This window comes from Phascolarctos cinereus, unplaced genomic scaffold (assembly GCF_003287225.1).
Source record: "Phascolarctos cinereus isolate Bilbo 61053 unplaced genomic scaffold, phaCin_HiC Scaffold_9;HRSCAF=440, whole genome shotgun sequence".
Taxonomy (NCBI): Eukaryota; Metazoa; Chordata; class Mammalia; order Diprotodontia; family Phascolarctidae; genus Phascolarctos; species Phascolarctos cinereus.
In genome coordinates this window covers 97,113,315-97,253,384 of record NW_027556402.1, presented here as the reverse complement: position 1 = coordinate 97,253,384, position 140,070 = coordinate 97,113,315, and the positions used below count along the sequence as shown (strand labels likewise).

Sequence of the window (140,070 nt, the reverse complement as noted above, 5' to 3'; positions counted from 1 at the left end):
ATTGAATTAGGAAAAAATGACTGAAAGAAGATTAAGAATTACCAACCTACAGGAGAATAATTTCTACAATAATAACATTGTGAGAACAAACAACCTTGAAAGACTGAAGAACTCTTACCAATGCAGGGACCAATCACAGTTTCAGAGAACCGATGATGAAGCATGCTCTCCCCCTCCTGACAAAGAGGTAATGGTCTCGAGATATAAAATAAGGCATATATTTTTGACATGGCCAATGCGGGAGTTTGTTTTACTTGACTACAAATATTTTACAAAAGTTTTGGCTTTTCTTTTTTTTCCGTTGGATAAGGAAGACGTAGAAAGAGAAAATAAATGCTTATTAATTGAAAAAACTTATGGGAATAATCTTAACACATAAATGGATGCATACACACATAAATGAATACATTAGAAGGGAACAGGCAGGCTTTTGCAAGGGATATTCTATATTAATATTTCCACCGGGTGCGATTTATACCAGGAATACAGAGCTGGTTCAATATTAGGAAAACTATCAGCATAATTGACCAACACAATTAACATATGATTATCTCAATAGATGCAGAAAAAGCTTTTGACAAAATACAGCACCCATTCCTATTACAAACACTAGAGAAAACTGGAATCAATGGAGTTTTCCTTACAATGTTAAGTACCATCTACTGAAAACCATCAGCAAGCATTATATGCAATGGAGGTAAGCTAGAAGCATTTCCAGTAAGATCAGGGGTGAAACAAGGATGTCCATTATCACCACTATTATTCAATATTGTACTAGAAATGTTAGCTTTAGCAGAAAGAAGAAAAAGAAATTGAAGGAATTAGAATAGGCGATGAAGGAGCAAAGCTATCACTCTTTATGGATGATATGATGGTATACTGAGAGAATCCTAAAGAATCAACTAAAAAACTACTTGAAATAATTAACAACTTTAGTAAAGTTGCAGCATATAAAATAAACCCACATAAATGATCAGCATTTCTATATATTACTAACAAAGCCCAGCAGCAAGAGATAGAGAAATTCCATTTAAAGTAACTATAGGCAGAGGGCGGAGCCAAGACTGCAGAGTGAAAGCAGTGACTTGCTTGAGTTCTCCCCCAAACCCCTGCAAATACTCATAAAAAAATGGCTCTAAACAAATTGCGAAGCAGCAGAACCCACAAAAAGACAGAGTGAAACAAATTTCCAGCCCAAAACAACCTGGATGATTGATCAGAAAGGTGTATCGCACAGGGCTGGGAGCGCAGCGCAGTGCAGCATGGGCACACAGGCCACCAAGAACCTGGAGAAGGCCTCAGAGGACTGAATTTCAGGCAGCTGTGGTGGTTTCCAGACTCCTCAATCCAAATGCCAAAGACAACTTAGAAGGTCAGTGGGAAAAGTCTGTTTCTGTCGGTGCTGAGAAAGGAAGGCAGGGTTTCAGCTCCATTTCCAAGAGCGTGGTCCTGGGGGGGACAGCTGCTTCCCGAGCTTCCAGCCCACAGACTGGGGGAATTCAGTGGCTGATCAGAGAGGGACTGCAGGGCTCTCTTTTCCAGTGCTGAGGCAGGAATCTCTTGCTTTGCCCATGTTTGGATCTGGGCCACAGTTCTGGGTGGCGGTGCTGGGGTGAGGAGGAGCGCTGGCTTGGTAGAGCTTGTGGAGGAGACCCCTCCTCACAGTTACAGGACAGAAAGGAATACTTGTGCTCACAGGCCAAGAAAGGAGTAAACACCTCGCCCCTTATCATACCACCTTGGAAGAACTGAAAATTTACAGGGCCCTACAAGTATCTCTGAAAACAGCTACACAAACCCCTGAAGCTTGGGACAGTACACTCTCCACATTGGAAGCAGACTCTTACCTTAACAAAGAGTTTAAAACTCAAGTAATTGGCTGGGATCATGAGCAAGCAGCACAAAAAGAGTCAGACTATATTATCTTACTTTGGTGAAAAAGAAGATCAAAATATACAACCAGAAGAAGAAACAACAAAGTCAAAGGCCCTGCATCCAAAGCCTCCAAGAAAAATATGAATCAGTCCCAGGCCTTGGAAGAGCTCAAAAGGGATTTTGAGAAGCAAGTAAGGGAAGTAGAGGAAAAACTGGGAAGAGAAATGAGAGTGATGCAAGAAAATCATGAAAAACAAGTCAACAGCTTGCTAAAGGAGACCCAAAAAAATACTGAAGAAAATAACACCTTAAAAAACAGCCTAACCCAAATGGCAAAAGAGGTCCAAAAAGCCAATGAGGAGAAAAATGCCCTAAAAAGAAAAATTGGCCAAATGGAAAAGGAAGTCCAAAAGATTACTGAAGAAAATACTTCCTTAAAAATTAGAATAGAGCAATTGGAAGACAGTGACTTTATGAGAAATCAAGACACTGTAAAACAAATCCAAAAGAATGAAAAATTAGAAAACAATGTGAAATATCTCATTGGAAAAACAACTGACCTGGAAAATAGATCCAGGAGAGAGAATTTAAAAATTATTGGACTATCTGAAAGCCATGATCAAAAAAGAGCCTAGACATCATCTTTCAAGAAATTATCAAGGAAAACTGCCCTGATATAGTAGAACCAGAGGGCAAAATAGAAATTGAAAGAATCCACAGATCTCCTCCTGAAAGAGATCCCCAAAGGAAAACTCCTAGGAATATTATAGCCAAATTCCAGAGTTCCCAGGTCAAGGAGAAAATATTACAAGCTGCCAGAAGGAAACAGTTCAAGTACTGTGGAAACACAATCAGGATAACACAAGATTTAGCAGCTTCTACATTAAAGGACCACAGGGCATGGAATACAATATTCTGGAGGGCAAAGGAGATAGCATTACAACCAAGAATCACCTATCCAGCAAAACTGAGTATAATCCTTCAGGGGAAAAAATGGTCATTCAGTGAAATAGAGGACTTTCAAGCATTCTTGATGAAAAGACCAGAGCTGAATAGAAAATTTGGCTTTCAAATACAAGACTCAAGTGGAACATGAAGAGGTAAACAGGAAAGAGAAATCATAAGAGACTTATTAAGATTGAACTGTTTACATTCCTGCATGGAAAGATGATATTTATAACTCATGAGACCTTTGTCAGTATTAGGGTAGTTGGAGGAAAAAAATTATATGTATGTATATGTAGATAGATATAGATAGATAGATAGATAGATAGAGGGCACAGGGTGAGCTGAAGATTAAGGGGTCATATCTGGAGAATAAAATTAAGGGATGAGAGAGAATTATACTCAGAGAAGAAGAAAGGGAAGGTAGAATGGGGTAAATTATCTCACAAAAAAAAAAACAGAAAAGTCTCTTACAGTGGAGGGGAAACAGGGGAAGGTGAGAGGGAATGAGTGAATCTTATTCTCATAGGATTTGGCTTAAGGAGGGAATAACATACACATTCAATTGGGTATGGAAATCTGTCTTACCCTACAGGAAAATAGGAGGAGAAGGGGACAAGAGAGCAGGGGATGATAGAGAGGAGGGCAGATTGGGAAAGGGGTAATCAGAAGTAAATACTTCTGAGGAGGGACAGGGTCAAAAGAAAGAATAGAATAAATGGGAGGGCAGGATAGGATTAAGGGAAATAGAGTTAGTTTTTCACAACATGTCTACTATGGAGTGTTTTGCATAACTGCACATGTACAACCTATATTGAGTTGCTTGCCTTTTCAATGAGGGTGGGTGGGGAGGGAGGAAGACAGAAAATTTGAAACCTAAAGTTTTAAAAACATATGTTTTAAAAAAATGTTTTCACATGCTACTGGGAAATAAGAAATAAAGGAAATGGGGTACAGAAGTCTGTCCTACCCTACAGGAAAATAGAAGGGAAGGGGATAAGAGAAGGGGAGAGAGATAGAAGAGAGGACAGACTAGGGGAAGGGATATTCAGAATGCATGACATCTTGGGGTAGGGGCAAGGGGGAGGTGGGGTGAAAATTTGGAACTCAAAAACTTGTGGAAGTGAGTATTGAAAACTAAAAATAAACAAATTCATATTTAAAAAATTTTTTTTTAAATAAAGTGACTATAGACAACATAAAATATTTCAGAATCTACCTGCCAAGACAAACTCAAGAACTATATGAACACAATTATAGAACATTTTTCCACAAATAAAGTCAGATCTAAATAATTGGGAAAAAATATCAGTTGCTATGGTGGGCCAAGCTAATAGAGTAAACATGACAATTCTATCTAAGCTAATTCATTGATTTAGTGTAATACCAATTAAATTACCAAATACCAAAGTAAATTACCAAAAGATTATTTTATAGAGCTAGAAAAAATAATAACAAGATTCATCTGGAAGAACAAAAGGTCCACAATATCAAAGGAACTTATGAAAAGAAATGCAAGGAAAGGTGGCCTAACCATACCAGATCTAAAATTGTATTACAAAGCAGCAATCATCAAAACTACTTGGTACTGGCTAAGAAAAAGAATGGTGGATCACTGGAACAGTTAGATACACAAGACCCAGTAATCAATGACTATAGTAATCTACTATTTGATAAATACAAAGAACCTAGCTTCTGGGATAAGAACTCATTATTTAACAAGAACTGTTGGGAAAACTGGAAAATAGTTTGACAGAAGCTAGGAATAGACCACGATCTTACACCATATACTAAGATAAGGTCAAAATGAGTGCATGATTTAGATATAAAGGGTGAGATTATAAGCAAATCAAGATAGCAAGGAATAGTTTACCTGTCAGGAGAATGGAAGGATTTACGACTAAACAAAAGATAGAGAACATTATGAAATGCAAAATGGATAATTTTAATCACATTAAATTGAGAAGGTTTTACACAAACAAAGCCAATGCAACCAAGATTAGAAGGGAAGCAGAAAATTGGCCTCATTTCTAAAATACATAGAGAACTGAGTCAAATTTATAAGAATACAAGTCATTAGCCAAGTGACAAATGGTCAAAGGATATGAACAGGCAGTTTTCAGATGAAAAAATTAAAGCTGTCTATTATCATATGAAAAAAATGTTTTAAATCACTATTGATTAGAGAAATGCAAATTAAAACAACTCTGAGGTACCATATCATACCTATCAGATTGGCTAACATGACAAAACAGGAAAATGATCAATGTTGGAGACAATGTTGGAACACTAATACACTGGTGGTGTTGTGAACTGATCCAGCTATTCTTGAGAGTAATTTGGAACTATGCCCAAAGGCAGTACCACTTCTAGATCTGTTTCCCAAAGAGATAATAAAAATGGGAAAGGGACTCACATGTAAAAATATTTATAGTAGTTCTTTTTGTGGTGGCAAAGAATTGGAAATTGAGGGGATGCCATCAATTGGGGAATGACTGAACAAGTTGTGGTATATGAATATAGTGGAATACTATTGTTCCATGAGAAATGATGAGCAGGTGGACTTTAGAAAAACCTGGAAAGACTTACATGAACTGATGTGGAGTGAAGTGAGCAGAACCAAGAGAACACTGAACACAGTAACAGCAACATTGTGTGATGACCAACTTTGATAGATTTAACTCCTCTCAGCAATGCAAGGATCTAGGACAATTCCAAGACCCATGATTGAAAATACTACCCACATCCAGAGAAAGAACCACAGAGTCTGAAGCAGATGGAAGCATATTATTTTCTTTTTTATTTGTTTTTTGTTTGTTTCTTCTTTCTAATGGTTTTTCCTTTTGGTTCCAATTCTTCTTTATAACATGAGTAATGTGGAAATACATTTAATGTGATTGTACATGTAAAGCCTATATCAGATTGCATGCCATCTTGGAGAAAGGGAAGCAGAAGGAGGGAAGACAATTTAGAACTCAAGATCTTATAGAAGTCAATGTTGAAAATTAAAAACAAATAAATAAAACAATTTTTAAAATTTTTTGAAGTAGTAAAAAAAATCTTTAGCTATTTCATAACACAACATACAGATTTTTTTTAAAATTCAAATATGATGCAAGACAAATAACAACAACAACATAGCAGACTTGTTTGTGCATTAGCCATGGGTAACCAAGATGCTGCAGAGTAAAATGGGGAAAAAGCGTATGTTAAAATGCTGTTTCCACCAATATTTTAAACATTATAATCCTGACACTAATTAATGCGGTAAACAGAAATGGAAGTATCACTTACAATAAAGAATCAGGAAATATGCACTGAAAAAAAAATCTTTTCCATCACTCAGTTGATTTAAACATGTGGCAAGAATCTATTGCTTATTATTTATTGACTTATATATATATATATATATATATATATATATATATATGTATGTATATATATAATATTATATTATATATATATGTAGTAGTATAAAATACTATTTTAAAGACTTTCACATATGTATGTCAAAATTATTTATGATTTCTTGAAAGAAAAAGGCATTCTATACAGTGAACAGAGAGTTGGTTTAGTAGCCAAAAAGATCCAGGCTCAATACTAACCCCTGTTACACAATGGCTGTGTACCAAGTTGCTTAGCTTCTCAGGGCTCTAGGCAACTATCTCAAATTTTAAGTTGCAGAAAAGGTGCCCATGTGCATAGGTAGAAGTTCTTCCTCCGTGGAAATCCCTATATCACTGAAATCACATATTCAATTCCTATGCCCATATGCTTGAAAAGCATAATGATGACTCTGACTAGAAAAGACAAGTTGGTAGAAAATGAATGTTATTGACACTATGATATACTAACTAGAATTTTCTAATGCCAAACGTGTATTTGCCTGAAAGACTATTTTATGGAGAACACACACGTGGAGGACAGAAGAAGCAATACAAGGACACTCTCAAGGTCTCTCTAAAGAATTTTGGAATCAATTGTGAGACTTAAAATACACTGATACAGGTCTGCTCAGCTTGGTGTGCTTACATCAAAGAAGGTGTTGTGCTCTACGAGCAAAGCAGGATTATAGTAGCTCAAAAGAAATGTGAGATGTGCATATTTAGAAACACTTCTACCCAAATATTCATATGGACTATTTGTGCCTGATCTGTGGTAAAGTCTTCCAAGCTGTTATGGATTTGATCAGCCGAAGTGGGAGACTCTGTACTTTGACCCCAACATAGCGATGTCATTTTGGTCCTCTTCGAGCATAAAGGATGACAACCAACCAGCCAGCTAGCATCGATGTGGCACTTTAAAGTTTGCCATGCGGTTTACCTGTCTGATCTCATTGGATCCTCATTATTTCTCCAGTGTCATTGTGTGTAAGAAATGGGACATTAGAGTCTCTAGGACCCTAAAAGTGAGTATTACCAAAAGGGTGATTGAAAGAAATAACCACTGGATAACTTTAATGCTCCATTAGCCTCCAGAGATGTCAAGAGAAAATGAAGAAAGCACAGCAAATTGAGTGGACTCTATGTGGTGAATTGATTCAGGAGGACATAGAAAGCATGGGCAGGCATGTGTAAGTGATGATGCGCATCAACAGAAGGAATAGGGATGAGTTCACAGGTACATAGATGTATTGGAGCTATACAGAAGGTCTGTTTTGAGTTATAAAGTTAGTGGCTGTTTGAGAGAAAATCTCCTGGATAACAAAACCATGGGCTTCCCTTGTTAGAGAGTGACAGAAGTGAAGAAGCCAGCAAAGGAGCTATGCTGTAAGAGGCAGAAAAATAAAAGATATCAAGAATAGCCTGTAAAGATTGATCTCGGAGGTGGACCCAAGATAGCGGAGTAAGACAGGGACTCACCTAAACTCCCCCCTAAACTCCTCCAAATACCTTTAAAATAATGACTGTACACAAATTTTAAAGCAGTGAAACCAGTGAAACCCACAAAAACACAGAGTGAAGCAAAATTCCAGCCCCCAGAAACTTGGAAGGTCGGCAGGACCCATCACACCTGGGTGAGAGAGGAGCACAATATAACTCAGGCCATACCAGGATAGCCCTAGCTCCAGCAAATCAGGATCAGGTCTCGGGAGTGACTGAATCAGCAGTGGCAGTGGCGTCAAAAGCTGCTGCTTCTGGAGCTCTCAGCCCACAGACAGTAACGTGGTTGAAAAACTGGTCAGAAGGTGCCTATTGGAATCTTTTAGCTAGCACTGAAGCAGGACTCAGTGGTTTTGCCCATACTCAGATCCAGTCCCAGTGCTGGGTGTCAGCTCTGGGTGGCAGTCCCAGGGTAAGAAGGAGCACTAGGCTGGCAGAGCATGTGGCCACAGTACCAGTGGATGCTCACAGACCAGAACAGAGGCCAAGAACAGGCCTGCACAACCTGGGGCCATGGAGCTGCTTACAGCCCTCAGGCCACTTGAAGCACACCAAAGGATTTCTTAATGCTTGTGAAAAATGTAGAGGAAAACATTCTTTGTATGTAGAGAAATCTTTTTGTGGGCAACAAGTGACCTATAAGCACCCTGGGGCCACAAATTGTGCAGGCCTGTCTTAGAACATAACACCTTGGAAGAACAGAAAACTTACATGTCCCTGGAAGTATCTCTGACAACAGCTGCACAAAACCCTGAAGCTTGGGACAGTGCACCCTCCACCCTGGAAGCAGAGCCCTACTTTTACAGATGAAGTAATCAAAGCTATCTATAGCTATATTAAAAAAAACACTCTAACTTACTATTGATTGAAGAAATGAAAATTAAAATAATTCTGAGGTACTACCTCATACCCATTAGATTGGTTAATAGGAAAGAAAAGGTAAAATTGAAGTAATAGCCTGGGAAATTGAGCAAACAACAACAACAACAAAAACTGTGACCATTGAAAGTTACTATGGTGACAAGGAAGATCAAAACATACTCAGAAGAAGACAACAAAGTCAAAGCTAAGTCCAAAGCCTCCAAGAAAAATGTGAATTGGTCTCAGGCCATGGAAGAGCTCAAAAAGAATAGAGGAAAAAAATGGGAAGAGAAATGATGCAAGAAAATCATGAAGAATGAGTCAACAGCTTGGTAAGGAGACAAAATAATACTGAAGAAAATAACAACTTAAAAACAGATTAGGCCAAACAGTGAAAGAGTCCAAAAAGCCAATGAGGAAAAGAATGCCTTACAGAGCAGAACAGGCCAAATGGAAAAGGAGCTCCAAAATCTCACTGAAGAAAATAATTCCTTAAAAATTAGAATGAAGCAAATGGAAGCTAATGACTTTATGAGAAATCAAGAAAAAAAAACCAAAAGAACGAAACAATAGAAGACAATGTGAAATATTTCATTGGGAAAAAAAACAGACCTGGAAAATAGATCCAGGAGAGATCATTTAAAAATTATTGGACTTCCTAAAAGCCATGATCAAAAAAAGAGCCTAAACATCGTCTTTCAAGAAATTACCAAGGAAAATTGCTCTGATATTATAGAACCAGAAGGTAAAATACAAATGGAAAGAATCCACCAATCATCTCCTGAAACAGATCTCAAAATGAAAACTCCCAGGAATATTATAGCCAATCCAGAGTTCCCAGGTCAAGGAGAAAATATTGAAAACACCCTGAAAGAAAAAAAATTCAAGTATCATGCAGCCATAGTCAAGGTAGCACAAGATTTAGCAGCTTCTACATTAAAGGATCAGAGCTTGGAATATGATATTGTGGAAGGCAAAGGAGCTAAGATTACAATCAAGAATCACCTACCCAGCAAAACTGAGTATAATACTTCAGGGGGAAAATTGGATACTCAATGAGATAGAAGACTTTCAAGCATTCTTGGTGAAAAGACAAGAGCTGAGTAGAAAATTTGACTTTCAAAAACAAGACTCAAGAAAAGCATAAAAAGCTAAATAGAGAACAGAAATCAAAAGAGGCTTGCTAAGGTTAAACTTCACATTCCTACATAAGAAGATGATATTTTTAACTCATAAGGCCTTTCTTATTATTAGGGTACTTAGAAGAGTATAAATATACAGAGGAACAGGTGTGAATTGAATATGAGGGAATGATATGTAAAAAATAAAATTAAGGGGTGAGAGGAATGTACTAGGAGAAAGAGAGGTGGAGAGGTAGATTGGAGTAAAATATTTCACATAAAAGGGCCAAGAAAAAGCTGTTACAATGGAGGGAAAGAGGGGGGGAGGTGAGGGGGAATGAGTGAACCTTATTCTCATCAGAATTGACTCAAAGAGGAAATAACATACACACTCAGTTGGGTTTAGAAATCTATCTTACTCTACAGAAAAGTAGGAAGGGAAGGGGGATAAAAGAAGGGAGAGTATGTGATAGAAGGGAGGACAGATTGGGGGAGGGGGTAGTCAGAAACAAAACACTTTGGGGGGGACAGGGTGAAAGGAGAGAGAGAATAGAATAAATGGAGGGATAAGATGGAGGGAAATACAGTTAGCAATAGTAACTGTGAAAAAATTTTGAAGCAAGTTTCTCTGTTAAAGGCCTCATTTCTAATGTTTGTTTTTTTATTTTTTTATTTTTAGGCAATTGGGGTTAAGTGGCTTGCCCAGGGTCACACAGCTAGTAAGTGTGAAGTGTTTGGTCTGAGGCCAGATTTGAACTCAGGTCTTCCTGATTTCAATAGCAATGCTCTATCCACTGCACCACCTAGCTGCCCCCCTAAAGTCCTCATTTGTCAAGCATATAGAGAACTGAGTCAAATTTATAAAAATAAGAGCCATTCCCCAATTGTTAAACGATAAAAAGATATGATCGGTTTTCAGATGAAGCAATCAAAGCTATCTATAGCCATATTAAAAAAAAATACTCTAACTCACTATTGATTGAAGAAATGTAAATTAAAATAATTCTGAGGTACTACCTCATACCTATTAGATTGGTTAATAGGAAAGAAAAGGGAAATGACAAATGTTGGAGGGGATGTTGGAAAAATGAGACTTTAATGCATTACTGATGAAGTTGTGAAATGATTCAACCATTCTGTAGAGCAATTTGGAACTATACCCAAAGGGCTATAAAAGTAGTACCACTACTAGGTCTGTATTCTAAAAGAGATAACAAAAAGGAAAAGGACCTATATGTATAAAAATATTCTGCGGATTAAGAGTTAGAAGTTGGGGGGAAGCTCATCAATTTGGGAACAGCTGAACAAGTCATGGTATGTGATTATGATGGAATACTATTGTACTATAAGAAATGATGAACAGGATGCTTTCAGCAAAACCTGGAAAAACACGAATGGCTGATGCAAAGTGAAATGTATTGTGTACAAAGTAACAGCAATATTGTAAGATTATCAGCTGTGAATGACTTAGTTATTTTCAGCAATACAACTATCCAAGATAACTCTGAAGCACTTATGATGAAAAATGCTATCCATTACCAGAAAAAAAAAACTGATTGTGTCTGAATATTGATTGAAGCATACTTTCTGAAAATTTTCTTTATTTTTCTTGATTTTTTTTTGTTCTATGTTTTCTTTCACAACATGACTACTTTGGATATGTTTTGCATGTATAATCTATATCAAATTGCTTGCCTTCTCAATGAAGTGGGGTGGGGAGGGAGGAAGGGAGAGAATTTGGAATTCAACATTATAAAAACAAATGTTAAAAATTGTTTTTACACGAAGCTGGGAAAAATAAAATACTAAATAAAAGCTAAAGCAAAGTGGGGTGGAGGTGGGAAAATTGATCTCCTGCTGGAAAGCAACAGGAAGTGTAGAGCAGAGAGTATCAGGGAATTGTGACTGAAGCCACTCAGAGAGAGCTGCAGGGAAAGAAAAACATAGCAAAGATAGAGATTATTGAGAAGAGAACACTACAGTAAACAAGAAAATCTTGGCATCCCTCTTTTCTAGTCCCTATCTGGGGCAATACAGTAAGTCATGAAGACTTACAGAGGAATCTATAGAGACAGTTGGCCACAGGGAAGGGGTGGATCCCTCGACTCTATAGGACAGTAGTTCTCAGCCTTTTTGTGTGTCGTGGACCTCTTTGGAAGTCTGGTGAAACCTATGGACCTTTTCTCAGGATAATGTGTTTAAATGCATACAATGTATTATGTAAGGAAACTGCATCTATTGAAATATAGTCATCAAAAAAAAAATTAAGTCCAAAGACCTCAGATTAATAACCTCTGCTCTAGAATGCCAGATGTGGATCCTTTCTGAATCCACTAACTTGTAAAAATAAATAAATAAATAAAATTAATTTAATGCCATTTTAATTTTTTTTTAATTATGCTTTGAAACTTGTGAGCTTGAACCTAGGAAGACATATAAACTGATGCAAAGTCAAATAAGCAGAACCAGGAGATCATTGTACACAGTAACAGTGATATGTAACAAACTTGAGGGGGCATCTAGGTGGTGCAGTGGATAGCATACTGGCCCTGAAGTCAGGAGGACCTGAGTTCAAATCCAGCCTCAGATCAAACACTTGACACTTACTAGCTGTGTGACCCTAGGCAAGTCACTTAACTCCAATAGCCTAAAAAAAAAAAGAAAAAAAAAACTTGGCTACTCTGATCAAGACAATGATCCAAGACAGTTTCAAAGGACCCATGGTGAAAAATAGTATTCACCTCCAGAGAGAACAGTGATGAAGTCTGAGTGCAAATAGAAGCATATTTTTTTCCACTTTCATTTTTCTTGATTTTCTTTTTGCAACATAGTAAATATGGAAATATGTTTTACATGATTCCACATATATAATTGATATCACATTGTTTGCTTTCTTAGTGAGTGATGGAGGGACAGTAAAGGGGGAGAGAATTTGGAACTCAAAAAATCTTTTAAATGAATATTAAAAATAATTAAACAGCAAATACATTTAAAAAAAGAGAAGAAAAAGAAACTTGTAGCTTGTACTTGTAAAGGAAGCTGGTAGCTCCCCCAAGGGGTAGTGCTCGATATCTCAGATTATCTGACTGGGTCAACAAGTCAAAAAAAAAAATTACAAGTTCCCAAAGTGTCCCTTAGCTTAGGAGGGAAGAGAAAAATGCTGACATGAGAATTATCCTCAAATTCCTTGTTTGTGATCCTGAAATTTCCTAGGTCAGACTCTTTACCCTAGGTTCCCAACACTGTGATACCTAGTCTCTCTGTTGTATCTTTGACAATTTGTTTCCCAGTATCTAAGTCTGTATTCCTTGCTTATTCCAGCTCCAAGATATTCTGAATTTCTTTCCCTCCCTTGAATCTCTTTACCTTCTTGTTTTAGCCTATCTTCATGGATGACCTATCCTGGGAATCTCTAATCCTGGCCTTATCCAGACTATCTTGTTCTGTTGACATTCAAGATCAAGGGTGATTACAAGAGTGGAAGACACTTAATTTGTAACCAGATCTAAAAAATAATTCTTCACATCTGTACATTGAAAGTCCATTCATGAGAGTGATTAGCACTTAATTCACAACTATGCTTATTTTGTTAAGGTATAATTTAATGAAAAAAATGGAATTGACTTTGATGTAATTGGAGACTCAGTTATTCATGTTTCAAGTAAATCGAACTAGCTGTTCCATGAGATAGCCCCTCTCAGATCACCTTTCTGTTCTACCACTAGACATCTTTTGTCCTACAAATAGCTGCTAAAATTCTTTTCAATGCTGAGACTTGCCCCACAAATGTAGTTGAAATTCTCATCTATGCAAACTCAGAATCTTTACGCCAACATACAGATATCCCTTTAATAAATTTGGGCCTTATTTGTTCTTTAAAAAAATCCAATATTATGGGTCCAATTAGTCCTTTCTTCCATGCATACTTAAGATTAATCAATAAGTATTTCCTGCTATGTTCCAGGCACTGTGCTAAAAAGTAAAGATACATTTTTTTCCCCAAAAGCTAGCTTCTTATCCTAGTTATCCATAGTAAAGGAGGGGATACACTAGGGAAAGCAATTTTTATGTTCCCCATAGATTGCCACTAATTTGCCTTTTCTCTTCCCTATATTAGGGCAAGCCTTACCTAAGTGAGTTAGATCCAAGGACAGCTATCTTTTCATTCTTTTCAGTCCCTCTTCTCACTCTCCTTAACATCTCTAATTTTTCATCTTCAAGAAGAAAATCTTATCAATACTGTGTTTACCATCCTGCATCAAAGAAATGAGTTTTGGTGCTACATATTAACGACAAAGGAAAATTTAAATTATTCTTAAAAGAAGGAGAAAATAACTATAATTATACTGTTAAGCAAAGAAGAGGCAAGCTAGTTTCTCTAATCTCAGAACTGGAGCTTTCCATCAACCTCTGATATGTCCTTCCAGGGGATGAAGGGATTAGTTCTTGTTTCCACTCTAGAATCTGAATCCACAGAAGTTTCTCATTACCAGTCCTGCAGAACTTTGGCTAGTCACTTAACCTCTTTTTGCCTCGGTTTCTTCAACTGTAAAATGAGGATAATAGTAGCACCTACCTCCCAGAGTGAGGATCAAATGAGATAATAATTGTATAGCACTCGGTGCAGTGTCTGACATATAGCAAGTACTGTATAAGTGCTGTTTATTTATGTAATCATTCATGTATTTATTTGTTTATTATTGTTGTTGCTATTGTTTGTATAGGAAAAGGCACACATGATTTGGAACTAGGAGTCTTGAGTTTAAATACCAGGTCTGCCACTTACTAGGTCTCAGCTTCCTCATTAGTAAAGTAAAGGTGTTGGGCTAGAAGATTTTTATGGTACCTGCCAGCTCTAAAGAATATGATTCTATGGTCCTATCTGACTGCCAATGTGATCTTGCTTGAGATAAAATGGGTAGAAGCTGCTAAGCACTGCTTTGCAGAAACACTGTAAACACTAACTCTTGTGTACCAATTAAGTTCAATTCCACCAAATAATCCATTTGAACAAGCATTTGTTAAATTCTTCCTATGTTCTAGATGCAGTGTTAGGTTCTAGGATACAAAGACAGAAAGGAACATAGTTCCTGCCTTCAAAAAGCTTACATTTTGCTGGAAAAGTTTATATTCTCTAGACCATAGCACAGTAGTATTTCACACTGTGCACACATCAGTGCATTTTACACTTCTCAACTGGGTAGAGAAATATCTTTTTAACCGCCACTCAACTCTAGTGAGGCAGAGAAGTTCAGAATCCAGCTTTCTTCCAACCATTCATGGCTTAAACTCAAAATCAGTCAAAGGCTAGATAGCTGACATGCCATACAACTGCACTCAGACTTCAGCTCCACTGCTTGTTTACCTGCGGAGACTGGTGATGGAGTAGCTGTCACGTGGGAAAAACAGAAGATGGCCAGTTTGTCTGTACCAAACAGTATATAAAGAGTAGCATGTCTAGAGAAATTGGTTAGTGATGACCTAGGTAATGTTGGGTTTGGAGTAAGGAAGACCTCAGTTCAAATCCCTCCTCAATTGTATGATCCTATACAAGTCACTTAACCTTATTACACCTCAATTTTCTCATCTGTAAAATAAAATTTAAAAATTAGGATAATAACAGCACTTAACTCACAGGGTCATTGTGAGGATCAAATGAGATATCCTACGTACAGTGCTTTGCAAACTTTAAAGCGATCTATAAATGCTAGTCATTATTATGTTTTTAATTGTTTCAATTCCAAACAAGGAAGTTTACTTTTGAGTCACAGGAGTTTATTGATTAGAGGAGTAATATGGTCAGCACTTTGCTTTAGGAAAATCCCTTTTGCAGATGTACTAAAAAGGAAAGAGACTGGAAGCCAGTCAAAGAGGTGTCAAAGGCCTGAACTAGGGTAATGAGTATGAGTGAAGAGGACAGCTATGAAAGACATCACAAAAATAAACACAAGATTTGGCCATTGACTGGATAACCGGGATGAAAGTGAAGATGTTGAGTTGAGGATGACACCAAAGTTGCTAGTGAGGCTGCCTGGAAGGATGGCAGTACCCTCAAAAACAGGCCCACAGGTACACACACACACACACACACACACACACACACACACTATATTAACTCACTTTTTTTTTTCAGGAGTCCTGGAATGCCTTTATGAAATGCCTCAGTGGCTGGTCCCAGGCCACTGACAATCAGAGAAAAGAAAGCAGAGGCAAAAGAAAAGTGGCTTACAGTAAAAACTCCTCCAAGCTGAACTATTCCTCTCTGTTACTCATGATTGAAAGGGGGATGTGTATTGAAGAAAGGGCCAGGGATATCTCCCTCTCTCTCTCTCTCTCTCTCTCTCTCTCTCTCTCTCTCTCACACACACACACACACACACACACACACACACAGGGATACACTCCACCCCAGTGCAATCATTTCATACGGAATTTTAAGTGAGAGAAAGCATTTGTAATTGGGTGGTGAAGAAACAGTGCTGTATAGTGTTGTGCCCAACAGTTGACTTACTTTCAAAAGAGAGAGATGGGATAGGCATGGGCAAAAGAGATTTGGAACATAAACTCATTTGTCAAATCTCATGGAAAAAGTGGGTGAAAAATAAGGACTTTTCTTATGGATAGGTATTCATATTCTCTCAATGTTGACACATATGAGTACTCAACTATTCTCTCTAGTCATATATATTTATACTGATCTTTTCTATCTAGATTCTTGTATATGAATACTCCACTATTATCTAAGTGTCTTCATACAGCAATACTCATATATCCTTTCTTTTTTTTTCTTTTTTTTAAATTTTTTTTTCCATGTGCTTTCGAGTTGAAAATTTTTTCTCCCTTTCCCCCCCCACCTCCCCAAGATGGCACACAATCTGACATAAGCTTTACCTTTACATACCAATTAAATATATTTTCACATTAGTGAAGTTGTAAGTAAAAATTAAAACCAATAGGAGGAACCATCAGAAAGATGAAACAAAACTCAACTTAAGGTAAAAATAAGTGAGAGCAATTTGACTTCCATAGTTCTTTCTTTGGATGTGGACAGCATTTTCCATCCCCGAGGCCTCTGGAGATGTCTTAGATCCTCGTAATGCTGAGAAGGGTTCAGTTTAACATTCTTAGTCATTGCATAATGTGGCTGCTATTGTATACAAAGTCCTCTTGGTTCTGCCCACTTCACTCAGCATCAGACCATATAAGTCTTCCCAGGTTTTTCTGAAGTCAGCCTGTTCATCATTTCTTATAGAACAATAGTATTCCATTGCATTCATATACCACAACTTGCTCAGCCATTCCCCAATTGATGGGCATCCTCTCAGTTTCCAATTCTTTGCCACCACAAAGAGCTGCTATGAATATTTTTGTACATGTGGGTCCTTTTCCCATTTGTTTGATATCTTTGGGATATAGCCCTAGAAGTGCTATTGCTGGATCAAAGGGTATGCACATTTTTGTAGCCCTTTGGGCATAGTTCCAAATTGTTCTCCAAAATGGTTGGATCATTTCACAACTCCACCAACAATGTATTAGCGTATTAACTCACATTTTTGCCTAGGATTTTCATTAGCTCCTATTTTCTTCCACCTTATGCTATATTATGTATGCATAAACACATACATATTTATGTTTATATTTACCTACTCCATCCAATTCTGTAACTATAAATTTCATATTGTGCTGAATCCCATACAAGTTCCTATAAATCCATACACACACACATACATACACACACACACACATACACACACACACACACACACACACACACACACACACACATATTCCAAGGAACTAGGAAAAAAGATCTTTTCAGCAAGTTTCTTTGTTAAAAGTCTCATTTTCAAATATCTAAGGAACTGATTCAAATTTATAAGAATAAGAACCATTTCCTTAACTGATAAATGGTCAGAGGATATAAATAAGCAATTCATAAAAGAAGAAACCCAGGCTATCTATAGCCATAGGAAAAAGTGCTCCAAATCACTACTACTTAGAGAAATGTAAATTAAAGTGATTCAGAGATTTCACCTCATACCTGTCACATTGGCAAAAATGGCCCAAAAAAGAAAATGAAAAATGTTGAAAGGGCTGTGGGAAAACAGGAACATTGATGCACAGTTGGTGGATTTGTGAATGGGACTAACCATTTTGAAAAACAATCTGTAAATATGCCCAAAACTGTGTATGCCCCAAAGAGAAACAAGAAAAAGGAAAAGGAAAAGGATCTATGGAAAAACCTATTTTTAACAGCTCTTTTTGTGGTAATAAAGAACTGGAAACAAAATGATTCCCTTCAGTTAGGAAATGGTTGAACAAATTCTGGCTTATAGATGTAATCAAATACTATTGTACTCCGTGAAATAATGAAAGGGATAGTTTCAGAGAAATTTGGGAAGACTTGCATGAACTGAAACAGAGTAAAGTGAACAGAACCTGAAGAACAATTTATACAATAACAATATTGTAATGACAAACAACTTTGAAAGATCTAAGGACTCTGATCAATATAATGATCAACAAAGATGCCAGATGATGAATGAAGAAATGTGTTACATAACTTCTGAACAGACATCTGAACCCAGGGTTCCAATTGAGACATACATTTTTGGAACTATCCAATGCAGGAATTTATTTTACTTAACTATTTGTATTTGTTACAAGGGCTTTGTTTTATTCCAAGTGGGAGTGAATGAGAGGGTGAAAAAAAAAGGTTTTTTTAATGAAAAAGAAATGACTGTGAGCTAATCTGAGGAAGCAGTCAGGAGTGGGGAGAAAGGAAAAACTTCTATCATTCTGAAAGACAAACCTGTGTATCAATGAGCCTGACATGAGATGTTGGATGTGACAAGCCAAAATCCATATTCAAAAAACAAAGCAAGTCAGAGGGTTGTAGCCAACCCCTCCACTCAAGAATATGGTCCCAGATGAATTCAAATCTATCCAAGTTTTCATTTATTGAAACATGGGGAAGATCTTTTTTTCTTGGGAAAGAAAGTCAAAAGTGAAAAAAAAAATTACTTGGCTTTCAAGACTCACTTGCACAACAACATTTGAGTTAGGTAATGAGTAAATCAGAAACAGATGGGTGGTTTTGCCTCTAAAATATACAGAGTTTTTAAAATAAATGGAAAAAGAATTTGGCAAAAAATGGGTATGGAATTTTAGCACATTTACCTTTTTAAATGCAAGACAATTGATGGTTCTAGAATAAACCTGCACAACTTGGTAGTAGGTGGGGGCCAAAATTAAAATAGGCTAAACTTCTTTGGGCCGCAAATAGGTGTTTAGTGGCTCACTTTTCAAATAAAAGTACAATTAATGATAAAACTATTTTGCAAATAAACCATATGAAAAAGGGAATTTTCAATTAATATCAATTAATTATACTTATTACTTAAGATTTTTATGTATCATGAAAATCATTAATGTTAAAAAAATTACTTTGCTAAGTGGCATAAGTTTTAATACATTTTTCAGCTTTTCTTACTGTTTACATTTAGTAATGACTGAAAACATAGCAAAAAAATATGACTCTTGCTCCTCTCAGACCAGAGACAGACTGTCCACGATTGGTCTTCATGGATCACATGACAAACAAGAGAGAGTGTGCAGTGGCCCCCCAAGTTACGCGATGGGCACAATAGTGACTAGTGGAAGGTGGGTTAAGCAGGGCACAAACAAAGCACTTATTACATCTTTACTTTCTTTTACAACCTCTATATTTTTCACAGGCTATCTGAGATCTTTCAGTGGGCCACAAGCAGCCTGTGGGTCATATATTGTGCAGGCCTATTCTAGAATTTCCCACATGTATTTGATTAACTTCATGAATCTTCTAAAAAGAGATGAAGGTTCAGGTTTACAAATAATTAAAAATTTAATGGACTCTTTTCCTCTTTCCATTAATTTTAAAATTCTTAACTGCTAAGCAAATAGTTTTCTTTGTACTAACATTGTGTTTCTGATCCCCACTTGAGTCTATTAAATCAAGTTCTTAATTCAATGCTCTGTTTCATCCAAGAATGGACTTATTATTTATCTTTTTGTACTGACATTTAGGACCATAGGATTTAGAGCTGGAAGCTTGGAGAACATCTAGTTCAGCCTCATAAGTCTATAGAGGAAGAAACTGAGTCTGATGGAGTTGAAGTGGTTAAAGCCAGACAGGTCATCTGCATCCAAAATTCTATCAATTGCCTCCAAATAAGGCCAGGTTTACACAGCAAGTATCAGTCAATAGAACTAACAACCACGCTTAGAACTAAATGTCAGTTTGTAGATCATATGGTCCAAATTCTCACATTCTATTAACACAGAAACTCATTAGAGAGGTCAGGAGATTTGCCACAGAGACTGAACCAAGGCCAAAAAATATATTGTTGCTTTACCAGACTCCTAACCCAAGGCTCATTCCACTATCTCATGAAGCTTATTTCATTATCGAATTTATTTTTATGGCACTATCATTAACAATAATAGCAACAACAACAATAATAATCCATAATTTGGGAAATAAGAAAAGGGAAAGGCTAGGATTTTTAACTATAGTAGGAAGGGACCTCTGTGACCTTCTATTCCCAGCCCATACCTGAAAAAAGAATCTCTGAAAAGTGGCCATTAAGTCTTTGAATTAAGACTTTTAATGACAAGGAAACCCATTATTTCCCAACAGTTCAATGCATTTTTGGATAGTTCTATTTATTACAAAAAAATTTCTCCCATAATCCAAGCCTATATCGGCCACTCTTGTAGTCTTTAATCAGGCCCTGCTGAAATCCCCACTAAGATAGGCAGTGGGTATAGTAAGAATTTAACCAGGTGGGAGCAGGTAAAACAAGATCATGAAACATATAGCAGGGTAGGGAAAGATTGAGAAAAGCAAAATTATGAAAACCACAACTATTACCCAAGCAATTCCCAGGCTGACATGGCATCTAACCTTTGGGGATAAATTCAGTCACAGCTAGAAAGGTCATGGTTTCTCTGACCAGGCAAGACCTTCATTTTGCATAGCCTAGTATGAGTTCTGGCCCCACTGCGGGGATATGGAGAGAGTCAGGGGGAGTCCATCCACTGCCTACAACTGTTATTATGTCCTATTTTGTATCATATTTTGCATTTGGCAACAACTGTATCCTTAGCAGCTAAATACAACACAGAGAGAGGGAGGAAGAGAAAGAGAATATGCATCAGCATGTATGTATTTGTATACTTATATGTATGTATTTGTATATTTTCATATATGTCGATATATGGCTATAAACACATATAGTTATACTTGTGCTGAGTCAGTTATTTGTATCATCCTAATACCTGGACAGCTCTTGAGCTGCCTAGCACTGTCTCTTTATATCTTCTACCTCCTTGGACCTCTGACATCAAATAGAATAAGTCTAATCTTCCATCTATATAATGGACATCCATTAAAATACCTTAAGTTGTAACTGCTAGGTCTTCTTCAGTATAAATGTCCCCAGTTTCTTTCCACAGGCCTTCACTATCCATGTTGCTTCTGGACACTCTCTTGCTTAGCAATCTCCTTCCTAAGGACAATGTCCATAATTGAGTGAAATATTTCAGATGTAGTAATAATGAGGGCATAGTAAAGCAGGACTATTACCTCCCTAGTCTTGGGTGCCATATGTCTTTTAATGCATTGCCATGTTTCTCTAAGATCTCATTAGTTTTCTCTTTGTTACTATACATGATGTTAAGATTACAGTCTCCCAAAACCCCTGATCTTTTTCAGACATTCTACTCTTTTGTCAAGTCTTCCTCATTTTATTCTAAAGCACTTGATTTTTTTAACCCGTGCAAGATTCTATTTATCACTGTACAATATTTCATTATTTTTTTATTAGAATGTTCTGACCTGTCAATGTATTTCTGTATTCTGTTTCTGTCATCCAATATGTTAGCTATCCTTACCAGAATTGTCATCTGTAAACCAGATGAGCATGCCATCTGGGCCTTTATCCAGGTCATCGATACCCAGACTGCTAACTCTAGACATTGCTACAACCTCTGGCTGGCTAGCTGAGATACTTTCTGGCAGAAAGTTGAGTTGGGATAGGTTTGGTGACATTTAGTCAGTATGTTTCTGGGCAGGATTTGAATTAAGGTCTTCCTGAGTCTAAGGCCTCCTATCCACTATGATTTACTGCTTCTCCTAAATGAACTAAATAATAATCATATAATAAAGAGTTTTGAGGGCTTTATAGCATTTTAATAATAAATTGGTAAATATGAAGTTCTGAGTCAAATTTATCCAGCTTGTAAACAAAAAACATGGAAGATATATCTGAAGACTCAATGTATTTTTATCAAACATGTGTTTACCAACATTAACTGGCAGGGTAATTAATGGAGATTTATGTTGGATTCCAATAGTGTTCTGCTTCAACAGTGTCTGTCCCACATTTTGCTCACAGGACAGCAGATTTAGAATTGAAAGGGATCATCTAGGCCAATCCTCTCATCTTAGAAATGAAAAAATGGAGGCCCAGATAGACTGATTAACTTGCCCAAGGTCAAATAGGATGTAAATGGAAGGGCCAGTATCTGATCCCAGGTCCTCTAAGTTGAAATACAATTCTTTCCTCTCCATCAGTTGAATAATTCCCTATGGAAGCCATTAACTTGACTTGTAGCAGGGTACATAGCAGGAAAAAAACCCACAAAAGACCACTGATGATAACATCAGGGGTCTCTTGTACCCTCAATGAAGGTCACAAATCCATTCTTAAGCCTGCTTCTGGCTTTTAGCCTCATATTTACTTTTGTGAGCTGAGATTCTAGTATCAAAGAATCAGGAATCTAGGGGTTAGAAGAAACCTCAGAAGCCAGCTAGCCCAATCCTCCCCTTCTATTTTACAGATAAGGAAACTGAGGCCCAGAGAAGTTAAGTGGCTTGCCCTAAGTCACATAGTAAGGAACAGAGGTAGGATTTGCACCCAGATCCTCTGATTTCAGAAACTAGCATTCTGCCCTAGCTAGTTCTCATCTAGCTCTCCCCTTTTCCTTCTCCTGTTTTCTCTCTTCAACTCACTCTTCTTTGTTCCTAAACCAAGGGCACCCTGAGCAACTCTGAAAGTTGTAAAGGCTAGATAAGAGATGGACAAAGGCAGAGGATGGAAGATCAAATGAAGAAAACCATTGCCATGCCGTAGATAAAGGCCACACTCAATTCTCACCCATTCAGTGCTTTATCAAAAGCCTTCAGACTTATCTTCCATAGTTTTTGTTTGCAAGCTGAAGAAATGTGATTCAGAACATCATATTTACTAATATATTATTCAAGCATCATAAAGCCCTCCAAAATCTTTTTATTATGTGATTATTATTCAATTTGTTTAGGAGAAGCAGCATAGTGAGTAGGAGGCCTTTCCTAAATGCAAGTCCCGACCCTGACACATACTGACTAAATGTCACTGAACCTCTCAGGTCCTCAGCCAACTCCCTCCCAGAGAGTATTTCACTGATGATCCAGAGGTTGTAGCAATGTCTACAGTAGCAGTCTGGGTATCAGTGTGATGCATAAAGGCCTAGATGGCATGCTTATCTAGTTTACAAGTGACAATGCTCCAGGGTTATCATTGTCCCTCTTCCGTGCTATCTCATAATTCCAGGGTCTGTGATATTCATTTATACAGAGCCTTAAAGAAATGTGAAGGACTTCTATCTAAAGCGACCTGTTATGGTCCAGGCACCATTTTCTGAGGAGGTGATTTCAGGTGCTTGATTCAATGGATGATTCTTATAGAGAATGTACTTAACCAATCCCTCTCTCTTCAAGTGGGATACCAAGTGTGAAGATAGCATTTTGATAACTTATTTTTCAATTCCACAGTTCACAGTTACACTTTTGCCTATGACTTTCTGGGTTGTTCACTTGATTTAACACATCACTGGTATTTTTAGGGGTGCCATCAGCAGCTCAGTTGCTTCCCTGTCCTTCTCAAGTGAAGTGTAGCTGGGAAGCTGTTGCCATGGAAATAGCATTCAGCGCCACTCTGTTACTAGCTCACATAAATGCAATGTGACAAGAAGGACTAATACATTACCTCCTACCTGAGCTTTATGGGTCTCAAGATCCATTACCTAGAAAAGTTATAAGTCATTACAGGCCTTGACAGATTGGCTTGATGAAGTATGGATTTGACAGCTTGTCTGAGTAGATGGATCAGAGCTATCATCTGGAAATCATGCCCTGAGCAGACCTGAGAAAATGTTTTACTACTTAAATTGACAAAAAAAAAAAATTGCCAAGTCACAAGGAAGATTTTATTTTATGGGATTGGAGGAGGTGATTTATTTGGGATCCATAATAGGGCACAATGATATAAGAACAGCAACATTTCCCAATGTACCATGTGGGACAAAACCTATTCCCCAAAACATATGTGTGGAATCAAGGGCAAATCCAGACAGGCTGAGGTAGAAGTAATACATTGAGAATTCTGGAGATTGACTAGGCTCAGGTGTAAGGACAGCGAAGGGAAGATTATGTTGACTAAACAAAGAATTTTAAAATGTTAATATCTGATGCCCTGTTCAGCTCAGGTTCACAAGTGGAAGGTCAGGGCAGCAGTAATATAGAAGAACTGGAAGTACTTTTGAAAAACATAATTTAGGGGCAGCTAGTGGATAGAGAGCAGTGGACAGAGCACCAGCCCTGAATTCAAGAAGACATGAGTTCAAATCTGGCCTCAGACACTTAACACTTACCAGTTGTGTGACCCTAGGCAAGTCACTTCATTCCATTGCCTCACCAAAAAAAAAAAAAACATAATTTTAAAATGGGCTTGAGGGGGAAAATGATACGTGGAAGAAGTATGGAAAGGAAGCATAGCTGTGAGGAGATGACCCCAGAGACCTTTCTCAGGAAAGGAAAGTTAATGAAGGGAACCTTTCTTGAGCTTGAAGGGACCTCTAGAGCCAGCTAGACCAACCGTTTCATGTCACATGTAGCAAAGCTGTCTCAGTGTGGCTTGTGGGGAGGCATAGATATCTCTCTAGCATCTTGTCTCCCCATCCTTATCCAAGGGAGACTTTGATTCTTTCCATAAGGAGAAGCAGGAGATTGGGGCCAGTGGCTGCCTCTTTGCTCTCCTCAGAGTGAGGGAGTGCTGGCGTAGGGAAACAGGGGAAGAATTATCTATCTGCTCTCTGACATGTTAGTCTAAGAGATGTAATTTTAAGGTTCAAGATAAACTCCTAGCTGCCCTTTCCTCTCTCCTTTCCTCCTTCCATATTTTCTATTTCCCTCATCTCCTTTCTGTTCCCATCCTTCCTTTCTTTTTCCCCATTCCCTACCCCTTTCTATTCCTCCCCTCTTCCCTTCCTTCCCTTTCCTCTCTTCTTCCCATCTCCTCACATCTTCCTTCTCCTCATTTCTCCTTTACTCACTCCATCTCTTTTCTTCTTTCCCTGCTCTCCTTTCTTCTCTCATCATGTAACCTTTCACCTCTTTTTTCCCTCTCCTTTCCCCTTTCCCCTCCTCTTCTACTCCTTCCTCTTCTCTCTCCTCTCTTTTCCTAGCAGCTTCTACATAATTGGCAAGAAAAGAATTTTTATCTCATGATACTCATGGCAGGTATGATGAGATAATCCTATCACAGAGTATTATCACAGAATTAAATAACTGGATGGTATCCTGGAGATCAGTTAATCTACTTTCTGCATTTTATAGATGAAGAGACTGAGGCCCAGAGATTTAAAGTAATTTGTCCAATGTTATATAGCAAATTAATTGTAGGGCTGAAATTAGAAACCACTTCTCTTGACTCCTAATATTTTAAAGAACTGGGATTAGAAACAAAGTATCCTGACCTCTAGTGTATTTTCCACTTGCCTTCTCTGGCTTGTGACACAAGTCATTTGGAAATAATTCACCCCCAGGCCAAAAGGACAATAATAATAACAGCTAGTATTTATATAGGGCTATAAGATTTACAAAGGACCTGTACAGCCCACCAAACCAGCTTTCTCTCTGTTTCTCATACACAACATTCGATCTCCCAGCCCAAGCTCTCCTCCATTTCTGGAATGCACTCACCAACATCCACCCCTCCCTGCCCCCTAGAATTTCTCTCTTCCTTCAAGCTCAAACAACATCTTATCCACGAAAACTTTCTTGATCTCTTGCAGCTATTGCTAGCATCCCCTCTCTCAGACTGGCTTGTATTTAATTCCTGTTATTTGCATTTGTTCCTTTTATATTTATTCTGTATGTACTTATATATGGACTTATTTCCTCAATTAGAATGTAAGGTCCTTAAAGCAGGGCCTTTTTCTTTCTTTTTATTTTTATCCCCAGGGCCTAGCACAGTGTCTGGTACATAGCAGGCCCTTAATAAGTGTTTGCTGATTGATCCTATGAAATCTTTTAGTCTACTTTTTATATGTAAATTGTTGCAAGACACAAGAGGCAGGCTTCTTCTGTCCATCATGCATCTCTCCACTGCCCTTTGACTCACATTTTGATTCTTCAGAGATTTTGGTGTGCCATGATTCATAGCTATAAAGCAGCACTGGGAGAATTGGGGTTTTGGAAGGTAATAGCTTGGGATCATTGAAAGCAGAAGAAGTCACGAAACTTCCGTTGGTTCAGAAGAAAATATTTATTATATTTAATTAAGTACAGTTTTTTTAAGGGAAAAAATGTTTCCAAGTGTTTCATGTGGCCAACAATCAATCAAAGTAGAAACAAAGTAGATGCTCTCATCAATTAGGGAATGCCTAAAAAATTTATAGTACATTAATGGAATGGAATATTTGTGTCCTATAAGAAATGACAAATATAATTAATAGAGAAAAACATGGAAAGACCTAAACTTATACAAAGTGAAGTAAGCATAGCCAAGAAAATAATCAATATGACAACAATGTAAGTGGAAAGAACAACCACAATTCAAAAAAAAATTGCAAAATATGAAGAGATATGAGGAGACAGTTTCTTTCATGACTGGGAAGTCCAAAGATGTGGAGCAATACATATATTTCCAGGTTTTTTTTTTACTGTTTTAATAGTCTTTGTTGATTGGGGTGAAGGGTAGTTTCAGAGAGAAGATTAAGGAGGACTGGAAAGAGCTTCTTGTAAAAGACGGGATTTCACTAAGACTTGTCGGAAACCAGGGAAGGTAGGAGATGAGGAAACATTCTGAATATGGTGGGTGGCCAGTGAAAATGTCCATCCAGAGTTAAAAGATGAAGTGTTGTATGTGAGTAACTGCAAGGATATCAGTGTCACTAGATGGCAGAGTACTTAGAAGACAGTAAGATAAAAGAAGAATGGAAGGGGAAGAAGGGGACAAGTTATAATGTGATTTAAAAGGGAAACAGGAATTTGTATTTGTTCCTGGAGGTAATAGGTAGTCATGGGAGTTTATTGAATAGGGAAGGTGATGTGGTCAGACTTAATCAATTTGACAACTGATTAGAGGAGAGTTTAGGATAGGGAGAGATTTGAGTCAGGGAGACCAATCAGCCCAGGACTGCAATGTCTGGGACATGGAGTAATGACAGCCTGTACTTAGAGTAGTTGCAATCTCAGAGGAGACACAGGGGAGTACATGCTCTTTCAAAGGTTAAAAAAAAAATGTGTACCTGATTGTACAGAGGATTCAAGATAACACCTAGGGTGTGAGCCTGGGGTGACTAGGAGGATGCTTGTACCTTCAACAGTAATGGAGATATTAGGAGGAAGGGAGGGTTTGGGGGAAAAGAAAACAAGTTCAGTTTGGAACATTTTGAGTTTAAGATGACTATGACATCTATTTAAGATATCTAGTAGATAATTGGAGATAGAAGACTTAGAGGTCAGGAGAGAGCTTAGGCTAGTCAAGCTGAGCTGAAAGCAATCTACATAGAGATGATAATTTATATTATTAGAGCTGTTGAGTTCAGCAAGTAAAATAGTATAAAAGGAGAAGAGAAGGAACACAGCTTTAGAAGATTCCTACACTTAGCAGGCATGACATAGATGTAGATCCAGCAAAGGAAATAGAGAAGGAGCATTCTTCAGAGGCTTTGAATATAGGAGCTTTGACTTTGTTGTCTTCTGGTTGTATATTTCGATATTCTTTGCCATCAAAGAAAGAGTCTATGGTCTGAATTTTTTTGTGAAGTTTGCTCATCATCCTAGCCAATTATTTGAGTTATAAACTCTTTGTTAAGGTAGGGGTCTACTTCCAGTGTGGAGAATGTACTGTCCCAAGCTTCAGGAGTTTTGTGCAGATGTTTTCAGAGATACTTCTAGGGACCTGTAAATTTTCAGTTCTTCCAAGGTGCTATGATCAACGGTGAGGTATTTACTCCTTTCCTGGCCTGTGCTCTGGTCTATGAGTGATCACAAGCACTCTTTTCTGTCTTGGAACTGTGAGGAGGATTTTATCTTCACCATCACTACAAGCTCCACCACACCAGCACTCCTCCTTGCCCCAGGACTGCCACCCAGAACTGTGACCCAGATCCAAGCACAAGCAAAGCAAGAGAATCCTGCACCAACAGAGAGAGCCCTGCAATCCTCCTCTGATCAGTCACTTGATTCCCCCTCAGTCCGTGGACCAGAAGCTCTGGAAGCAGCTGCTGCCCCGGGGCTGAGCTCAGGGACTAGGGCTAGGACTGCAACCAACCGTGCTTCTCTCTCACCACCACAGACACAGACTTTTCCTACTGACCTTCTAATTATCTTTGGCATTTGTGGGCTGAGAAATCTAGAATCCACTTCAGCTGCCCACAATTCAGTCCTCTGAGGCCTGCTGCAGGTTTGCTGGGGCCTGCTTTGCCTGTGTGTCTACACTAAACTTCGTTCCTCTCCCCGCCCAGCATGATATACCTTTCTGATCAACCATCTATGTGGTCTTGGGGTATTTGGAGGGGTTTGGGGGAGAGTTCAAGCAAGTCATTGCTTTTATCCCACCATCTTGGCTCCACCCTGAGAAGGAGCATTCCAACAGGCAATGGAAGAACTAGAAGAGTGTCACAAAAACCTACAGAGAAGTGAGAAACATTGACAGAGTAAAAGACTATAGAGAAGTAGAGAAGGATGAGGATTTAAAAAAAGTGTCATTAGATTTGGCAAATAAAAGACTATTAGTAACTTTGGAGAGAATGGTTTTGGTTAAATGATGAGTTTGTAAGCTAGATTGCAAAAAATGAAGAGAGAAAGAGGAAAGGAAGTGGAAGCAGCTATTTAAGTTACTTTCTGAAGGAGTTTAGCTACAAAAGGAAGGAGAAATATAGGATGATCACTAAGGGGGATAGTCAGATCAAGTGAGGGTTTTTGAGGATGAGGGAATATGGACACATTTGTAGGCAACAGGAACAGAGCCAATAGATAAGGAGTTGTTGAAGATTAGCGAGAGAGTATGGATGTTAGAAGAGGGAATCTGCTTAAGAAGATGGAATAAATCGGATGAGACCACTTGTTCATGTAGAAGGGTTTGCCTAGACAAGGAAAAGGGCTACCTATTCAGTTGAGACAGGGATAAAGAAGATAGTGCCAGAAGATATCTAAATGATGTGAAGTGAGGAGGAGTGGATAAAAGGAAGAGTGAATGGCCTCAGTTTTTTTCAGTAAAATATAAGGCAAAGTTGTCAGCTAAGAGGAGAAGAGAAAGTTTAAGGAAGAAAGATAAAGATGGGAAGGGAGAGACTGAAATCTGAGGAAGCTGATAAAACTGATTGGTGTTATCCATCTAGTCTACTTGAATGAAAAGGTTTGAGTGTGGCTTATGCAAACAAAAAGAGGATTTATTAAGTACATTATAATACATTGCTGTAAGTTAATTTTGAGGGGTTCGGTAGCAAATGTGAAATAATACTGTTTACAAGTTCACTTTTAATGTATTACTCAGTCACCTAAATGTGTAAAAGTGTTGGTGGGCCAAGAGTGTCAAGAAAAGTGCAATTTGATACCTTCCGAAGATAATTCTAACTGGTCCTGCTAATAGATCATAGAGGGAAGAAACTCAAATGGTACTACACAGCTACAAAGCACTTTATGGACAGGTATAGTATGCTATTCTTATTCCCATTTTCATAGATGAGGAAAATGAGGTTTGGAAAGGTTAAATTTGAGGGCAAGATAGAACTCAAAAGCAAGCTTTTTTGACTAAAAATCCATAGCCATTTTTACTAAATCACATAAAAGTATAAAGCGACAAAGCAAATTAGTAAAAAGAGGCAGAAAGGAAAAAAAAACTGTGTGACTCTACGATCTACTCTACCAAAATATACTGAGTTCAATTAAATTCAACATTTAGTAAGTAGTAGGGTAGGATCTGGAATTTTGATTTAATTGATATAATGAACTCCTAGGTGAAGGAATTCCTACTCTCAATGCTGGTCAGTATCTTGGATGGAACTCGTAGTCTCAGAAAGTGGCCTAAAACACTTAGAATTCAAGGGAATTTTTTAGGGACACATGGCAAGTATGTGTCAAAGTCGAGAGATACAAAGACAAAATCCAAGTGGTCCCAGGCTGGAGAAGTAAAGAACATTAGCAGCCAAGGGGCATCAGTGAAAACCATTCAAAAGAGACTTGAATTGAACCTTGAAAGAAGTCAAGAAGTCTGAAAGATAGAAATGAACAAGTGCATTCTAGGCATGGGAGAATTCAGAGATGGGTTGTAGCATGAGGAGTTTGCAGCAGTTTTCTGGTTTGGGTAAGAGGTAAAATAGCAAGGAAGGAGAGAAATTACATATAAAACTGAGAAGATTGAGGTGAGTCTTAAATAGCAGACTAAGTAATTTATATTTTATCCTAAAGGGAATGGGACTCTGGAGGTTTCTGAGCAGGAGAGTGGCACAGATGCCTTAAAATTACCTTTTACCTTAAAACTACCATTTAAAAAGCCCATGTAAAGCAAAGGATTACATGACTTACAAGGCCTCACGTGTTTCAAGGGCTGTCTCCCACATATACAGTCTGACTCAAACGGAGGTAGAATAAACATCTCTAGCCTCTTCTCCCCTCCACTAACCCTTCTCCAAATGAGACTATTTCTTTCTAGAAGGGGAAGCAGGAATTTGGTGCCACAGACCATTCCTGCTGTCCTCAGAGAGTGTGGGGGTACCAGGCTAGAATTATATCTATCTACTCCCTTAAATATTGTTAGCTTAGGGGATGTGATCTAGTTCAAGCTAATTTCTGATCACTATTTCATTACTGAAGTGGAAAGGAGGACCCCAAGCTCTATATCTAAGGCTTGACCTTTTCCCACCAAATATCAGTTCCACAATAAACATATATAACACTCAGCCAAGACAAAAAAAATTTATCCAAATTGGTAGGAAAATAGAAATCAGAGAAGATATACAACTGAGAATATATAATAGACAATACAGGTTGTAGGAGCTTCTCAGTAGGATAGGAAACAATGGAGACTGCCAGTTCTTCTCATATCTTCCAGGAGTCTTTTCCTTTAGTAACATGAATAGAGGTTGGTATCATCCACATTCTCTCAAAGCTGGAAGCCAGAAGCAACCAAAACAATTCAACACCTGAAGAGAACTGAGTCTCAGCAACTCCTCCCCACCCTTCACCCAGGCTAGGAACACTGATCTTCACCAATAAGGAAAGAGTCCCATCTCCATTGACTTTGAAACTGGAGCTATACATAGAATCACAGATTTACCACTGGAAGGGATCTCAGAGCTCATTTAGTCCAGTCTTCTCATTTTATAGGGGAAGAAACAGATTCAGGGAGAATAAATTACTTACCTAAGGTTACACAGGGAATAACTACCAGAGACAGGATTTGAATCCTGACTCTTGAGACAGCAGACTTTCTACTGTAACATACTACCTCCCTAAGATTAGAGAGAGCAGAATCTGGTGGCAGGAAGAATAATCAGGAAATTGTTAAAACAGTCCAGATAAGAGAAATTAAGCATTTAGGTAGTACAGTGAGTAGACTGCTGGACCTGGAACCAGGAGGACCTCAGACAGTAGCTGTGTGATGCTTAGCAACTTCACTTAACATCTTTCTGCTTTGGTTTCCTCATCTGTAAAATGGGGACAATGATAGCACCTACCTCTCAGGGTTATTATAAAAATAAAATTAGTTGATAATTTTTAGAGGCTTTGGAAACTTTAAAGCACTATATAAGTACTAGTAGTATCATTATTGGGCAGCTATGTGGACACAGTGGATCATGCACTAGGCCTGGAGTCAGGAAGACCTGAGTTCAAATTTGGCCTCACACTGAGTTCAAATCTAAGCCGCATTTATCTAACTAGCTATGTGACCCTGGTTAAGCCAATTAACCTTGTTGTCTTAGTTTCCTCATCTGTAAAATCAACAAGACAATCATCAAAACTACTTGGTAGTGGAAGAAACTAGGCATAAGCCAACATCTTACACCATATACCAACATAAAGTCAAAATGGATATACGATTTAGAAGGGTGATGCCATAAACAAATTAGGAGAGGTGTCAACAGGAAACTGAGTGTAGCTAGATACCCAACAGACAGTTGGAAATACAGGATTAGAATTCAGGTTAACTCAGTTGCTTCTATGATTTTACTGATTACCTGTGGGCAATTGATACCCAAATCTAAATACCTAGCCCTATTCATTCCCCTGAGTTCTAATCCTGTATTGCCAACTATTGATTGGTGAAACGTAAACTAAAACAACTCTGAGCTACCACATCACACCTATCAAATTGGCTAACACAATAAAACAGGAAAATGGTAAATGTTGGAGAAGATGTGGGAAAATTGGAACTCTAATGTATTGTTGATGGAGTTGTGAACTGACCAACCACTCTAGAGAGCTCAAAGGGCTATAAAATGATGCATACCTTATGACCCAGCAATACCACTTCTAGGTCTGTATCCCAAAGAGATCATAAAAATGGGAAAGTGTAGAGGATGAAGAAAAGAAAGACCAAGTCTGAGGCTTGGGGGACACCCATGCCCATGCTTAGGAAGAACAAGAAAAATATGAGGAAGCAGTAAAGGAGACTAAGAAAGAATTGTCAGACAGATGGGACAAGAACCAGAAGAGAGCAATGTCATAAGTAAGGAAGGGCGAAGTGGGAGAAGCAAGTCTATAGAGGAGTATAGAGTGATCAACAAAATCAAGTGCCAAGACACATTCAAAGAGAAATAGCTGGTGGGTTTAGCAGTTAAGAAATCATTGATAACCTTTGAAAAAGCAAATTCAGTAAAGTGATAGAAATAGAATCCAGACTGCAAAGGATTTAGGAGTGAGAGGATGGTGAGAAAGGGAAGGCTGGATGTATAGAGGACTCTTTCTCCAGGAGTTCAGGAGTGAAAGAGAACAGAAACTGACTTAGGACAACAGTTCAAAGGGCTGGAATGATTTTTAAGGATAGGTAAGACCTCAGCATATTGGTCAGCTGCAGGAAAGGAGCCAGTAATTAGCAAGCGATGGAAGAAGAATGGGAGAGAAAGATTAGTAAGGCTAACTCTGGAAGGACATGGTGAGAATCAACAACCCAACTGAGTGAATGAGGTTTAGCTTGTCATGGAAAAGGACTGTCTCAATTTGTCTGAACCTAAATTTTCTCCTCCATGAAATGGAGACAATATTATTGATAAGAAGGAGCCTGCAGAAAGTAAGCTTACATCCCAATATTTGATTACAAAAAGCAGTTATTTTATTCATGTAGGCAAGGATTCCCAGAACATTGACTACAAAAGATTGATAGCAGGTTAAGATCTGCAACAGAACCATTGCTACCTGTCTGCCAGAGAAGATGAATAAAAGGGAGAATGTAACTCCTAGCTCCCCTTATCCTTCAGTGCCTGGAACAGAGTTGTGTGGTTTGTCCTTTGTTCTGGAAGAGGCCCGTGACATCAGGGAGATGATGACATGACTTGCAATTGACTTTGATTTGAGTGAGGGAGGGCTGTGCAAAGTCACCAGCCTCATGTTCTCCTCCACAGCCATTTGGGTCTAGTGGCCAGATATTGATCATGACGACTGGAGATGGCCCAGGATACAGTGGGAGACATTGGCCTTTTTAAGCTAAGGTCTTTAATGCTTGTTGATTTCCCCAAACCTTGGTCATATGTTCCAAGTCGTGGGGGGGGGGGGGCAGGACAATAGAAGATAGTAGGGAGGGTCAATTTCCTCTAATATTCCCTTCCCTCTCATATTTCTGACCCTTCCCATTTCATATCAGAAGGCTTTCCCTTGGTTCTTCTAGATATTTGAATGAAACACAATTGCTCCTGGCCTATTTGAGATGACAGTTTATGGACATAGGCATTGTTCCAAAATAGCTGTGATTCTGAGAATTATATATGCTTTCTTATCCCCTGACCCCACACCCACACCCACACACTGTTCCTGCCTTTCCTCTGAGATTATCTATCTATCTGTCTATCTATCTATCTATCTATCTATCTATCTATGGTGCATATGTATATATGAGTTACATATGTATATGTATACCATGATGTACGTGCAAGATACAGATATTTCAGCGAGCTCCTTGAGAACAGGGACCTTGTTTTTGCCTTTCTTTGTGTCTCTGTGCTTAGGATAGGCCCTGGCATATAATAAATGATTAATAAATGCTTGTTGACTTGTGGTCTTGACTGGTCCTCATTGTCTGCACAGCTCCTATCTTAACAGTCATTGCATGGTCTGGTCCATGGTCTATAAAGAAAGGCTTAGTCATGGCAGGATAATGAACTGTGATGTCATAAGAAAGGTCTGTTGAGTGACACACAAGAACCTAACAGCAGAAAAGGATGGTACAGAAAGGGGTGTAGTAGTGAAGGGGAAAGGCCTAGCTTAGATATCTCCTTCAGCTCTGTGACTGCACAGGGTTGTGCTTGTTTATAGGGACTACAATTCATGCCCAACAGTGTAACCATAAGGCAGGGTGTAAGGTTGGAAAGCACTGCACAATCTCATCTGTGGAGCAAGACCTCAAGCCCACAAGGTTTGCAGATATAATTAGAGGAGCCTCTCCCCTACTCTGGGCTTGGGGCAGCAGCCTAAATCCTGCTTGGCTTCAATCACAAGACAAATACAGAAGCATTTTACCCTCAGGGAAGAAGAGAACCTTAGACCCCTGGCCTTAGCTAGCACCTTGTCAGTGAAAGAAGTTTGGCCTTTGATTCACTAAATAAGGGCACTTGCAGGAACAAAGAGGAAGGTCAGAAAACCAAGACTAGAAATGAAAGACAAAGGTCAGAAAAGAGAATGATCACATGAGAGGCGAAGGCGGAGCTACTAGGCAGCGTTAGTATCTAGGCAGGAAGAAATCAGAGGAAACTGCCCTGAGGAGAGAGACTGAGAGAGAAAGAAAGCTGTGCTGTAAGTACAGTAGTAACTAGATGGGGAAACTTTCCAGGGGAATGGAAGGGGTGACTACAAGACTGAAGAATGTCTGGGTTTGGGGGAGGAGGGACAGGAAAAACAAACCAAGCGCTGACAAAAGAGGCTGTACTATTAACAATGAGTGAATCTTTAGTAGAGATTGAGGAAATCAGCTGAAACAAAAACCGAAAGTGGGTAGAGTAGACCAAATTCATTCTGCTGCAGCACCTGCTCAGCCTGTGAAGCCAGTAAAAGTAAGGCAGTACCTGGTGGGAGGGGGTGAGGAGCACTCACTGAATCTGGAGGCTTCTGGCCCCAGGTTCAGATCCCGCTCTGACTTTCTCTGCCCATAGGAATGTGGACAGGCTTTTACCCTCTCTAGTTTCTAAGTCTGTAAAATAAGATAGGTTGGACTGAGTGATTTCAGATATTCCCCTCTAGCTCTAGAACCAAATTAGATATTATGAAAAGAGACTGAGAATTCATTCACTAGTGATGGATGTCACCTAATGAATTATTCAGTGGAATATAAGCTATTGGAGAGAAGGGACTGGGTTTTTTGTTTGTTTTTTAAATGATTTTAATAATTTTAGTGGTAGGTATTTATATAGCATTATAAAACTTTTAAAGTACTGTTATACTTCACAACATGGTGGTAGTTATCAATAGTTATCAATGAATCTAATTCAAAATTTGTTTCTTTTAACTTGACATTGCATTATTAATAATAACCCCAAAATACGTTTTTTATTTTCCTCCAAAAGGTAATCTGCTACATGAAACTCTTTTTAAAAAAATCACAATTGCCTTCAATTTACAAAGGTGTTCCCCAAATGATCAAGGAAAAGTGTTAGCTTTCCTTTAGAGAGTGAAAAATTATCCATTGTCAATGTACCTCACTTGAAATAGCTAGTGATGTTTCATACAGAAATTTGTTTGTATCGTAATCATTTTTGTAATGTCCCTGAACTGTTGGATAATAGGCTTCAAAATATTCTCAGACACTAATTCCAGCAAAAATGTGATACTTAACCTTGGCTAATGGGCACTAAGCAGTCAGAATTGAGCCCAGGAGTTCTATTCCATACTTTAAACAGTTTCTCTATGCAGAGGTAAATGTTGAGAGTTATTTTGAATTCTTATTTACAGCTCTACTTGTAATATACTTATAGGACGCCTTTGAATTTGCACTCTAACCAAATGATTTCTTACTTTAGGTCTTAATACTATGCATTTTTTTTCTTTTTTGTGGGGGAGGAGGGTGTCAGGGCAGACCTGTTATTTCATTGCTATAGCGAATTCTGCTTAAGGAAACTCCCTCTATCAATGGATTTGCGTACCTGCTCTGGAATTTTGACTGTTAGAGAGCTGCCAGAGATAGATAAGAGAGGTTAATTGACTCTTCCAGGGTCACACAGCTAGTATGTGCCAGAGGCAGGACTTAAAACCAAGTCTTCCTGACTCCAAAACCTTCTCTTTGTCTTCCACAACATATTTTCTCCATTTCTTATTGGCCTTTTATAAAAATGTAATATAAGGTGAGGAGAAAGGTAAAATGTATACCCTAAAATCGGACAGGTAGAAATAGCTTGTCATGTATCTCTAGTGCAATGATCATGTCATAACTCTCATTTACAGATAATTTCCTGTGTCAACCTCTCACAGAGTTTGTTCTAAGAAAGAAACAAACTATTAAGTTGTCTGTCTATGTTCTGATTTCTCTCACAAACTGGCTTGACATGCATTGCCAGGGAGTTATAGTCCAGAACTGGCTGGATGTGGGATTTGAAGTGCCCAGTTTATATACCCTTCCAACAGGGGCTGATATCACCCCACCATCTTTAACTCTGGATAGAGGAACCAGACCACTCCCAGCCCTGGGCTATCTAGGCAGAAGAATGTGTCCCCACCCAAGCCTGAGCAGATTAAATCAATTCAGGCCAGGGTTGGAGTTTGACTAGGATTAGACTCAATGCAATCTTACTATCATTAATGTCCTTGTGAAGAACTTTAGAAAAAGGGGGGGGGACTGGGGAGCAAGTTCTGAGAATCATTTTTAACATTCCCCCACCTTATTCTAATGAGAGACATAGCCTTCTCAATGAATCATTATCTGATATGGTCAACACTTCATCAAGGGTTTTGAGGTAACAATATGGAAAGGGGGAAAAGGGGAGAAATTGATCAATGCATTGACAAATCAAAGGAGGCAGTCACCTTAGTAAGTAAGTAAACAATAAAAAAAATTGTCCATTTAAGGCTCAGGAGTCTCATCTTGTACAGCTGTCTGGTTTTCGGGACATCAGTGTGGTTTAAGTGGTCACCAGTAGACTGTCTTCTTAAGACTCCTCGTAGAGATCTTCTTTCTTGTGTCCACTCTCCTACAGAATTGATCTTAACACAATTTTAAATTGCCTTGCCAATAACCAGGTCAAATAATGAAAGTTAGCCCATATGTCTCTATTGTTATAAGTCAAAATAAAAAAATGGGACCTTGGCCAGTTGTCATGTTGATATATCTAAAAAAATTAGAACCCAGTTTATACTTTGCATTAATTCATTATTCATTCCACCATCAGGAGGATGAGATTCCACCAAGGAATTAATAACAGACTCCAATACATACGTAATACATTGAGTAATCAATTTTAAAACAGTGCACATCAAGTAATAAAACAATTCCAACTTCTGGCCATGTTCAAATAAATAACCCTTAATTAAAATGGATATTTCTTAAGGCATTTACAAGATAGACCACAAGCTATTTTTCTTCTAAAATTAACCAATTGTAACAGAAATGAGACAGGTATGATATTAACTAAGTAACAGAATAATATTTTGGTTTCACAAATACTTGTCTTAATTATCCCTATACCATAATGAGGAATTAAAGGACCCTAACTTATACAAGAATATATACTAGTAACAGATGTCAAGGCTAAATACTTAATTAGTTGCTGTTTGGGCTAAAATTCTAAACCAAATAGCTCAATCTTATATTTGCATCTTACTATAATAACTCAGATATTCCCGTTTCAACCTATTATTCAATAGATTTAATGTTGTTTATAAAACATTTTAATTATAGAAAATTACCATAAAAGAATAGAGATATAACTATAGTAAGGGAACAATGTCCATTCCAGGCAAAAGTGATGCAGATGGCCATGTGCATTGAGCCAGGCTTAAAGTGTGCTAGGTGTCATAGTGGGGAAACTGAATCAGGAGAACCTTATCTCAGCTCATGTGAAATACTCATTCTCCCAACTTTTCCTGTGAGAACACCCTCTGCAGTTCATAAACCCCACAGGGTTGCTGGCATCATGGATCAGTGGCTCAGTAGCATTCCTTGATAACCGTACCAGGAGTCAAACTAAAATAATGTCAGTTAATAGTCCCATTAAGGTCTTGAATAACAAGTTAAAATAATCAGAGTTTCCGATATGTGACCATAATCTCACATTGATTGGAAATATCTTTAAGGAGAGTCTTAAGTAGTTTGCACACACATTGCTAGTTCCTGATTAAATCTTTTTGTGCTTAATCCTAAGGATAAGAAGAGCACTCTCAGATGTTCTTATTCCTTCAAAACAGATTTTGACTTAAATCAAATCAAATTTGGATTTATAATTACTAATGGTAAACATTTTAATTTTTTAAAAAGTCCAATACTCTTGGCCCTTTAAATGGAAATATTATTCATAAATTCATATATTCACTTAAAAAAACACATGGTGACAATTTCAAGCTCTAAATACTTTTTCCTCTGTTTCCTTAAAAAAAAAAATTAAGTCATGTCTTCTTTTAGAATTATCAGGTAAAGAGCTTCCCTACAAATTCTGGCTCCCCATTCCATCCTCCTGAGAATTTCAGGCTGATGCATATAAAGTTTTGCAAACAGTTTGAAATCACCTAAAGGTTTTGGCACAGGCAAAAAAGACCTAAGGAATTTGAATTAATTCTGACAGGGTATGGTGAGTTTCCCCATGCAGAAACCTCCAGACCTTCCAGAGTTTAATAATTAATTAAACAGTACAAGTAAACATTTTAAGATTTTATATAATAGTCTCAAATCACAATAACCAATATCATTACCATACCCAATACTTACGTAATGTTAGATTCAACAAGGCCCTCCTACAGATTCATGTCAAAAGGCAGGTGGACATAATTCTTTCTAACCCTCTATAACTTTATCTATTGGTTTTCAAATCAAGAAATTTTCATTTTCAGTCTTTCTACTTAAGACAAAATCAAACTTCCTCACACCCTCTCAACATGCTCAAGCCATCTGAAGCTGGCACAAGGGTACCCAACCCAGGATGGGGCTGGGGAGCACTTAGAGTATGTAGGCTTGCTGTTGCCTAGCCCACCCCCATTTGTCCCCAAACCATTTTTTTCCTCTATCCTTTATATTTTTGTTTGAACCTTTATTTCTCTTTCTTAAACTTTCAAACCCATTGCTCAGACTACCTCCACTTTCCTTTACAAAAATCATACCCTAATTCTGTCCTGATTCTTTGCACCTGTAAGAATCTAGAGAGAGTTAATGCCTAACAATTTACAAATCAAGAGAGCTGTATTTCTCTCACACGCTTCACAAACAGCTTTTATAATGTTAATATAAATCACTGAAATCCTAAAGTGATTGCTTTAAAAAAAATGGAAAAACCCTAATTTTTGCACTTTAAACACATTGCCCTGATATCATGTACATTGGTGGGAGGGGTGCAAAAACAGTTTTCTAGATTTAATTTAAACATAATATATAAACTTTAGCTTTAGGATCTAATTAAACCTAGATTCAAACTCTCAGCTTTCTCTTAGCTCTTTCTGAATTGGGGTGCCTGCTCTAGGTCCTTATCAGTATAAGCTTCTGCTAGTTGATTCTACCTTCTAATTAACTTCTGGGAGAGTCCTACCCTGCTTTTTAAAAAATTCTATTACTTGTTGTGTGACATTATTCTTGTATCCCAACTTGGCCAGTGTTGGGACCCAAAAAAAAGTTGTCTTAATCTCCTACTGAAGCCTAAGGTGGGAGTTAGATGTTCTCTCTAATTACAGATCCTAGAAGTTCCTTAGAAGTTTTAAATCTTTCAGCATGAACATGAAACACGACAGTCACAGAAACAGAGACACAAACCAAATGACAAGACAGAGTGTGCACAAATCTAATTTTCTTTTTTTCTTATTAATTAATTTATTTTTAGTTTTCAACATTCACTTCCACAAAATTTTGAGTTCCAAATTTTCTCCCCATCTCATCCCTCGCCCCATCCCAAGATGGCATACATTCTGAATACCCCTTCCTCTAATCTGCCCTCCCTTCTATCTCCCCTCCCCTTTCTCTTATTCTCTTCCTCCCTATTTTCCTGTAGGGTAAGATAGATTTCCATTGAGTGTGCATGCTATTCCCTCCTTAAGCCAAATCCTATGAGAATAAGATTCACTCATTCCCTCCTACCTTCTCCCATTTCCCCTCCACTGTAAAAGCCTTTTCTTGTCTGTTTTATGTGAGATAATTTACCCCATTCTACCTTTCCCTTTCTCCTTCTCCCAGTATAGTCTTCTCTCACCTCTTAATTTTATTCTCCAGATATCACACCTTCATCTTCAACTCACCCTGTGCCCTCTATCTATCTATCCATACATATAATTTTTTTCCTTCCAACTACCCTAATACTGACAAAGATCTCATGAATTACAAATATCATCTTTCCATGCAGGAATGTAAACAGTTCAACATTAATAAGTCCCTTATGATTTCTCATTCCTGTTTGCCTCTTCACGCTTCTCTTGAGTCTTGTATTTGAAGGTTAAATTTTCTATTCAGCTCTGGTCTTTTCATCAAGAATGCTTGAAAGTCCTTTATTTCATTGAATGTGAAGGATTACACTCAGTTTTTCTGGGTAGGTGACTCTCAGTTTTAATCCTAGCTCCTTTCACCTCTGGAATATTGTATTCCATGCCTTGTGGTCCCCTAATGTAGAAGCCACAAAATCTTGTGTTGTCCTGATTGTATTTCCACAATAATTGAATTGTTTCTTTATGGCTGCTTGCAATATTTTTTCCTTGACCTGGAAACTCTGGAATTTGGCTGCAATATTCCTAGGAGTTTTCCTTTGGGGATCTCTTTCAGGAGGTGATTATGGATTCTTTCCATTTCTATTTTGCCCTCTGGTGCTAGAATATCAGGTCAGTCTTCCTTGATAATTTCTTGAAAGGTGACGGTTCTTTTTTTGATCATGGCCTTCAGATAGTCCAATAATTTTTAAATGATCTCTCCTGGATCTGTTTTCCAGGTCAGTTGTTTTTCCAATGAGATATTTCACATTGTCTTCTATTTTTTCATTCTTTTGGTTTTGTTTTACAATATCTCAATTTCTCATAAAATCATTAGCTTCCATTTGCTCCATTCTAATTTTTAAGGAAGTATTCTCTTCAGTGAGCTTTTCGACTTCCTTTTCCATTTGGCCAATTCTGCTTTTGAAGACATTCTTATCCTCATCGGCCTTTTGGACCTCTTTTACCATTTGGGTTAGGCTATTTTTTATGGTGTTATTTTCTTCAGTATTTTCTTTTTGAGTCTCTTTTAGTAAACTGTTGACTTGTTTTTCATGATTTTCTTGTATCACTCTCATTTCTCTTCCCAGTTTTTCCTCTACTTCTCTTACTTGTTTCTCAAAATCCTTTTTGAGCTCTTCCATGGCCTTGGACCAATTCATATTTTTCTTGGAGGCTTTGGATGTAGGAGCTTTGACTTTGTTATCTTCTTCTGGTTGTATGTTTTGATCTTCTTTGTCACCAAAGAAAGATTCTATGATCTGACTTCTTTCTCACATTTTGCTCATGATTCCAGCCAGTTACTTGAATTATAAACTTTTTGTTAAGGTAGTGATCTGCTTCCAGTGTGGAGAATGTACTGTCCCAAGCTTCAGGGGTTTTGTGCAGCTGTTTTCAGAGATAGTTCTAGGGACCTGTAAATTTTCAGTTCTTCCAAAGTGGTATGATCAAGGGTGAGGTGTTCACTCTTTTCCTGGCCTGTGCTCTGATCTGCAAGTGGCCACAAGCACTCTTTTCTCCCTTGGAACTGTGAGGAGGATTCTCTGTACACTGCCACTACAAGCTCCACCACGCCAGCACTCCTCCTTGTCCCAGGACCACCACTTGGAACTGTGACCCAGATCCAAACACAGGCAAAGCAAGATAATCTTGCCTCAGCATCAGCAAAGAGATCCCTGCAATCTCCCTCTGATCAGCCACTCGATTCCCCCTTAGTCTTTGGGCTGGGAGCTCCAAAAAGAGCCACTGTGCCAAGATTGGGGCTGTAAATGAGCTTCTCTCTCACCACAGTCACAGAATTTTCCTACTGACCTTCTAAGTTGCCTTTGGCATTTGTGGGTTGAGAAGTCTGGAAACCACCACAGCTGCCTGTGATTCAGTCCTCTGAGGCCTGCTCCAGGTTCGCTAAGGCCTGGTCTTTGCCTATGCACCCACACTGAATTGCATTCCTCTCCCAGCCTGGCACAATAGATCTTTCAAATAAACTATCCAGGTTGTCTTGGGCTAGAAATTGTTTCACTCTATTTTTTTTGTGGGTTCTGCTGCTCTAGAATTTGTTTAGAGCCATTTTTTACAGGTATTTAGAAGGGTTTAGGGGAAAGCTCAAGTAAGTCGTTGCTTTTGCTCTGCCATCTTGGCTCTGCCCAGAAATCTAATTTTCTTGTTGGCTTTTTAGGCTTTGTTTGTTTTTAAAGATGGACTAGTTTAGAATTAGAATTGGACTGGTCAAAATTTAGTTTTAGTTACACATCCTTCTAAAAGCAATCATTTCAGATTACAATACAATTTATCACACACCAATTTACTCTGACTGACCCATAGCCAAATTACAGATGATATCCTTTCAGAGGAGACCTGTCTTGAGGAATCTACCCCCCAGAGCCTTTTAGAGTGAAAAATGGACTGCAACATAAACAGGGAACCCGATAGATAAGGAGTAAGGGTTTTGGGGATAAGACTCACCCAATGTTCAAGGCTGGAAATTCAGAAAAGAGTTATGTGGGTGCCCAATCCCAGCACTGTCAAAGAGAACAGTCCAGCCTCCAATTCCCAGGCAAATCTGAGTCACAGCACCATTTAAATGTCAGCCTCTCACAGAGTTTGTTCTTTTTTCTTTTTGGCAATTGGGGTTAAGTGACTTGCTCAGGGTCACATAGCTAGTAAGTGTCAAGTGTTTGATCTGAGGCTGGATTTGAACTTAGGTCCTCTTGACTTCATGGCTGGTGCTCTATCCACTGTGCCACCTAGCTGCCTCTCAGAGTTTATTCAGAGAAAGAAATTATTTAGATTGTATGTCCACATTTAATTTCTCTCACAAGCTGGCTTGACATGCAGGGGTATCACAGTCCAGAACTGGCTCAATTTGACATTTGGGGTGCCCAGTTTATATACCCTTTCAACAGGAGCTGATATCACCCCCACCATCATTAACTATGGACAGATGAACCAGACCACTCCCAGACCTGGGCTATCTATGCAGAAGAATCTTTTTTCCACCCAAGCCTGAGCAGATTAAATCAATTCAGGCCTGGGTTGGAGTTTGACCAGGATAAGACTGAAGAAAATCTCATTATCAGTAATGTCCTTTTGAAGAACTTTAGAGAAGGGGGTGGAGCTAGGGGGGAAGTTCTGAAAATCATTTTTCATACTTGTAATATCCAAATTCTTATCACAAGTTTCTACCAGGTGTCTCCCTCCCTGAGTCTGGGTAAGTCTGGAAAAAAAACAAAAACACAAGCAATATTTAGATGTAGAACTAATTTTCGGGCCAAAACTTTTCTGAGATCTAAAGGCAAAATACTGATGATTCCTCATTCTCCACCTATTTGTCTTTGTAGCTCCTTTCCAGTATTCTCTGCTAGATCCTCAAATATCTTCTATTCTATAAACAGGGATTTGCCCTAAGGCTTTGTCCTGTGCCTTCTCTCTATATACTCTCTCCCATAATGATCTCACCTGCTCTAGGCATCTAGCTCCCAAATCAATGTATGCTGACACTAACAGTTTTCCTGAAGTCCAGTCCAGCATCGCACACTTCCTTCTAAATATCTGAAGACCTGGATCTCCCAAACAACTCCACAAAATGTTCAAAACAAAATAACCACTCTTCTTTTCTAAATCCACCCTTCCTCCAAATATCACTATGTCTGTTGAGAGCATCACCATCATATGAACTGCCTGCCTAGGCCCATAACCATGGAGTTGTGCTTGTATCTACCTACTCCCTTATCTCTCCCTTTATCCAAGTTGTTACCAAGTCCTGTCTGTTGTACCTCCATAATATTTCTTGCATCTCTGTCCTTATCTCCAGTCAAACTGCTACCAGGAAGGGAAATGCTTAGGGAAGAAGACAGTGATTTTGACAGGTTGAGTTTGAGGTACTTATAGGATTTAGGCTAATTACCCAATCCCTCTTTTTATCCCTCTCTCTCTTCTCCACCCCCATCCCAGCAATACCCTAAGACTATAAATTGAAAATGAGGTTCTGAATTGTATCAGTGGAGAAAAAAACCAAAAATGCCCACATAATAGATGTATTCTAAAAAAAAAAAGGTAAGAGGGTTAGTGACTAGGAAAAGACAACCTAGATGGTGAAGGATTGCAAGTTCATGTTACATGAGCATCAGTTGAAGAAATTGGGGGAGGTTTAGCCTATATAGACTGTGTAATCATGAACAAGACACATAGAGACTCTCTGACTTTAAGCTTCCTTATCTGTAAAATGCAATAAGAATAACTAAAACTTATATAGCAACACACACATATGTATCAAATATGTAATTGTATATATTTATGTTTATGATTTAAGGTTTACAAAGCGCTGTACATATAGTACCTCATTTACATGTATTATCTTAGAAAAAACCTATAATGTAGGTACTATTATTATCTGCATTTTATAAAGGAAAAAAAATCGGGCTGAGAAAGATGAAATGACCTATCTAGGACCATACAACCAGTAAGTATCTGAGGCAGGTTTTGAATTCATGTCTTCCTGATTCCAAGTCCATTTCTCTATCCACTGGATCACCTACCTGCCTCATTTTTCTACTTCTTACTGAGTTGTTGTGAAGAAAGTGACTTCTATACTTTTAAAGCACAATATAAATGTGATATTTTTTATTAGATAAAAAAAAACAGAAAACCAGAAGAAAACTTACAGATGATCTAATTTAACCCCTTTATTTTTCAGTTGAGGAAACTGAAAGCAGTAGGCCTGGAATGATTTAGTAACATATTACTAACCCTCTTTATGCTAGAGTTTCCTGATCTGTAAAATGAGGTGTCTACCATCCATGTGGTGTAGTAGAAGAGGCATATAGATGGTATAGTGGGTAAAGAGCTGGACCTGGAGTCAGGGAAACTTGAGTTTAAATCCATCTCATACACTAGCTGTATGACTGCAGGCAAGTCACTTAACAGGTATCTGCCTCAATTTCCTCATCTGTAAAATGGGTATAATAAGAGCAACTACCTCCCAGGGTGTTTGTTAGGAACAAATGAGATAATATTTGTAAAGCACTTAACATAGTGCTTGACATATAGCAGGTCCTTAATAAAAATTTGTTTCCTTCCTTAATCTTTGGGAAAATTAAGGAAATGTGGAAATTTTAAAGCATAATAATAATATAATCTGTTTCAATATTCACATGAATTGTTGTTGTTGCTTCCTAAGCATCCATCATTGAGCAATATTCCAAAATCTCATAGAACGAAACCCAATCTCAGATATCAGGGAGAACCATTGGATTAATTCTGATTTGGCTGTTGAACTTCCCCCATTCACTTCTAGATTCAGGATACATGACTGGAAAATGTAAAACATTAAATTTCCCTCAGTCACATTCAAGGTAAGATAATGCTTACTCTCACAACTTTCATTTCTTCATTTTCTCTTCTTTTAGAAGAGAAACTATACCACACTGAAACTACATCAAGCTTCAATATCCTCAGCTGGCTCCCAGGAAGCAGCACCACCATGGAACACAACAACAATGGAACAGATGTCACTACCGGCTTCATCTCCTCAGCTATAGCTGTTGTCTTATTTGGGTCCAACTTTGTTCCAGTTAAAAAAATTGACACTGGTGATGGTAATTCACATACATGCACACATACACACACACACACACACACACACACACACACACACACACACACATACACACACACCTTTGACCAGGAGCATTCTGATTATTTTTTTTAATATAAATTTATTTATTTTTAGTTTTCAATATTTACTTCTGCAAGATTTTGAGTTCCAAATTTTCACCCCATCTCACCCCTCCCCCCACCCCAAGATGGCATGCATTCTGAATATCCCTTCCCCTAGTCTGTCCTCTCTTCTATCTCTCCCCTGCTTCTCTTATCCCCTTCTCCTTCTATTTTCCCATAGGGCAGGATAGACTTCTGTACACCATTTCCTGTATTTCTTATTTCCCAGTAGCAGGTGAAAACTTTTTTTAAAAAATATGTTTTTAAAACTTTAGATTTCAAATTTTATAGAAAATATATTTGAGTTTTTAAAATGACAGATCTAAAAATTATTTTTTCCCTTCAAGTAATCATCACATGGCACATTTTTAATGTCTTACTGTTCTGATCACCCTGCTTTGGAATGATATATTGCCATTTCTCAGTATCCTTCCTAAAATCTGGCACCTACAATTGGATATAAAACTCCAGGTGTGGTCTTACCAGGACAGAGAAGAGTGAAATGATCACAGCTCATTCTAGATACTTCTACTAATGCAGCCTAAAATCATATTAGTTTTGCCAGCTGCCATATCATACTATGAACTCATTTTGAGCTTTCAGACCACTAAAACCTGTTGGTCTTATTCACCTTAGCTAGTTTCTAGACACCCCCCGTCCCTAATCCTATACTTTTTCAATTGATTTTTGAAAATCCAAATGCCAGAATCTTAAATGTATTCATACTGTTTCATTTGATTAGATTATACTTCATCACACCAACTGTTAAGATCTTTTTGTATCTTGATTTTTTGGTATCTAACAATATCAACCATCCTTTTCAGTGTTTTATTTATGTACCAATTTGATTAGTATAACATCTACATCTTCATATCTTCATCTTCCTTATATCTTCATGGTTTTGTTTGTGTTTTGTATTTTTGCTTTTTGATGAGGCAATCAGGGTTAAGTGACTTGCCCAGGGTTACACAGCTAGTAAGTGTCAAGTGTCTGAGGCCGGATTTGAATTCAGGTCCTCTGGACTCCAAGATCAGAGCTCTATCCACTGTGACACCTAGCTGCCCCTATCTCTTCATGTCTTCATCCAGGTCATAGATTAAATAAAGATTGAACAGAACAGAGTCAAGGACAGAGGTCTACACAATACTGCTAGGAATCTCCATCCAGGCCAATAATTAATTAGTGAACATTTGGGGTTCAGTATTTCAAATAATTCTTAACAACATTATCATCTAATCCTGATTTTATTGGAGATGATATGAGACAGTTTTCTGATGCCTTACCAAAATGCAGATAGACTGGGACTATGGGGTCTGCAGTTAAATAGTCTCATAACACTTTCAAAAAAAAGAGTTATGATTAGCTAGGCATGCTTTATTTTTTGTTAAATTTTATTAATTTATTTTGATTTATCAATAATCACTTCATATGCTCTTGAGCTTAAAATTTTTCTCCCCCTTTCTCCCCACCCCCATCCCCAAGATGGCACACAATCTGATATAGGCTACACATTTACATTCCTAATAAACATATTTTCACATTAGTCATGGTTATTCACTTAAAGCCATTCTTAAAAAATATTGCTGTTACTATATATAATGTTCTCTTAGTTCTTGTGTACATATACCCCATATGCCCTTAAAAAATGTAAACTCAGGGGCAGCTAATAGAACTCTGGCCTTGGAGTCAGGAGGACCTGAGTTCAAATCCAGCCTCAGACACTTAACACTTACTAGCTGTGTGACCCAGGGCAAGTCACTTAACCCCAATCGCCTCACCAAAAAAAGAAAAAAAGTAAACTCATCATATTTAGGCTCCCTTTGCAGCCACATTGGTCTCTTTTGACACATCTCTTTTTTCTTCTTCATTGGAATTAGTGATGGGCTGGTAAATATCTAACAGCTGGTTTGGGAATACAGAAAGGTAGTTTTTTTTTTTAATCTGCATTGTTCATATTTTCTCCATCACTTTCTTTAACTTTAGAGTTCAACAAAACAGTAAATCAAGCCCTGACTTATAGTGTTTGCCCATTTCCAAGGCAAAAATGCTCACGCTGAAAATGTAACAATCAGATCTGATGATCAGGGCTTCAGCACAGCCCTTACCGGAATCAACTACAATTATAATTTAAGCATTTCATTCTTGAAAGTCCCCAAAACCAAAGCCAACTTACTTTAAAAAAAATACTGTCAGATCCTAAGATTATGCTTTTATTATTTCTGAACTCTTTGAGCTCTACTTCCCTAAAATCTAGCATACCACTGGCACTATCCCTGGTATTTCCTCCCTTATCTCAGCTCCAGCAATATCATCCTGTCTGCTTTGGCAGCTAGTTCTTTCTCAGATTCTGAAAGATGAAATCAGGAGCAAGGCAAGTGAAAGATTTAAAAGGTACTATGTAGAAAAAGACATAAGTAAGCTGCCACATATTGCTAGCAATGATTTATGCTGTCAGATATCATCAAGAACATTGTATGATTGGAAAAGTAGGTCAGCCAGTCACACATGGAGAACAAGATATGACAAACTAATAGCCCAGGTGATGCTCTGGTACTTATAGAATGTTAAAAGACCCTGACAAAGGTCCACAGCATGTTGGGTATATCCTGTGGAAGATATTTAAAGTACAGGTAAGAATTACATAGGATAAGAAAGGCTTGGATGGGTTGTGATTTCTACCTTTGAAAGTAGTGTTGTTGTTGTTCAGTCATTTCAGTCATATCTGACTCTCCATGATCCCAGTTGGGGTTTTCTTGGCAATGATGTTGGAGTGGTTTGCCATTCCTTCTACAACTCACTTTACAAATAAGAAACAGAGGCAAACAGAGTTAAGTGACTTGCCCAGGGTCACATGGCCAGTAAATGTCTGAGGCCAGATTTGAACTCAGGAAGAGTCTTCCTGATTCTAGGCTCAGCACTCTATCCAGTGTACCACCTAGCTCAAGGAAGTACTCATATCTCTAAGAGCAAAGAGTCACAGAAACAATGAAGATGAAACATAAAGCATTATTTAAGCAAGTTTGTATTGTTAAAATGGGACATAATAATACTTATAATGACTAAGTTCACAGATTTGTGAGAATTAAATGAGATAAAGTATTCAAATTACTTGTAAGACTTAAAGCACTATACAAATATCGCTTTTATTATTACTATTATTATCATTATCATATATATTAGGGGCCTCCAATTTTGAGGTTTTGTCATCCTGTGATCGACAGAAAAGGAAAAAGTCTCAAAGAGTTTAAGTAACTTCTTCATGGTCACACAGCTACTAAGTATGGGTGCCAGGATATCCTGACCATGAAATCCTTTGGTTTTTCCTTTTTTGTTGCTCACTCAAATGCTTTCCATCTTACTTTAGATAGATTTCCACACAGACATATATTTTTGGCGTATGTACCTTACTATTTCATTTCCCTTGTATTCAATCCTTACTTTAAACAAGTATACCCTTTCATAGCTGTATCCCAATGGAGTCCTATCCTAGATAAATCTCAAGACCAGTCAATTATCAATCAACAAAAATTTATTAAGCATCTACTTTGCCAGGCACTTTGCTAAGCACGAGGGATAGAAAAAGAGGCAAGAGATAGTCCCCGCCCTCAAGGAACTCACAATCTAATGGCAGAAACAACATACAAACAAGTATTTGCAAAACAATCAATATATAGGATAAATAGGAAATAATTAACACAGGAAAGCTACTAGAACTACCAATGAAAGTTATACATGTTAAGACTTTTAGGTTTTGTTTTTGTTTTTTTTATCTATTCTCAGTACAATTGGCAATACACATCTTAGACCATAGTATCCTTTCTGTCCCTTTTAGCTGTTTTCTTGCAAAATTCCTAGATTGAAATTTACCTTCCTACGTTATGCTTCTGAAGCACCTTTGAATCATTCCCGTAGCCAAAAGAATTGCTCCACTTTCAGTGTCACAGCACTCATTTCTTAATAAATTATAAAAACTTATAATTTTATAAAAGTTATTTATTTATTTTATCCAAGCATTTTTACAAATGCCTGGATTTTTTTAAAAGTTTTTTTTAATGCAGGATTTAATAGAATGGGAGTGAGAGTTGTTTACTAAATTACTTATTCAAGTGTCTTTGATTCCTAAATACCTCTATTATTCTTCCTATCATGCCTGCTGTTTTAATGGTATCTGATTTCATGGTTATAGTGAGGTAGTGTTCTACCACTCCCTTCAGCCTGGGTTTAAAGTGCCCCTGATCAGAGATCAGCAAATCACTAAGCAAATACATTCTTCCCTAGTCCTCATTAGATGTACTCTTACACTGGCCAAGAATCTTGAATTCCTCTATCTTGAGCTATAGCTCCTAAGCCAAATACCATTCTCTGATTCTATCTTCTTAGTAAATGATTTACTTTCAATATTATGCTTTCTTCTCTTAAGTTCCTACCACCAATTTAAAGTAGTGGTAAAAATGTCATCTGTGTGCTCAAATCCTTAAGTTTCTCATTTCAGGCTTTATTACCCTAGAGAATCTTTCTAGGTCTCAATATTGATTCTATTTATTCCCACTTGAATCATCAGAAGAGGGTATTGTTCAGAAAGTTTGGACAAGTCTCAGAAGACAGTTCATGATGTGCCAGATTTCTGGGGTATGAGGACATCCTAACTTCTGTTGTTAGCCATGGGAGGTCAACATATGGCTAACTCAGCATCCCTAAGCAGGGATCCCAAGACAAATATCTTTTCTCTCTGTGACTAGTAATAGATGATCTCATTTCTGGTAGCCTCTGTGGGTCTTCTTTTCATTTTGTGAACATAAAAGCTGCTTCTTTCTCAAGATGTCAGGATCAGCCATGGCAGGGGTGGGGAGGGAGGCTGGAGAGAACCAGATATTAATATGTAGCTTCAAGTGTATAACAGAAATCCCCCTTCCTCCTTTTTATCTCTGTCTCATTTTTAGAGAAACAACATTGTGTAGTGGAACAAATGATAGACTGACCTGAGTTCAGGAAGCACCTGGGTTCAAATCCCTTCTGTGACACTTAGAAGCTGTGTGGTGAAGGACAAGTATATTCATCTCTCTGGCCTTCAATTACCCTATTTGTTTAAAAAAAAAAGTCATGAAGGGAGGAATAATAGTACTTTTAATAGCCATGTCACAGAGGTGTTGTTTGGTTCATATGAGAACAACATATAGGTTCTCCCAAAAAGTCTTAGTGTAGTTTTAAGCTACTAAAGCTTAAACAATGTCTAAACCATAGGGCATTATATCAATATCAGTTAGTATTCTTTTTTCCACCCTTCAAATTCAAGACAGTTGTAAATTCCCTTCTTCTTCCTCTCAGTCTTTTTTTCCACAAAATTTCATAGGAAAAGTAACCCTAGCAGTTGTTTTCCTATCCTATTCCCAAAAAAGAATCCCCACTAACACATTTTCAACAAATAAAATTAGTCAGCCTTTGTTCAAAGACATTCAATCATAGGGAACCTGCTACCTTTCGAGACAGCTCATTCCATTTTTAGACACCTATAATTATTAGGAAATTTTTTTCCTGACATCGTCTGAATGCGCCTCTGCAAATTCCTCCCGTGGTTCCTAGTTCTGCCATCAGGGACAAGTGGAAAAAATCTACTTAATCTTTCATATGACAGACTTTCAAATATTTGAAGACTTCTATCATGTTTCTCTTGAGTCTTTTCTAAGCTAACAACCCTTACTTCCTTCCATCCTCCCTGCTATGGAATGGACTCAAAGGCATTTCCCATCCTGGTCGATCTCCTCTGGACATTCTGAAGTTTAGCAGTGTCCTTCCTAAGATAAGGCACACAGACCTAAATACAATGTTCAAATATGATCTGACCTAGCTGAGCATAGGATCCATAGAATCCTCATTCCTGAAACTCTGCCTGTCTTAATGCAAGCTAATATTGACTTAGCTTTTTTAGTTACTATATCTCACGGCTGACTCATATTGAGCTTGCAAGCCACTTTTAAAACTTTCAATTCTTTTTTTAGACAAACTGCTGTGTCACCCTATCTTTCTCATCTTATAAGCGTGAAAGCATCTTGAAATAAAATATAAGATGATGGATGTATCCCTATTAAGTTTCATTTCATAAAAGCCAGCCCAGTATTTTGCTGGTCAAGCTCTATTTGGATGTTGTTATGCAATGTATCAGCTGTCGCTTTTAGCTTTGTATCTTCTGCAGATTTGATAAGGATATGTGTGACTTTAGACATGTCATTGCTAAAAATGTGAAATAGCACTGGACCAACTTCAGAACCATAGTCTACAAAGAGGGAAGAGAAGCATTTATATAGGACCTACTATGTGCTAGGTGCTTTTTTTATAAATATTCTTTCATTTGATCCTCAGAACAACACTGTTAGGTAGTTGCTATTATTATCCCTGTTTCATAGTTGAGGAAACTGAGGTTATGACTTGCCCAGGGTCACATGGCTCGTAAGTGTCTGAGTTTGAATTTGAATTCAGATCTTTCTAACTCCAGCCCCAACACTCTAACCATTATGGCATCAGCTGTCTCTAGACAGCTAGCGACAGGTTGCCTAAAGATTTTCAAGTTGATATAGAATCATTAATAACTATTTAGTTCACCTTTCTCCATCTTCTCCGAAAGAACATAAGATACTCTTATCAAAGCCTTTTCTAAAATCTATGTATACTTTACTGCATTTTTCTGATCTGTCAATCTAATATTGCTATTTTTTTTAAATGATGTTAGTCTGATATAACTTGTTCTTGTTTAAACTGTCCTGGTACCTTTTTCTAGATATTTACTAACCATCTATTTAGTAAAATACTGCAGAGGCTATAGTCATAGGTAAAAGGAGGTGGCTTTAGAATTAGACTTGCATCAAGCCTTTACTCTGACACATCCAGGCTATGTGATCCTGGGCAAGCGATTTGTCCTCTCAGTGATGCAGGCCACTCAGTAAGACTCTAAGTTTGGGACTAGGTGCCCACTTGGCATTTAGAAGTGAAAATTCATCACTAAGACTTGTTCCCTACATTGATGAAATTATAAGTCTGGTTTAAAAAAATGCTAATAATAAAGTTTTCTAAAATATTCCCAGAAAGTGAAGTCAAACTCACTGGTTTAGGGTTGATAAATTTCATTTTCTTACCATTTTTGAAGATCAAAGCATATGACTTTTCAAGTCTTACAGTACCCCTTCTGTTCTGTTTTTCAGCCTGGAACATTTCTTCTATCCTACCAGGGAAGATGACTTCATTTTCCCTGACAAGGGAAAGGCAAGGAAAGAAGCATTCTTCTAACCCTTTCACCTCATATAACAGACAATTCAATTTGTACCCAATAAACACATAATTTGTGACTGAGCTATTTCTGTTCCTTCCACAGGCAACAATCAGTTACAGTTTTCTATTTCTCTTCATATTTTAATGAGACTAACATCCTTGATTCTTGATGGTTCCCACTGTCCATTTTTTCCTGCTAAACTAGGGGCAAACTGCTTTGTATTGTACTGTGGCTCTGTCTCTTTTATAGTGAACTTTGTTACCTTTTTCTACCACATTAACTGATAGATACCTATTTTTAGGGTATGAGCAGCTCCCTAATAATTACAACAAATGCATTCAACAGCCTACCATCAGCCATTCTCATTGAGCTGGTTTTCCAGCCAATTTCCATCTCATTCCTTTTCTTCTCAGCTGGGCAAATACTTGTATTACAATTTATTTGCTTGCAGTTCTAGCTTCTCTCTTTTAACCTTTTGAACCTTTTGGTTATGGACTTTCTTGACTCTTCTGAAGTTTGACTTTTATTATTTTTGCCAACAGTGGGTGAAATCCAAAGGTTGCTAAAGGAAAACTTTTCAGGAAATGCATTCACCTATCTACCCCCACATCATTAAAAGGCTGCTTAGAACTTAGAAAGTATGTTTTCATTTATAGGAAACTAACCCCCTGATTTTTTTATGTCTCAGCCCAGAGGAACTTAAAATAATTAATTTTATATTCCTCCTTTTTTATTTTATTGTACACACACACACACATATACATATTTATTTATTTATTTTATCACTAGGGCAATAACAAGAATCACAAAAACATGAGCATCAGAAAGCTGTTATATGAAATTAATTCTATGTCAGTTTTCTTCAGTTAGCTATGGTAACCAGCACAGTACCAAGATGGAAGTGTAGAATCACTCACTGACTTCAGTTATTGGTGGGAAGAAATCCAGTTTGCTTTGCATAGTCAGTGAAAAGAAAATACAACAGTGAGACAAGTGTCCCCACAAATATCTCTAAGCATATACCTAGTAAAATTGAGGTGTAAGCCCTTGATAATAAATTATTGCTCTGTTGTCAGGAATGTTTCTTCAATGGATTCTCTGTGCTGCCATATGGACAGTTTCCTTAGTGGTCAATCTGTTACTCCATTGTCCAAAGTTCTGGCCTCTCGCAATGCTTGGGGGTTGTGTCTGGGCCACAGGTAATGTATAGAAGATCTTTTGTTACTTAAAAACTATGACTAAAATAATGCATGTTTACATTTTAATGTTATATTTATATGACCTTTATAACTGTAGGCTCAAAGATTTAGAATTGGAAGAGATCTTAGAGGTTGAATCCAATCCCCTCAAGAGGAAAATGAAGACCCAGAGGTTAAAAGACTCACTTATGGTCACAGGCAGAATGTAACAAAATCTGGATTTGAACCTAAGTCCTGACTCCAGCTCTTCTATCCTTTCCCCTCTAACACTATGCCTTTATTTTACCCTTTCCTTAGGATCTCTTTCGTTTCCTTTGTGTAGACTAGTACCAATAGTGATTGTTGCTTAACACATTGCTTTAAGTCATTTCTTCACTATGAATCCTCATTAGCTGAAATAAAAACTGCTCAATAATTTACTATATCACAATACACATTCTAGACTTTTCTATCTGTCATGTATTTAATATAGTAAGAGGAAGTACAGAGGCACATGTGGCTATAAATAGGCTGGAATGTACAAGTAGTGAAAAATTATGCTGAAGGCATAGAATAAAGGATGTTAGCTAAGAGTTATGTGCCTGAAATAAGAGGGACATTGGTCATATAACAAGAGAAAGGCATACATAGTCAATAAACTCCATTGGTAGCCATACAATGTCAAGGAGACACCCAGTATCTTGAGTACTACCCCAGTTCCCAAGTAGGATTTGGACAAGAGTTGGAAAAACTTGTGAGTGGTTACGTCCTTCCTAATGGAGGCAGAAGTGCTCACATCAATGAGATCATAAACCCATCAATTTAGGTTCATAGAATTAGAACTAGAAATGACCATTGAGTACAGCCCCTCATTTATAGACAAGGAAAATGAAGCCTAGAGAAGTGATTTGCCCTGGGTCACAGAGCTAATGTCAGATATGAAATTTGAACTCGAGGTCTTCCTGACTCCAAGACCAATGCCTTATCTACTACACTATCAAGGAGGCAATGATTTAGAACCAAAGGACTTGAGTTAACATCTTGGCCCTACATTACATGTATCTTTAGGCAAGCCAAGTTACTTCATCTGCCAAATAAAGATGACCTCAAAGATTACTTTCCACTCTACATTCAAGGCAGGAATTCCATCTTCTTATGCTCAATTTTAGGCTTTGGGTTGAAGATACTTTGTAATATACATTCATAAAAAATTCATGATCCCTAAAACTTTATGCTATTTTTAAAACAGCCAAATTTCCCAAAATCATTGGGGCCATTTGTTTTTAAATGCATTTATGATGTATTTTCAAATACTTTTCATTGTTTCTTTTTACAAGGAGCACATCATTATATTGATTAACTTGCACAGCTAACAATTGATGGAGGGGGGCAGTTCCAATGCAGTTCATTTAAAAACCTACTTGTATACCAATCAGATCTGTCAGATTTTTTTCCTACACAGTCAGGAATCGTTAGCCCAAAATTTTAGCAATTTTAACAAGAAATTTAGCAATCTCTTTTGATGAATATGTATCTAAGAGTAACATTACTTTAACCAGAGCAAAGCCCCTGGCCAATGCCACAAAGATGAATGCCACCAAATTATTCCCCAATTCAATTTAATTAGCATTTATTATTGTTACCTCCTAGATAATATAGTAGGTGCTGGGTCTACAAGGACTAGAAGCAAGTAGGTGGCACACAGATGAAGTGCTGGAACTGGAGTGAGGTGGCTCTGAGTTCAAATTTGAATTCAGATACTAGCTCTGTGACACTGGGCAAGTCATTACCTCTGTCTACCTCAGTTTCCTCATCTGGAAAATAAGGGTAATAATACTACGTATAATCCAGAGTTGTCACAAGAATAAGATAAGATAATATTTGTAAAGTGCTTTGCAAACTTTAAAGTGATATGTAAGTATGAGGTACAAATATACAAATTAGTAAACACAGTGTATCTACAACATAGATACAAAATAATTTCATGTTGAAAAGTGGGGACACTGATAACTCCAAGGATCAGAAAAAGCCTTGAGTAGGAGATAATAATAACAACAGCTAACATTTATATAGTGTTTGCTATGTGTTAGGCACTTTACAAATAGTATATCATTTGATCCTCACAACCACCCTGGGAGGTAGGTGTTATCGTTATCCCCATTTTACAGATGAGGAAGCTGAGGCAAACAGAGCTTAAAGTGATCCACCTAGGGTCTTTACATAGCTAGTATCTGAGGCCAGGTTTCAACTTAACACCTTCTGTCTGTAGTCCAGATGCTCTGTCCACTGCACTGTTTGGCTTCCCCAGCTGGAAAGTGAAGTAAGCTGGAGAATGCAAAAGACAGAAATGAGGCAAAGAGCATCCCAGACCTGTAGAAATGTCTGGAAATAGGAGAAAGAAAGTCCTATTCAGAAACACTGTCCTGGAAATGCCACTTCTCCCCCTCTTCTTGCAGTCCTTCACTCTTACACCTCAGGTAAACTTTGTAAACTAGCTTCCCCATTGTTAAGGAGCTTCCTCTCAGAGCAGGAATCAGCAGGTGACAAAATTCAAAGCATCCCATCTCTACTTCACTAACAATATTCACAGAGCTGTTGTGAGGATCAAATGAAAAAAATATTGTAAAGTGTTTGGGACAGTGCCTCGCACATAATAGGTAGTTAATTAATGTTTGTTCTCTCACCTTTTCTGTGAGCACCTGCCCCTTTTAAAGTCTAATGAGGGGGCAGCCAGTTGGCACAGTGGATAGACCTCTGGCCTTGAAGTCAGGAGGACCTGAGTTCAAATCTGCCTCAGACATTACACACTTACTAGCTGTGTGACCCTGGGCAAGTCACTTAACTTCAATTGCCTCACCAAAAAGCAAATAAATAAATAAAGTCTAATGAGGATGTGAAGTAGAAATGTCTGGTCTTGCCATTCCCAAGGTCAGTTCCAGTTCGGATTGGAGAAAACAATATTAGTAACTCATGTTTACCTAACACATTAAGGTTTGCAAAAGCCTTTCCTGACAATTCCTAGAAGAAGTACAGGTCATTGTTATTCCCATTTTACAGATGAAGAGACAGACTCCAAAAGTTAAGCAATTTGTCCAATTGAAGGGTCACAGTGTCGGAATCAGAATTTAAACCAAAGCCTTTTGCTGTACCCAACTGTGTATGTGGTATAATTTGTGGGAAGTTCCTTCATACATCCCAACTAAATATCTCCCCTACTCAGCTTGCTGATGCATGGAATTCCACAATTATAACTTCCTTTATTTGACTTAGACAAACAGGACCTTTGCCCTTAGTCAAGAGATAAATAATACTGAGAGTGACAACTCTTGAAAACACATCTCAGATCTACCTTCCACAGGAGGCTTTTCTTGGTCTCACAGCTGTCAGTCCTCTCCCCTCCTTTCTGCCTAAAGTCAACTGTAAATGGAATGTTTGTACAAGTTTCTGTGTAAATGTTGCTCTCTGCCCCCAAAAAATGTACATTTCATGAGGTCAGGGACAACTTCATTTTTGTCTTTTTATCATTGGTGTCTAACACAGTACCTACCACATAGTCGTCAATGAATACTTGCAGAATCGAATTGAAAGGAATGGAATGGAATGGAATTCTTTATGAGGCAGAGGATGTTGACACTCTAAAACAAGGGTTCTTGAGCTTATTTGAATCACAGATCCCTAAGGCAATCTAGTAAAGCCTAGGCACCCCTGTCAGTGTTTTTAAATGAATAAAATAAAATACATAAGATTACCAAAGAAACCAATTAAATTGAAATACTTTATGGATCCCAGATTAAGATTCCCTGCTCTAAGGGTTCCTACAAATCATATAGTTCAATCCCCTCGTTTTACAAATGAGAAAATTAAAAATAGAAAGATTAAATATCTTGCCCTATGTCAGGATTAAAATCTAGGTCTTTAAGCCTCAGACATTTATCCAGTAGTGAGAATTCATCACATTCTTTTCTCAGAACAGGTTTCGATAGGGAGAAATGTAGAGAGAAAGAGGGACAAAAAGAAGAACTTTATCCATTTGAATATGATTTGGGGTATGGATTTCCCATGGGTTAGTCTTATCTTTAATAGCTTACCTCAAGGTAAAGAACCTCAGTTTCTTCACTTGTGCTATGAGGGGGTTGAGCTGGATGGCCTTTAAGACCTCTAAGGTCCCTTCCAGATCTAAATCTACATCAATCTGCTAAGACAATAATTTTCTGTGTGTGAAAACTCCTACTCACAACCCAGATCAAGACCCTCTTATAACTAACAGTCTTACAGAATTGCATGACCTTCAGAAAGATTAAGTGATGTGTCCAGGGTCAGAGGTGTTTTTCTGATACAAATCCAGCCCTACAGCCCACTTTACCTCTATGTAATAGCATAGCCAGGATGAAACCACAACCATTTTCAGCATCAGCCATGCTTTCTAAAAATAACATATGCCTGAACAAAGGCTCATGCCAAGGCTGAAGAGTATTTCTACAACTTAGTGGGTAGCTTTGCCCAACATTTTTCTCCAAAATATCTTGCTTTGGGAATTTTGCTTTTGGACTTTATAACTTTAAAATGTATACCAAAGAAATATGCTGTTATTAATAAATATCGGAAATATAGCAAAATACTAGGTACACTGTAGGCATTCAGTTGCTGTTGATTTTAAATTTGAGTTTTACTTCTATTTGTATTTTCTGTACTTTTTATGGTAATAGACTTTTTCTCTATGATTTTTGTGTTGCAGGTAACATCACTGTCGTCCCTATTGTTAAAACAATTGGTTTAGGCCTTGGACTTCTAATCTGGGGATCATTTAACTCGCTAACAGGCTGGGCAAGCTCAAGGTAACCCAATTCAGACAGAATTGTCATCAGCAACCAACCCTTATAGAGCTCCTGCTCTGTGCAAGTCACCATATTAGGCACTAGGGATACAAAATAAATTTATGAGATATTCTTTGAAAATGCACCTTCCTCCCTGTGAGAGACAATGTGCCGGGGAGGGTCAAATGACTCAATCGACTTAGTGGGCTCAATTGGCATGTTGGTTAGTTTTACTTTACTTCTCCCCCACCACTACCTTTTTAAAAATTCTTTGTTATAAGTAATATGCCCTCCAGGTAGCAGAGGAATAAAATAGTAATACATGTTGAGTGCTTTGCAAGCCTTAAAAAATTACATATTAGCTTTAATATATTTGAAAGGTAGCAAAACAAACCCAAAAGATGATAATTTTTTTTTCGTGGACTCCTTTCACATTCTAGTGAAGCCTAGACCAACCCCTACTCTGAATAATTTTTTTAAATGCATATATGTAATATACTAAATTACAAAGGAAATCAATTATATTGAAATACAGTCATCAGGATCCCAGATTAAGGGAACCTTGATTTAGTAATATACCCATAACCCTAAGCAAGTGGAAAGAATACTAATTCTGAAGTCACATGGCCTGGGTTCGTTTTTCAGCTATTAGGCAAATCATTCCATTTCTCCAGGCCTCAGTTTCACCAACTGTAAATAGAAGAGATTAGACTAGATCACTTCTGAGTGATCTAGTAAACTGTTCCAGCTCAAAATGTGATCCTAAGATCCTCTCACTGTCCTGAGACAAGTCTCTTAAGATTTTAAGTCGCAGCCTGTCCCCTAAGCAGGTCTTTGACATTGATATTGACCCCATCCTATTATTGATCATGCCCTCTCTCCCCCAATTCATGAATCAGTGCCTCCAAAAGGAAAAGGAACAGAATAAGAGAAGTTATGGAGATGGAGAACTAGACAACTTCACAGCAACTAGCCAAGCTACACTGTTAGTTTTAGGTTTAACTTTTCCATATTTTTGGAAAATAAAAAAATGAATCTCCCCCCCCAAAAAAAAAAGATTTTAAATTGCAGACAAATTTCAGTTCTGTATGATTCAAGGGATTTTTAGTATCAGGATTTCCACACACTAATGAAATTACAGATCTCCTTAAATAAAACAAACCCATACTGTTTAAAACTTCATTATTTCCACAATCCTGTGATTTCATCACTATAGGTACTATCCTCTGATGGTAGCCACATCATCCATTACTGCATCTATCCTCAAAAACATCACGTGTTGCAAGTACTTGTCAGAGAATGTACTCTGCTGGCCTTGTCTCAAAGCAACCTGAGGCAGCTCTGTACCACAGTGAGGCATGACAGTAGGACTTTGACAAAGGAAGGTATATATGCATGTATTTATGTATAAAGAAATATATATATTTATATATAATATATACATATACACATACTTATATACATACCCTTACAATCCTGTACATATGTATATGTATATATATAATGCCCATGTGTATATTTATATCTACCTACATAAAGAACTTTTACACACATCTGTATATACACATGTGTGTGTGTGTGTGTGTGTGTGTGTGTGTGTGTGTAACCTATGTATAACAAGGTTAATCACTCTATATGGTACCAGGACAAATGTCAAATAAGAGATGCAAAGAGTAATTTAATAAACCTTAAGAGAAAAACATTTTTAATTAAATTTCATTATAATTTTTAAAGAAGATTCAGTCAATCCATGGAAATTTAGTAAATCCATGGAAAAGGACTATCTGATCTGTCAGTATTACTTTGTAAGATTAAAGCCTTAGTTGAGGACAGGAGGTAGGATATACTTCCCCCTTTGAAGTCTTCCTGTAATGTTTACCTGAAGAATTATTTCATAAAACCAGAACCTCAGTTGGGGAGAGGAGGCCATCTATCTCCTAAACTGAAGTGTTCCTCCATTTTCCAATGGTGTCATGGAAATGACTCTGGTCTCAAAGGCTATCCTAGTAAAATGTAAACTTTAGAGGCTCCTATCAAGCTAGTAATAGGTGTATAGGTCTAGCAAACAACTAGATGCCTGTTATCTACAGACCAGTCTTGACCAATTTAAAGATTCTTATAAATTAGAAGACCAGGCTATTATTCATTTTTAATATAAACCTCAAAGTATCCCCAGCTTCTCCTCATCCTCAATCAGCAAGTAATATGAAGTGGCCCTTACTACTAAACATTGGGAGATACAAATACAATGAACAAAATATTCCCTACTCACAAGGAATGAGTCTAGTATCACTACTGGTCTAGTATTACTTACAGTCTAGTATCACTATTGGTAATAGAGAGTGTTTGTAGTGATTTGGACCAAAGCTAAAGGCTGTGAAGCGGTTTGACAGGAAAGAGATTTTAAGCTCTGTTATCACAAGTCCCATTTAAAAATTACCTGTTTCACTTCAAACATTTCCAAGATTTGTGCAAGGGATTTTCTACTGAAATTAGACATACCATTGACTCCTTTGTCCAAGGCTCAGAACAAAGTTCTTTCTGTGACATCTTCTCCACCAACCAAATTGACCATAGAATCTTTATGGTTATAAAAGGACAAAATTCAAAACTCTTCAACTTTTCAATAAGACCTAAGCCAACTATGTTGATTTTTTTTTCAGGTTTGGATGGTTTGGAATGGATCCTGAAGACGTATCAAGGCCCCTGCTAAATTACATTGGAGCTGGACTTTCAGTGATAAGGTACCCAATCATTTCTGTTCCCTTCATGTTTAGGCTGCCAAATGTTTTCAAAGCAGATAGGTGGGGGCAGCAGTTCAAGTTCTATACATGGAGTTAGGAAGACCTGTTATCAAATCAGGCATTTACTAGATGTGTGGCCCCAGGAAAGTCACTTGACCTCTTCCATCCTTCATTCCTCCTCTATAAAATGGGCATAATCATATCTTCTGGCTGAATTAACTATGGCATACAAATGCAATGGAATACTATTGTACTGCAATAAATCGTTAAAGATAGAGTTTCAGTAGAACATGAAGAGTCTTATATGAACTGACGCAGAAAGAAGTAAGCAGAGCCAGGAAAATGATTTCTACAGTAACCACAAAACTGTAAAGAAAAGAAACTTTGAAAGAATTAAAAATTCTAATTTGTGCAATGATTAACCAAAGGGCTACACTTGTACCATGCTACCCATTTCCTGACAGAGATATGATGGACTTGGGGTATAGAATGAAGCATATTTCTTTGACATGAACAAAGTGGATTTTGTTTTGCTTAACTAAACATATTTCCTTTTTTTTAAACAAACTTTTTTTTTGGGGGGGGGTTGTTTGTTTGTTTTTTTGATTAGGTTAAGTGACTTGCCCAGGGTCACACAGCTAGTAAGTGTTACGTGTCTGAGGTTGGATTTGAACTCAGGTCCTCCTGAATCCAGGGCTGGTGCTCTATCCACTGTGCCACCTAGCTGCCCCAAAACATATTTCTTTCAAGAGTTTTGTGACTCTTTTTTTTAATGGTTGGATGGAAGGTGGGAAGGAGAAAAAAAAGATTTTTCTTAAAAGAAAAAGTAAGGTTTGATTTTTAGAAACTCAAAATAATGAAAATAATAATGACATCACCTACCACACTGAATTGTTCTCAGGAATAAATGAGATAACCTATGTGCAAATCTCTATGCAAATATTAAAGTGTTGTGATAAGAGGAAGAGAATGATGACCTTTTGGGTAAAGAAAAATCAAATCTGTTTGCCAGAGGTTTGCAAAAATCTATATGAGAGGTGTGTAGAGAGCCAGCCTCAGAGCCAGGAATATCTGGATTTACTGTCTCTGATGCAAATAAGTTGTGTGACACCCCTAGCCCCCCAGTCAGGTCACTTAACCCCTCCCTCAAATTTTAAGTGGCAGAATAAGTGGGGATCTGCATCCATGGAGTACTTTTCCTCATTGGAAGTCTCCCATACCAATGAAATCACAGGAATAGAATAAAATGAAAACCAACTCCTTTAAAAATAATTACAAATATTACAAATAATTATAGGGAACAGTCTACTCAGTGACTATCACTCTCTCTCCTACTTAAACATATTGTCTCTTATTGCTAGCCCTTTTCTCCTATCCAATCCCACAACTTCTTGTCCACTTACCTAGTCCTTCCCACCCCAAGCTGCAATCCTATCCCACATCTATCCATCTACTCTTCTGAGCACAAAAACCTTAGATCTGAAACTGGAGCATGAGGACTCCTTCCAGAGATAGGGAACCTGCAGTCTCAAAGCCACCTGTGGTCCTTGGGTGCGGCCTTTTGACTGAGTCTAAGTTTTACAGAACAAATCCTTTTAAGGGGATTTGTTCTATGAAATTTGGATTCAGTCACAAGGCAACCATACCTAAGAAGGGGAATATATGTATATATGTGTACTTGTAGAATGTGCATAATTCAATATAAATGAATATAAATTTAAATGACTATAAATTGATTCTATGGTGATGGATTCTGGCAGCCTTAGTCTTGAAACAATTTTATATATTTTGTATAATTTAAATAACATTTCTATCTTTCAAACACTCAGCTTTCTGTCATTTGCCCTACCCACAAGCCTGCCTCAGCTTTGATTTAATGAAAACTTAAATCCACACCTACCTGATTTTTTAATACTTTAAACTTGTGCCCAGAATCATATTTCTGTATTTGTCAGACATTGTTCTGTCATAATTTCTCCTTTTTTAAAAGAAAAAAGAATCCTACTTCTTACAAGATTTGTACAGAGGTTTCTTGTGTTTCTCACTGACCCAGCTACATCTCAGGTGTGCTTTACCTTAAGATTCTGATGGTAGTAGGTGAACAAAGAAAGAAGAGGACATATATACAGGGACTGATATGGCCCAGAAGCACAAGAGTTCTCATTCCTATCCTCCTGGAGACCCTGCTGTGGATAGAGACAACACGGAATCTGCGATGCTACTCGTGCCTACAATTGGTGACCAATTCTAGGTTCTACAAGGCAACCCTTTGCTCATAGTTACAAACTAGCTGTTACAGTACTAGACAGTCAGCAAACATTTCTTAAACACTTACTGTGTGCTAAATATTATACTAAGCAACGAAGATACAAAGAGGAAAAAACCCACTATGGTGCCTATCCTTAAGGAGCTTACATTCTAATGGTGAAAACAACACGCAAATAATTATGTACAAGGTATATACAGGTTGGACAAAGGGTAATCTCAGACAAGAAGGTATTAGCAGCTAGAGGAATTAGGAAAAGCCTCCTGTAGCAGGTGAGATTTGAGCTTATTGAAGGAAGTCTGGGAAGACAGTAGGAGAAGATAAGGAGGGAAACCATTCTGTGTTGGAGACAGCCAGCAAAAAATCATCTTGGGAAATGGAGTATTATTTGTGAAGAACAGCAAGTGGGCTAGCAGGGATGGATTGCAAAGTCTGTGGAGAAGAGTCAAGTATAAGAACACCAAAGAAGTAGGAAGAAGCCAGGTTATAAAAAGCCTTAAAAACCAAACAGAGCATTTTATGTTTGATCTTGGCCATAATAGCCACTGGAGTTTATTGAGTATGGAGGGAGGTGGGTTAATGACAACAGACTTTTGTTTTAGGAAAATCATGTTGGTGGCAGAGTCAAGGATGAATTGGAATGGGGGAAAGACTTGAGGCAAGGAAGTAAACCAGAAAGCATGGGCATTAGTGCATTAGAGATGATGAGTATCTGTATTAGGATGGCTGTTATGTGAAGAGATGAAGACATATATGACAGCTGATTTGACAACAGATTGTATTTGTCGAATGAATTCAAAGGAGGAGTTGGGGATGGACACCAGCAAAAAACCAGGACCTGGGACTAAGCATTATGAAAGCAATCACTTGCACACTTCTACATTTATATTTCCAGTGCCAGGCACGTTGCATGCATTTGGACAAATACTTACTCATTGATTGATACATCTGGGTGAAACCAGAGGACCAGTGAAACCTCACTTGGAGTCTTAGTGTAGGGATGAGAAGAGTTGGGCTATAAAGTCAATTATTTCATTTTGTTGTCTCTAGACTCCCCTATCACATCTCTAGAGCTCAAATTTCTGCATTGAGGAGTAGGCATCCAAAACCCATACCCTCTATGTCAAGTATTTAACCTGGAGTCTGTAAACAGGTGCTTTTAAAATATTTTGTGATAACTATTTCGACATAATTGGCTTCCTCTGTAATCTTACATAGTTTATTTTATGCATTTAAAAATATTTTGAGAAGAATTTCACAGGCTTCACCAGATTGCCAGAGGTCCAAGAAACACAACAAAAAGGTTAAAAATCCCTATTCTAGACCCTTCTAAAGCTCTGTCTCCCTAGCAATTTATGGAATTTATTTTTGTGCTTCAAATTCAATGAATCAAGTTTTTGTTGATGTCAAGTCATTGTTACAAAATTTGAGGAATATTAGGGTGTTCAGAAGTTCAGAGTAGAAAGAGTTGAATTCATTTGATCAATCTTCTCATAAATTGTTTCTTTTTCTTTTATTACCTCCACATCACTGATTTTTCTTGTGTCCTGCTTAGACACATTTTTAAAAGATAAATTAGATTCATGCTGTAACCTATACTTCCTCTTTCCCGTCTACATATTTAATAATTTTTGTAATTGAAATGTTTCCAAATATATTGGGGTCAGATTTCTTGGGAGGGTGTTTTTTTTTCTTTTTACTTTAAGAGAATATAGATGAATGAGTATTCCAGGATAACCAAAAAAAGGGGTGGGGGGGGAGATAGAGCTTTCATGATGAAAGAAGAGTATATTTAAATGGGAAAAGAAATTATCAAGGCGACCTAGAAAATAGTAACTACCAACCTATATGCCTACTTTCCCATTTATACAAAAGTTTTGTGAGAATAATGTGCACCCTCATTGAGGACATTCTTTTAAAATAGGTTCTTATTGATTTTTTTTACATTACCTAGATTTCTTCTGTTTCCCTCCCCCATTCTTTATAACAAAGATTTTTAAAAAATAAAATAAAATAAAGAATAAGAGGAAAAAGAATTTTTCAAAATCGGCAAAATTGATCAACGCATTGAGAAGCTGGATATTAAATACAATGTTCCTTACCTATGGACCTCTACAAAGGAGTGGGGGAGAGAATGTTCCTTACATTACTTCTATGGGACCAAAATTGTTCTGTATAATTTCACATTATTGAAGGCATTCTTTATGAGTTTATTGGTAGGCTCTTTGTAAATGATATTATAACACAGTAGACCATATCTTTACTACTTTTGTTGTTGTTATTGTTGACTATGAGAAAATACTTGAATTAGTAGAGCAAAATTGCATCTTAAAGACTCTCTTCCAAGGTAGTGTTTTCTATCCCTATATCAAATTTATATGGGGTTCTTTGAAAGATATAACAAAAGATATAACTTTGATGATCATACAATCATCAGTATTAAGAGAAGCATAAAACTAGGACATGCATGTTTGTCAGAGATGCTCACCACCATTATGGAGAAGATCTAATACAAAGTTCAAATTAAAGAAGGATTCCTCTTAGATGTTCCTTACTTACCAATGACTTCATGATAATGGCACCAAGCCCAAAAACATTGAAAAAATTTGCTCTGAGCATTCACATGAGAAAAACCAAGGAGACATCTGATCTATTGCCCAGATTTTGGCACACAATTAGATGGAGAGTCTAAATGGAGCTTGCCTAGGTATTTTCATCTGGAATAGACTAGAAAATGCATTCGTCCTGGAGTTCAACAGGCAAAGGGGAAGAGACAGGATTTCCTTCAAGAAATTGTGAAACTCTTTTAATATGACCCTAAACTTCTCCCAGAAACTGACCCATTTATTATTAATTTTTAAAAATTTTCAGTTCTGAATTTTCTACCTCCAGCTCCTCCGCTACTCATTGAAAAGGCAAAAAATATGATTTCCATTATATATATGAAGTCATACAAAACATTTTCACATTATCCATGTTTTTAAAAAATAAGCAAGAAAAAATAAAGTTAAAGAAAATATGCTTCAGTATGCATTTAGAGTTCATCAGTTCTCTCTCTGGAGATGTAGAACATTTTTCATAATGTGTCTTTTGGAATTGTCATGGATCACTGTATTGATTGGAGTTGCTAAGTCTTTCACACTTGATTGTCATAATACTGCAACAGTAACTATGTAAATTGTTCTCCTGGTTCTGCTCATTTCACTTTGAATTAGTTCATATGTCTTCCTATATTTTTCTGAAACCATTCCCTTTTTTATTTCTTATAGCACAACAATATTCCATCACAACCCATATTGTTTTTTAATAATTCCCCAATTGACAGGACAGTTATCCCCTCAGTTCCAATTCTTTGCCACCACAAAAAGAACTGTTATAAATATTTCCATACACATGGATCCTTTTCCTTTTATCACTTTAGAGTACAGACATAGTAACAGTATTGCTGGGTCATAGGGTATTCACAGTTTTACAGCCCTTTATTCTGTGTCAAACCTATGAGAAGACTTTGACAGGAGAAACACAGGATGGGCAGACATTGGTGATGAATCACAAAACATTTGAAATCATGAGCATTTGAAGAGGATAGAGAAGAGTGTTCATCCTAGGTAGTTTACTTCGGTAAAGCAGGAGGTATGTATGTCATCTGTTAAAATGTGAATGCAATGAGGAAGATGGGGACTGGTGGGATCTGAAAAAGTTTTTGATCGTGTGCCGGAGAATGCTCTTGTAAGTCCAATAGGAAAATAGTGAGTAAACAACAAAGGAACAGCATGAGTTTATTATGGTTCTTGCTTTTCTAGTAACCAATTTTCTTCAAGCCTAAGGATTGAGTCAAGTGCCTCATAAAAACACTCTACATCGATATCTATCTTTACCCTGATAACTCTTCTACAACATATCAGTACCATGACTTCCTTCAGAAGTGTTTTATTTCTATAGATCCTTGGATCGATAGATCTCACCTAGATAGCTGGGAAAATTTCTTTCCGGGTAATCTGATATCCATACTGTCACTTGTAAACATACTGGTGACAATGGTTCCAGACGAAATTTAATTGAGGTAACTGTTACCTACAATAATTTCTCATTGTTTTTTGTACACCTCCACCCCTTACTATTGTTCCTTTTTTCATTCCTTGACCTTCTGGGTACAGAATTTTTTTTTCTTTCCCCCCAACAAAACACCTCTTTTATGAACTTCCTGTAAATATCAAAGGCTTCGCCATCCTTCTAACCTCAATGCCATTTCCAATTCTTTGTTGTTTCTACCTTCACTTCTCTATCACCTATAACCCTTCATTCCAATCACATCATCCTAGCCTGTCATCATCACCTCTGCAGACTGCTACAACCCCCTAATCAGTCTCCCTATGTCAAGTCCCTTCTCTTCTCCAATCCATCCTCCATCTAGCTTTCAAAATGATTTTCCCAAAAAGCAGCCTGACCATGTCACTCCCCTGCTCAATGAGCTCCAGTGGCTCCCTAGTTTACTTGAAGATGAAGTGTAAATTTATCTTCATGTCATCTTCTTAAGATTTAGATGTCTGTGTTTTCTATTATACATATTTATTAGTATAGCAGTACATGTGCAAATATAAGTAAATATATAGAAATTGGGGAGTACGTGCTCAAAGATGCCATTAACAAATATTTATTAAGCATCTACTGTTTGTCAGGCTCTGTGCTGTTTTAGTGTTAGGGATGTATAATCAAAAAGTCCAGAGACCACTTCTCTAACGAGCTCCTAGGAGTCTGTCTGATTATAGTCAGAGTCCCAGGGGAAAGAGAAATGGTAGGAGTCTGATAGGTAGGGTGCCGTGAGACTTGAGAAAGAGGTGACTGTCTGGCTGTACTGCTTTCATATTCAACAAGTCTCACTTTGGTCAACTTTAGGCGGAGTCTTCTTGGCCCACTATTCAGTATGACTCATCATCCTTATTATCCTCATTACCATAATCATTATCTTTATTACCAGGAAAAGAATGGAGCAAGCAGAAATTAATCTGTGAAATTTGAACCAGCCTAGCCCTGTTCACCTGAATGATGCCAACTGGGCTCTCTCTAGTTCCCATCCCTGAAGCTTAGAACCCTTTGGCTTTCATGCATAAATTGCACTCCTCAATTTGCTTTTTATTCAGTGACATGATCACATCACCATTCTTTTTTTAAAGTCCTGACTTTGAGAACCAGGCTTAGCTAACGTCATCTCGGCTTCAGTTGTTGATAGCTCCCCACCTCTGCTAATACTCCATATATCGGAAACAGCTGAATTCACAGATGGCGGACAAGAGCTCGATGCCAATTTAACAGATTATTACACCCAAAGTTTGCTGATTCCTTGAATTAAAATTTGCTGCTTGTCAGTTGGGAGAAGGAAAAAAAAATCATCACTGGCTCAAACCAGCCCCTTTGCAGAATATATTTTGCAAGCCTACATCAGACTGACTGATTTTTGATTAGGTCATAACCCTTTATGATCCCAGCCACCCTTGAACTGGAGCTTACTATTTCAGGAAAACAAGTAAATTTGCAGACTAAGTAGTATTAACTTTGTAGAGCATGGTGTCAGCAATTAAATGCAAAGCTCCTCAACTGTCCTTAGTGAAGTTCTGCATGCCATACAAAATCTTCTAATATTATCTGCCAGAAGCTCATTCCCATCCTAGAGGGTTCCCTCTAAGCTAAGTCCATTGATTTTGCCTTAGGAAACTATATGAACTCTGAGACCTCTTCCAATGGTAAGGTCCTAGGGTTCCATGACGTCAAAGTGAATTATATATAGTTGGGTGTTATCAGAATACTAGTAGTCATTACTGTCAAGTATAGGCCTTACTCTGCAATGTGCTCTCAGCAAAACCCTTGATCTCCAGAATGCTTTCTTCCATTTTGGTAACCTTATTTAGAAAAACAGGCAAATGTACATAGAGGAATTTCTTTTTAGCATGTAAAAAATAACATTTATTTATGAAAATTTTGAGTTCCAAATTCTCTTCTTCTTCCCCCTCCCCCACACATTGAGAATGCAAGCAATATGCTATTAATTATACCTGTAAAGTCTCAACATAAATAAACCAAGAAAAATAAAATGCAAAAAAGTATTCTTCAATCTGCACTTAGAGTTCATCAGTTCTCTCTCTCTGAAGATGGACAGCATTTTTCATCATGGATCCTTTCTTGGATCATCTTCATCAGAGTACCTAAGGTCTTTCACAGCTGATCATCCTTACGGTATTGTTGTTACTGCCTGTAATGTTCTCCTGTTTCTACTCACTTCACTTTGCATTAGTTCATGTAAGTGTTCCTAGGTGTTGTTGTTGTTGTTGTTGTTGTTGTTGTTGTTGTTTTAAACCATCCTGTTATCATTTCTCATAGTATAATTGTACTCCATCACAATCATATACAATTTATTCAGACATTCCCCGGTTGGTAAGCATCCCCTCAATTTCTAATTCTTTGCCACAACAAAAAGAGTTGCTATAAATAATTTTGTACAAATACACTTTTCTTCGATCTGTTTGGCATACAGACTTAATAGTGTTATTGCTGGGTCAAAGGGAATGCATGATTTCTTAGGCCTTTGGGTATAGTTCCAAATTGTTCTCCAGAGTAGGTGGACTGGTTCACACATCCACCAATAGTAGATTAGTATCCCTGTTTTTCCACATCCTCTCCAATATTTGTTATTTTTCTTTTCTATCCCACTGCTGGCATTTCATCCACATGAGCTCTGGGCCAGTCTTCACCCCAATTTCACAGATCTCTCCTTCCAACTTCCTAAGTTGTTTTGGGCTGGAAGAACATCTCACTCTGATCTTTTGTTGTCTCTTTGACTTCAGAATTTTACTTGAAGCATTATTTTACAGTTATTTGGAGTGGAATGTTGGGAGAGCCTGCTGAGTACTTTTCTCTACTCTGTCATCTTGGGTCTACCCAACCATCATCCCTAAAGAAGATTTTTTTAAAATTTTATTTATTTTATTTTTAATTTATGGAATAAAACAAGTATTTCCACAACATAGTATTTTTAAAACATGATTTGGAGAGAAGACAAAGAGATGATGACTAGAAATCTTATGCCTAAAAAAAGGTTATGGAATATTTCTTAGAAAAAAATGCAAGGTTGTTCTCTAAGTACTTTATATTTGATATATAGAAAAATGTAACGTAAAGTACATGCAAATAACTTTTACTGTGTATTTGAAACAGGTGCTAGAGAAGATTGATGGATGAAAGTTATAGGGAGGCAGAATGAAGTTCAATATAAGAAAAAACTTTGTTCTATACATAAGTCTATTTATCAGTTCTTTTATACTTTGGCCCCCTCCTACCTTTCCATTACTTTTACACTTTATTTGTCCCATACCTCTGTGGTCCAATGACACTGACTTCTTCACATAAGGCATGTTATCTCTCAACTCTAGACATTTTTACTGTCTGTCCCCCAGAATTCTCTCCTTCCTCATCTCTACCTGGCTTCCTTCAAGCCTCGACTAAAATTCATTTTCTATGAGAAGCCCTTCCTGATTCCCCTTAATACCTCTCCCTTCCCTGTGCTGATCATTTCCAAGTTATCCTCTCTACATGTATCTTGTTCACACATAGTTGTTTTCATGATGTCTTCACCATGAGAGAGTAAGCTCCTTGAGAGCATGTGCTATCTTTTGCCTTTCTTTGTATCCTAGGACTTAGCACAGTGCGTGGCACATAGAAGACAATAAATGCTCATTGACTAATCCATAAAATGGTGGTGCTAATGTTTGTGGTACCCACGTCACAGAGGCTATAAGAATTAGAGGAAATAACACACTTTGCAAACCCTAAAGCTCCAGGCAAATGTCAGTTACCACTATCTCAGAGTGAGAAGGGTCATTTTATTTGGACTTTAGACTCAACCTTGTCCACTGCATTCCTGACAAATGGCCTTCCAATCTCTAAGTGAAGACTGACAGTGATAGGCAACTCATTCCTCATAGTTCATTCATCTTTTATACGCTTCCTATCTACTGTACCATCTAGCTGCTCCCTGAAAAAAAATTAAGATACTTCATCTCCTGACTGTATATTGTCACTGTGTGTTGTCCCCCATGCCAAGAATTCTCTCTGCCTGGATTTCTGCTTCTTGGCTTCCCTGGCTTCTTTGAAGTTCCAGCTAAAATCTCACCTTTTATAGGAAGCCTTTTCAGATTCCCCTCAACACCAGACCCTTCCATTCATTAATTGTCTCAATATATTCCTGTGTTCATCTTGTTCGTACACAGTTGTTTACATATTTACTCCCCCATAAGAGTTTGAGCTTCTTGTGAACACAGGCTCTGGTTTTTTTTGTTTGTTTTGTTTTGTTTTGTTTTTTGTTTGTTTGTTTGTTTGTTTTTGATTTTGTATCTCCAGGGCTTAGCATAGTGCCTGGAGTATAGGAGGCAGACAATTAATGAACGTTTATTGACTGACTAGTTTAGAGAGAGAAAATAATAAAGTTTCCCCTTGACCCAGTGTGTGTCCTCATACTTCTCTCCACATCAAAACAATTTGGGACACTATTTATAGGAATCTTAAACAAAGATACAGTTAAAACATGTTCCAAAACAGTTTTAGGAGTCAATATTCTAGAATGACTGACAAAATAACTATTTCTCCTAAAGTAATCAAAGGGGACATCCCAGTGATCCATATCTAGTCTTTTCTGAACAGGAAAGAGGATACTGCTTTGAAACCAATCACTTCAGGGGATGGGAAAGCCAATGATCTCGACTAGACAACATACTTTTTTGTTCTAATTTGGTTATGGCCACGAATCCATCTTCCTGAGACCTTAACTTTCATTCTCAACTTCTTATACACTTCCTAAGGCAAAAAGCCTGGAAAGGATTTTAGGCTGGAGAAATATTGTTTCTTATTATTTCCAATTGTGCTAAAAATCTAGTAGAGGGCAAGGGGTTAATATATTTCCATGGCTGTTAAAATGATCCACCTTGAGGTAATGAAAAACATATCTCTACGTACAAGGAAGACTAGAGAGAAAGGAGCAGCTATGAAAGACACGTCAATACAATTGACTGGATTTACTGACTACGTACGACAGATAAGTCAAAGGTTGGAGTGTATGTGACAGTGAGAACAATAGAACTACTAACAGTAAAGTTGGGAAGGATAGTTCATTTTAGGGAAAAGATGATAGGTCTAGTCTGGTTCATAATGAGTTTGTGGTGAATAGGAGGCACAACAGCAGACTAGAACTCAAAAGAAAAGATAGTATCAGGAGTATATTTGTTATTTATCAGCATAAAAGTACGATTTGAAACACCAGGGATTAAATCATGTTTTGTTTCTGTTTTTGTTTTTGTTTTTTAGGCAATTGGGGTTAAATGACTTGCCCAGGGTCATACAGCTAGTTAACTGTGTGTCAAGTGTTTGGTCTGAGGTTGGATTTTGAACTCAGGACCGCCTGACTTCAGGGCCTGTACTCTATCCACTGGGTCATCTAGATGCCCCAATTTAATTATGTTTTCCCCCTGAATTTGATGGCTGTGATTATGAATTAGGGGTTTGTTTTCCTTACAGTGCTGTCATATTCTTGTTTGTAAAAAGTGAAGTACCAAGTTCGACAAGTTCCTTGGACACCACACCATTACTAACTGAACGCGTAAGTTTGGCATATGTTACTGCCAGAGAATACTTCATTTATAAAGTCAAAGTTAGCCCAAAGGAAGAAGTAGAGATTGAAATTTTACAGATATATTGTGTGTGGGGACGTGGGGTAAATTTCAGAGCTAAAGAAAATATTTCAGTATATATTTGTAATGGCTAAAGGCTAGCACAGAAAATCATACAGTTATTAGCAAAATTGATTAATTTGAGGTATTGAAAGCTGTTCTACCATGAACATTAATAATATCTCCTTATATTTATGTTTTTCTGAAAAGTGTTATTCCTTAAAGATATCAGCTAAGAGTAGGCTCTTTTTTAAGTTTAATACTATTTTATTTTTCCCCAGTTACATGTCAAATTTTTAGCATTCATTTTTTACAAGTTTTTGAGTTCCAAATTTTTCTCTCTCCCTCCCTCCCCTCTCCTCTTCTTAAAATGGTACATAGTTTGATATGATTTATACGTGTGCTATCATGTAAAAAATATTTCCATATTAGTCATAGTTGTGAAAGAAGAAACAGATCAAAGGAAAAAGGACATGAGAAAGAATAAAGTAAGTAAAAAAAATGCTTCAATCTGCATTCTAATTCCATCAGTTCTTTATCTAGATATGGATAGCATTTTCTTTCATGAGTCCTTTGTACTTGTCTTGAATCATTGTGTTGTTGAGAAGAGCTGAGTCATTCATAGTTGATCATCACGTGATGTTGCTGATACTATGTACAATGCTTCTCTGGTTCTGTTCATTTCACTTTACATCAGTTCATTCAAGTCTTTCCACAGTTTTCTGAAACCTGCCTGTTCATCATTCATTACTGCATAATAACATTCTATTATATTCATATACCACAGCTTGTTCATCCATTCTCCAATTGATGGGCTTCTCCTTAACTTCTAATATTTTGCCACGCAAAAACAGCTGCTATAAATATTTTTGCACATGTAGGTCCTTTTCCCTTTTTAATGATTCCTTTCGGATACAGACCTACTAGTGGTATTTCTGGGTCAAAGGTATGCACAGTTTGGTTGCCCTTTGGGCATAGATCCAAATTGCTCTCCAAAATGGTTGGATCAGTTCACAACTCCACCAACAATGAGTGCATCAGTGCCCCAGTACCTCAGAATTGTTCAATTTGCATTTCTCTAAATAAAAGTGATTTAGAGCACTTCTTCATATGCCTCTAGATAGCTTTAATTTCTTCAAGTGAAAACTGCCTGCTCATATCCTTTGACCAATTATCAATTGGGGAATGGCTTGTATTCTTGTAGATTTGATTAAGTTCTCTATATATTTGAGAAATGAGGCTTTTATCAGAGACCCTTGATATAAAAACTATTTCCCAGCTTTCTGCTTTCCTTCTAATCTTGGTTGCAATGGTTTTGGTACAAAAACTTTTTCACTTAATATGAAATAATCTATTGTACATTTTGTAAGGCAATAGCCTTGTTTGGTCATGAATTCTTCCCCTCCCCATAGATATGACAGGTAGACTATTTCTTATTCTTCTAATTTACTTATGGTGTCACCCTTTATGTCTAAACCATGCCAAAGATCTGTCATATCTAGCTTTTTAAATATTCTATTTACTTCCTTAGTTTCTGAGAGGGGATAGTTGAAGTTCCCCACTACTATAGTTTTATTGTCTATTTCTTCCTGTAACTCACTTAACTTCTCCTTTAAGAATTTAAATGCTATACCACTTGGTACATATATGTTTAGTTATTTTTATTGCCTTATTGTCCATGGTATCTTTTAGCAAGATGTAGATTACTTACTTATCTCTTTTAATTAGGTCTATATTTGATTTTACTTTGTCTAAGAACGAGATTGCTACCCGTTTGTTTGTTTGTTTGTTTGTTTTTACTTCAGCTGAAACATAATAGATTCTGCTCCAGCCCCTTACCTTTACTCTGTGTGTCTCTCTGCTTCAAGTATGTTTCTTGTAAACAATATATTTTTGATCTACTCTGCAATCTGCTTCCATTTTATGAGAGAGTTCATCCCATTCATCTTATAGATGTGATTACTATCTGTGTATTTTCCTCCATCCTACTCTTCCTCCTATCTCTCCTTTCTCTTCTCTCACCCTTTCCCTCCTCACCAGGGTTTTGCTTCTGTCTACCACCTTGCCTGATCTGATCTCTCTTCCATCAGTCCACATTACATTCCCTTTACTTGACCTCCTTCCCTCCTTCATCCTTGTCAGATAAGATAGATTTCTATTCAACCAATTGTATATATGATTACCTCTCTGAGCCATTACTGATGAGACTAAGGGTCAAGTGATGCTCATTACCCACCCTCCCATCTTTCCCTCCACTGTAATGTCTTTCACGCTTCTTCATATGAAATAATTTACACCATTCTACCTCTCCTTTCCTTCTGCAGTCAGTGTACTCCTATTTCTCATCCCTTATTTTTTTGTCATTCCCTCAAATTCATCTTATACCTATACCCTCTATGTATATTCCTTCTAGCTGTACTATTAGTGATACAATTTTTAAGAATTACAAGTATTATCTTCCCATGTAGGGATGTAAACAGTTTAGTTCTATTGAATCCCTTATGTTTTCTTTTCCCTTTTTATCTGTTTATGCTTCTCTTGGGTCTTGATACTGGAGGTCAAATTTTTGGTTTAGTTCTAATCTTCTGCTTCTGAAAGTTTGAAATCCTTATATTTCATTGAATGACCATTTTTTCCCTTGGTGTGTAGTATGCTTAATTTTGCCAGGTAAATGATCTTGGTTGTAGTCCTAGTTCCTTTGCCTTCCAGAATATCATGTTCCTTGACCTTTGATCCTTTAATGTTGAAGCAGCCAAGTCTTGTATTATCCTGATTGTGACTTCCCAATATTTTAATTGTTTCTTTCTGGCCACCTGTTGTATTTTTTCCTTGACCTGATAGTTCTGAAATTTTGCTATAATGTTCCTTGGAGTTTTTATTTTGGGATCTCTTTCCTGAGGTGATTGGTGGATTCTTTCAGTGCCTATTTTGCCCTCTGGTTCCAGGACATCAAGGCAGTTTTCCCTATTAATTTCTTGAAAGACGCTATGGTTTTTAGGTGGTCCAACAATTTTGATATTGTTTTCTGGATCTATTTTTCAGGTCAGTTGTTTTTCCCATGATGAATTTTACATTTTCTTCCACTTTTTCATTCTTTTGAATTTGTTTGATTCTTGATGTCTCTGAGAGTCATTAGCTTCCACTTGACCAATTCTAACTTTTAAGGATTTTTCTCAATTTTTCAATTTCTCAATGTTTTCCTCAATTAGCTTTTGTACTTTCTTTTCCATTTGGCTAATTGTAATCTTTAAGGAGTTGTTTTCTTCAGTGGATTTTTGTATCTCCTTTTCCATTTGGACAATTCTATTTTTTAAGCAATTTTCTGAGCTATTGACTCTTCATGATTTTCATCACTCTCATTTCTTTTCCCATTTTTCTTCTACCTCTCTTACATGATTTTTAATCTTCTTTTTAAGCTTTTCCATGAATTCTTTCTTGACCTTGGGCTTGAAAAGTCTTCCCATTTTTGTTTGGGGTTTTGCCCATAGGTATTTTGAGATTGTTGTCCTCTTCTGAGTTTGTGTCTTGGTCTTCCCTGTCACCATAATAACTTTCTATGGTCAGATTCTTTTTGTGTGTGTGTTTTCTTTGTGCATCTTTTTATTTTGGCCTTTTTCCCTTTCTTTGAAATTTGAATTCTGCATCAGGGGTGGAAGCGTCACTGTCTCAGGATTTTTGTGCCAATGGCTGCAGTCCCTGGTTGTTTTCCTGGTGCCATGTTGATGTTGCCCTGAGGTCTCCAGGAGACCCTTATGTCTGGTGATGTGCTGAAGGGGTATGGTGGGTGCTGCTGGAGGCAATAGGGGTCTGGCAGCTTATCTGGTGCTGAGCTGGGGTGCTAGTAGTGGTGTCTCATGCATGCTGAACCCCAGTGGGGTGTTTCTATGTTTCCCTGGGGCTACACTGAAGCACATAGAGGTCTGGCCACTGGAGGATTCCTCTTTGCCTTGGGCTACACTGAAGCATATGGTAGTTCTCAGAGCTTGAGTCTACCAGTTCTATTGGCTATGCTAAGGCACATGAGAGGTGTTGGTGTTGATAGTTGCCTGTTCCATCACACTGAGATGTACTGTCTTAAGCTTTGGGGGGTTTGTTCAGCTGTTTTCACAGATACTTCTAGGGACCTGTAAATTTTCAGTTCTCCCAAGGTGGTGTGATCAAGGGTGAGGTATTTACTCCTTCCCTGGCCTGTGCTCTGGTTTATGAGTGACCACAAGCACTCTTTACAGCCTTGGAACTGTGAAAAGGATTTCACTTCCACTACAAGCTCCATCACATCAGCACTCCTCCTCACAACAGGACTGCCACCCAGAACTGTGACCCAGATCCAAGCATGGGCAAAGCAAGAGAATCCTGTACCAGCAAAGAGATTCTTGCAATCCCCCCTCTGATCAGCCACTCAATTCCCCTTCAGTCTGTGGGTCTGAAGTTCTGGAAGTAGCCACCACCCTAGGGCTGCACTTGGGGACTGGGGCTCCACTGAGTTTCTCCCACACCTCAATCATAGACTTTTCCTACTGACTTTCTAAGTTGTCTTTGGTGTTCGTGTGTTCAGAAGTCTGGAAACCACCGCAGCTGCCCATGACTCAGTCCTTCTGAGGCCTGCTTCAGGTTCACTGAGGCCTGTTTTGCCTGCTCGCCCAGGCCAAACTATGTTCCTCTAACCACCCGGCTCAATATACCTTTTCGATCAACCATCCAGGTTGTCTTTGGATGGAAATTTGTTTCACTCTGTCTTTTTGTGGATTCTGCTGCTTTAGAATTTGTACAGAGCCATTTTTACAGATATTTGGAGGGATTTGGGGGAATAGCTCAAGCAAGTCACTGCTTTTACTTCACCATCTTGGCTCTGCCACTAATCTCTAACTATTTTTCCAAATAGTTTATATAATACTAAATTTAATTCTTCTTTAAATGTTTGGTAGAATTCATTTGTGAAATCATTTGGTCCCAAAGCTTTTTTTTTTCCTTAGGGAATTCATTGATGCTTTTTTCAATTTCTTTTTCTAAGATAGGGTTATTTAAGTATTCTAATTCATCATCTGTTACTCAGGACAATTTATTTTTTTTTATAAATATTCATCCATTTAACCTAGATTGTCAGATTTATTGCCATATAATTGGGCAAAATGTCTCCTAATTATTGTTTTAATTTCGTCTTCTTTGCTGGTTCATTCACCCCTTTCATTTTTGATACTGATAATTTGATTCTTTTTAAAAAATCAAATTAATGCTTTATTTTATTGTTTTTTTTAATAAAACCAGCTCCTAGTTTTGTTAATTAATTCAATGGTTTTCTTACTCTCAATTTTATGACCACCAAACAATCCCTGGATGCCATCCAAAGGAATATTTCAGCATATATCTCTTTCTCACTTCTTAATTTTTTGGGTGGATCATACCATTATAGTCAAATTACACCTGTGCCCTCTGTCTATGTATACTTCTTCTAACTGTTCTAATAATGATGAAGTTCTTAGAAGTTACAAATATCATCTTCCCTTATAGAAATATAAACAGTTTAACCTTATTGAGTCTCTTATAATTGCTCTTTCTTGTTTATCCTTTTTTATGTTTCTTTTAAGTCTTGTATTGAAAAGTCAAATTTTCTATTCATCTCTGGTTTTTCATCAAAAATACTTAAAAGTCTTCTATTTCATTTAATATCTATTTTCCCTTTAAAGGATTACACTCATTTTTGTGGGGAAGAAAAAGGTTATTCTTGGTTGTAATCCTAGTTACATTGCCTTCTGGAATATCATAGTCCAAGCCCTCAACTCCTTTAATATGGAAACTGTGAAATTTTGTGTGGTCTTAAGACTCTGCAATATCTTAATTGTTTCTTTCTTGTTGTTTACAATATTTTCTCCTTTGATATGATAGCTTTAGAATTTGGCTATAATATTCTTCAGAGTTTTTATTTTGGGACCACTTTCAAGAGGTGATCAGTAGATTCTTTCCATTTCTATTTTACCCTCTAGGTCTAGGAAATTAGAGAAGTTTTCCTTGATAATTTATTGAAACAATTACACTCTTTTTTATCATGGTTTTCAGGTAATCCAATAATTTCTAAATTATCCTGGATCTATTTTCCAGATGAGTTGTTCATCCAATGAGATATTTTACATTTTCTTTTCTTTTTTTTTTATTTTTGACTTTGTTTTATTGTTTCTTGATGTCTCATGGAGTCATTAGCTTCCACTTACCAAATTCTAATTTTTAAAGAATTATTTTCTTCAGTGAGCTTTTGTACCACTTTTTTTCCAGGGAGGATGTCTTACACAGTGATTTTCAAATTAAAGTTTCCTACCATTTAACAAACCAGCAAAACTAAAGAGACTTTGTCTAAAAGAGATGGATAATTAGAGTTAAGAGTAGAAATATAAACTTAATCCTAACAAATGAATCTGCTAAGAGTTATCCCTGATTTATCTGGTTTTATTTAATTAATTTATGTCATAACTATGCTGAATTCATATGCCCCTCCATGAGTAATTATAATTTCCCCTTGATCCTAGTTTTCTAAATGTAGTTCTTATTAGAATTGAACAAAATTGAATGAAGAACTAAGTTTAATTGATGCTGACAGCTCAATTAAAACCGAGTTATACCAAAGAAACTTAGACAAAGAATTTGTCAAGACTGTGAATTATTCTCAGAGCAACATCGTACCAGAGATACAATGTGACCAATAAGAAAATGAAATAATGAAATCAGGAATAATTGATGCAATCAAGTCAAGTCAATAAACATTTATAAATGCCTACTTTGTGTCAGATATTATGCCTAGCTGGGAACATAAATGCAATTATAAAAAATAAAAAGTCATTCCCTGCCTTCAAGAAGCTTACATTCTGAAGAGGGAAAATAGCACTTAAATGGGAGCTTAAAAAGTTGGAGGAGAATGTTGGAGAAGTCTGGAGAGGGTCAGAAGCTGAGCTGGAAGAGGAGGGATACCAAGAAATACTCTGTGATAGCAGCTAAGTCATTTAACTGCTCTGGCCTTTAGTTGTTTTGATGTTAAATGAGGGATTGGATTCAATTGCCCCGGAGGTCCCTTTCAGTTCTAATATATGATCTTATATTCACACAACTAAAATTAGGCATGGAACTAGAATTTTCATATAAATGTGTGTGTGTGTGTGTGTGTGTGTGTGTGTGTGTGTGTGTGTGTGAGAGAGAGAGAGAGAGAGAGAGAGAGAGAGAGAGAGAGAGAGAAAGAGAGAGACAGACAGAGAGAGACAGAGAGAGAGACAGAGAGAAAGAGAGAGAGAGAGACAGAGAGAGAGAGACAGAGAGATTTTTAAAAAAAAGTAAAGAAGTATGCATAAGATTTCACAGTTTCTGAGCTAGAAGAAGGGACCTCAGAGGTAATCTAGCCTAACCCCTTCATTTTTCAGATGAGGAAACTGAGAACAGAGAGGTCAATTGACTTGTCTAATATCACACAGTGAGTAACAGATGTGAGCTAGCATTCTGTGACTCTAGATCCTAGGTTCATTTCCACTGTACCATGCTGCCTCTCCATCCCCTCCCATCCCCTCCCACCCCCAGGGCTTATCAAACATGAATTTCAAATAGAAGACTTACCAAAAACTCTTTCTTTGCTTGTTTGTTTGTTCATTTGTTTTGGTAGGCAATCAACTGCACTCAGACTGATGGCCTGGATTGTTTATGGACCAACAATCTTTCTCAATTACAAAACAGAATATTGTAAGGAACTGTTTTCTTTCTTCACCATTAAACTATGTCACACTTGGAGCATGGTGCCCCAGAGTTAACTTAGGAGCATCTAAGATGGAATGACAGAGTAAAAGGAGTACTAGATTTGATAGCCAAGATCCAGGCTTCAAATTTTGTTGCCACTGATTCCCTATTTGACTTTAAACAAGGTTACCTAATCTCTGTCTTCCTCATTCACAAAATAAAAGGATTGAAATGATTTTCCTTTATGTTCTGGAGTCAGTGGGTTCAATCAAAAGTTCCCTGAGATCTTGAACTACTAAACAATCTTCTACTCTCCAAAACTTCATAAAATCACAGGATCTCAGCAGTGCGATTGACCCTTAACATTGATCAGGTCCAACCCCTTTCATACCGCAGATGAAGAAACAGCCCAAAGGTTAAGTGAATTGTCCAGTGTTACACAGCTTGTTGGTGACAAAGCCAGAATGGGATCCAAAGTCTTTGGGCCCACTTGCTGCATTAAAATGAGTGCTGGATTTGAAGTCAAGAGGATCTGGATAATCTGAATTTGGATAGCAATAATTATTAATAATAGCTAACATTCATATAGTGCCTACTGTGTGCCAGGCACTATGTTAAGCACTTCACAAAAATTATCTCATGAGGTCTTCACAACAACCCTGGGAAGTAGATTGTTCTCACTTTACAGCTGAATAAAATGAGGCTGAAAGAATATGTGATTTTCCCAGGGTCACATAACTATTAAGTGTCTGAAGTTTTTAATTCAGGTCTTCCAAACTCTAGTCCCTGTACTCTATCTCCTGTACCATCTAGCTGCTTTTTACATCAAAGCTTTTATAGCTCTAATTCTGTGCTTAGGGAGGTTTGGGGGGAGAGTAGGGAAAGGTGACCCTTGTCCCCCTAATAAAGTTGTCCTGAAATACAAAAAAGCAGGATTTGCAAAACACTTTATACATATTACTCTTTTTGTTTTCTCACAACAATCCTCTAAAACAAGTGCTATTATTATATTGATTTTGCAGCTGAGGAAAGTGAGGCAGATATATAGATTAAGTCTGCCTGGAACTGTCAGGAACACACAGAGTTTTGAGGCCAAACTTGAACTCGGGTCTTCCTGACTCCAGGTTCAGTGCTTTTTCTACTTCACCATCAGCTTTTAATCCTGGCACTTTCAAATCAACTCTGAGGGGCTCAATCTTTAATCTGTAAAGTAATTATAGGGTTTAGCTCTATGAATCACCAGCTCAACAAACTATGATTTGTAATCCAAAATATTCCAGTCCCTAGAAAATGAGACCAATTAACTATACTGATTAGTGACAATTAATTGGTCTTTTTTGAGAAACCTTAGTGGAAAATAGTAAGGGTGTGGCCTTAGCCATAGTCCAGAAGGAAAATTTAAATAACATTCCATGGTCCAAATAAAGAATTAACCATGTCAATAAATCCAGAGAGTTGGACCAAAATCATGAAATGAATAAAGGGAAAAGGAGGCTGAAAAATCATAGTAAGCACAGAATAGATAAGGTTTATTGGTGGTCTGATGGAGAGAGCCATGTAAGACATCAGGGAGAAAGACAGTTTTCTTCCCACCAGGTCTCCACTTAAGACATCATTCTTTCAGGATAGTCTCACTTTGGTCAGTTTTAAGGATGCAGCTTGCTAATTATAATGTATCACTCAATGTTGAGAGATATTTTCTCCAGCCGCTCTCAGAATTACTTTAGAGCAAAAAAGTCTGACTATGAGGTTTGGTAACAAAACTATATTTGAATACTTAAGAAGCACCTTTTAAGCTTCAAAGAAATTGTCTAACTTTCTGAAAATCTTTCATTTTCCTGACTGGTCTTCACTATAGGATAGGAATGACAGTTGGTATCTTTAAATGTCTTGGTGTACCTTTGACACAGCAGGATTTTGCTCTATTGCCAGTCATAGAGCTTGATACAGAGGTTATAATTTCTACTGATTTGCTTGCAATTTGTATACTGCAGCATACTCAACTTGTCATTCCACATCTGTGCATTTCAAAAATGACATTACATAATAGAAATTTATTTTTTTCAAGAGGCTGTGTCCTGGCAGTTACATCTGGAATACTCTATGGATGCAGTTTTGTTCCAATAATTTATATCAAGGACCATGGCAAAAGGAATGACAGCATATATGCAGGGTCTAGTCAATATGGTAAGACTACATGAACTGTCTTATTTTACCTTTTGAATGAACTAACTGGGGCTTTGCACTCAATGATAATAAACTAAAATAGCTAATCATAAGAGTAAATAAAACAACACTTAGATTTTATCTTGATGCTCAATCTCTCCGTCTCTCTCTCTCCTCCTCCTTCTCCTCCTGTTCCTTCTTTTTCTTCTTCTTCTAGAAATACGAGTTCATGGACACACCTATTGTTCTGGTGAGGCAGTGAGGCAGTTGAGGAAGTTAGGATATTAAGTCAGGGGTGGAAGGACAGTGGTTAGGTAGGGGCAGTGTCTGTATTGAGTCTGGGGGCCCATGATGTGGTTAAAGCCAGAGTGTGTGGTCAAATCAGGAAATGCCTGCTGTTCAGTGGGGCCCATAAGTAAGTTAGAATATTGGGGCTGGGGGCAGTTTTATTAGGATTCCATCATTCTCCCCAAAGAGCTGGGGCCCAAATTCATTTGGGAAAGTGGATGAAGGTCTCAGCTTCTGTAGCTTCTTTAGGCTGAAAAGGGGCATAGAGCTGTCCCTGCCTTGATGAGTCCTAGGGAGGAGGTTGACTGGAACCATATGCAGTGGATGATGGGTGAGGATGGGCTACCAACTGTACATGAATGGCATGTAGTCTGGAAGACATAAATCCAACAGGCAAGCTCAATATGCAGAGCCCAAATATGAGGAAAAAGAAACCAAAAGCCCCACGAAGCTATATGCTTTTGACATACAGGGTTATCTGATTTTGTTACTTTCCCAAAAATTTCCACTCTGATTCCAATTCCTTTAGGAGGATCAGATGCTATTGAGAATCTAACTCTATACGTGTAAATATAAGTAACAGCACTTTTGCAGGTAGAGGCTTTCCACCCTTTGGTTCAATAGTTATATAAATGAATTTGCTTATAAGAGATTAGCTTTACTCCGCTTTAAGTAATTAATTCCAAAATAGTGCATTTCAATAAGTTGTTTATAATAAAGCATGTTTGTACTTTTGTTCCATAAGTTATTTCCTTTAAAAAAAATTGATTGCACTGAAATTCTCTTTCCCAAGCCAAACTGAAGAAGTTTCTGATTTATTTTCAGTAATTAATACAATAACAGCTAGGTCCCTCAATCAGTTGTACCAATGTTTAATTATTCTTACATTATTTGAAACATGTAAGGACCTTATTTAATACAGATAGATAGATAGATAGATAGATAGATAGATAGATAGATAGATAGATATACACATAGGCCAAATAGCCATTTACTAAGTTGTTTAGGCTATAGAAAGAATATAATTTTAAGCCAAATAGTTCAGATCTTAAAAGGGAAAAAAAGATAACAAAATATTCACAGCAACAGTATGTCTAACAGCAAAAACCTATAAATAAATTATATCTAGTTATTAAACAGCAGATGAACAAAATGTGGTATGTGAATGCAATGGGATATCATTGGCACCATAAGAAATTAAGAGAAATACCTGATGAAAGTAGAACCAAAAGAACAATACGTACACGATCATTATAATATTGTAAATGAAGATGGCACAAAGGAGCCACACAATATGAACATAATGAACAAACACTCGTCCTTCCTTTTTATTAAAACTTGTAAACTACAAAAATGCAAAGTTCCGTAAACTATCAATTACCACTATTTGCAGCAGTTTTGCTTAACAGTTTTTGTTTTTATGGTTTTTTGTACTGTTGGATTATTTGTTAGAAAGTGATTTTGTTTCAAAATAAAATGCATAAATTTTTTTAAAAAAACTTTACATGATTATCTATACTTGTTCAAATGTGGTACTACAGTTGCATAGTCAATGAGAAAAAACTCATACCTATATTCTTGTGTTAAAAAAAGATGTTAAAATCCAGGATAAGACAATTAACTCCTCTTTCTCCTTCTCTGGCTCTCTCTCCATCTACCCCTGGATCTATATTATCAGAACTTTTAGTGTATTTTACATTCAATTAACATATCACAGTTATTTAAATGTAACCTTTTTAATGGCTTTAATATTTGTATTTTTCAGATTTGGATTATGTCTTTGCACACTTCAGTGGTATCTTTGTTACAAGCACTCTCTATTTCCTGGCCTACTGCATGATCATGAAAAATAATCCCAAAGTTTATCCTCAAGCAATATTACCAGGTATGAGTATTTAGTTTCAGGGTTTCAATTTTGTGTGTATGAGATAATGCATGTGTGTATGCATGTGTGTATACATGAATGCATATATATATGCATAAGCTTTAGCTAATCATTTTAGTTTATATGTCCTTTGCTTCAAACAAAAGCACCCCTTGAGAGTCTGCTTTGCTTTGAAAATATGCTTCTTTTCATGTTTTGACTATCTAAAATTTGACAGAATGTGCTCAGAAACTTTGAAAGCTAACATTCAATTACATGAAATGAAGGTCCTATTTATAAATTTTATCACGAAGTTCTAGTCCTTAATGGCACTAGGGCAGAGTCCTGTGATTATTAACATTGAACTACTTATTACCTTTGGTTTTTAAAAGTGAGATTCATAGGAACAAGCAAATTTCTTTACCACGCCCTTGAGTACTTAGAGAATTGATTAAAAAAACAAATTTCCTTGTTAATATATAGAAGCCACAGAATTTCAAGCTAGAAGGAAGCTCAGAGACCATGTCCAACCTACACCTGAATAACTACAACACCTCCCCAAAGCAACCATCCAGCCTTTTTGATGTTAGTTCCCTTGACATCTCATTCAACTTTCGGATAGCCCTAATCATTAGGAAATTTTTCACTATATCAAGCCATCCATTACTACTAACTCTGTCCTCTGGGACCCAGGCAGCATAAGTGTAACCACTCTTTCATGTTAGGAGCCTTCAAGAAGATAGCACTCAAGTGTTTCCTAAATCTTCTCTAATCAAAATACTCACCTAGTTACTTCAAGCTATCTTTCTATGGAATGTTCCTCAGTCTTCTCTCACCATGTTGGTCATGGCTCTCTACATGTACTATATTCTAATCTGTAAAGATCTTTTTGCAGCCCACTCTGTTAACTATCCCTTTCAGCTTTATTTTATCTGTAAGTTTAATAAGTATAATCATCTGCATTTTTCTCCAAATCAGTGATTTAAAATATTCAATACCAGAGGGCCATGCCCCAAGGGGAACACTTCCCCAGAAGCCTTCTTCCAAATTAATATCCACCCATTAATAACTCTGGGGGTGCAATTACTCCCTCAGCTCCAAATCCATCTAACTGTGGATAGGAGAGAGTTGTCTAGCCCATTACTCTATCAAGATAAAAATCTATGATAAAGAAAAACTGAGGCACAGATTTCTCAGCATTATCAATTTATTAGCAAGGCTAGCAATTGCAAAAAAAAAAGGGGGGGGGAGGATCCAAGGCTCCACAGTAGCCAAAGGGTTTACAGAGAGCATTTTTATGGTCAATAAAGAGAAACCAATCAAAATGCATATTCATTAGATTAATACATTCGTGATGTTAATGCATATTCATAGAATTTATAAGAATAAGAAAGTATAATGGGTAAGGAATAGGTCAATTTGTAACATTAGAGTTATAGGCATTCCCAGTTCCATGTGACTTTTAAATTAAAGCTCAATTTCTCATTGGCTCAGGTATCTATGATTAATGAAACAACTCATTGACAGACTGCGAGAGCACCATGGAGTATTTTGTGAATTTTCATGAGTCTAAATAAGAAATTAACTTACATACAAAAAGGAGAGCTTTAATTTAAACAGAAAAGAGAACATCTTACAAAACAAAGAACTCAGGCTCAAGAGCAGGGAAGTTAAACTCTTAACAACTTACTAATAAAAGCTAGCTTAATTTAAGTTTAATACTTCATAGCAGACCTTAGCTAAAAGTTGTCTGATTATTGAGCACCATTTTCAACTTACATTACTCAATTCTCCATCTTGTCAATTAGAACAGCATGAAAAATTTTATCAAATCCTTTGCTAAGGTCTAGGTTAAACGACATTATTTTCTAAGGTCCTTTCTAGTTCTAAAATTCTAATTTTTAATTATTTAATAATTTTCATTAAAAAAAACAAAATCAAAATGCGTTGAATAGCAGGAAAGTTCTAAAATTCTATAATTTTGTTTAATAATTTCCTTTAAAAATATAAAATCTAGAACATATTGAAATGCATTGGAGTAGAAGAGAAGTATGGAATAATGAAGATGTTGATTTCTTTAGTCATATGCTTGGGGAAACAGCATTATTTATCTCAGATTTAGAGTCAGAAGGGACTTTAGAGATCATCTAGCCCAATCCCTGCCTGCTACAGAGGAAGAAAGTGTGAGTCCCAGAGAAGTTGTGACTTATTTAAAGTCCTAAAGGCACAAAGTGACAGAGCCAGAATTAGAACCCAGATCCTCACTATATTCTCTACAGAATGCTTGCTTCATTTTAGGATATGAGAAGAATAGGAAACAGAAATACATAAAGATAAAAATGCCAAGGGACTATTCCATTTCTTTTAGCAAAAGCTCTTTACCTGTAGGGCTATTGCCTGGTTAACATGGATACCTCAGTCCTTTTAGCCAGGAAGTTTAAGTGTTAGGTTTTTATCATGTGAATAACATGGTTGAGAAGCAGCATGGTGCCAGAGGATAGCAGACCAACTCAAGTTCTGGGGAAGTCTTTCCTCTGATATACATTGACTGTTGCCCCCTGGCAATTCCCTAAGACTCTGATTTTCCAAGTCAAAAGTGGCAAATCCACAATACCCCTGAATGTGAACCAGATTCAAAAATAATTGGGAAATATTTAGCAAAATGTATAAAAATATAATCCAGCATAAATTATATTATATTTTTAAATTGCCATTATGAAACCTACAGGGATCCTGAGGTACATATGGATTAGTGCCCCCCACTTTGAGTTTGACACCACTTCTCTAAGTCTCCAATGATGATCTCTGTCAGTGGGGTGGTGGGGCTCCAAACCAGGAGCTCCCCACATCACTGAAATTGCAGGTCCAGATCAAATAAATAGTATGGTCCCAACCTTCTTTGGTTTTAACATATTTCCTATTAAATTGTTTAGATCCCTTCTTTCTTGATATATTCATGGTATGGCCCAATAATTTTTCTTCCTCTTAAATCCAACACCTCTATCTGATGCCCATATTGTACTCTCAGTCAGCTGGTAAAAGGGTAAGGAAGCAGAATCATTTGCATATTCCCAAAGAACTATAAATTCTGGTTCAAAAGCAACCCAAAGGTGCTGACAGCAAATAAAGTGATAGATATAGGGGCAGAGGTAAATTATAATAATTTCTGTTGTCTTACTACATTTCAGGGTTTTTTTCTGGAGTACTTTGGGCAATAGCTAGTTGCTGCTGGTTCATAGCTAATCATTCTCTAAGTGCTGTGGTCAGTTTTCCAATAATCACTGCAGTAAGTAAATGCATTTTTCCTCCTGAATTTTTATTTTAAAAATCAGTCTTAATTTTTGCTGCAAACAAATATTCAAATAGGTTGTGGTGTTGTCATTCAGGTTTACAAGTCTAGTAAATATCACCCTAATCAGGCTTATAAACTCCCTTTGCCTTCCTCTGAATATAACTAATTTCATTTGAGTAGGTCTGTTTATTCTGTATCCCAAGGACAAGTCTTCCTGATTCTCCTTCTAAAACATCTCTCATACATCCGTAACCTTATCTCTACTCACAAGTGACAGGACTATAATTCAAGGCTTCGCCACCTCCCTCCTAAATTATGGTAGTAGCATCCTAACCAGGCCCCCTGTTTCCTGTCTTTCTCATTTCCAAATTCATCCTCCACACAGCTAACAAAATAATCTCCTTAAAGCACAGGCTGGACCATAGCACTCCCAGCTCTATAAGCTAGAGTGGGACTTTATTGCCTCTAGGATAAAACACGAATTCCTTTGCTTAGCATATAAAGCATTCCACAGTCTAGCTCCAGTCTACCTCTCAAGACTTTTTTCACATTACTTCCACTTCATACACTCTACATTTTGGACAAACTAGCCCACTTGCTTTTCCTCATACATAACATTTTAACCTATGCCCCTATACCATCTCCGTGCCTTTGCACAAACTAATGACTCATGCCTGCAATGTTTTTCCTCATTTCTGCCTCTTAGAATCCATAGTTTCCTTCAAAATTCAGCTAAGATACCACCTCTTATAGGTAACTAAAACTCAATATGTCCAAAACAGAATTCATTATTCCTCTCCCCTCTCTAGCCCTCTTCCAAACTTCTATATTCCTGTCAAGGGCACCACCATTCTTCCAGTTACCCAGGTTTGCAACCTCAGCCCTTCAATCTCACTCATATACAATCAGTTGTCAGATCTTGTGATTCCTATCCCTACAGCAACCCTAGCGTATATATCCCCTCCCCTCCAAGCACACAGCCAACACTCTCGTTCAGATTCTCATCACTTTTAACTGAATTGTAATTGGTCTCCTATTCCAAATTTCTCCCCTTCTCTAATCTATACTCCATTCAGCTGCCAAAGTATATTTTAAGTATAGGCTCCTTTATGTCACCATTCTCCCATTCAACAAACTCCTGTTAATACAGACTCTGTATTAGCTCTGGATTCAAATATAAACTCCTCTGTTGGGCATTTAAAGGTCATCATGACCTGCATTCCTTCTGATATTCTAGTTTTCTTATACTTAGTACAGGGCTAGCTAAGCACTATTTGACTAAGACCCCTGTCCTTTTTCTGCCATCATGGTTTACCAAGGATTCAGCTCGAGGGGAAGCTTGATTTTTTCAATAGGAGAAGCAGTTTTCCTAATTCTCACATTTGTTGGCTCAACATCCTCCCACCCCAGCTATTGTAGGGCAATTCTGTGTTTGGCTCTGATCTAGAGTGTCTGCTTCTCCAATGCATGGGATTAAGGCTAACCCAGGAGTCCTTCCCATCAAACTGACAAGAGCTTGGTATAAAGATTCTACAAGTCCCAAAAATACCCTTCTACAAGACCATGCCTCATCCTCTCATGGCTTGAAGACCATCAAATCTTAGGCTCTTTTGTGACATCTGTGATTGTATCCCTTCCCTTCTTTCTACCTCTTTGGTGGTATTGATCCCCTCCCCTTTAGAAGGGTAGCTGTCAAGTGGGTTGCTCTATTTCAGAGATACCAGCTTCTACCCAGGGTAATGCCTAAGAACTTTTTTTTTTATTACCCCTGCCTCTCTTCTCTGTGAAAAATGGTCGGGTGGAAGGAAGGGAGAGAGGGAGAAATACAAAATATTACCCAGTATATCATATGAATTACCTAGTGTCTCATAAGTAGAGTCAGAAGCAGAGCATTTCCAGAGTTAGAGTCCCCAATTTGGAGCCAGAAAAACCCAAGATCAAAACTTAACGCAGGCAGTAGCTATATGATCCTGGGCAAGTCATTTAACCTTTTTCAGCCTCAATTATTCTCATCAGTAAAATGAGGATAATAATGTCATTTACCTTACAAGGTTGTGAGGCTAACATGAGATAGTATCTTTGAAGTACTATAGGAATTGCAGCTATGATGATGATTGATGATGATGAATCAGATTTAAAACAGGTCATTTTATTTCTACATAGAAAGTAATCATAAGCATAAGAGAAATCATAGTGTGCATTAATAAAGCAACTTAAACAGCATTCAGAAACTCACCTTCTAGCCAGGTGACAGGCCTATAAGGTTATGGGAAGATGTAAATTTAAGTTCCACTTCTGAGCAGTCCTGGGCAAGGCACTTCATCCCTTGGTACCTCCAAGCAACCCTCTAGGACAATAACCTGCAGAGAAGGTGCCAGCCCGGACTTGCAATGGTAGGGTTTCCTCACCTGGGAGTGCCTTATTAGACAGTGAAATCACATGTCTGGTACCTCCCTTTATCTTTATCTGATAGTTTTCATATCACAGACTCATCCCTTTTCTGTGTCTCATCTCATACTTTGTCCTGTAGTCTTACTTCATTTCATCCTTGCTATCTTCATTTTTTCCTCCTCTACTTTCATCTCTAGTTTTCTCTCCTAGCATGCTGAACTTATCTGAACTCATTCACCTGTCGTCACTTAGAGTGCCTGGCACATTTTTGCTGTTGGCCAAAGTACTGGAGTGGTTTGTCATTTCCCTCTCCAGCTCATTTTACAGATGAGGGACTGAGGCAAACAGGGGTAAGTGACTTGCCCAGGGTCACACAGTTAGTATCTCAGGACAGATTTGAGCTCAAGAAGAGGAGTCTTCCTGACTTCAGGCCTAACACTCTATCCACTGCTCCACCTAGCCACCCAAATAAATGTTTATTGAATTGAAGCAATGCCCTAGATCAATTTCAGCAGCTGTCCAAGCACCCTAAAATCACACCAGCAAAGTGAAATGCAAAAATGGGTCACTTGTCTCAGTGACAACTTAAATAAAGGAATGGATACTTCCTTTAATTATCTGAATGTGGAAGGGGAAATTCTTTTTCATTTGAATTATCCAACTACTTAATTCATCACTTCACTTGGCTCTGTATCTACCAGCCCAGCCTTAAGAAATGACCTAATGTACATATTTATTTATCATTCTTTCAGGGACCAGGACTTATAGCTGCAATGTGGGGTATCTTTGTATTTAAGGAAATAAAGGTAAGTAGAAGAAAAACTAAACCCTAGGAAAGGAGCCATTCAAAGAGAGGAGCTATTATGGGCAGCTAGGTAGTGCCATGCACCGAGCACCAGGCCTAGAGTCAGAAAGACTCTAGTTCAAATTTAACCTCAAAGACTTACTAGCTGTGTGACCTTAGGCAACTCACTTAGCTTCTGTTTGTCTCAGCTTCCTCATTTGTTAAAATGGGGCTAATAACAGCACCAACTTCCCAGGGTTGTTGTGAGGATCAGATGAGACAGTAATTGTAAAGTGCCTAGCATAATATATGCACATAGTAAGTGCTATACAAATGTGAGCTACTCTTATTATTACTAGAGCTATAATTTAGTATCGCTTTCTAAAGACTTACATAGAACAATGAATGGTCAGGAGAGGTGACATTCCAAATTATATGTTCAAAATCTCACCCCCGTAAATAGGGAGATTCAAACGGAATTTGTGGTTGTGAATCTTCGGTTTTTCAGTTGAAAAAAAAAATCACTGGTGAGCTTCCATTCTTTTGAAGTGTTTTTCGTGGCTACATGTCACATATCTAAAAAAAAAAAGGAAGAAAAAATTCTTTAGAAGGGTGTTGTATATTATGGTAGGATCAGGAAAAGAATATTTTGGCCTCCCAAGAGAAGAAAATTCCATGGGGCAAGCTGGATGACTGAGTATAAAGTAGCATGTTTGAGGCTTTTTTGCTTATGCCTCCCATGAACAACCTTCTCAATACTGTAGGTTGAATTTTGTAATATTATAGGTAAAGTCAAGTCATATTAATAGGTGACTAATATCCCTGGAAGGACCTGAGTAGGGGGTTGGAGGGGGTGGAATTCCTCTACCAAATAATAGAATGGTCCAAATGCTATTTTTTTTAATCTTGTTTTATCCACAAAACAAAATGGCAGAATAGGTAGAATGAGTCAGGAAGGCGTGTTCATATCCCACCTCTGTCACTAGCTGTGTGACCACAGGCAAAGTCATAACCTTGCTGAACCTCAGGCAGCTCTCTCCAAGACCATAACTTATGGACATTATTGGTGGAAGGAGTTTCCCATGCTGGCAAAATCTCAGGTCCTTCTCAAGTTGACATATCCCCATGCCCCACAATAGCAATGTCAGAAATGAAAATGGAGCCCATTTTGGAACTCTTCACCATGTGCCCCAATCTGTAATCAAAGGCGGGAGGGGGGAGGGGGGCTGGAATCCTTTCAAATACTCTGTACACTATTTCAGAGTAGGTTTATAGAATGCAACATAAATACAAAAATGTTGTACCAAAAAAGCAATAGCTAAGATATTCTCCTCCTTAATATGAACTGTAATACAAAGCAGGCCTGGTTTTAATAAGCACCGATGCTATCTCTTTGTTCTGGGGGCTGTAAAGTGAATTTGTATAACTGGCTGATCCTCAACATGATAAATCACTTCAAGGCTTTTTAAGAAATCATTTCATTCCTGCTAAATGAGAAGGAATAGCGTTTGGCTAATATGGGCAAGATTCTTGGGTTTAAGCAAACAAAAGAAGCTATTATTAAGAAAGCTACTTGGAGGGCAATCCAATTTTTCTTTTTAAGTACACAGAAATATGCTAATAGGATTTCCAACCTGGACTATTTTCTTGCACATGGTTCTTATTTCTTTGTTAGACCGATTTATCTCACAAAGTAACTCCATGCCCCAAATCAATTGCAAAGCTCTGGGAGAAGGATCTATCTACCTGACAGTGAATTTCTTATTAAAGTCGCTGGCATCAGGGGGCAGCTAGGTGGTGCAATGGATAGAGCACTGGCCCTGGAGTCAGAAGGACCCGAGTTCAAATCCAGTCTCAGACCAAACACTTGACACTAGCTGTGTGACCCTGGGCAAGTCACCTAACTCCATTGCTAGCAAAAAATTTAAAAAATAAAATAAGATATATGGTATCTAATAGCCCTGGAGAAGGTGTTAAAGGCCTTAGGATGACATGAGAAAGTGAGATATTAAGAACAATACCCACAAAGGTATGGCCAAAATGTAAAGGTTGCAAAGGAGACATTTCAAAATTAGTTTGGTTACTATTAGAGTAGCAAAAGAAAGAAAATTAAAATATCTGCACCTGGACCCAAAGATATCACTTAAGAACAGGTACTGCTTAAAAGTTAGACCTCATAAGGAGTCCTTGGTGCACAGAAATCCAGCTCCTGCCTATATACTAAGGGCCTTGAAAAAGTTGAAATCATATGCGAGGAGATGCCCAGAGCAAGAATGGGATACCTACTCTGTTCATTGTTTAGTACGTAGGATTTAGGTTGGCTATAAGAAAAAAATTCTGAGTGAGCATTGGAAAACATCAAAATGGGTTACCTATAATTCTTTTTTAAAAGATAGATTTTCATGGAGACCTTGGGAGACACAATAGTGTAGTGAATAGATAGCTGGCCTCAAAGCCTGGAAGACTTAAATTCAGATCCTGCCCCATAACACACATATGACATATGGCATATGACACACACTGGGCAAATCAATTAATGCTTCAGAGCTCTACGTCAATGGTGCCTAACTCAAATAGAAAAGGGAGCCAATAAACCAGATAAGGATCCCTGGGGCTACACAGTGACCTAGAAAATTACGTATTAACATTATCTATTATAATTTTATTTATTTTGGTAAATATTTGGTAAATATTTCCCAATTACATTTTAATCCTGTTCCAAATCCAGGCTGCCCATTTGATACCTCTGCTCTGTTCTAGGCAACTCTTTAAATATTTGAGTTGCAGAGAAGGTACTAACCTGCATTAGGAGAGGGACTTCCCTCACCTGGGAGTTCCCTATGCCAATGAAATCACAAGTCCAGTCCCTATCCCTATTCAGAAAAAATTAGGGAGTAGGTCTCCCTGAAAGCTGAGGAATATACCAAAATGATCTCTCAGGGCCCCATAAAACCTTAAAAGTCTCTAATTTGATAAATAAATTGCTGGTGATTCCCAGGCACATCCAAATGTGCCTAACAACCTCTTGAAAGGTGACTGAAAGAAATATTTCAAATACCTCACAGCTACGTAGACACAAGAGTGAAACCACTGCTTCTAACAGGGCTTCAAAGGGGATCTGTCGTTGTCAACAAATGCAGCCTATTTAGTGGGAGCCAGCTTGACTTAGTGAAGGGAACGTGCCTTGGCATCAAAAAGACCAGGGTTCAAGGCCTTCCTCTGACACAGTCCAGCTGTGCAGCCAAGAAATATTCCATATGCCCTCTCCATGCCCCCCCAGGCAATTCTCAAAGGCTGGAAGTTACCGATTTGTGATTGGTCAGCCTCAGTTGGATATACCTCAGGAGCTGCCTGTACTCATAAAATCACAGACCTAGACCCAAACAAAAAACCACTCACAGATCTTAGCCTTCACCTGTGGCTGTGGACTTCACAGGAGAAATTATCTGTCTTAACGTTCCTAGGGCTCCAATCTATTTTGTGGTGGTGTTGTTTAAAGCAAACTTTGAAAAAGTGGAGGATTTGGATAATTCTCTTCTCTATTGAAAAAGACAGAGGCTTCCATGTATGATCAAACCCCATACATTAACAACCAGAATAGGTTTTCCTGTGCATTTGATGGTAGGCATTAGTGCCTGGAAGACGAATTCATGTATTCAGTACGGTTTTGCTGCATATTACATCTGCTTTTACTCTGAGAAGTTTGCTTTGGAATCTTACATTTGACAACTTTTGGTTTGTTTGTTTTTTGGAGAGAACGTTTTAGTCAAGTTGTTCAGAGGAGACTGACTTCTAGGTCCAAAAGTACTGGTGGTGGTAATGGCTCCAACCCCATGCTACCTGGTCTGTGTAGGGAGGAGTACTAAGTGCTCAGGTAGCAAACCCCTCGGGGGCACAGGCGGCCAAAAGCAAAATCCTCGAACAGCCTGTCACAGTGTGCCACCAAAAAGCTCTTTGTGGGACGTTAGGAACATTCGGACGCAAACTGAGGTGAGTTGCTCCGCCCTGAGTACCTACTCCCTAAATCTATTTTTCTTACATAAAGTTCTTATCTTGCTTTTTTGATTAAAAAAATCCTTTGCCAGTTCCCTATTAGCCATAAGATAAAGTTCAAGCTCATTAGCTTGGCATCCAGAGGATCATAGCTTTGGAGCTAGAAAGGACTTTAGGGGCCTCCGAAGCACAGAGGAGAAACTGAGGCACAGAGAATTTAAGCTCTTGCCCAGGATCACACAGTTAGTATCTGAGGTGGAATTGGAATTCAGGTCTTCCTGACTCAATGGTCACTTGACAGTAAACTATACCATACTGCCCTGCATTTGGTGGCATTTTATATGATCTAGCAATGCTCTCCCTTTCCAGATTTATCTCATGCTAGTTCCCACTGTGTGCTCTTTCTTCCAAACAAACTGGACCAACTTATAGTCTTTTCCATCTGTACAGCTTAGGTTTGCACATATCATTCCTCGTACCTTGAATCTCCCCTATCCATCATATCATTCCCTTTTGAAATTCTTTCTATCCTTAAAGGCCTAACTCACAGATCATCTCATCTAGGAAATCTTCCCTGACCCTTTAGGATCTTTCCTTAATACAAACTTATATAAAGCTTTGTACACTGTGTGTGTTTTTCTTGAAATTTTTCTGCACCATAATTATAGCATATTTATTGTATAGTATTTTACATTTCTTTAGGTGTCATTTTCCCCACTATCTCCAATGGATCGTAAGCTCCAAGAGGAAAAGGACATCTCTTTATTATTTTGTATCTTCCCAAAATCCTTGTCTTTGTATATAAGGGACTGTTGAATAAATCTATTGCTTTTTTTTAATATAAATTTATTTATTTTTAGTTTTCAACATTCACTTCCACAAAGTTTTGAGTTCCCAATTTTCCCCCATCTCCCCCCTCCCCCCACCCCAAGATGGCATGCATTCTGAATATCCCTTCCCTTAGTCTGTCCTCTCTTCTATCTATCTCCCCTTCTCTTATCCCCTCCCCCTTCTATTTTCCTATAGAGCAGGATAGACTTCTGTACCCCATTTCTTATATTTCTTATTTCCCAGTAGCATGTGAAAACATTTTTCAGAACATATGTTTTTAAAACTTTAGGTTTCAAATCTTCTCTCTTCCTCCCTCCCCACCCACCCTCATTGAAAAGGCAAGCAACTCAATATAGGTTGTACATGCGCAGTTATGCAAAACACATCCATAGTAGACATGTTGTGAAAAACTAACTCTATTTCCCTTAATCCTATCCTGGTCTCCCATTTATTCTATTCTTTCTTTTGACCCTGTTCCTCCTCAGAAGTATTTGCTTCTGATCACCCTCTTTCCCAATCTGCCCTCCTCTCTATCAACTCTCTGCTCCCTTGTCCCCTTCTCCCCCTATTTTCCTGTAGGGTAAGACAGATTTCCATACCCAATTGAATGTGTATGTTATTCCCTCCTTAAGCCAAGTCCTATGAGAATGAGATTCCCTCATTCCCTCTCACCTTCCCCCATTTCCCCTCCACTGTAAGAGACTTTTCTTTTCCGGTTTTTTTTTTGTGAGATAATTTACCCCATTCTACCTCTCCCTTTCTTCTTCTCTGAGTATATCCTCTCTCTTCCCTTAATTTTATTCTCCAGATATGACCCCTTAATCTTCAGCTCATCCTGTGCCCTCTATCTATCTATCTACATATACATACATACAGTTTTTTTCCTTCAACTACCCTAATACTGACAAAGTTCTCATGAGTTACAAATATCATCTTTCCATGCAGGAATGCAAACAGTTCAATCTTAATAAGTCTCTTACAATTTCTCTTTCCTGTTTACCTCTTCATGTTCCACTTGAGTCTTGTATTTGAAAGCCAAATTTTCTATTCAGCTCTGGTCTTTTCATCAAGAATGCTTGAAAGTCCTCTATTTCACTGAATGACCATTTTTTCGCTGCTAAATCTTGTGTTATCCTGATTGTGTTTCCACAGTACTTGAACTGTTTCCTTCTGGCAGCTTGTAATATTTTCTCCTTGACCTGGGAACTCTGGAATTTGGTTATAATATTCCTAGGAGTTTTCCTTTGGGGATCTCTTTCAGGAGGAGATCTGTGGATTCTTTCAATTTCTATTTTGCCCTCTGGTTCTTATATATCAGGGCAGTTTTCCTTGATAATTTCTTGAAAGATGATGTCTAGACTCTTTTTTTGATCATGGCTTTCAGATAGTCCAATAATTTTTAAATTCTCTCTCCTGGATCTATTTTCCAGGTCAGTTGTTTTTCCAATGAGATATTTCACACTGTTTTCTAATTTTTCATTCTTTTGGATTTGTTCTACTGTGTCGTGATTGCTCATAAAATCACTATCTTCCAATTGCTCTATTCTAATTTTTAAGGAAGTATTTTCTTCAGTAAGCTTTTGGACTTCCTTTTCCATTTGGCCAATTTTCCTTTTTAGGGCATTCTTCTCCTCATTGGCTTTTTGGACCTCTTTTGCCATTTGGGTTAGGCTGTTTTTTAAGGTGTTATTTTCTTTAGTATTTTTTTGGATCTCCTTTAGCAAGCTGTCGACTTGTTTTTTGTGATTTTCCTGCATCACTCTCAGTTTTTCCTCTACTTCCCTTACTTGCTTCTCAAGATCCCTTTTGAGCTCTTCCAAGGCCTGGGACTGATTCATATTTTTCTTGGAGGCTTTGGATGTAGGAGCTTTGTCTTCTTCTGGTTGTATATTTTGATCTTCTTTTTCACCAAAGTAAGATAATATAGTCTGACTCTTTTTGTGCTGCTTGCTCATGATCCTGGCCAATTACTTGAGTTTTAAACTCTTTGTTAAGGTATGAATCTGCTTCCAATGTGGAGAATGTACTGTTCCAAGCTTCAGGGGGTTTGTGCAGCTGTTTTCAGAGATACTTGTAGGGTCCTGTAAATTTTCAGTTCTTCCAAGGTGGTATGATAAGGGGTGAGGTGTTTACTCCTTTCCTGGCCTGTGACTACAAGTACTCCTTTCTGTCCTGTAACTGTGAGGAGGGGTTTCTCTCCACAACCACTACAAGCTCCACCAAACCAGTGCTCCTCCTCACCCCCCCACCACCATCCAGAACTGTGGCCCAGATCCAAATATGGGCAAAGCAAGAGATTCCTGCCTGAGCACTGGCAAAGAGATCCCTGCAATCCCTCTCTGATCAGCCACTGGATTCCCCCTCAGTCTGTGGGCCAGAAGCTCGGGAAGCAGCTGCCCCTACCCAGGGCCACGCTCTTGGGGAATGGAGCTGAAACCCCACCTTTCTTTCTCAGCACTGAAAGAAACAGACTTTTCCCACTGACCTTCTAAGTTGTCTTTGGCATTGGTGGATTGAGGAGTCTGGAAACCTCCACAGCTGCCCGAGATTCAGTCCTCTGAGGCCTGCTCCAGGTTTGCTGTGGCCTGTGCGCCCATGCTGTGCTGCGCTGCACTCCCAGCCCTGTGCGATACATCTTTCTGATCAATCATCCAAGTTGTCTTGGGCTGGAAATTTGTTTCACTCTGTCTTTTTGTGGGTCCTGCTGCTTCAGAATTTGTTTAGAGCCATTTTTTATGAGTATTTGTAGGGGTTTGGGGGAGAGCTCAAGCAAGTCACTGCTTTCACGCTGCCATCTTGGCTCCACCCCCTCCGCAATCTAGAAATCTATTGTTTCAAAAAGCATTTCACAGGGTTATAGAATTAGAAGGAACCTCACATGCCAAGTAATCCAAGCCTTTCATAATACAGATGAGGAAACCAAAACCCAGAGAGGGTAACTGATTTAACCATAGTTTCACAGGTAATAAATGCCAGAGGTAAGATTTGAATTCAGTGCTTTTGATTCCCAAACCAGTGCCCTTGATATTGTACCACACTGCCTCACTAACTTATCAAGTAACTACTGTGTACAAAGCTCTGTCCTAACTTCTAAGGCAGATACTAACTTTGATGAGTCAGGATCATTTCCCTCATGAACTTTACAGTCAAGTAGACAAGTAGAAGGTTAAGATAGAATTTATTCACACAATAGATGGTATGGTTGAGAATCAAAATCTTTGAACCAGATTTTTAATACTGGGTTGTATAAAAGGAAATCTTCCTTTTTTTGAGGTTGTGTCAATATTTTTTTCTCATTTCTTTTGCCATACAGGGTATTAAAAATTATCTATTAATAGCACTTGCATTTTGCATCATATTGGCTGGAGCCTTAGCCACTGCTTTTTCTAAAGTTTAAAAAATAACCAGCAGATGGCAGCAGTAATTAATCAAACTCCCTTGATATGGAGGTGCTGCTAGAAAGACCTGATATTTTTAAAGAAGAAACGGAAGTTAATTTTCGTAACACAAGAGGAAATAAACTGCTGTCTGTGCCTATAATTACAAAACCATTTTTTCACTTGTTTCAAGAACATGGGAAGAAAGAAACTCACTGTATGTGAAATATTTATGAACAAAGAAAAGGTCATCTGGCCCACCAAATGGAAAGAACATCTGTAGGGCTTTAATGAATGTCTAAAAGATATTGAAGTCTTTCCTGGATTATTTTCAGGATTTTTGTCATTTATTTTTCCCAGAAATGGATAGCCCAGATCCAAGTTTTCTTATCATTATCTCCATTTTGAGGGGAGTGGGGATATTATTTCTCTGGCAATTCTCCAATGTGGAACCATGATGTGATTCTATATGTTGCTCAGCCCCAACTGTGTCCATAATCAGTAAGTTTACAGTTTGAACTATCCCAACTCAGTAGCTTAGAGTATATTATTTTCTTTTTTTTTTAATGAGGCAATAATAGATTCCAAAGATGTCCAGATTCTTTCTAGAAAAAATATTAGTAACTGAATATATTTTATTATTCTAAAATGTTTGAATTCTAACTATTACATAACAATAAAAACAGAAATAACAAAACTTGTACTTGTGAATGAGTATTGTCCTTCAAAGTAGTCTGCTTCAGAGTCTGTACATTTATTCTTATGATGCTTCAGTTACTTAAAACATTTTTGAAACTCTTGTTTTGGAATTGCCTTCAGACAGTTGTTATACCCATACAAGAAAGTAGTCCCATTAGATTATAATCACAACTCATTTTTAATCAAAATGAATCACCTACCTCATTCACCAGAAATAATTCCAAATGAATGTTTCTGATATTCAAGAGCCCAAAAGATGAGAATTTGCCATCATTGAAGATGTTTAAAAGAACATGCCATAGTCTCTTAAGAAAATTCTAAAAGAGGTTTTCTCGAAAATTTTCAAGCACCATTGAAATCATTCAATATCTCAACATGATTCAGATTAAAGGAAAGATAGTCATTGAAATGTACATATTCTAGTAGGTTTCTTAGAATGTTTGCTTCATGTAATAATCAAATTTCATAAACTTTCTATTTTAACTCACTGGTTTTTACTGCAGAAAAATTGTGATGGACATATATTGTCTTAAAACTTATAAGCTTGAAAGAGTAAAATCAAAGTTATGTTTGCATAGGAATATTTGAAATCTATATTCAAATGATTTAAATTCACTTCTTATTGTAAATTAGAACCATGATAATGAATTCTTTTGTGGACTTGCCAGTTTAAATTAAATATGTTGATGATCTTCTGTGAAGCCAGCATTTTAACTTAGAACGCCATTAAAATTATCAAAACATCTTTTTTCTGTTTTGTCGGCTTACTCAAGGTGAACTCTTCTTATTTATATATTATTCAGAGCTGCCTATTTGACAGGTGTGGTGGTACAATAAATAGCCCACTCTTGCAGACTCTGTAAATGGTTACATTGTTTATCTTTGCTGTTGCTCATCTAGATTGTCGTGCCATTACCTTCCTTCTACTGTTCTCACTCAGACAATGAATGGAGGGTATGCTACTGATACAAATACACCAAAGCCTTTTCAAAATGGTTAGAAGGCTAAGCAGCTGCCTTTCTACACTGATCAAATTAGCCATACAATTGCAAAACCTGTACTTTGTTCCTTAAAGAGAGACAAACTTATTCAGGCATTAAACGATATAGTCTAACTCTTATAACCTACCTGCATAACAGCTCTTTTGCTCATGACCCAGCTTAGAAAATTTTATATTTTATTATAACTAGGAAATTTTAGCATATGGGGCAAGTGGGCACAAAAAGTACATTCATTTGCACATACAGAATGGGAAAGGAGTTCACCCCAGGATGACATCAGTGATAAATGTATAACAACCAGCTCACTTTGGGGGGGAAAGTATGTATGACATACTTTTTTTAGTTTAATATGCATTATTAACATTTCTCCATCACTTTCTTAAGTCTAAACAATGAGCAAATCAATAAATCAAGCCCTGGTTTGTAATGTTTGCCTATTTCTGAGGTACAAATTTCTTCACACTGAAACTTTAACAATCAGCTCTCACAAGACAGTTCAAGCTGGTCCCAGTGTATGCTTGGACTGATATACCTGGAAGCTTCCTGTTTAAACTAATTTTTGTTGTTACTAAACTCTTATTTTTTCTACACTGCAGAAAGACCACAAGTGATATCGGCGGTCACCAAATGCCATACAACAAAGTCCTAATCAAGCCAGCCTCATTGCAACTCTACTTGTGGCCCTACATAGTTGTATTCCTCTATTTTTTAAAAAGAGTAATGTCCGCTAGACTATTAATCCACTTTAATCTATTTTGCTGTGTAATTGGTGTCAGAAATTGTTTTAAAATATTATGGGATCTTAAAGAGTTATTACTGAACTTTCAACAAAGTTTTATCAACTTAGAAGTGATGGGACAAATAACTTTAAAATGGATTTTGGTAATTTAAAAATAATTCTTTCCCACAATTCTAGATTGAGGTTTGAATATAATTTTAGAAATAATCTGTGCCAATGGAAGGGAGAGGTATTCATAGTTCAAATGGCAGATGATCTCTTATTTCTGTGTGTGTGTGTGTGTGTGTGTGTGTGTGTGATTGTGTGTGTGTGTGTGTAAAACTTCAGAACCTGGTAGGGGAATATGAATGACAACTATGTATTTTACTCACATTTTTTTTCTTACTCTACTCTTCAATGCTCCCTCTGGTGGAAAATGAAAATATTACTTGACAAACTAACGAATTTGGAGTCAATGTCACTTTCTCTATAAACTTCTGTATTTGTGGTTCATATTTTTAATAGTTTAGAGGAGCTACTCAAGTGTTTTGATTTAAAAGATTTCCTAATCCAATTCTTTGAGAGATGAAAAATGAGTAAAGGAGGTATTTTTGTTTAAAAAATAAATTTAAATAATCAAAGTAAATGATTGGGTCAACAAAAATTTGAAAGCATGATTTTTCAGAAAATAGATAATAATCAAAATATTTCCATAACAAATAGCCAAAAGAGATATTTTAATGTTTCCAAAATACTGAAGTCCTTTTGAAAAATAAAATGAAATTGCATTCTACAAAATATATTCATGATTACACATATTGTAAATCTTAAACAAAATAGACATTTTTAAAAATAAGATAAAATTATATTTGATCCTACAGTCAATAAGGAGCCCTTGGAGTTTATTGAGTAAAGCACTGACATATTCAGACTTATATTGTATATAACACTAAGAAAGTCTCATGCATCAGGTGTGTCAACATTGGCCCACAAAATGTACTCTATAGCCCAAATGCTTCCTAAACCAGATGAAAAGTCATCGGGAAATGTTTAACAAAATAAAAATACAGCACAATACAGATGATGGTAATTTGTGCTCTTTTGTCGATATGCTACCTTCAGAGATCTTTTTGTATTTGAGTTTGACATCACTGCATTAGATGATACCTAAAGCTGCCAGAGTTCTTCCTTGAGAGTATACCAAGATCTGGGCAATGATTACCATCTTACAAACTGAATAAAAGTGTTGTGTTTAACACCATCTGACTCCTTTACTATTTTGTTGGAGAAAGAGAATGGGGATGATTGTGAAAGCAATCTACTGGAGAAGAGGGGGAAGGAGGAACTTGGATCAAGGGTGCATGCAGAGGGGATGGCCTTGGGAAGAAGAAGTGCTGCCTCTTCGTTTAAAACCAGAGTGAAGAGAAGATGATGGGGGAAGATGTCAAGGTGATATGCTCTAAGGAAGAGAGAAGGACAGAAAGCTCTCAGTGAATATTCTCAAGGTTTCCAGTGAAATATGAGGTAAATTTGGGGGCTGAGAGGAGGGTGGGCAAGGGGATACATACTTGAGTAGGATGCTTGAGAAGATATAAAAAGGTTTGGAAAAGACAGCGAACAGAATAGAGAATTGGTTATTGAAAGTATAGAAGGATTTTCCTGTTGACTTGACGGCACAGTTGAGATTAGACAACATGAATTTGTATTGAGACCAATTAGAACAGTTTCATGAATTTTTCAGCTCTGTTCAACAACATACACATAGGAGTAGGAGGAGGTGGATGGTGAGAGTAATTCAGGGTTAGTTTTTCATATGATTGGTGATAGGACAGTCAAAAAGGTTTTTGAAGGTAGGAGATAGTGTAGAATTGAGCTAGTCAAGGGGTCAAAATAGGGAAATAAGCTTGTGGCTAGCGTAGAGGTGATAAATGGCCTGGGAAAGAATTGAGCAGTAGAAGGAATAGAGGGTACAGTGAGTAAGAAGAACAGGATTAGGAATTGTAAGAAATAAGGAAATGATACAGATTATGATCAGATAAAGGAAGTAGAACACTTGTGAATGATCAAGGTTGTGACAATCTTCCATTCTAGCTGGGGTGAAAGAAAAGAAGACTGTGGGAACTAGGTAGATTAAGGACCTAGGAAGTTAGGATCTTCCAGGAAGCATAGATGTAAATGTTGAAACTTCCTAGTATATGGGCAGGATTTGTGATACAGATAAGGATTACAAATCAGTCACCAAGGTCACTGAAGTACAATGGACAATTTCCTTGGGAGTCTTTTTTGATATAGCCAAGAGTATTAAAGTTATTGTTGTGAAATGAAGTTGATTGGGAAAACTTTAGAAGCAGAATTATAATACTAGAATGAAAAAGCAATCTTGAGTCAAAGGACTTTGGTTTGGAATTTTGGCTTAACTGTTTACTTTCTAACTCCATAATCCTGAGCAAATACCATCACTTCTCTAGACCTGTTTCTTCAGATGCAAAATCAATGGCTTTCAGTAGAGAAGCTCTAAGATATTTCTATACTTTAAACCTCATGATCCTAATGCTGACAACCATGGGTAATAACAGATTCTAAATCTAAAGTTGGAAAATGGGAATATGTTTTGGCATAGTCTGTTCAACCTAAAATAGGTTCAAAAACTAGTTTCAAGATAAACCCAACAAATTATAAAGATTTTCTATTGATGATTCATGGATTAAAAAAAAAACTGAAAAGCCATATTAGAAAAGAAGATGTGGCCAGGAATTGGAGATAAGATCATCAAAGCTTGAGACTTGGATGGGACCCAGAGATGAGGAACCTGAATCCCAGGAAAACCAAGTGACTAAAGGCCCAAGGTCACATAGGTGATAGGTATGAGAGGCTGGCTTTAAACCCAGTTCCTCTGACTACAATCAGAGAAGTTAGGTAAGGAAAAATGAGTCTTACTTGCTGACTACACTTGGTTCCAGGTTCAGTTCTTTCTGTCAGAGGAGAATCAACATGATATTATATGTGATGACTAAAATTTCAATCTTAATATGCTCCTTTCTATCTTATTTCCTATTGACTCCTCAGTTGCTATTTCTTTGATGAATAAGTATTAACAAATCAGTTTCACCCTGGTTTTGATTCAAAGGTTTCTTCTTAATTTATTCTGTCTCCTATCTTGGATCCAAAACCCTGAGATGCAATACCGTGCATCTAAAAATACTCTTCTTTTGGATTACATAGTAATTCATTGGAAGGTTTCATAGAATTCCCATAAAGTTTTTGTTTTCCTCTGTGATTCAATTGTTACCCATTTGAAATCAAAAGGATTCAATGAAATCCAAATTAATATCAAACAAAATATCATTCACATTGGAGTTCCATAGGACATAGAAACAATTCACAAGTTTGCAATGCATATATTTTGTTTTCACCAAATTTTACTTTTAGGCTATAGGATAGAACAATTACTGAATAGTAAGTTTAATCAACAGTTTAGTCAAATATTTAAACTTGCATTTCTTGCTTCCACTTCCAGAAGCCAAGATGGTGGAGTGAAAAGGTAGTTGCTCTCACTCTCCCCTATCAACCTCTGAAAACCCAGAAAATATCACCCCAGAAAAAAAACCCTGAAATACTTGAACTAGAAGAAAGACAGGGAGCAGCAGTGCAGCAGCCCAGAAAACGGGTCTCCCAGTGCCTCAGCAAAATAAGGGAGGCAGAACTACAAGGAGCCCCAGGCAGATAAGTACCCAGGGGCATTCATCCAAAGGGAGGTGAAGAAAACAAGCTAAAGGCTTCCTAAAGCCCAGGCCTTGCTGATTCCAACCCAACACTAGGTGACCAGTAGGAGCACTGCATCCTCCAATTGTGAAGAAATCATGAAGCCCAGGTGGTAGAGCAGGCAAACACCAACACCTGACACCTCCGAGTGCCTCACTGAGGTGGGGGGGGGGAGAACCAGTGGAAACCAGCTCAGAAAACCACCAGGTGCCTTGGCACCCCACTGCAAAGGAATCTCCCAGTGCATTAGCAGAAACAAAGGAGACAACACTGCAAGGGGGCCCCAGGCAGATAAACACCCTACAGCACCCATCTAAAAGGAGCTGAAGAAAGCTAAAGGAAAGGAAAAGCAGGCAACCTAGAATTGCCTGAAAGTTCCAGCCTTGCTGATTCCAGCCCAACAAAACGTAAGCTGCCAGAAAACTACAGCCTCCAATTGCCAGCATAAGAGGCCCCAGCACTCAAAGCCACTGGCCAAGACCTAGGCTCCCGACACAAGAAGCTTGGGTCAGTACCCTCTGTTCCCCAGCAGGAGAGCTCAATCTCTTTAAAGGCCAGGGAATAAAGAAACACCATGAGTAAAAAGAAATGTACCATAGATTCATATTATGAGAAGAGTGAAGATCAAGACAGAAATTCTGAAGAGGACAAAATTGTCAACAAACCCACAACTGCAACAACAAAAGGGAATATGAACTAGTCTGAAGCCCAAAAAGCCTTCTTAGAAGAGCTCAAGAAGGATTTTAATAGTCAAATGGGAGAGGTAGAAGAGACCTTCAAAAATGCAATTAGACAATTGGAAAAAAAATACACTGAAGAAAACAAGTCCTTAAAAAACACAATTGGCCAGTTGAAGAAGCAAGTACAAAAACTAACAGAAGAAAACAATCTGTTAAAAACTAGAATTGGACAAATGGAAACTAATATCTCTATGAGAGAGCAAGAATCAGTCAAACAGAAACAAAAAAATGAAAATGTAAAATACCTCATCAGTAAAACAACCGACCTGGAAAATCGACTCGGGAGAGACAATTTAAAAATTATTGGACTACCTGAAAATCATGATGAGAAAAAGAGCCTGGACAGTATCTTTCAGGAAATCATAAAGGAAAACTGCCCAGAAGTCCTAGAACCAGAAGGGAAAATAACCATAGAAAGAATCCACTGATCACCACCTGAAAGAGATCCCAAATTGACAACACCAAGGAATATAATAGCAAAATTCCAAAATTACCAGATGAAAGAGAAGGTGCTGCAAGCAGCCAGAAAGAAACCGTTTAGATATCATGGAACCACAGTCAGGATTACACAGGACCTTGCAGCTTCTACATTAAAAGACTGCAGGGCATGGAACATGATATTCCGTAAGGCAAAAGAGCTTGGAATGCAGCCAAGGATCAATTACACAACAAAAATGAGCATCATTTTTCAAGGGAGGAGGTGGATAGTCAATGAAATAGGAGACTTCCAAACTTTCCTGATAAAAAGACCAGAGCTCAATAAAAAATTTGATCTTCAAGTACAGGACTCAAGAAGGACTTAAAAAGGTAAATGGGACAGAAGGATACAATATGTTGTTAATAAGGGGGGGGGGCTGTTTAAACCCCTACAAGTGAGAACTGTATTGTTATTACACCTTGTTAAAGGAGTATACATAAAGAGGGTGGATATTAGTTGACTTTGATGTAATGATAAAATATATATATATAATCAAGTGGGTTAAATGGATCCAAATAAGTGGATCAATATGATCTTAGAAAATGTACTGAGAAAGGAGGAGGCAGACAAGGGTAAATTACATTACAGGAAAAGACACAAAATCCTATTACAGCAGAGGGAAAGAAGGGGGGGGGAACATTGTTTGAACCTTACTCTCATCAGATTTGGCTCAAGAAGGGCATAATATAATCAGTTAGGTATAGAAATCTAACTTGCCCTATAGGCAGTAGGAGGGAAAAGGGGAAAGAAAAGGGAGAGGTAAAAGGCTGGAGCAGAATATATTATGCATCAGCTGAAGTGAAAAAAGCAGGGGTAGCAATCCTGACCTCAAAGCAAAAGCAAAAATAGATCTAATTAAAAGAGATAAGGAAGGAAACTACATCCTGCTAAAAGGCACCATAGACAATGAAGTAATATCATTACTAAACATATATGCACCAAATGGCATAGCATCCAAATTCTTACAGGAGAAGTTCAGGGAGTTACAGGAAGAAATAGACAGCAAAACTATACTAGTGGGGGACCTGAACCTCCCCCTCTCGGCACTAGATAAGTCTAACCACAAAATAAACAAGAAAGAAGTTAAGGAGGTGAATAGAACATTAGAAAAGTTAGGTATGATAGACCTCTGGAGAAAACTGAATGGGTATAGAAAGGAATATACTTTTTTCTCGGCAGTACATGGCACATACACAAAAATTGACCATGTACTAGGGCATAAAAACCTCACAATCCAATGCAGAAAGGCAGAAATATTAAATGCATCCTTTTCAGATCATGACACAATAAAAATTATATGTAATAAAGGGCCATGGAAAGATAGACTAAAAAATAATTGGAAACTAAATAATCTAATCCTAAAAAATGATTGGGTCAAACAACAAATCATAGAAACAATCAATAATTTCATTCAAGAGAATGACAATAATGAGACAACATACCAAAACCTATGGGATGCAGCGAAAGCAGTTCTTAGGGGAAGTTTTATATCTCTAAATGCTTACATAAATAAAATAGAAAAAGAGAGATTAATGAATTGGGCATACAACTAAAAAAACTAGAAAAAAACAAATTAAAAATCCTCAACTAAACACCAAATTAGAAATATTGAAAACCAAAGGAAAAATTAAGAAAATTGAAATTAAGAAAACTATTGAACTAATAAATAAAACTAAGAGCTGGTTTATGAAAAAAACAATAAAATAGATAAGCCTTTGGTTAATTTAATTAAAAAAAAGAAAGAAGAAAACCAAATTACTAGTATCAAGAATGAAAAGGGTGAAGCTACCACCAAGGAAGAGGAAATTAAAACAATAATTAGGAATTATTTTGCCCAACTATATGCCAACAAATTTCACAATCTTAGTGAAATGGATACATATTTACAAAAATATAAATTGCCCAGATTAACGAAGAGGAAGTAAAATACTTAAATAACCCCATCTCAGAAAAAGAAATTGAACAAGCCATTGATGAACTCCCTAGGAAAAAATCTCCAGGGCCAGATGGATTTACATGCGAATTCTATCAAACATTTAAAGAACAATTAATTCCAATACTATATAGACTATTTGGGAAAATAGGTGAAGAAGGAGTCTTACCAAATTCTTTTTATGATACAAATATGGTGTTGATACCTAAACCAGGAAGAGTCAAATGGAGAAAGAAAATTGAGACCAATTTCTCTAATGAATATAGATGCAAAAATTTTAAACAAAATACTAGCAAGTAGATTGCAGCAACTTATCACAAGAATAATACACTATGACCAGGTAGGATTTATACCAGGAATGCAGGGTTGGTTCAATATTAGGAAAACTATCAGCATCATTGAGCATATCAGCAACAAAACCAACAGAAACCACATGATCATCTCAATAGATGCAGAAAAAGCTTTTGATAAAATACAACACCCATTCCTATTAAAAACACTAGAAAGCATAGGTATAAATGGAGTCTTCCTTAAAATAATAAATAGCATCTATCTAAAACCTTCAGCAAGCATTATATGTAATGGGGACAGGCTAGAAGCATTTCCAATAAGATCGGGGTGAAACAAGGATGTCCATTATCACCACTGTTATTCAATATTGTACTGGAAACCTTAGCTTTAGCAATAAGAGAAGAAAAAGAAATTGAAGGCATTAGAATAGGCAAAGAAGAAACAAAGCTATCACTCTTTGCAGATGACATGATGATATACTTAGAGAATCCTAGAGAATCAAGTAAAAAACTACTTGAAATAATAAACAACTTTAGCAAAGTTGCAGGCTATAAAATAAACCCACATAAATCATCAGCATTTCTATATATTACCAACAAAGTCCCACAAAGTCCAACAGCAAGAGATAGAAAGAGAAATCCCATTTAAACTTACTGTAGACATTATAAAATATTTAGGAGTCTACCTCCTGAAACAAACCCAGGAACTCTATGAACACAATTACAAAACACTTTTCACACAAATAAAATCAGATCTAAATAATTGGAAAAACATCAGTTGCTTATGGGTAGGCCAAGCTAATATAATAAAAATGACAATCCTACCTAAGCTAATTTACTTATTCAGTGCCATACCAATCAAACTACCAAAAATTATTTTAGAGTTAGAAAAAATAATAACAAGATTCATTTGGAAGAATCAAAGTTCCAGAATATGAAGGGAACTAATGAAAAGAAATGCAGGGGAAGGTGGCCTAGCAATTCCAGATCTTAAATTGTATCATAAAGCAGCAATCATCAAAACTGCTTGGTACTGGCTAAGAAATAGGGAGGTGGATCAGTGGAATAGGTTAAATACTCAAGACACAGTAGTCAATGACTATAGTAATCTATTATTTGATAAACCCAAAGACCTCAGCTTCTCGGATAAGAACCCACTCTTTGCAACAATTTCTGGGAAAACTGGAAAAGAGTATGACAGAAACTAGGTAAAAATAAGTGATAGTGATTCGACTTCCATAGTTCTTTCTTTGGATGTGGACAGCATTTTCCATCCCAAGGCCTCTGGAGATGTCTTAGATCCTCATAATGCTGAGAAGGGTAACAATCTTAGTCGTTGCATAACGTGGCTGTTATTGTGTACAAAGTCCTCTTGGTTCTGCTCACTTCACTCAGCATCAGACCATATAAGTCTTTCCAGGTTTTCCTGAAGTCAGCCTGTTCATCATTTCTTATAGCACAATAGCATTCCATTACATTCATATACCACAACTTGCTCAGCCATTCCCCAATTGATGGGCATCCTCTCAATTTCCAATTCTTTGCCACCACAAAAAGAGCTGCTACGAATATTTTTGGACATGTGGGTCCCTTTCCCAATCTCACACCATATACCAAAATAAAGTCAAAATGGGTTCATGACTTAGATATAAAGGCTGATACCATAAGTAAACTGGGAGAACAAGGAATAATTTACCTATCAGATCTATGGAGAGCAGAAGAATTCATGACTAAACAGGAGATAGAGAACATTATGAAATGCAAAATGGATCATTTTGATTACATTAAATTGAAAAGTTTTTGCCCAAACAAAGCCAATGCAACTAAGATTAGAAGTAAGGTAGAAAATTGGAAAAGAATTTTTACAACCGGTCTCTCTGATAAAGGCCTCATTTCTAAAATATGTAGAGAATTAAGACAAATTTATAAGAATACAAGCCATTCTCCAATTGATAAATGTTCAAAGGATATGAACAGATAGTTCTCAGATGAAGAAATTAAAGCCATCTACAGTCATATGAAAATATGCTCTAAATCATTATTGATTAGAGAAATGCAAATCAAAACAACTCTGAGGTACCACATCACACCTATCAGATTGGCCAACATGACAAAACAGGAAAATGAGAAATGTTGGAGAAGATGTGGGAAAATTGGAACACTAATACATTGTTGGTGGAGGTGTGAAATGATCCAACCATTTTGGAGAACAATTTGGAACTATGCCCAAAGGGCTACAAAAATGTGCATACCCTTTGATCCAGCAAACAAATGGGAAAGGGACCCACATGTACAAAAATATTCATAGCAGCTCTTTTTGTGGTAGCAAAGAATTGGAAATTGAGAGGATGCCCATCAATTGGGGAATGGCTGAGCAAGTTGTGGTATATGAATGTAATGGAATGCTATTGTGCTATAAGAAATGATGAACAGGCTGACTTCAGGAAAACCTGGAAAGACTTATATGGTCTGATGCTGAGTGAAGTGAGCAGAACCAAGAGGACTTTGTACACAATAACAGCCACGTTATGCAACGACTAAGATTGTTACCCTTCTCAGCATTATGAGGATCTAAGACATCTCCAGAGGCCTTGGGATGGAAAATGCTGTCCACATCCAAAGAAAGAACTATGGAAGTCGAATCGCTATCACTTATTTTTACTTTCTGTTGAGTTTTGTTTCATCTTTCTGATGGTTCCTCCTATTGGCTTTAATTTTTACTTACAACTTCACTAATGTGAAAATATATTTAATGGGTATGTAATGTAAAGCCTATATCAGATTGTGAACATCTTGGGGAGGGTCGGGGGGAGGAAGGGGGAAAAATTTTCAGCTTAAAAGCATATGGAAGTGATTGTTGATAAATCAAAATAAATTAATAAAATTTTAAAAAAAAAAGGAAGAAAGAAAAAGAAAACAAGGCCCAGGCATATAGGGAAAGAAAGCCCTAAACAAATAAAAAATAAAAAAAAATAAACTTGCATTTCTTTAAACTTTTAATGATGAGAGATGCAATGGTACACATGGGCAGCAATGCCACAGAGTAGAAAGACCATGGGGACTTGGAGTAAAGACCCATTACCCATCCTGTATCTACTACTTTTTACCCATGCAATCCTCATTGAGCCTCAGTTTACTTATTTATAAAATGGAAATCATAATACTTGCACTATCTCACAGGGTGTGACGTATGTGTATGTAGTGAGTGCTTGGCAAACTGTGCAGTGAGATATATATATATATATATATAGATATTATATATAGATAGATAGATAGATAGATAGATATATATGTAAGCTATGATTATAAAAAACCCAGTTCAATTCATTAAACATGAATTCTTACTACAGGAACATTTAAAAACCAACCTTTGAAACACCTCTGAGCTTTAAAGTTGTTTTGATCAGACCTCATTGAGTATGAGGCAGATATTCAAAAATAGATCTTCAGTAGATGAGTGAGTCCTAAAACACAGTGCTTACGTGCTCTTTAGTGCTGGCAAAGTAAAAGAAAGAAAACTGTCTAGAGCTTTAACAGGACCTGTTAAATTCTTCAGCAAGGCATAAATAATGCTTGAATTTTTTTTAAAAAAGCCAATTTTATTTTCACTTGATTCAGCATGTGTCCCCTGCTCTGTCTATGTATAGCTACCTTTGACTTTTAATACATTATGCCTATTTCAAAAATTAAATCAGAGAAGCATAGATTTAGAGCTGGAAGGTTTTAGAGGTCCTCTAGTTCAATGTCCTCATTTTTCAGGTAAGGAAATTGAAGTTCTGAGACAAAATTACACATCTAGTAAATTGTTGTCAGAATCCAAAGCTGGGTCTTCAGAACCGGAATCCAATGATCTTTTCCACTAAATCATGCTGTCCCTCTCAGATCCTATTATCAGAACTCCATGAGGGCATTAAGATTGTTTGGTTGTACCAGAGATTTATTTAAAATCAATATATTCTTATATAGCAGTATGGTATAATGGAAAGAGAGATCGCCGAATTTAGTAACAGAATACCTGGTCCTGAGCCGCAGATCTACCCTACCTGTCTGTGACATGTGTAGGAAAACTTATTTTATTATATTGTTCAGGAAAAATTATTATACTGTTCAAATCCAGCCCTATGTAAGTAAAGGCTATTTGCATCCAGAATGTTACATGACACAATAACTCTCTAGGAAGACTAGAGATGGCTACAAGGTATTTTATATTCCCCCAGATACTAGATCAACCCCAAAGCATTCATGTTTTGGGCTATCACACCCAGGTCTTGCAATGGGCCTACCCAGCTTTGTATTTTGGCTTTACCCAAATATTTTTCCCATCATCCACATCCTTCACTCTTATGTATATGCTATTTAACACAGCTAGAGAAATCCATGAAACTGTTTTGATTGGTCCCAACACAAATTTATGTTACCTAATCTCAACTGAGCCGTCAAGTCAACATGAAAATCCTTCTGTAGCCCAATAGCCAGTTCTCTATCTCATTCACCTAAATGTCTGTCCCAGACCTTTTCGTATCTTCTCGAGCCTCCTACTATATGTATCCCCTTACTCCACCCTCCTCTCAGCCCCCAAATTCACTTATTTCACTGAAAACATTGAGAACATTCACTGAGAGGCTTCTGTCCTGCCCTCTTCCTTAGCCACATCATCCTGACATCTTCCCCCATCATCTGCTCTTCACTCTGGTTTTAAATGAAGAGGCAGCACTTCTCCTTCCCAAGGCCATCACCTCTGCATGCACCCTTGATCCCAATTCCTCCTTCCTCCCTTTTCTTTAGTAGATTGCTTCCCCAATATTCCCTACCCTTTTTCTCCAACAGAATAGGAAAGGATTCAGATGGTGTTAAATACAATACTCTTACTGAGTTTGTAAGACAGTAGTCACTGCCCAGTTCTTGGTATACTCTGAAAGGAAGAACTCAGGCAGCTTTAGCATCTAATGCAGTGATGTCAAACTCAAATAGAAAAAGATTTCTGAAGATCACATACTGACAAAGGAGCACAAATTAACATTATCTATAGTGTATTGTATTTTTATTTTGTTAAACATTTCCCAGTGACTTTTCATCTGGCTCAGGTAGCACTTGGGAGTTTTGTGGGCCATTGTTGACACCTTTGATACATAAGACTTTATTAATGTTATATACAACAGAAGTCTGAATATGTTGGTGTTCTACTCATTAAACTCCATGGACTACCTATTGACTCTAGGATCAAATATCACTTCACCCTTATCTCTACCTTTTAAAAATGTCTATTTTGTATAAGATTTACGATATACATAATTATGAATACAATTGTAATGATGGAGTGACATGTTCACAGGGTACTTCTTATGCTACTTCTCCCCTGGAAGAGGCTGGAAGGCTATTTCTAGGAGATTCTCAATGATGTATAGTGGATAATAATCAATTACTAATGCAGAGCCATTCTGAAGTGACCCCATGTTTTAACCTTGCTTGAGTCTGGCTACCTGGAGCCAGCCTGCAGAAGAGGGTAGTCCACTAATGGTATCTCCAATCCCATCTCTTCATAATGCATACCTGGCAGGTAGCCTGCATGAGATGACAAATGTACATGCTCACTTACCCTATCTCCTCATTGGAAGCGTACCAATCAAAATACTTCAGGAAGAGCTGAAATGGAACTAACCCCAACTCCTCACTGAAATGTGAATGAATCAGGATTGGCTCTGCCTTACATAAGAATTATTTACTCTTGTCTATAAAAAGCAGGGTGGTTTGAATCACAGCTGGCCCACCCAATGCTTACTACTTGGCCACTGAATAAAATCCTTTTAGCTTTCTCTTCTTGAGTTACCTTATTAAGCAGGGTGAAGACTGAAGGAAGATTTTTTTTTTTTTGGTGAGGGCAATTGGGATTAAGTGACTTGCCCAGAATCACACAGCTAGTGAGTGTTATGTGTCTGAGGGCGGATTTTAATTCAGATCCTCCTGACTCTAGGGCCAGTGCTCTATCCACCACACCACCTAGCTGCCCCAAGAAAGATTTCTTTTAATAGTACCATAGAGAGACATGTTATGTATAGACATTCTGAAACTGGTTTCATTCTACTAACCTTTTGGTGAATGGAAGCCTCTTTGATTGACACCACAGCTGGAAGTGGTTTGGCCATTCTTCTTGGGTCCCTCCCTTGACATATCTCTGTTCCTAGTTTGACTCCTTCACTGTTGTCACCTGGTGAGAAAAGATGCTGTTAAGTGGGAGACTCTGGCCCCTCTATGAAGCTGACATGCAACTCCAAGAAAAATATATTTTGGTCTTTTGCCTCAATGTCTGTCCTTTCATTTTAGATGGATTAATCTGATGGCTGTGATTTTGTGAGCTTCAAAAGATTCAGAGAATAAATCTCTAAGAGTTGAGCCCATGACGGGTTTTGCAGCCATCAATGCTTGGAGGATTAAGGAGTGACCTTCAGGAACCATTTCAGCAATAGCTGAGATGAAGACTGATTCATCTGACAGTAATACTACATGTGGGCATGAACTTAGTGCAACTAATGCTATGCAAAAACTGTGTTATGTCTAAGTCTACTTTCTCCAAAAGTCAGGGTAGTATAAGGAAGAGTATACATCCAAGGTGCTGGAGGGAAACGTTTGTACTTTAGTCCTTGCTCTATCTTGTAAGTAAATATCCTGTTCTAAAAATAAATTGATTTTAGTGATTAGATGGAAGGGTGGGGAGTGCAGGCCATTCACTGGTGGCTGAAGTGGCAGGCACAAATTGTGGGAGTATAAACTGATGACATAAGAATAGAAAAATCCCAATCCTTTAGAGCACACCCAGAACCTTAAGAGGGAGCTCTATCTAGCCTGGCTCTGGGATAATAGATCAAAGCATACTTGCTACATAGTAGTAGGCAGATATAACTTATAATAAATAAATAATAAATAAATAAATAAATAAATAAATAATAAATAGATAAATGAATAGATAAATAAATAAACAAACAAATAAATAAATGTATACTGGGAAGTGGTCAAAAATATTTTAACAACAGTGGCATGTGATGAACAAAAGTTTAGAGACCACTGATATAGAGGTTAGAGATCCAGTTTCAGGGTCAAGGAGACCTAGTTTCAAGGCTTACCTCTGACATATATTGGCTGTATGAACCTGTGAACATTTAACTCCTTGGTGCCCCTGAGCAACTTCTCTTAGACCATAAATTGCAAGCCGCTATAATGGTAGTGTTGGTTCTCTGTCCTCAGTGAAATCAAAGATCTAGATTGAACCACAGCTGGGAAAGACTATCTCCTTCTGGCTGCATAAACGTTCAACAAACCCATAATTTCAGCACTCCATAAAAGACTTCTTATTCTTAGCTTAGTTTCAGGACAAGATAAAGTTCTGTTATCAATCACACTGTTTAGAGTTGGAGGGTAGAGCATAAGTGGGGAGAACAAGGTAGAATAAAAGTTTGTGGTTATTCTGTCATCCTGCTTACAACTCTTTTCAAATCCCCCATTTTCCCTTGGAAGTAACCATTTTGTTAAACTCATCTAATTTTATATTCCACTCCATTTCCCAGGCTTCTGAAAACTCTTGTTAAAAAAAAATGCCAATTCCATTTCTGAGCAGCTTGTTATAAGCAGCAATACACAGAGACAGACCTTTTAATTTCATTTTTAATCCATTTTAGGTTAGGGTTAAGAAAAGAGATATCAGGCAAAATAAATTTATATGTCTATATTTAGCCCCTTAAATCTAAGATTGGGAAACACTGATCAAAGAGTATGGTGATAGATGGTGGGAAGGATTTTTGTTTGCCTCTGTCATTCTGTGACATACATACATTTATGAATATATGTATGACTTGTGAGGCAGCATGGTATAGTAGATAAAGAATTAATCTAAAAACAGGCAGGCCTGGTCTCAGGTCCTGCTTCTGATGTGGCCCAGTTTTGTAGGCAGCTATACAGGCAAAGAAGATGCCTGCCTATATTAGTAGAGTTTCTTCCTGCAAGAAGAGTTTGCTATACCAATGAAATAAATCCATTTCCTATCCTTATGTTACATATCTATATGGATATATGTGCATGTATATATTTTTTAAATGTGATTTAATGCTTTTCAATTAAAAAATATTTGCTTATAGCAGGTCTTTCCTGTGGTGGCTAGGAATTGGAAATCAAGGGGATGCCCATCACTTGGGGAATGGCTGAATAAGCTGTGGTGTATGATTGTGATAGAATATTATTGTGCTATAAGAAATGACAAGCAGGATGATTTCAAAAAACCTGGAAAGACTTACATAAGCTGATGCAAAGTGAAGTGAGCAAAACCAGAAGAACATTGTACACAGTAACAGCAACATTGTGTGATGAAGAACTGTGAATGACTTAGCTATTCTCAGCAATAAAATGATCTAAGACAATCCCAAAGGACTCATGATGAAACATGCTTTCCTCCTTCAGAGAAAGAACTAATATTGTCTAAATACAGACTGAAGCATTCTATTTTTATCTCTGTCTCTTTTTATTTCTTTCATTTTGAGTCTTGTACAAAATTATTAATATGGAAATGTTTTATAAGACTGCACATGTATAACCTACATTGCTCAGAGAGGAGGGAGAGGAGAAGATAGAATTTGGAACTCAAAACTTTTTTTAAAAATGTAAAAATTGTTTTAACATGTAATTGGGAGAAAAATAAAATATTATTTTTAAAAGGAGTAAAAAAAATTAACAAGTATTTGGTTTTCTTCCTCCTACCTTTTGTCCTTCCCCCAATTAAAAAAGAGAAAAATGAAAAGTAAACCCTTGTAGTAAATATGCCTAATTGAACATACAAACTCTTTTATTTGTCATGTGTATATATGTGTGTGGATGGGTGTGTTTCAAGTTATTATGCATACCTTTTAAAAAATCCTGCTCTCCTCTATCTCTGTTTTTTCTTTAGACCACCATCCATTCATCCATTTCTATGGCACATTCTACACTACTCACTGAAATGCTATCAACTTAAGTTCTTCCCTTCTAGGCTAATCTTTCTTCCTCTATGAATTCTTCTTTGAGCTTCACCATCACCACCCCCCAAGGGAAACTGATCTTCAGATTTTCTTCCTTGCTTTGCCTGGACCTATTCTTTGTAGTAATCTCACACACTTTTAGAAAGGAAAGATACTAGACCTGTTATTTCTTTGGCATAGAAAATGTCTTCTATCAATGCAGGTTAGCAACTTCTCTGCCTCAGAGATTTACCTAGAGAGCACTTAGAAGTCAGGTTGCATGTGTCCAAAATACTTTGCCTCTATGTCAAAGTGACATATCTGGCAGAAAAAATATATTTTAAAATTATTTTACAGCTTTGTAGTTAAGCATCCATCATCTGCTTGACATTAACTTGTTCCATGTTTCTGAAATGATTACATCATTTTTCCAGTTGGTAGGTCCCACAAGACTTCAGTGAAATTGTTGGAAAATATTCTTCTTCCCATGTATTAGCTACATTTTGAATCTTTCCTGCCACCTTTATTAAAAGGTTAAGGGTCCCACAGCCAGTATGTGTCAGAGAGAGCACGAACCCAAATCTTCCTGACTCCAAAGCTGGTATTCTATATACTATGCCATACTGTCCCTATCTCACAGTTATATATACATATATATATATATATATATATATATATATATATATATATATATATACAGATATAGATATAGATATATATAGATATATATGTGTGTGTGTGTGTATGTATGTGTATATATATATATATACATATATTTCCCCCCTGACAGCAATGTTTGCCATCCCCAATGTCTAATACATTGCTTTTTCACAAAATAGACACAATGAAATTTGGCAAATGAATGAATGAATACATAATTTCATGAGTGGATGAATCCATCTACCAATGAAAATCACAATGTCTCTCCCAGTTAGAATGCAAGCTCCTTATGCCTAATTCAGCAATTTGTACATAGTAAGCACTTAATCAATATTTTTTCATTTATTCATCATAGTTCTTTCATGATTTAGCAGATGCTTTTCATGAGTTAATATAACAAAAGAAAAAGAAGAATTTTTTTAAAAAATCACTTGGCTAACTTTCTTGTGATGGACCATTTATCGCCAGGCTATACTCAAAGCCTTTTCAGGTTGGTTGGCTCTGTTGGTGCTCCCTTCAAGGATCCAGGACCACCTCCCAGTCATGATTAACCATCAGGATAGAACTTTGGCAGAGCAGCTTGCCCCATTTTTTGTCCTAGACTCGTTTAGCAGCATAGTAGAGACATATGACCCTTTTTTATTAGGGGCAAACCTGACACCAGTACCCCGTTAATTCAGGTTCAATTTTGGAATGAAAAGGGGCACTCATAAGCTATCTCACAGCTAAACAGTAGTCCTTACAAAGCAAGGATACCCAATAAGAATACATTGGCCCTTAGCTCCTCTGAACAAGTCCCTTTTCCCTTTCCCCTTTGTATGGAAACTCATCTGATCACCAGGAAAGGATACAATGAAAGACAGAGGTGACCCAAGCATTGTTCAGAAAACCATCAATTCCAAGAGGCCTAGACTCCACATGGCTGAGATTATTTATGCCCTTCAATGACCTGGAAGCTGTGTTAGGCAGGACAAGGTCAATCAGGTCTTATGGGGAAAACTTGTCTTCTTTTAGGTAAAACATATTTCAGTGAGTAGTATAAAATGTGTCCCAGGAATACATGGTGATCTAAGGAAAAGAACAGAGATAGAGGAAGGTAGGATTTTTAAAAGATATACATAATAGTTTGAGACTTTTTTTTTGACATGACCAAAGAAGGGATTTGCATGGCTTGACTAGGCATATTTGCTGCAAGGGTTTTCTTTTCCTTTTTCTCTTTTTCAATTGGGGGAGGAAGAAAGGTGGGAGGAAGAAAAATAAATAATTGTTGATTAAAAATATTAAATTTTTAAAAATATGCACCTTGTTGTGGGTGAGAAGAAAGAAGATGCATTGGGGAAACACTAGTCCTATGACAAAGATCATCTATTCTAGTCTAACCTCCTTATTTGCAGATCAAGAAACTGAGTCCCAGAGAGGTTATATAACTAGATAGATAGATGACTATATATATTACTATGTATCTATCTGTATCTAACTATATAATAAAATACTATTTCTTCACCTTCACTAAAATGAGGTGGGGGAGGGGTTTCCCACTTTTCTTTAATGGACAATTTAATGAACAACTAAAAGTGTTTTTCTGTCCCTTTCAGTAATTGTCATGGAAAGTTATTTGAAGTATTGGAACTGGGTCATGAAGGGTAGGACAGATTAAAAATTCAGTTTTTGAGCTAAAGAAAGCATATCTCATCTATTTTCCTGAAGTTTGTGGTCAGAGTAATAGTGAAATGTTTCTCCCTATTCTCAGGCTGCATTATTACTTAGAGGCAGGCTTTTTGAAATAGCCCAAATGCCCTTTTACACACCCTTACCGAAATTCTGTTTCATCCTGATGAAGTCCCTAGTGGAAAGTCCCTAAGCAACAACAACCAAAAAAAGCCTTCAGTTTGAGGAAGACAATTGACTGAAAGAAAATCATTAAACTGCAGGCTCAAAGAATACGAAGAAGATGTAATGCATGTCAAGTGTATCCTTTAAAGCAGAGAAAGACTAATCTGTTTTCCACACTTTCAGCATTGGCCAAGACAAGTGACCAAAACATTTTGCCCTCATTTTATGTCAAAGTGACATGTCTAGTAGAAAAATATATTGCAAAATTATTTTACGGCTTTATGGTTAAGCATCCATCATCCACTTAGCATTAAATTAATCCATGTTTCTAAGATGATTCCATCATTTTTTCCAGTTGGTAGTCTTCACCAAGCCTCAGTGAAATTCTGGGAAAATATTCTTCCTGTGCCTTAGCTACTCTGTATTTTCCCTAGCACCTTGAACAATCCTTGCTTGGCTCAGAGTAAGCATTTAATAGAACTTTGTTGAATAGAATTACATTCCCACTGAACAGCCATGACATGTCACTCAAGGTAGATCTTTGTCCATCCAATCAGATCTCCATTTTACTCAGCTTATCAGAGATAGATCAGGGACTAGAATACAGGAGTTCCTTACACCTGATTCAGGGAACTCATGGATGCCATTCAGAATGGTGTCAACATTGTGCAAGGATCTGATCAGTTGCCTTCATTAGATTGCACTGCCTTTCTATTTCTGGGCTCATTGGGAGGAAATATATAATTGAGAGTTTGTCCTCGAGGTATAGTATGCTGGAAAAGACACTAACTCTGGAGTCGGAGGACTTGGGTTCAATTTCCTCATCTGTGAAATGGGTTAATAATAGTACCTACCTCACAGTGCTTCATTGAGGATCAAATGAGATAATAATTAAAAATTGCTTAGTACAGTACGTAGAGCATAGCAAACATCATGATGATGATGATGATGATGATGATGATGATTTAGAGGCTGTGAATTACATGATCTGGGAGTTCCAGGAGCACCTATTCTTATGCTTACTTTTAAATGGATGGATTTGTTTCCTTTGACTATGCATATCTGTTGCAAGGGTTTTGTTTTTCTCCTCTTTTTTTGGTGCAGGAAGGAGGAAGAGAAAATAAATTCTTGTGCATTGAAAAAAAATGCAACTGGATGGCCATGTTCTATGTTATATAATCGAAATTTCAGAGTAGGAAGGTACTTCAGAGACCATTTAGTCCAATATACACCTCAGTAAGTATTCAATATAAGTATTCAGCCTTTGTTTGAAGACCTCAAGAGAGAAGGAACCTCTCAAAGTAATTCCATTACACATTTGTAAAACTCTGAGAAAAGATTAAATCTACCTGAGTCCAACTTCCATCCTTCTCTGAGGCCCTCTTTGACATGATAACTCTTCAAATTCTTTGCGTTTCCCATTTTCTCCCTAACATTTCTCCTTTCCAGGTTAAATATACCTTCAAATAATACTTATTTCACACATTTTTTGAGGACTTTCACCATCCTGGTTGCCCTTCTCTGTACACTCTGTAACTTAACAATGTTCTTCCAAAAATGTGGCAGCCACAATAGAATGCAATGTTTTAGATGAGGTTTCTCACACACGGAGCACAATGGGACCTCTCACTTTCCTAATCTTACACAATTCATTTCTCACAATGCAATTTCACATAAATCATCTGGGCTGTCATAACATACTGTTGACCCATAATGGGATGGCAGTTCAGTAAAACCTCCAGTATTCATCAGTTGAACTGTGGTTTAGCCATTCTTTTCCTATCTTTAATTTGTGAAGTTGACTTTCAGAATCCCAGTATGAGATTACTTTTCTTTCTATTAAATTTTGTCATATCATATTTGCCCAATGTTCTAACTCTTTCTAGATCTTGTTTCTGCCATTCAACTATCCTTAGCTTTTTTTCATCTACATATTTGATAAGCATGCCATCTAAGTCACTAATAAAATGTTAAAAAGTCCAAAGTCACACAAAGATGCCTGGGGTGTTAATTACATACCTCCTTCCAAAGTTCTGCCAGATCATTAATAACTCCAGGATAGAAATTTCAGCCATTTATCCTGTTCAGAATCCACTGATCTCTCCTAGCCATATCTGTCCATCTTATGTACAAGAAAAGCATAAGAGACTTGTTGAAAATCTAGGTAAAGTAAATCCATAGCATTGCCTTGATCATTATAATAGTCTAACAACTGTGTCAAAAAAAGAATTGAGATTAAGCTATATGAGCTGTTCTTGATAAAGCCATGCTAGCTCTCAGTGATCACCATTTTCTAAGTGTTCACTAACCAGCCACTTATATATATAATTCAGCCAGGAATTGAAGTCAAGCTCGCTTGATTATGGTTTAGAGTTTCTCTTCCCTCTCTTGAAAATTAGACCAACATCTTCCTTCTTCCAGTTCTACAGCACCTGTCCCATTCCCCATAACTTTAAACTGCCAGTTCTCTCATTACCCTGGGCCATAGTTCTTCTGTGCCTGTTTGCTTGACTTCATCAAGTGAAGCTAGATACTCTCTTAGTAATAAGAGACTTACTATTTATCTTGGGTTTCAATCCCATATTAGCTCTTCTGTTCTGTGTTTTTGCAGTCTAGATGTTTTTCTCCTTGCAAGAGAAGAGAGAAGCAAAATAAAAATTGTATAGTTCTATCTTAGCTCTGTCATCTACTGTCATTACCCCTTTAATCTCAAGCCACCACCAACCTTATTGCTTCTTTGATTCTCCTCTTTTTTCAGTATGGAAAAAGTTAACCTCAATCCATTCTGAGCTTTAGTACTTCTGATGCTATTTTTAAATGACTATGCCATATTTTGGCATTTGTCTTTTTTTACATGTAACCCATGCTTCTGTCCTGGGCCCTCTATTCTTTTCTCTCTATAGTCTGTCACTTGGTGACCTCATCAGCTTCCATGGATCCAACTACTATCTATGCGGACGACTACTAGATCTCTATATTAAGCCCTAGGCTCTCTCCAGATATTCAGTCATGCATTAATAATTGCTTATTGGTCTTCTAGAGCAGGATATCCTATATACATCTTTAACTCAATACGTGCAGATCAAACTCATTATCTTCCCTCCCAGATCCATCCATCTTGTGAACTTTCCTATTATTATCAAGGACTCCATTTCCCTTCCAGGCAGGTTAGCATTTTTGGTGGTATCCTTGACTTCTCCTTCTGATTCACTCCATACAACTCCAATAATCAGAACCGGGAAGTATTTATAATGTTTCATTTTATGGTGAATGGAGCTATTGTTTCTTAATTCTACCATGTTTTACAATTTATTTAACTATGACTTTAATGTTTGAACCATTGAAGCAATAAGTTGGATCTATAAAAAACAGGGATAGTCAATAGGTGGTAGAAGGACTGAATAGCATAGTCAATAGAATGTGAGGCTTCCAGATTTGAGAAGACTCAGGTTTGATCCCCATTTCAAATTATTTAACCTCTGAACCTTATTTTCCTCAACAACAACAATAATAATAGCTAATATTTATTTAGCACCTACTATGTGCCAGGCACTTTACTAAGCACTTTTCAAATATAATCTCATTTGATCTTCACAACAACCCTGAGAAGTAGATGCTATTATCACCTCTATGTTACGGATGAGGAAACTGAAGCTAATAGAGGTTATGTGACTTGCTCAGGGTCACACAACTAGTAAGTGTCTGGATTTGAGCTCATGTAAAATAAATAAAATGATGGAGTTGGACCAGATGGCCTCTGGAGTTTATTTTAGCTCTAGATCTATGATCCTATGTAAAATGCTTAACAAACTTTTTAAAAAATCCAGACCTCTGATTTTATAGATGTGATGAACTCAAGAGTGATGAGCTTCCTCCACCAAGGCAGATCAGTAAACCCACTGTCACTCTAAATTCTAATTGTCCCCACTTGACCAGGGTCATATAGCCAGTACACGCATAAAATGGAAATTGGACTGCAGATTTGTCCAAGTTGTTCTGATTCCTTTCAGTTATTGTTGTATTATTAAATTATGTATGAATGTATCTATTATGTATGTGTAGCTAGAGACAGTTTAAAAATTCCAAAGTTTGACCACTAGAGAGCAGTGAAGGTCTGTTAACGACCATCCTTTTTTTAACACACTTTTAACTGCAGATCTTTTTTTCTTTTTTGTTTTTCCAAAACCAATAATTGCAAATTTCTTGTAAAGAATTGTGAAGCAAAGAAGTCAGGTTCCTAGCTTTCTTATTTTTCCAATTTCTTTTACTAAATTTTGTTTGTTTTTCACTTTTAGATAGTTTATTTCCATCATCTATACCAGGGTTCTTAGCATTTTTTTTTTGGTCATGTACCCTTAGAAAGCCTGGTGAAGACTATGGACCCCTTATCATAATAATGTTTAAAAATGTGTATGATTAAATACATAGGAGTACATATAATTAATAGAAATGCTATTGTCCTCTAAATTTGGTTATCAAACTATATTTTTCTGATAAAGGCCACAGACCCCAGGTTAAGAATCCCTCCTCTAGTGAAACTTGGTTCTTTGGGTATTTAGTCAAATCCTTTCATTTTCATCATAGACATGCAAAGGAGAAACTATCAGCTGGCTCCTAGCATCTTGGACAGCTACTTGGAGCCATTGGATAGAGTACTTGGGCCTACAGGCAGGAAGATTCATCTTCCTGAATTAAAATCTGGCCTCAGACACTTTACTAGTTATGTGATGCTGGGCAAGTCACTTAACCCTCATCTGCAAAATGAGCTGGAGTAGGAAATGGCAAACCACTCCAGTATCTTTGTTAAGAAAACCCCAAATGGGGTCACAAAGAGTCAGACAATACAGAAAAACAACTGAACAATAATCTAGCATCTTTGACTTAATCTTGAGAGAGAGAGATAAACAATATCAAACTGCCACTGAATGGTTGGTTTCTGGAAGGGCGAAGACCTTCATCACCTTCAGCTTTTCAGTGAAGTTAGTGGCAATAAGAATGTCAGGAATTTCCAAAAGAAAAAGTGTTATCATTCCCTAAACCAATAGAAAAGACAGGCTTGTTAACATTTAAGAGGGAAGACAATCAGTCCCTACCACTTGCCCCAGAGATAAAACTACTAGGAATCAATGGTAGAAAGAAAAACCTCATATACACCAAGATATTTATAGCAGAAGTTGTCGTAGTAGCCAAGAATTGCCAGCAAAGTAAATACATGCCCAGAGCTTATGGGAATGGCTAAATAAGCTACAGTACAAGAACATAATCAAGTTTTAATGAGCTATAAGAAATGATGAATATAGAAAAGCATGGGAAGACAGGTGAATTGATGCAATATGAAGCACGCAGTACCAGGAAAACAATATACACAGTGATTACAAGAACATAAATGGAAGTGTAACATAACGGAAGTATATAAATGTTGTAGAATCATAATGACCACTGTTTAGCCTCAAAGAAGAGATATGACATGATACCTTCCTCTCTTACTAACAGAGGTAGGAGACTATAAGAGCTGAATACAGGAGATAATATCAAACATTTTCAATGTATAGGTTTTGCTAAGGTACTTTTTCCCCCTCTATTTTATTATTGGTTATAAGTGACAGATTGTAGACTAATATGTAGAATAGAATTTTGGATGTGACTATTATGAGAATTTGTTTTGCTTGACTTTTCTTATGTGATAGAGAGACTCTTTTTTCTCTTTCAGGCAATGGGAAGAGAAGGGAGGGGAGAAAATGAATGCTAGATAATTGAAAAAAAAATAGGATATGGAAGAAAGGAGGAATACTGGGAAATATAAGTGATGTAAAAACAGAAGACCTCAGTAAAGTTTATTTTTAAAAAGAAAACATAAATGAGGGATTTTAGCAGCCATCATGTATACTTCAATTACTCTGCTTCTCCAAAATCTTTGGGTTACAAAGACCATGGGACTTCTTGCCCTATAATTTTTGTTTTATTTATTTTTTAGGCAATTGGGGTTAAGTGACTTACCCAGGGTCACACAACTAGTAAGTGTCAAGTGTTTGTTTGGTCGGAGGCCAGATTTAAACTCAGGTCCTCCTAACTTCAGGGCCAATGTACTATCTACTGCACCACCTAGCTGCCCTGCCCTATCTTTTTTTTTTTTTGGGCTAGGCAATAGGGTTAAGTGACTTGCCCAGGGTCACACAGCTAGTAAGTATTATGTGTCTGAGGCTGAATTTGAACTCAGGTCCTCCTGAATCCAGGGCCAGTGCTTTATCCACTGAACCACCTAGCTGCCCCAACAGATGGACACTCGCCCTATCATTTTTAAAAGCCATATTGTACCCAAGATTTGGTTTTAATAGGTCATTAAATCATTTAAGGTTAAAAAATGGACTTCCCCTGAGTATGAGTTCTAGGCAATTTCATGATATATCAAAGCTAAGAGAACCTGAATTACAAAGTTTTCTTATGATGGCTAGGTGATGCAGTGGGTAGAATGCTGGGCCTGGAATCAGGAAGGCTCATCTTTCTCAGATATGTGGCTCTTTAGATTTTACCATTTAGTCAAATCTTTTCCATTTTCATTATAAATGTGCCAAAGAGAAACTATCAATTGGCACCAGAGTCTTGTCCAGCTACTTGGCACAATTGGATAGAGCACCTGCACCTAGAGGCAAGAAGACTCATCTTTCTGAATTCAAATCTGGCTTTAGACACTTAGTAGCTGTGTGACCATGGGCAAATCACTTAACCCTGTTGCCTCAATTTCTTCATCTGTAAAATGAACTGAAGAAGAAAATGGCAAACCATTACAGTATCTTTGCCAAGTAATCCCCAAATGGTTTCATGAAGAGTTGGACATGACCTAACAACAACAAATTTCTTATATTCTTTTCCCCCCTAGATTCCAGACAGGAAACCTAGTACAGTACATTACAAAGAACTCACACTAAATTCATATCAGTAAAATGTTGCTGAATATGTATAGTTTTGAATATTTTAGCACCATTGATTTTGATCTAGAAAAGATCTTAGAGGTAATTTGGTCCTTCTCCCTTATTAATCATACATCATAGCCTAAATCAAATATCGAACTATAAATAAAAACTATTGTTTATTTCATAGCCTCCATTTTCTTCTTTCTTTAAGATTTTGTTTGTTTTCTCCAGATGATTGTATTGGTATTGGGAACTTGTACTGAGAAAACTCCCTCTACCAATGTGCATTGTTAACTATTTGGCAACTCCCAGTCTTATAGTTTGCCTCTCTAAGCGTGCCTTTAACATACACAAAGAAAGTCTACAGTGGTCCAAAGAGAATATCTTTAGAAAAGGTGGACAACAACCTTAGCTGTTCACATCTAAAAGGCTCAAATAATAATAGATATATACATATTTTTTTCCAGAAGGATAATCCATAAACCAAAAATCAATTAATTTCTTCCATTAAAGATTTACTAAAGATCATACCATGGGGTAGGCACTGAAGATAAAGATGAAACAAGACAAAATTTTGTTCATTATTTATCCTCATGTATGCATTAATGCAGTTTAGGTGCCCTGAACTCCTACCATCTTCTTAATCTTCATGTGTATAGAAGAATATTAAGGTCAAAATTCAAAACTACATTTCATATGTAACAGGTAATATAATCAGCCATCAACTTTAATAAAGGACTCACACATTTCCTAACCTGACCAAAGAAAATATATAAGCCTTGTTCAAAATATTCTGCCCAACAACGTTATTTTGACTTTGTTGTCATTTTTAATACATCATGGTAATATTTATGATTCCCCATTCCACTCACACTACCCACCTGGCTTTCTATCTACAAGTGATCTTATATATACTTCTCTCTCATTTCTCTGGCTGGGGACAAAATTCTTATTGAAATATTTCATGAGGTACATTAGCCTTTCTAAAAAGATGTCTCAAAATCACAAATCAAAAGAAAGAAAATTCAGCCAATTTTCCTTTACCTTTTGTGTCACGTCCCTAGGATCTATAGCACAAGCTGTTTCATTCGTGATGTACTTAAATAAGCATTTACAAAGGAAGTTCCATCTAACCCATCAGGGGCAAAATGGTCCCACTTCTCCAAAGTGTTTAGCGTCTGGGTTTCCTGTCATTATTCCGTATTTTCTGCACAGTCTTCTTCAGCCCAAGGAAGAAAGTGCATCAGCATAAATTGCCATCTAGACTGGCTTGAATTCAAAACAGAAGTGAAGGGAATTGCATCTGTTGTAAGATAAAATCCTAGCAATCTTGACAGTCTCCTCTTAAGTGAGGCTGCAGTTCATAGAATCTATGCATGAACACCATTGCTATAAAATTAGCAATAGAAAAATACTGACAGTAATATTTTTGAGGCTATTGCAGCGGTATTCCCCAAAATAATATCTTGCCAACTATCAGTTTGTCTTCCCCCCTTCACCCACGAACCTAAAAATCCCCTATGTGCCCAGAACTTTGACATGGAAATCGGACAGTTCCAGGCAGCCACGAAGATCAGGATTTAAGCATCTTACTCAGAAGGATTTGTTGTTTTTGTCATTTAGTCATGTCAGACTCTTCATTACCCCATTTTATGAGGTTTTATTGGCAAAGATATGGGAGCAGTTTGGCATTATTTTCTCTAAGGTCCCCATCTTACAGTTGAGGAAACTGAGGCAGAGGTTAAGTAAATCCCCCAGGGTCATATAGCTAGTAAACATCTGATACTTAATTTGAACTCAGGTCCTCCTGACGCCAAGCTCAGCACTCTAGCCACTGCACCACCTAGTTGCCCCTATTTTGGAATAGATCTTCCCTTTCCAGAAGCATGCTCCTCGCATAGGACCAAGCCTCCCCACCTGAATGGGCTCATGTCTCTATGATCCCCAGTGCAGTGCTGCCCTTAGGTGAGTTTTATTCTGTTATTGTGTATATGTCTGACTTGCATGTTAGATCTCCTTCTCTCCTTCTTCCCTTCCCCCTCTCCTGCTCTTTCCTATCATTTGTCAATAAAAGTTGAGTACTAAACTGGCCCTCATTGTTATGACATTATTCACACCATTCTAACTCATTAAGGGGCTTTTTCTCCCCACATCTCTGACAGACCCTTTCCTTAGGCCGAAACCTGGTCCTAGACAAAGACTCTCTCTTCTGACAGTCATACATACCTCTAGTGAGACCTTGGGCACTATGAGCCCGGTACTAGAAAGCAAGGGTCAAAAGGGGAACCTCTGTCCTCCCAGGAAGTGTTGCCAGAGGACTTTCACAAAACAGCACTCTATCCAAGAAGATAACCAACTCTTCTTGCTCCTGCTGGTGGTAGAAATTCTGTCCTGAAAGCTCAGACTGAGCAGTTCAATCCTGAACTTAGGATGTCTCAGAATAATTAGTCTATGGGTAAGAAGAGATAATGGGAACCCAGACACTAGTTCACTCCACTCCAGAGATGTTGTAATAAGTTGCTTCCATCTTGCCAGATTTAAATATTATCTTCAACCCTTCCTTATTGATGTTTTGATTATGGGAACCCTGGACAAATCTATAAATTTTCCTCTCAGGCTAGTAGCTGGGGATTGTGAGTGAGAGGAGTGAGAAGATAGAGAAAACTATTCATTATTATTTTGAAAGAAAGAGAAACTCACAATAAACATATCTCTTCTTGGCAGAGAGATGATAGATTATAAGTGAAGAAAGAGGCCTACGATTGATAGCCATGACAAACAAATTGGTTTGTTTTGTTTAAATATACTCCTTTGTTACTCAAAATGTCTCTCTCAGAGCCAGGATGTGAAGAGGGAGTCAGTAGGCAATAAGAGAAATATGAAAAATTATCAATTAGATATTTCTTTTAAAAAATAACATGACAATATCAAGGTGCTTTTCTTGTTACTAAGACTGGTTAACGTATGCCTTTTTTAATAGATTGCATTTTGGATCGCACTTATACTTTTTCTCTTAGTTACTAAGAACTGATATATAAAAAGAAATCAACTGAGAAGTACATGTTCCTTTATATAGAACTCTTAGTAAATATAATACACACACATATATATGTGTACATATATATGTAGATGTAGATGTAGATACAAGTTTTATTGATGCCTACAGAATCCTCCCTTATAACACAGAAAAAAGGTAGGCAAAACCTATCAACACAGTGACTGCTTCTGGTAGCATATATAACATTCTGTATCAGTAGTCCCCCACCTCTCTACCCAGAAGAAGAAATTATGTTTCATCATCTATCCTCTACAATCAAAACTGATCATACAATTAATCAAAGTTTTCATCAAAATCACTATAGTCATTTTATATTCAAGGTGTCCTAAAAGTCTTAAAGCAGTTTGATTCAGGAGGCCTTGTACTATTTTTAGCCCTGCTTATTTTATTCTACAACACTTCAGACAAGTCTTTCCCTACTTCTCTGAATTCTTCATATTTGTTTTTTCTTACAGCACAATAATATTCCATTACATTCATATACTACAAATTCTAACTTATATTTAGCTGAAGTTACTTGTATAGAAGATCCTTTTGGGGTGAAATGCAAATTAAGGGAGTTTATTAAATAGTATCGATCAAGGAATATTTGATAATTATAAAAGGGAATTAATCCCAGATATTAGCTTTTTCATCTCTTAATTTCTTTTTTAATGGATCTATTCAAAAACACCAAATATGGAACAGCTAAACACACACCGAAGAAATGAAAGTGTGAAGGAAAGAAGAGAAGGCAGAGTATTGACTTGGAACTAAGGGGTAGACCTGGAGTTTCCAAGGAAATGGGACTTTTCCTCCTCAGTTATCTAGACAGATTAGGAAAGAAAGAGCTCATATCCTAAATGTTGGCCAAGGCAAAAGATGAAATAAAGTAGTGTCTCTAAAAGCTTAACTATCATATTAACTGTCCATATCCAAGGCCCATCATTTAGATTAAAAAACCTATTTCTTTCACTACAGAGGAGAAGTGAAGAGTCTCTGGGGGAATCACTATCTTTCACTTTCTTAGGTGGAGGGGAAAAGACAGTATCAAGGGTTATGAGCTCCAAAGACTGAATTTCCAGGAATATCAGTCAACACCCATTCTTCAGTCCCCAGGTCATGTACTAACTAAGAGACAGCAGAAGAAATATCCAGAAATTCCTTCTTACCTCAGCCCACAACAACGGAAAGAGTATGATCAAATGCACTGGGTCTTGCTATGTGACATTGGGTAATTCTATTTCCTTCTCTTGGCATTAGTTTGGAGGTAACCTGGTATACTGAATAAGTATTGGGCTTGGAGTCAGGAAGATCTGGGTTCAAATCATAACTCAGAAACTTACTAGGTATGTGACCCCAGGCTACACCCTTGCCTAAGTTTTTTCATCTGTAAGTGAAGGTACTAGATTACATGACCTCATGGACATCTCCAGCTCCAAATACAGAGGGTTGGATAAAGATCCTCTCTGATTTTTAGCCTATTTTCCTAAATTACTCCTAAAGAACTAAATTAGGTGTACCTCTAGGACTAGTCCAATAGGCCTATGATTTCAGGTGCCCTTCTGCCACCTGCTTGCTACTGCCTAAAATTCCCTTAACAAAAGAAAAAGACTTAGCTAAAGTTAGAAATAAAAGGCTTAAAGGCAAATACCTGATAAATAAAACACTTTATACCTAACAAAGTTATTCACACTTTTCTGTCAGTAAGTTAAAAAACTGTAGATTTTTTTGAAAAAAGGATGGGAGAATCCTTGGGTTTATTGCCTTTAAAGGGTTTGGGCTGAGAAAGCCAGGGAAGAAAACTTTAGAAAAATGATTTGGGAGATGGCAAGAAAACCTTCTCAGGTTTTACCATTCTGTTGCCTATCAACTCTATTTACCTTCAGCTATACCAGCACAAATAGAGTCAGCTCACTAAGTTTTCTTCTGTCATTTAGCTTCAAATAAATGTACTTTCACTTCACACGATTTGCTAAAATACAATGGATTTTGTGTAAGGGAGCTTAATTCTTTTCATTCTCAGGGTATTCTTTAAATGAGATATCACCAACCACACATTTAAGGACACAAATGGCTTACTCCTTTTACTTGACGTGGCATTAACTAAGAACGAAAATTGATATGACATAGTAATTTTCCCCTATTGCATTAGAAATTCTACCAATAGCAATGAGAAAAGAAAAATAAATACAAACAATCACAACAGGGAATGAGGTAATATAACCATTCCTTTTTTCAGAGGACATGATGATATACTTGGAAAATCCCAAACACTCAACTAAAAAGTTAGTTGAAACAATTAATAATTTTAGCAAAGTAGCAGGGTATAAAGTAAATCCACATAAATTATCAGCCTTCCTATATATCACAAACAAAATCCTTCAAGAAGAGAGAGTAGGAGATAGCCCATTTAAAACAACTCTAGACTATATAAAATATCTGGGTATATACCTACCAAAACAAATCCAGGAACTACATGAAAAAATTATTTTAAAAAAACTTTTTATACAAATAAAATCAGGTTTAAATAATTGGAGAAATATTAAATGTTCATAGGTAGGTAGGGCCAATATAAGAAAAATGATAATTTTGTCAAAACTAATTTATATATTCAATACCATTCCAATTAAATTATCAAAAAAACTTATTTTACTGAATTAGAAAAAACAATAACAAAATTAATTTGTAAGAACAAAAAGTCAAGAACATCAAAAGAACTAATGAAGAAAATGTAAAGGAAAGAGGATTAGCAGTACCAGATCTTAATTTTCAAAATTATCTGGTACTGGCTAAAAAATAGAAAGATAAATCAGTGGAACAGAGTAGATATGCAATTACAGCAGCAAACAAGTATAGTAACCTTGTATTTGAGAAGTGTAAAGACTTAAGATTTGGGGATAGGAATTCATTATTTGGTAAAAATTGTAAAGAAAATTGTAAAGTAGTCTGACAGAAATTGGTCAAAGATTTGGTCTTGGAGTTAAGACCTAAGTTTAAGTCCTGACTCAGATTTAGTCTTGGAGTTAAGAAGACCTGAGCTTAAGTCCTGCCTCTGACAAATACTGGCATTTTTAGTTTGGGCATATCACTTATCTTTTGGTGACTGCCCTCACTCCCAACACTTTAAAACTATAAGTTACTGATGAATGAATAAAGTATCCTCAGCCTCAAGTGAGAAGAGGAGCAAAAACTTCCTCTGACCACATACCTTTCATCTCCTACTGAATGTGTCCTCTGAGGGAAGGAGACCAGGGAGCACCAGATGCCCATCTGCCCCAAGGCCCCAGGTGGGAGACTTCCACCCTCCGCTGCGCTGTCCTGATCTCAACCTCTAGTAAGATGAGGAGCCAGACCTTCCACTAACCAAATGCTTTCGAGCTCCAACTGGGGCTTCCCTTGAAGGAAGGTTACTAAAGACCAGCAGCCTGCCTTCCAACTGCAAGGCAACTTCCACCTTCCGCTGCCAGTCTGATTTCTGTCCCCAGGGTGGAAAGCCTCCACAAAGTGCAGACAACAACCTTCACTTTCACCTTGGGCCTTCCATCTCTATCTCCCATCATCTGTCTTCCATCTACTGATGCGACTGTCCCCTGAGGAAAGAGAAGCAGAAAATCCGTGGAAAGCTAGACTGTCCTGTTGAGGAGGTTCATTTTCAATTTCCTGCTATTCCCTCTCCAGCCACCAATTTAGCTGAGAAATTTGCCTCAAATTTTACAGAAAACAAAGAGGCCATTCACTGTGAGCTTCCTATTCTCCCTTCTTCCTCATCTCATATCACTCAAATGCCTTGTACCACTTTCTCCTCCTTCACCCCTGTCTTACACAAAGAGAAGGTCTTATTTACCAAAGGATGGGCTTGTCAAGGTGCATCTCTCCTGCAACAAAAGTGATTTCATTTCATCTCACCTCCACCAGCAAATGGCTGCCTCTGTCATCCTCACACTTATTTTCAATCTCTCCCAGTCTACCAGCTCCTTCCTTACTACCCATAAACATGCTTTTGTTTCTCCTAGCCACAAAAATATCCTCACATCATCCTTCCATCCCTGCTAACTATAGTCCTGTATCTCTTTTGCCCTTTGTGGCCAAACTCCTTGAAAAAGCTGTCTACAATAGATGTCTGCACTTTGTCTCCTCTTACTCACTTGTTAAACCCATATAATCTAGCTTCTCACCTAATCATTCCACCAAAACTATGCTCTCCAAAGTTACCAATGAACTCTTACCTGCCAAATTCAATGGTCTTTTCTCAGTCCTCATTCTCCTTGACCTCTCTGTGGCTTTAACATGGTTGATCACCCTCTTCTCCTTGATAATTTTATCTCTCTAGGTTTTCAAAACACCACTGCAAGTTCTCCTCTTACCTATCAAATCATTCCTTCTCAGTTTCCTCAGGTGAATCATCATCGAGGTCATGCTGTCTTACCATGGATTTCCCACAGGGTTCTGTCCAAGGCCATCTTCTCTTCTCCCTCTAGACTACTTCCCTTGATGATCTCATCACCTTCCATGGGTTTAATTACCATCTCCATCTTGATGATTCTCAAATCTACTTATCCTGCCCTTAACCTCTCTACTGACCTCAAATCTTGCATCTCCAACTGCTTTTCAGACTTCTCAAACTGGTTGTCCAGTAGACATCTTAATTCATCATGTCCAAAATTAAACTCATTATCTTTCCCCTAAACCCTCCCTCCTCCTTCTAACATCCCAATTACTATTCAGGGCACCATCATCCTCCTCAGGTTCACAAGCTAGGTGTCATCCTTGACTCCATATTCTCTCTTCACTCACCCATATCCAATCTGTTGCCAAAGATTGTTGATTTTACCTTTGCAGCATCTCTCAAATACTCTCCCATATGTCCTCAGATATTGCTAACATCCTCATGTTGACCCTCATCAACTAGCCCCTGGAGTAGTGTAACCTGCCATTAGGCCTATTTGCCTTAAATCTCTCCCCACTGAAATCCATCTTTCATTCACCACTAACAAGATTTTCCTAAAGCACAGGTCCAGCCATCCCTCCCACTACCACATCAATAAATTCCAGTGGCTTCCTATCACTTGCAGAATCATAAAAGCTTCAGTTTGGCATTCAAAGCACTTCATAACCTAACTCACCTCTGTCTTTCTAGTCTTTTTATACCTTACTCTCATATACATATTCTTCTATCCAGTGACACTGGCCTCTTTGCTATTCCTCAAACAAGGCCCTTCATCTCTGTTTCTGGCCATTTTCTCTGGCTATCCTTCCCCCATGCCTGGAATGTTCCTCATCATTATCATAACCTAGTGATTTTCCTAGCTTATTCCAAGTTCCAGGTAAAATACCATCTTTACCTTGTACCTTTCCCAACTCCTCTTGATTCTAATGCTTTCCCTATTTATTTTTTTTATTTTTCCTGTATATAGCTTGTTTGCATATATTTATTTTATAGTTTGTTTTATTAGATTGTGAGCTATTTGAAGGGAGGGACTGTTTTTTGTTTCCTTTTGTATCTCTAGCACTTAGCACAGTGCCTGGCACAGAGTAGGCACTTAATAAATATTTGATTACTGACTGAAAAAACATTTATTAACAACTTACTGTGTGCCAAGCACTGGGGAAACAAAAAATAAAAATAAAAACAAAAACAGTCTCTGACCTTAAGGAGCTTAGATTCAACACAAGGAGATATGCACATTGGGGGTTAATGGCCAGGGAAGGGTGTTTGATCTGGAAAATTACAAGAATGGTGAGTGGGGCTATAGAGGTAGTAATGGCAGAGTTTATTTATTCATAGTGCCAGACGTTGAGGTTGGGAGCCATATGGGGTCCTGGGTATGCTTGTAGGTGCAAGAAAATGGTGAGACAAAATAGGCAGTGAAATGAAATATGGCTGGATCCTGCTTGAAGTACTGAGCCAGGTGAAGTTGTCACCAATGAGTTCAATAGATTCAAAGGTGGAAGTTATGGAGCCTGGGCTTAGGGAAATGAGAAATTTATTTATATCAATGGAGTTTACATGTGGACTGTTTCCTATATGGATAAAATCATAGATGTGGCTCCAGATCCAATCCTAACCAAGTACAACATTCACATGCACTGATTTGGTCCTACACAATTGTGAGGAACTCAAATCATAAGCCTTAAAACACTATATAAATGTAAATTGCTTATTTACATTATTATAGTCTGATATTGGTAAACAAAATATTTTGCTCTTGAAAGTGGCTTTGGTGTTCTCGGAGGAGCAATGGATTTAAAATCAGAAGACCTGGGTTCAAGTCATGATCCTGCCACTTACTTCCTCTATAACAGTGTAGAATTAAATTACCTCATGGGTACATTCCAGCTTTAATCAATGATCCTATGAACTGTTTCAAGAGAAACTACAAAAACAAAGCTTGGGATCTGCTCTATAACGATGCTAAAAAGTCATGAAAAATAACTAAGATAAGATTACAGGTGATCTTGGGTCAATTTTAGAATACTGAATTGATAATTTACTAAAATAACAATACCATCCTCTACCCCTTAATTATGTGGAAAAAATATAATAGTTTCCTTAAGTTTTCAGTTTACTACTGCAGGGTTCCTGGAAGACTCTGGTGCCTTCTCAGTGTTTTCTAACAGCTTATATTAGTCTTACAGCTACCCTAAAAAGGAGTCATATGAGGTTGATGGATAATATTAGCAAGAACTATAACATCATTCAGGCTATTGTCCAGGTAGGGTCATGTTAAATAGGACTTAAGCAAATACGTGGTTGGTCAACTATATCTGCTGAATTATGGCTATATGTGGTCATCAAAAAGGGGCCATAGCACAGGTAGCAAGTAAACCTGACCAATGTTGTCCCTTTCCTCAGGTAGCATAAAGTATGTTAGAGGAAATAAAACATCTGTTACTTACATATAGTATCAATAATTATTATACAAAATAGAATATGGTAAGTGCATAAGAGAGTTACAAAATCTTAAGGGAATTCAGAGAAATAATCAATTCCGTCAGAGGAAACCAGGGATGACTTTATGAAGGAGGCATTTCAATTTCAGCCAGCTCCAAAACCTTTGTTATGAACCTGAAAATGCAGATCTGGAAGAGAAGAAAGGAAAAAAGAGGAGGTAAAAGGAAAGGAGGAAAGAAGGTTTTATGGTTTTCCATTTGGCTAAGCCTGGGAAACATTTACTATAGAACTCCAAGGCAAGTTAGAAACCTCAAATGTGTTTTCACTAACAGCTATTAGACATGGTTAAACTGAAACCAATCAGTGTTAAAATGGAAAAGGTCTCATTCCTTTTAGTTCCCTAATATGAATTCCTTTCTGCTTTCTTTCACTTCGAAATGAAACTAACAATGAAAGGTCAAAATATTCTATGGTGAGTATTGTAAACTAGTCATGTTGATTGATTATATCCAAGCAAAACAGTGTGTCTATTGTCTTTAGGCTTACACTAAGACAAAGATATTTGAATGCATAGTTGGGCAATGGCTAATACATTATGTAACCCTGCTCAACTAGATTAAGGAATCCAAAACCTAAATAGCATTCTTTCCCTTTTCTGAGAAACAAGCTCCTTAGAACATACATACTTTCAGCAGGTACTGAGAAGTCAGCTTCACTAGGAATGGAAGGTGAGGGGTGGGGTTGGGGAGTCAAATATGATCTGTTCTTATCACTTGACTAACAAAGGTGATCTGATCCTTGTTCGCCAGTGCCTAAGGAAAATAAATTGGGCTACAATAAAAAAACATGATCAAGCAATTTCTGAAAGAAGAAAGGTAAGTCATCAACAACCAGGTAAAAGAATGCTTCAAATTACTAATAATAAGAGGAAATGCAAATAAAGACAATTCTGAGATTCCACCTTATATCTATAAGATTGGCAAAGATGAAAGAAAAAAAAGGAAAATGGTAATTATTGGGGGGGGGGCCTATGGGAGAGCAAACACTAATACACTGTTGAATTTTACTATAATACTATACTTTGAAGGTAAAATTGGCAGGCCTTGGCAACAAGTTGGAAATGGGGGTAAAAAAGTTAGGTGTCAAAGATGATAACTAGGTTTCAAGCCTTTGGGGAATGAGAGGA

At 37.3% G+C, this 140,070-nt stretch overlaps 1 protein-coding gene across 10 annotated transcripts; it reads left to right on the top strand.

Annotated features, from left to right (window-relative positions):
• Positions 1-34,443: 34,443 nt before the first annotated feature.
• On the top strand, positions 34,444-104,626 carry TMEM144 (transmembrane protein 144). Of its 10 annotated transcripts, none has more exons than XM_020994076.2 (12): positions 34,444-35,000; positions 45,971-46,159; positions 54,618-54,740; positions 59,455-59,554; positions 62,197-62,277; positions 74,105-74,186; positions 81,893-81,969; positions 84,032-84,150; positions 86,183-86,302; positions 89,470-89,567; positions 92,717-92,770; positions 97,444-100,978. In XM_020994076.2, exons 2-12 carry the CDS (start codon positions 46,045-46,047, stop codon positions 97,555-97,557), a joined length of 1,083 nt encoding a protein of 360 aa, XP_020849735.1. In that variant the 5' UTR covers positions 34,444-35,000; positions 45,971-46,044; the 3' UTR covers positions 97,558-100,978. The 10 variants fall into 10 exon arrangements, with proteins under 10 accessions (XP_020849735.1, XP_020849737.1, XP_020849738.1 ...); XM_020994079.2 differs by lacking the exon at positions 97,444-100,978 and adding an exon at positions 103,246-104,626 and having other exon boundaries at positions 34,445-35,000; XM_020994077.2 differs by having other exon boundaries at positions 34,445-35,000; positions 100,886-102,393.
• The last annotated feature ends 35,444 nt before the right edge of the window (positions 104,627-140,070 follow it).

Bases quoted from the DNA above. Each gene is read 5' to 3' on its own strand.
- TMEM144 (XM_020994076.2), top strand. From the start codon at position 46,045: ATGGAACACAACAACAATGGAACAGATGTCACTACCGGCTTCATCTCC. The intron at 84,151-86,182 runs GTAAGACTACAT...TGTATTTTTCAG, and splicing joins TGCAGGGTCTAGTCAATATG to ATTTGGATTATGTCTTTGCA. The intron at 89,568-92,716 runs GTAAGTAAATGC...TCATTCTTTCAG, and splicing joins GTTTTCCAATAATCACTGCA to GGACCAGGACTTATAGCTGC.